The sequence below is a fragment of the Capricornis sumatraensis genome, chromosome 20 (assembly GCF_032405125.1).
Source record: "Capricornis sumatraensis isolate serow.1 chromosome 20, serow.2, whole genome shotgun sequence".
In the NCBI taxonomy this organism is placed as follows: domain Eukaryota; kingdom Metazoa; phylum Chordata; class Mammalia; order Artiodactyla; family Bovidae; genus Capricornis; species Capricornis sumatraensis.
Window position 1 is genome coordinate 54,845,363 of NC_091088.1, and position 121,739 is coordinate 54,967,101.

Here is a 121,739-nt window from a genome sequence, read left to right on the forward strand (position 1 = left end):
CAGTCCAAGATTCTCAAAAGTATCCGCCACAGACCCATACATCACACAAGAGTGGAAAGAATTTCTTCATATTAAAAAAAAATTACTATGATTTCCATTTTTCTCTATGAAAAAATTCATTCAATTCTATGTGTGTGTTAGTCACTCAGTTGGGTCCGACTCTTTGCAACCCCATGGACTGTAGCCAGCCAGGCTCCTCTGTCCATGGAGTTCTCCTGGCAAGAATACTGGAGTGGGTTGTCATGCCCTTCTCCAGGGGATCTTCCTGACCCAGGGATCCTACCCGGGTCTCCTGCATTGCAGGCGGATGCTTTACCTTCTGAGCTACTAGGGAAGTCCATTCATTCTATACAAACAGGCAAAATTGTTTGACAGATAAATGACAAATCTTTAGCTCAAGTCGTGAAACAGCTGATGCTGCAAGAAGATGCAACGTATTCTTTTTATAACAGATCTGCGGCTCATATGATCACACACGTGTACCAGTCACAAGGCCACTGGCACCCGTGAAGTACCACACGCAGACACTCAGATTCACAGACCTATCTCCACACAGCCTGACTTGCACCCGCCGCTCAACCACCCCCGTCACACAGCAACCCGCATACCCACCCCATCACACACACATCACCCCAGTCACACTCCAGCACAGCCACGGTCTCCACCGCGCCTCTCACCTCACAGCTCAGTCACGAATCACACTCCAGGCCGTGGACTCCTTCCAGTTAGGTGCTGCTTCAGCACACGCCGTCTGGCACCCAAAGAATTACACGCAGAAACACAACTCATTCTCAGCCGAAGGCGCAGTCGGTCCCGCAACCCTCACAGCGGCAAACACACACACACGTACACACGCTCACGAGGCCGGGTACATAGGGACACACGCCTGTGAACCACGCGCCGGGACTACCTCGAGGGAAGAATCTGACAGAATCCGCCTCACATGCGCTCGGCCTCAGGGCGGCACTACGGACGCACTCGGCTGTCAAGACTCTGGACTCCATTGTCTGGAGGTGCGTCGAGGATCGCATAGCCGGGACTGCTCCCGGCTGAGTTCTGTCAGCTCACCGCGCGAGTACGCGGGTACCAGAGTCCGGCACCAGAGCCGCCCCGTCCGAGCGTGCCTGCGCCTGCGCCTGCGCACTCAGAGCCCAAGCCCACCGGCTACCGGCCGTGGACTACATTTCCCAGAAGCCCCAGGGGGAGGGTGTAAACTTCCACCCCGAGGGCTCCCCGCCGTGCTTTTTGGGTTGCCCAGCCGCCGCAGGTGAGCTTGTAGAAGCCGGGGGAGAAGTTGTTGCTAGGTGAGGAGGAGCAGGATTTGTCCGGAGTGGGGATGGAGATGCCGCCCAAAGTGAGGACCCCAGGGAGCCTTTTCTGCCTGCAGCCTCAGGCCTGTGCGGGCAGGAGGAGAGGAGGAAATGGATTGTGTAACTCTGTGTGTGTGTGTGTGTGTGTGTGCCAGCAGGAGGAAAGGAGGAAATGGATTGTGTAACTGTGTGTGTGTGTGTGTGTGTGTGCCAGCCTCCTGTCGGTGGGTGCGGTTGTCAGTCTGATACTGGTACTTGGTTCAGTGATGAGTGTGACTGACCCACGCTCTTGCTGCCTTCCCCTCCCTCCCCTCAGCCCTGGTGTCTGCACAGAGCTATGTCCCCAAGAGAAAAGTCCAAGACTGAACCCCAGGATGACAGTTCCCAGCAAGAAAGCACAATCCTGGCCTTGGGATGGGGCTTTTAGAGCTAAAAGTGTCTCCGAAACAGACTCCTGGGAGGAAATGGTGAGAGGGGTCCTTACTTGGAGGCAATGTGGGTGCTGCTGCATTTTTCAGAACCACAGCATCCCCTTACCTCTGAGGTGGTTAGGATAGGAGTCGGCTATCATGTCAAAGACAGGCTCCCATCTGGTCACAGGCGTGAGGCAGAGCTGATGTGGCCCTGGAGAGGACATTACCCATCTGGCTGTGCTCTAAGAAAGGCTTGGTGTCTCATGATTTCCTTCTTCCCCAGTCCTGCTAATCTTCACAAGAAGGATCCTGAAGAGAAAGGAAAAAATTTTCCCCATCTAAAAGTGCAGATCAGGTGAGCTTCTACTTTCTCTTTGTTTGTAAATGCATTTTTATTTTTAGTACCTAGAAACATTTGCTTTTCTTTTTCTGAAATGTCAGTGGCCTATTCTAGCCCTATTCTTCTTTCCCAATAAATGAGCGGCCATACAGATGGGTCACCCTCTCATTCACTTTTTGTAATAGTAAATATATATCCTGAAGTCTAAAGTTACAACTTTGCTTAATAAAGCAAATGAGATGAATATTTAAGTGGAATCACATCATTGCTGTCCTGCAGAACCTCAGTTTAAAAGTGAGGCACGATCAGAGGTGGTCTGATTGGTGTCAGTAACATGGGCATCTGCTTTTTAAGGTGTTTAGAGCAGGAATGTGATTGGAAGTCATGGAAATCTGTGTCATGTGTAAGATTTTTTCTAGGGAATTGATGGGTTGAGATTTGCTTATAAAGAATTTGTCAAAAGAAAAAATGTGCATATGAGTAAAGTAAGAATCATTGTGATGAACGATAATACTCAAATTTTAAATGTTATATGAATTTCATTTACTATTATTAGGATTCAGAGATATTTTACAAGGGTTATATCCAAAGTGATGTTTCAACTGATTATTCAGTGGAGAGAGGGGAAATGTCTGCTTTGCCCACATTTTCTTATTTAGTCTGCAATGCCCCTCACCTGATATGTTCATTCAGAGGAGAATTTTATCTGTGGAAAGGTCTTATTATATTGAAGAAGAATGTTCAAGAGTTGTTAGTCTTTATTTATAATGGTCATACTGATTCCCTTACTATTCCCACACATGTCAAACAGATTTGCTTCCAAGATTTTCAAATATTTTTAATTGGATATAGATTTGTTGTATACTTAATATTATGGAATTGATGCTAATTTTTTTTTAAAGAAGTTATTCAGTTATATTACATGAAGGACTTGTAAAAAAGAAAGTTAAAATAGCCCTGGCATTATGATTAATATTTTGGGGAGGTTTATTTTAGCAAAAATTTTTTCTGTGAACCTGTATATGTGTGTGTGTGTATGCATGTGTGTGCAGAATAGAAACTGTTCTAATTGAACATTCAAAGGACACAGATTCCACAACTCTTATTTGGAAAAAGTAATTCTACCAAAGCAGAGGTTTCTTATATCTCCATGAATATAGAAAGAAGGGGAACATGTCAGTGATGCTTCATAAACCTTCCAAGTATTTATACCTCCAAATTTGTATTATATAAATCAACTATGAATAATTATTGGCACAATTTATCAAATAAGATAGCCCTTCAGGATTAAACTTTTTTAGGTTGCTCTTGGGACTTTGCTGGTGGTCCAGTGGCTAAGACTCCATGCTCTCAATGCAGGGAGCCCAGGTTCGATCTCTGGTCGGGGAACTAGATCCCACATGCCACAACGAAGACCCAGCACAGCCTAAATAAATAAATATTAAAAAAATTAAGTTGCTTTAACAGAACACAGTGATAACCTGTCTAGTCCAAGCATCTTTAAATGCAAACAACATTTTGGAAGACAGGTTTATAATAGTAGAAAGCAGAATAAAATGGTAATAACTATAAATATTAATGTAAATCTTTACATAGGGCAGGAGAGTAAGATTGAACCTCTTATTAACATTCTCCATTTAATGCCTTATTAGGTTCTCTTTATCAGCTTTATGTTGAACAATGGTGTCTCTTCTTTTGTAGCAGCAAGGATGAGGAGAGATCTACTTAGCACTTTCAAGCCTTGCCTCTAAAATATGTAAAATACCATTATAAAAAAAAGTGGGCATGAGACGCAAATTTTACTATAAAAATAGAAAGTACAAAATAAGTTCATAACAATGCCATCTAACTTCTATTTAGCAATTACCTGTCACTAAATGCTATGTAATATCCCAGTCTTCGTGACAACTGTAGGAGATTGGTACTGTTCTTATCCCTAGTTTATCAATAAACTAACGGAGAAGTTGGCAGCTGTCAGATTAGGACTTACATTCTGAAAGTCAACAACAGAGTCTGTGTTATGAATGATATTATAATCTTTCCCTTAATTTTACATACTTTTTTTTTTTTCCGACTGCACCACTCGGTTTGCAAGATCTTAGTTCCCCCACCAGGTATCGAACCTAGGCCCTAAGCAGTGAAAGCACAGAGCCCTAACCACTGGACACTCAGAGAATTCCCCATACTTGTTTAATTTGCCCGTATCAGTCAGTAGTTCATCAGGAATATCCTTCTCCAACATTAAATATGGACCAGTATAATCGGTATTAATAGGGGCCTTAGTGTGCCATCAAAACTCACCATAATTTTGTATTTAAAATGGGTAACAAACAAGGACCCACTGTATAGCACATAGAGCTCTACTCAATGTTATGTGGCAGCCTGGATGGGAGGGGGTTTGGGATAGAAGGGATATATGTATATGTATGGCTGAGTCCCTTCACTGTTCACCTGAAACTATTATAACATTGTTAATCAGCTATACCCCAAAACAAAATAAAAAGTTCAAAGGGGGTTAAAGAACTGACCATAATTTATTCCACCTGTTGCCTCCTGTAGCTATTTATTTTTCTAACAGTTGGTTATTCTAAGTTGTTATATGATAAACAGCTTGTACATGTATCTAGTGTGCTAAGAAAAACTGCCTAAAAATGGAATTGTGGTTGAATAACAGACATTAGGGCTCACAGTATGCTGAATCTTATGATAGTAGTTAGAGGAATACAGCATTGAAACATAGTCACTATCCTTAAGTTTCTTATAATATGGCAAATAATATAAAGTCAAAATAGACAGAATAAGCATGAGATAGGAGGTAATAAGGGGTAATAAGGGCTTCCCTGGTGGCTCAGTGGTAAGGAATCTGCCTGCAATGCAGAAGATCCCCAGGAGAAGGAAATGGCAACTCATTCCAGTATTCTTGCCTGAGAAATCCCATGAACAGAGGAGCCTGGTGGGCTACAGTCCATGGGGTTGAAAAAGAGTTGGACACGACTGAGCAACCAGACAACAACAAGGAGGTAATAAAGCCACTAGAGGTCACATTTCTTGGGAGTTCATAGAGAGGAGATAGTATTTCTCTAGCAACCTCTGTCAGCTTTGACCAGTTTATTCTGAGTTTAGGGGAACTCTGTGGTGAAAAATGAAATTTAGGTTGTATGATTCATACCAGCTCTGTCCAGTAGAACTTTCTGCAAAGATGGATATGTTCTATATTTACATTCTCCAGTATGGTAGCTACTAGCCACATGAGGCTCTCAAGCACTCGAAATGTGGCTGGTGCAGCTGAGGCAATGAACTTTTAATTTTACTTAAATTTGATTTGATTTAAATAGCCATATGTGGCTCTTGTATTGGATAGCACAACTTCATATCTTTTGCTTCTAATGATGTTAGATTCAAAGTGAGACTAATGGAACAGATATAGATCAATATCATCAGAAATTTGGGTAGACTGAAGACCCTTTTTTTCTTTCTTTCCTTAGCTGCGCTGGGTCTTAGTCCTACAAAGATGGGATCTTCCATCTTTGTTGTGGCTTGTGGGATCTTTGCAGTATGTGGAATCTAGTTCAATGACCAGAGATTGAACCCTGGCCCTCTGCATTGGGAGCTCGGCATCTTAGCCGCTGGACCACCAGGGAAGTCCCTGGAGACCCTTCTGCTGGAGTGCCTGGTCTGGCTTCATGCAGGAAGCCCCTGCTTTGTATCCAGACTTGTGCAGCTTGTTCCCTGTGGTATAGTGAAGGTTTGGCTTCATTTAGGCTCCCTCTTTTCTCTTCTGATTTGTATGTGGGATATTATGGGGATAGAAATACAAAGAAGGCAAAACAGGATCGTATTAACTAAGTCATTTTGGGATTCCTTTGAGACATGGCTGGTCTCAGAGTCTCTTATTCCTCCCCCAGTCCTGGCTTCTCTGGATTCTGTGCTTTTCGAGTGGAGGAAGCCCAAAGAGGACTACCAAGTTCTTGCAGTTCTACAACCATGGCCCATGTAAGTTCACGTTTCTCCTCCTTGAGATGTTGTGGTTTTTGAATTCATGTGATCATGTTTATTATCCTGAAACTTCCTTCCTGAGACAGCACTATTGCTCAAGTTGCCCTCAATCACTCTGATCTCAGTGAAGGATGGAGCCACACAACCTAGTGGCCTTCTTCTTTGCCGCTCGTTTCTCTCTCTGGTGTTCACCTATTTCATCACCTCTCCAAGGACTGAGTCTCTCTCAGGACCATTGGGTGAAGTTGCTTGAGGGAAATCCTTGAACTTCTCTCATTAGAGTCATGATTCCATGACACAGAGATGATGGTCTGTTAAGACTCCACAGACCTCGAAACCAACACAGTATTGTAAAGTAAAATAAAGTAAAAATAAAAATTTAAAAAAAGAGTCCACAGACCTGAGTGTTTCCGGTTGATAAGATGGAATTTAGTGTTGATTTTTTTGCACATGATGAGACCTCATATTGTAAGAGGTTTATAGGACTAGGTTGGAGTGTGATTGAGGCCTGCATGTCAGAATCTCAGGGGTCTGTCCTAGGGTCTATCCCCCCAGAGGGATAGATAACAGGACAGAAGTCAGTTTTGTGCTTGAGGAGGGTGTGCGGGTCTCTAGTGACATCAGTGTCATTGTGGATCATCCTACATCACCATCCTTCAGCTTAGGATCCAAATAAGTGTTCCTGATGGATGGTGGTGGTAGCAGGTGGGAAGACCCTCCCAGATCCCTAATAGGGAATGAAGAAAAGCTAAAGGGACTGAGCTTTAGAAAGAAACACTAGGGCTTCTCTTGTGGCTCAGCTGGTAAAGAATCTGCCTGTAATGTGGGAGACCTAGGTTCGATTCCTGGGTTGGAAAGGTCCCCTGGAAAAGGGAAAGGCTACCCATTCCAATATTTTGGCCAGGAGAATTCCATAGACTGTATAGTCCATGGGGTCACAAAGAGTCAGACACGACTGAGCAACTTTCACTTTTCACTTTTAAAGGGACTGGGGGAGACCTTAGACATTTTGTCCAACCTAAATGCCTAAAAGTGACCGAAGGATTAGTCCGATATATCCACAAGATGGATGAATAGCCAGCCAGTAAATAAAAGAATTTGTCATCTATTATGACAAGGGAAAATGCTTATGACATTATCTTGCATAATAATGAACCTGAGTATTGATTAAATCAAATGTCTGCCGCTGTGCTGTGCTCAGTCATGACTGACTCTTTGCAACCCCATGGACTGTAGCGTGCCAGGTTCCTCTGTCCATGGGATTTTCCAGGGAAGAATATTGCAAGTAGGTTGCCATTTCCTCCTCCAGAGGCTCTTCTTGACCCAGGGATCAAACTCGTGTCTCTTGTGTCTCCTGCACTGACATGCGGATTCATTACCAACTGCGCCAAATCAAATGTCGGTAAAGTCCTATTTTCTTAGAGATTTTGGAGTATTTGGGGGAAAAACAATTCATACTTATTTTTTCTTTTAATTTTTTGAAAGGAAAACAGAACATAACTCACATTTATTCATAGCTTAAACTGTTCGCATGATAGGCGATGTGCTTGTTTATATGATTTTATTTCACTGGAAAACTTTATTGATTCATTACATGATATACAGGACATTATTTGTAACAACTGTATTCTTCAAAAGTATGTAGGCACTCCATTTTACAAATTATTGATTTTCTTTTTCTTCCATACCTGTTACGGGCTTGATGCCAGGTTAACTGCTTGTTATATTGCCTCTTTCCTACAAAGCAGGCTCCCCCTTTTGAAAAGACAGTTAAAACATTGTTTATAATACATGGGTCTGTCATTTCAGATGTCCTTGTCATTCAGGGATGTGGCCATAGACCTCTCCCAGGAAGAGTGGGAGTGCCTGGACCCTGTTCAGAGGGCCTTGTACAGGGATGTGATGTTGGAGAACTACAGCAACCTGGTCTCCTTGGGTAAGGATATCTGCACAAATAATTGACAATCTGCCTTCTGGAATACCAGTTTTCTCCACTGTTGAATTTCAGAGCTGTTTTAAGACACCAGCTGAATGGCTTTCCCCTATTTTGAAAGAATGGTTTGAGTATTATTGGGTTGGAAATGGGCACTTGGTTGAGTGCCATCTTCTCCATCCTTCAGTGACCTTCACTCTTTCCTCTGGCCCTTCCTACAGTTGCCTGTTATTCTACATTATTTCTAGGTTTGAGTCCTGTAATGTATTCAGAGAAGCCAGGTGTCATATAATGTGCATGCTCAGAATTCCTAGAGCTGTTCTGTGATCAGGTCTGGCCTACCTGCAGAGGGGTTAGGTAGTCTCAGGGTTTTGTGTTTTCGTGATCATCAGAGGAGCTTCTACAGTTTATATAGTGTTGGATGGATTAACAATATTCATTTACTTTTTTTTTTTTCAGTTGTTCCACTTGGCATGCAGGATCTTAGTTCCCCATCCAGGGATCAAACACACCCCCCACCCTGCAGTGAAAGCACGGAGTCCTAACCACTGGAAAATTGAAGTAAACAGATCCCATCCTAGAAGAGACATATTCTCTCTAACCTACTTTGTGGTTGAAAATTCTAGTCTGTGAATCTTACATTTTCTATTGAAAGAATTCTGAGGTAGAACTTGAAAGTATTTTTGAAGACAATATTTTTCTTTTGGGCTTCCCAGGTGACTCAGTGGTAGAGAATCCTTCTGTTTCAGGAGACATGGGTTTGATCCCTAATGGGGCAGATCCCCTGGAGAAAGAAATGGCAACCCACTCTAATATTCTTGACTGGAAAATCCTATGGACAGAGGAGCCTGGCGGGCTACAGTCCATGGTGTCAAAAAAGAGTCAGACATGACTTAATGACTAAACAATAACAAGAAATTTTTTTTTTTACTAAAATAAGAACAACAACAAAAATAATACTGTATGCTAGGCATCCTTGCAAGCTCTTATATATATTAATTCATTTAATTCTCACAAGAGTCCTCTAAGGTAATAAAAGCCCCATTTACACTGATAAAAGCATAACGCATGGAAGGAATAACAGCTGGTGAGTGACAGAGTATTTGAACCCAGACCATAGGGCTCCAGAGTCTGTGTCCTCAATGCCTTTCTGTATTGCCTTTAAAAGCAGAATAGACCTTCTCCCTCCCCTATTTGGCCTCTTTAGTCCTATGACCATGAATCCATCTAAATTTGAATATTCTTCAATGGCTTTTTCAATTTTATCAAAAGCTATTTTGACCTATATAGGACTTTCCAGGTGGTGCAGTGCTAAAGAATCCACCTGCTGGTGCAGGAGGCATAAGAGATGTAGATTTGATCCGTGGGTCGGGAAGATCCCTTGGAGTAGGAAATGGCAACCCACTCTGGCATTCTTGCCTGGAAAATTCACACACACACACACACACTTTGACCTAGAGTTTAATATAAATGTAACCAAGTCTAAATTAAGTCATTTTGAACTTACGGTTTTTGTTTGTTGTAAGTCATGTGGCATTTCTTTCTTGTGAGCAGGATGTTCCACTCCTAAGCCAGACATGATTACTTTATTGGAGCAAGAGAAAGAGCCCTGGATGATAATGAGAGAAGGAACAGGAAGTTGGTTCACAGGTGAGTGAAGGCAGATCAGCCAAGGGGGATCCCATCACACCCTCTGGGTCAGGGAGACACATGGCCCTGAGATGAAGGCTCCTTTCAAAGGCCCAAGACCCAGGGGAAAAGGCCTGATTTCTGGGAAAACATTAAAATCCCCCAACATGAGCCCCCAAAAGCACTTCATCTTTACCCTAGTTTGTCATGCTGCTTATTTCACTTCTCTTCTATTTCCCTCCCATTTCAAAGAGGGAACTGCCTTCTCTTTTCCCCATTGACAACAATTTTATCTATGTTTCCAAGTCCTCGTCTATATTTACACTTCTATTCTTTTCTCCATTCCATAAAATCATTTTATACACATTTCCAACTTACTTGAAAGCAAGACTGTGCCCAAGTTTAAGTACTATTGATATAGATTCCTACATGTTGTAGTAAAGAAGATGACCTGTACAGAGAAGCAAGGAAATATGGTGGTGATATGTTTTTATCTGTGGTAATTTGTCTGAATTTTATTCTAAGAGATTAAAGAGGAACCTTTGGGGAAAAAATTATGTACAGATTCTCAAAGTGATCTGCATCAGAATCATCTGATGAAAAAGATTAAAAATAAAGACATTCAGAAGTTCTTCCTATAGATTTTCATTCCTTTGTTTGGGTTGTTGCCCAAAAAGCAGTATACGTAAGGAACTCCCCTACATTCTTCCTAAGTAGGGGGACCACTGACTCAACTTGTTCATCCAATCGCTTATTTTACCCTCTTTTAGCATCACATCATTTTCTGAAGCCTTTTGCCTTCTTTCAGATTACATTACAATTTAGAGTTCTCTAAATCAGGATCCAGAAGACAAACAGCTTATCATCTACTTTTGAATGGCTCACAGGCTAAAACTGGTTTTTACATTTTTAGTGGTTGAAAAAAATCAAAATAAGAATACTTTGTGAAACGAAAATTTTACGAAATTCAAATTTCTGTGTCCATATACCATATGTGGAGTTACAACATAGCTACACTTATTCAGTTATATACTGTCTAAGGCTCCCTTTGAGCTTATAACATCTGAGCTGGGTAATTGTCACAAAGACCATATGTCCTATAAAGGCTAAAATTTTTACTATCTGGCTCTTTACAGAAAAAGTTTGCTGACCTCTGCTCTAAAACTCAACTTCTAATCTGTGTTATTCTTAGTTTGTCTTCTATTTTGACTAAGCAATCCCTTATTCTACCCCCAACATAGAGAAATCACATCACAGCATTTGTTTCCTTTTTTTCCTCCAGATTTGGAATCTAAGTATTTCACCAAGAAGTTATTTCCAGAAAAGGATATTTGTGGAATATATTTGTTTCAGTTGCAGACAGTGGACGAAAGTCAAGCTTCTATCCATGAAGACACCATTTTCAGAAATGATTTGCAGCGTAAACATGAGTTTGAGAGACAAGAAGGACATCAAATGAGATGTGCTAGTCAAATGATAATCCAAAAACGTGTAGCTCTTCCTCTACATGAGAAAATTTATGCTATAGAGAAGACATATGAATGTAAGGAATGTAGGAAGGCTTTTAGACAACAGTCATACCTTATTCAACATATAAGAATTCATACTGCTGAGAGACCCTATAAATGCAAGGAATGTGGGAAAGCCTTTTGTCGTGTGGGGGACCTTAGAGTACATCAGACAATTCATGCTGGGGAGAGACCCCATGAATGTAACAATTGTGGGAAGACCTTTAGGCTTCATTATCACCTTACTGAACATCAGAGAATACATTCTGGTGTGAAACCCTATGAGTGCAAAGAATGTGGGAAGACCTTTAGTCGTGTTCGAGACCTTAGAGTACATCAGACAGTTCATGCTGGGAAGAGACCTTATGAATGTAAGGAATGTGGGAAGGCCTTTAGACTTCATTATCAGCTTACTGAACATCAAAGAATTCATACTGGTGAGAAGCCTTATGAATGTAAAATTTGTGGAAAGACCTTTAGGGTACAACGACATATTAGTCAACATCAGAAAATTCATACTGGTGTAAAGCCTTATAAATGTAATGACTGTGGGAAGGCCTTCAGTCATGGCTCATACCTTGTTCAACATCAGAAAATTCATACTGGTGACAAACCCTATGAATGTAAAGATTGTGATAAGTCCTTTAGTTTCCATGCAGAACTTACTCGACATCATAGAATTCATACTGGTGAGAAACCCTACGAATGTAAAGAATGTGGAAAAACCTTTCGTCTCCAAACAGAACTGACTCGGCATTGTAGAATTCATACTGGAGAGAAGCCCTATGAATGTAAGGACTGTGGGAAGGCCTTTATTTGTGGCTATCAGCTAACTTTACATCTGAGGGTTCATACTGGTGAGATTCCCTATGAATGTAAGGAGTGTGAGAAAACCTTCAGTAGTCGCTATCATCTTACTCAACATTACAGAATTCATACTGGTGAGAAACCCTATGGATGTAAAGAATGTGGGAAGGCCTTTCGCCTTCAAGCAGAACTTACCAGACATCACAGAATTCATACTTGTGAAAAACCCTATGAATGCAAGGAATGTGGGAAGGCCTTTATTCGTAGCAGTCAACTTATTTCACACCATCGAATTCACACCAATGACAACACCTATGAGTGCAAAGAATGTGGAAAGATTTTCAGTCGTCGCTACAATCTTACTCAACATTATAAAATTCATACCGGTGAAAAACCCTATGTATGTAAAGAATGTGGAAAGGCCTTTCGCTTTCAAACAGAACTCACTCAGCATCACAGAATTCATACTGGTGAAAAGCCCTATAAATGTCAGGAATGTGGGAAAGCCTTTATCCGTAGCAATCATCTTATTCAACATCAGAGAATTCATACTGGTGAGAAACCTTATGAATGTAACGAATGTGGGAAGACCTTTAGTCGGCACTATCATCTTACTCAACATCACAGAATCCACACTGGGGAGAAACCCTACATATGTGACAAATGTGGGAATGCTTTTATTTGTAGTTATCAACTTACCTTACATCAAAGAATTCACACTGGTGAGATTCCATATGAATGTAAGGAATGTGGAAAGACCTTTAGTCGCCGGTATCATCTTACTCAACATTTTAGACTTCATACTGGTGAGAAACCTTATGGGTGTAAAGAATGTGGGGGTGCCTTCCGTCTTCAAGCAGAACTTACTCGACATCACACAATTCATACCGGTGAAAAACCCTATAAATGTAAAGAATGTGGGAAAGCCTTTAGTGTTAAATCAGAACTTACACGACATCACAGAATTCATACTGGTGAGAAACCCTATAAATGTAAAGAATGTGGGAAGGCTTTTATTCGTAGTGATCAACTCACTTTACATCAGAGAAATCACATTAGTGAGGAATCGCTATGCATAATGTAAAGAGGATATTGATTGGTTGCTAAGTTGTCTGACTCTTCTGTGACCCCATGGACTAGCCTGCCAGGCTCCTCTATCCATGGGATTTCCCAGGGAAAAATACTGGAGTGGGTTACCATTTGCTTTCCAGGGGATCTTCCTGACCCACAACTCCTGCATTGCAAGTGGATTCTTTACCATCTGAGCTACCGGGGAAGCCCCTACAGAGGATAAAGTGGCCTTTAGAAAATGCTTTTTATAACAGAGCATTCATAATTAAGAAAATTTTTACTTGTTAGGGAACATGTGGTAATCCCCTTTGCTTCATGCTTAAAAGTTAACAGAAATAGTTTTATACTACATATATTGATTTAAAGAGCTGAAAAAATTAAAGCATCACCCAGTCTTGGTTAACTTTAGAGGATGATACTGCTGCAGTGCATCTCAAACCAAGATGAAAGATACCACCTCCCCACAAAAATTGTTGTTGACCAGTACTTTTAAAAGGCACAATGAAATTGGATTACCAGATGAATAAAAAACAAACAAACAAACATACAAAACGAAAGCCCCCAATTTATTTTACTACTTTAAAAAAATATTTATTTTTGGTTGTGCTGGCTCTTCATTGTTGCATGAGGGCTTTCTCTAGTTGCAGCAAGAGGGGGCTACTCTTTCTAGTTTTGGTGCCTGGGCTTCTCATTGCAGTGACTTCTTACAGAGCGTGGGCTCTAAAGCACAGGCTCAGTAGTTGGGACACATAGGCTTAGTTATCCCACAGCATGTGGAATCTTCCTGGACCAGGATTGAACCCATGTACCCTGCATTGCCTTATGGATTCTTAACTGCTAGACCACCAGGGAAGTTCCCCCAATTTTTTGTTATTGGATTTAATAGACATAAATTGGCCCTGTCATCTTTCTGTGAATAACTCTACAAATATTTGCTCTCAGTGTCTGTACCTTAACTCATTGCAGACCAGAAGCAAACAATCTGTGGACCAGCATCAGTACATGGACCACACTACACAGCATTACAACAGAAAAGAATTCTGTCAATGTGACAGATGTGGGAGAAGACTTTAGCCATGGCAAAATTTTTACTAGAGTTCTCATAATTCCACCACTGCCTGTGTGATATTGGCAAGACACTCTTCCTCTCTGTGCCTCAGTTTTAAAATGGTGATTATAGTTCAGTTCAGTTCAGTCGCTCAGTCATGTCCGACTCTTTGTGACCCCATGAATCGCAGCACGCCAGGCCTCCCTGTCCATCGCCATCTCCCGGAGTTCACTCAGACTTATGTCCATCGAGTCCGTGATGCCATCCAGCCATCCCATCCTCGGTCGTCCCCTACTCCTACTGCCCCCAATCCCTCCCAGCATCAGAGTCTTTTCCAATGAGTCAACTCTTCGCATGAGGTGGCCAAAGTACTGGAGTTTCAGCTTCAGCATCATTCCTTCCAAAGAAATCCCAGGTTTGATCTCCTTCAGAATGGACTGGTTGGATCTCCTTGCAGTCCAAGGGACTCTCAAGAGTCTTCTGCAACACCACAGTTCAAAAGCATCAATTCTTGGGCGCTCAGCCTTCTTCACAGTCCAACTCTCACATCCATACATGACCACAGGAAAAAACCATAGCCTTGACTAGACGGACCTTAGTCAGCAAAGTAATGTCCCTGCTTTTGAATATGCTATCTAGGGTGATAATAGTACCTACCTAATAATACTTTTCTAAGGATGAAATTTTAATTTTAAAAGACCTTTAGAAGAGAATGTGTTCAATAATATTACTTTCAGTGATATTAGTAAATTCATGTGAGAGGAAGACCCTGTGAATATAAGGAATTTTGAAAAACTGTCCACTATCTTTCATTTTGTTTACTTAATTAATTATGGATAAAGTCTAGTAAAATAAACTTTCACTTCTAAAATTAAGCAGTCATTTCCAAAAACTAATGTGAGAAAGAAATCTCTAGAGTTGATAAATGTGGAGATTATGAGAGAAAGCTTTTGAAGAATCTGGGAGCACTGTAATGCTTTTTCTTTTATAATCCATAAAGCAGACGTTACTGTCTGCTTTTTCTGCTCCAAATTCATGATAAATTAGAAACTAACAATGAAAAGACCACTATCTATTTGGAAAAATAAAATAAAAATGCAATGAATAATATAATGGCCTCTCTAGAATCAATGATTGTTAATATGTTCTCTTATTTGCTTTGTATAATTTTTGACATTTTTTACTGTAGTATCTGAGTATAAATATAGACATTAGACATCATGGGGCTTCCCTGGTGGTTCAGACAGTAAAGAACCTTCCTGCAATGCAGGACGTCCAGATTCATTCTCTGGGTTGGGAAGATCCCTTGGAGAAGGGAATTGCAATCCACTCCAGTATTCTTGCGAGGAGAATCCATGGACAGAGGAGCCTGGGGGGGTCACAGTCCACGTGGTCATAAAAACTTGAACGTGACTGAGTGAATAAGCATGCATGCATAGCCATCATAACATTTCACCTCTCTGTATATCATGCAACTCCTAAGAAAAAAGACTGCCTCCTACTCAATCACTATGTAAGTTCACACTGAAGGAGATTAACAATAGTACCATATCTGTAATATTACAGATAGATAACCAGTGCCTTAAGCCAACTTATCTAAAAGAATGTCTCTGGGAAGAGTAGATTTAATGGTACTGGGAAAATGTTCTGTGGTCACTTATGAACGTCTAAATAATAAATCCCTTCTAAGAAAAAAATGCTCAGTATCATACAAGGACTTGAGAGGCCTACAATAAAGAAAATTTGCTTAGCTTTGTTTATCCTATTGTTGCTTAACCTTTACTAAGGAAGCCTCATTCACAACACCTAATATCTTCAGGATGTGAACCCACTGAAAATGCTGCCATAACTGAAGAAGAGTGACCCTCAAGATGGACAGTCCAGATAACCATGGCAAGTGCTGACCTATGTTGAGAAAGGAAATGCATGGTGTGTTTCTCTGTTGCTCATACCTTCCTCTGCAGTCAACTGCTTGTGCTTTAAATGATACTTTCTACAAAATTAAACACTTATTTGATCTAGTTTTTTTCTAAGAACATACCATGATGTATTTAAACCTCTTATTTTTTAGTGTTCAGGTTTAACAGTTTTTCAGTTTCAGATATATGCTTGTCTGTGACCACTGGTTTGTGTGAACTGGAATTTCTTTAATTGTACACATGGAAAAGTAGAACTGTTCATACATTATATATTCTTTCAGTTATGTTCAGTTCAGTTCAGTTGCTCAGTCATGTCCAACTCTTTGCGACCCCATGAATCGCAGCATGCCAGGCCTTCCTGTCCATCACCAACTCCCGGAGTTCACTCAGACTCCTGTCCATTGAGTCAGTGATGCCATCCAGCCATCTCATTCTCTGTCGTCCCCTTCTCCTCCTGCCCCCAATCCCTCCCAGCATCAGAGTCTTTTCCAATGAGTCAACTCTTCACATGACGGGGCCAAAGTATTGGAGTTTCAGATTTAGCATCAGTCCTTCCAATGAGCACCCAGGACTGATCTCCTTTAGGATGGACTGCAGTCATCAATTTCTCTGAATTTAGAAATGTCCCAGTACTTAATCATTTACTATAATGTTCACTCTATTTGGAGATAAATTCTCCTTGTTGCCTCTAAATAATTTCCTTCAATTGCTAGTGGTTGCTGAATTTTGTCCAAGACCATTTTATTATCTATTGATGAAATCTTATATTTTTCACCTTAAATTTATTGATGTATTGATTTGTTTCTGTTTGTTTCTTGATGTAAGTTTATTGGTGCCTTGATTTGTTTTTATTTAAAAGTAAATTCTAAACAATTCTTGTAATATACTGTGATTTTTTTCATACTGCTGAAGTTCATTTGGTAATATATGATTTAGAATTTTTCCATCTATAATCATATATGAAGCAGTATTATAGTTTCCTTTTTCTTTGATAAGATTTTAGATTTGTAATTAACTCTTCTCTAAAAACTGTAAACAATCTGCCTATAAAATATAATGAACTTTTATATATTGACTACATCTTTGATATCCTTGCCATAAATTCAGTTAGATCTAGAAGTTTGGTTTTTTTTTTTAAATAAATTCAGTTCAGTTCAGTTCAGTCGCTCAGTCATGTCTTAACTCTTCATGACCCCATGGACTGCAGCACACCAGGCCTCCCCGTCCATCATGAACTCCCAGAGCCTACTCAAACTCATGTCCGTCGTGTCAGTGATGCCATCCAACCATCTCATCCCCTGTCATCCCCCTCTCCTCCCACCTTCAGTCTTTCCCGGCATCAGTGTCTTTTCCAGTGACTCAGGGTCTTTTCCTGATTTCTTTCTTTCTTCAGGTGACCAAACTATTGGAGTTTCAGCTTCAGCATCAGTCCTTCCAATGAACATTCAGGACTGATTTCCTTTAGGAAATCAGTTGGATCTCCTTGCAGTCCAAGGGACTCTCAAGAGTCTTCTTCACCACCACAGTTCTAAAGCATCAATTCTTTGGCCCTCAGCTTTCTTTATAGTCCAACTTTCACATCCATACATGACTACTGGAAAAACCATAGCCTTGACTAGATGGACTTTTATTGGTAAAGTAATGTCTCTGCTTTTTAATATGCTTTCTAGGTTGGTCATAGCTCTTCTTCCAAGGAGCAAGAGTCTTTTAATTTCATGGCTGTAGTCACCATCTGCAGTGATTTTGGAGCCCAAAAAATAAAGTCTGTCACTGTTTCCATTGTTTCCCCATCTATTTGCCGTGAAGTGATGGGACTGGATGCCATGATCTTAGTTTTCTGAATGTTGAGCTTTAAGCCAACTTTTTCACTCTCCTCTTTCACTTTCATCAAGAGGCTCTTTAGTTCTTCAATTTCTGCCATAAGGGTGTTGTCATCTGCATATCTGAGATTATTGATATTTCTCCCGGCAATGTTGATTCCAGCTTGTGCTTCATCCAGCCCGGCATTTCTCATGATGTCCTCTGCATATAAGTTAAATAAGCAAGGTGACAATATATAGCCTTGATGTACTCCTTTCCTGATTTGGAACCAGTCTGTTGTTCCATGTCCAGTTCTAACTGTTGCTTCTTGACCTGCATACAGATTTCTCAGGAGGCAGCTAAGGTGGTATGGTATTCCCATCTCTTTCATAATTTTCCACAGTGTATTGTCATCCACACAGTCAAAGACTTTGGCATAGTCAATAAAGCAAAAGCAGATGTTTTTCTGGAACTCTCTGGCTTTTTTGATGATCCACTGGATGTTAGCAATTTGATCTCTGGTTCCTCTGCCTTTCCTAAATCCAGCTTGAACATCTGGAATTTCACAGTTCACATACTGCTGAAGCTTGGCTTGGAGAATTTTGAGCATTACTTTGCTAGCGTGTGAGATGAGTGCAATTGTGTGGTAGTTTGAACATTCTTTGGCATTGCCTTTCTTTGGGATTGGAATGAAAATGGACCTTTTCCAGTCCTGTGGCCACTGCTGAGTTTTCTACTGGCATTTTGAGTGCAGCACTTTCACAGCATCATCTTTTAGGATTTGAAATAGTTCAACTGGAATTCCATCACCTCCACTAGCTTTGTTCATAGTATGCTTCCTAAGGTCCACTTGGCTTCACATTCCAGGAAGTCTGGCTCTAGGTGAGTGATCACACCATTGTGGTTATCTGGATCATGAAGATATATTTCATATAGTTCTTCTGTATATTCTTGCCACCTCTTCTTAATATCTTCTGCTTTTGTTAGGTCCATACCATTTCTGTCCTTTATTGTGCTCATCTTTGCATGAAATGTTCCCTTGGTATCTCTAATTTTCTTGAAGAGATCTCTAGTCTTTCCCATTCTATTATTTTCCTCTATTTCTTTGCACTGATCACTGAAGAAGGCTTTCTTATCTCTCCTTGCTATTCTTTGGAACTCTGCATTCAAATAGGTATATCTTTCCTTTTCTCCTTTGCCTTTTGCTTCTCTTCTTTTCTCACCTATCTGTAAGGCTTCATCAGACAACCATTTTGCCTTTTTGCATTTCTTTTTCTTGGGGATGATCTTGATCACTGCCTCCTGTACAATGTCACAAACCTCCATCCGTAGTTCTTCAGGCACTCTGTCTATCAGATCTAATCCCTTGAATCTATTTGTCACTTCCACTGAATAATCATAAGGGATTTGATTTAGGTCATACCTGAATGGTCTAGTGGTTTTCCCTATTTCCTTCAATTTAAGTCTGAATTTGGCAATAAGGAGTTCATGATCTGAGCCACAGTCAGCTCCCAGTCTTGTTTTTGCTGACTGTATAGAGCTTCTCCATCTTTGGCTGCAAAGAATATAATCAATCTGATTTCAGTATTGACCATCTGGTGATGTCCATGTGTAGAGTCTTCTCTTGTGAAGTTGAAAGAGGGTATTTGCTATGACCAGCGTGTTCTCTTGGCAAAACTCTGTTAGCCTTTGACCTGCTTCATTTTGTGCTTCAAGGCCAAATTTACCTGTAACTCCAAGTATCTCTTGACTTCCTACTTTTGCATTCCAGTCCCCTATAATGAAGAGGACATCTTTTTTGGGCATTAGTCTTAAAGGTCTTGTAGGTCTTCATAGAACTGTTCAACTTCAGCTTCTTCAGCATTACTGTTTGGGGCATAGACATGGATTACTGTGATATTGAATGGTTTCCCTTGGAAACAAACAGAGATCATTCTGTCATTTTTGAGACTGTATCCAAGTACTGCATTTTGGATTCTTTTGTTGACTATGATGGCTACACCATTTATTCTAAGGGATTCTTGCCCACAGTAGTATATATAATGGTCATCTGAGTTAAATTCACCCATTCCAGTCCATTTTAGTTCACTGATTTCTAAAATGTCGATGTTCACTCTTACCATCTCCTGTTTGACCACTTCCAATCTGCCTTGATCCATGGACCTAACATTCCAGGTTCCTATGTAATACTGCTCTTTACAGCATTGGACTTTACTTCCATCACCCGTCACATCCACAACTAGGGGCTGTTTTTGCTTTGGCTCCATCTCTTCCTTCATTCTTTCTGGAGTTATTTCTCTACTCTTTTCCCAATAGGGCACCTACTGAGCTGGGGAGTTCATCTTTCAGTATCATACCTTTCTGCCTTTTCATACTGTTCATGGGGCTCTCAAGGCAAGAATACTGAAGTGGTTTGCCATTCCCTTCTCCAGTGGACCACATTTTGTCAGAACTCTCTGCCATGACCTGTCCATCTCAGGTGGCCCTACACGGCATGGCTCATAGTTTCACTGAGCTAGACAAAGTTGTGGTCCATGTGATCAGTTTGGTTAGTTTTCATGATTGTGGTTTTCATTCTGTCTGCCCTCTGATGGATAAGTTACTTAGAGTTTTCTATAAACATAGTCAGACATATATGAAGTTCATTTTTCATTTTCATTTCCCTTTATGTCCTTCACTTGCCTTATTGCATAGGTTAGGAAGATGACAAAAATAGATAGAAAGATATCCCATGTTCTTGGATTGAAAGAATCAATATTGTTAAAATTGACTATACTACCCAAGATAATCTACACATTCAATGTAATCCCAGTCAAATTACCAATGGCTTTTTTCACAGAACTGGAACAAAAATTTTTTTTAATTTGTATGGAAACACAAAAAACCTTGATTAGTCAAAGCAATCTTGAAACAAAAAAACAGAGCTGGGGGAATCAGGTTATCTGACTTCAGACTATACTACAAAGCTACAGTAATTAAGAGTATGATACTGGCACAAAAATAGAAATATCAATCAATGGAATGGGAGAGAAAGCCCAGAGATAAACCCATGCATCTATGGTCACCTAAATGACAAAGGAGGTAAGAATATATTGGAATATATTAATATAATGGAGAAAAGCCTCTTCAATAAGTGGTATTGGGAAAACTGGATGGCTATATGTAAAAGAATGAAATTAGAATACCATTTAACATCATATACAAAAATAAACTCAGAATGGCTCAAAAACCTAAATGTAAGACTGGACACTATAAAACTCTTAGGGGAAAACACTCTTTGACATAAACAAGAGCAAGATCTTTTCTGATCCACCTCCTAGGATAATGAAAATGAAAACATAAACAGGACCTAATTAAAAGCTTCTGCACAAGAAAGGCAACCATAAACAAGATGAAAAGACAACCCTCAAAATGATAGAAAATATTTTCAAACAAAGCAATGGACAAAGGATTAATCTCCAAAATGTACAGGCAGATCATGGAATTCAATATCAAAAAAACAAACAACCCAATCAAAAAATGGGTGGGAGACCTAAATAGACATCTCTCCAAAGAAGGCATACAGATATCCAAAAGGCACATGAAAAGATGCTCAGCATCACAAATTATTAGATAAATGCAAATCAAAACTACAATGAGATATCACCTCATACCAATTGGAATGGCCATCATCAAAAAAAGCTACAAACAATAAGTGCTGGAGAGGGTATGGAGAAAAGGGAACCCTCTTGCACTGTTGGTAGGAATGTAAACTGATACAGCTACTGTGGAGAACAGTGTGGATGTCCCTTAAAAAACTAAAAATAGAACTACCATATGACCCAGCAATCCCACTGCTGGGCACATACCCTGGGAAACCCCAAAGGGCACGTGTACCACAATATTCACTTCAGAACTGTTTACAGTGGCCAAGGCATGGAAACAACGTAAACGCCCAATGACAGGTGAATGGACAAGGAAGCTGTGGTGCATCTGTATACACTGTGGAATATTGCTCAGCCGTGACAGGGAGTGAAACTGGTCCATTTGTAGAAATGTGGATGAACCTCAAGTCTGTCATACAGAGAGAAGTCAGAAAGAGAAACACAGATATCATATATTAACGCATATATGCAGAATCCAGAAGAAATGGTACAGATGAACCTATTTGCAGGGCAGGAATAGGGACACGAATGTAGAGAACAGACTTGTGGGCATGGCGGGCAAAGGGGGAGGTGTGATGAACTGAGAGAATAGCTTTGACACATACACACGATCATGTGTAAAACAGATAGCTAGCGGTTAGCTGCTGTATAGCACAAAGCGCAGCTTGTTGCTCTGTGATGACCGAGAGGGCTGTGAAGCACAGGAGACGTGGGAGGGAGACTCAAAAGGGAGGGGATATATGTATACTTAGAGCTGACTGATTTTGTGTTACAGCAGAAACTAACACAACATTGTAAAGCAACTATCCTCCAATTTAATTAATTAATTTTTAAAAGAAGGAGGCCTGGTAATTAGGACTCTGTGTCTCCATAGCAAGCAGGTGCAGGTTTGATCCCTGGCCAGGGAAGTGAGATTCCACATGCCCCTCAGGGTGCCCTCCTGCAAAAAAAATTTTTTTTATTCTTTTTTTTTTACTTTACAATATTGTATTGGTTTTGCCACACATCAACATGAATCCACCAGTGTTCATCACAGCACTGTTTATAATAGCCAGGACATGGAAGCAACCTAGATGTCCATCAGCAGATGAATGGATAAGAAAGCTGTGGTACATATACACAATGAAGTATTACTCAGCCATTAAAAAGAATACATTTGAATCAGTTCTAATGAGGTGGATGAAACTAGAGCCGATTATACAGAGTGAAGTAAGCCAGAAAGAAAAACACCAATACAGTATACTAACACATGTATATGGAATTTAGAAAGATGGTAACAAAAAAAAATTTTTTTAAAGAATCACACCTTTTGAAGTTGCAAGAGCTGGTGCTGGTGAGAACAGGATGCTGCTGCCTCTAGCGGTGGGCTGAGGTTACTGTGGGGAGGGAGTGGAGGGCGGGTGGATGGCCATCAGGTTGTGAACGCTGGATGTCAAGTAGGAAGGAGTGAAGACAAAGTGGAACCTGGCTCGGGTCTCACAACCTCCAAGTTCTACAACGTGAGTGACCTGAGGAGGTCGGCACCCTGCTGTGGACAGCATACAGCTGGCCTAGCACTAGCAGGAGCTGAAGGAGGGCACCTGACATGAGCCAGCAGGGCGAGCCAGCAGATGATCAGCAACGTTGAGCACTGCCCTTCAGAACATATGCTTCTCTTCCAACTTGTAAATATGGTACAAACGTGCCCCTGACCAAGCCTAACAGGAAACCATTCAGGAAGAGAGCTCTTGGAACCATGGTCTAACTTAGCTAAATTGATATGGTATCAAACCAAGCACAACTGGGACTCCCCTTGGTGGTCCCGTGGCTAAGACTGCAAGCCCCCAATTCAGGGGCCCCGGGTTCCACCCCTGGTCAGGGAATTAGATCCCACATGCCACAGCTGGGAGTCTGAATGCAACTAAATTGATCCCACCTGTGCAACACAACTATCAAAGCTCCTGTGTGCTGCAGCTAAGACCTGGTGCAGCCATTAACTATATATATATATATTTTTTTTTTAAATAGTAAAATAAAAATAGTGGCTTCCCTGGTGGCTCAATGGTAAAGAATTCGCCTGCCAATGCAGGAGATATGTGTTCAATCCCTGATCAGGGAAGATTACACATGCTCAGGAGCATGTGCACCACATGCCCAGGCACCACAACTATCGAGCCTATGCTCTAGAGCCCAGGAGCTGCAGCTACTGAGCCCATGCTCTGCAACAAGAGAAGTCGTTGCAATGAGAAGCAAGCAGCCAAAAATAAAATAAATAAAATAATGGAAGCATGGGAGCTCTGGGTATGCCTCACAGGCACATACTTTACACCACATATATCTCCATTTGACAGTTCCAGAGTTGCATTCACTATAATAAAACTGCAGTTGTAATAATAGGGGGGAAAAAACACCATCATCATTTGTTTAAAAACCAGATCATCACATTCCTCTACTCAAAACCCTCTGATGGTTTCCTTTCTCTTTTAGGATAAAAGTCAAAACAGTTACACTACCTACAGCATTACACATAAGCTGGCCCTTTAACTCCTGCCACTTGCTCATTCTTGTCTCCCTGCAGCCACCCTGGTCACCTTGCTAGCCCTTCAACACACCAATAATGGTCCTTCTTCACTCTCCCCTCTACCTCTTCCCTCCACCCTTTACATCCTTGCCATGGATTATACACATTACTTCCTTCCTCAAGTCATTCTGCACTCTTCAAAACCACAGTTTCAGGGAGGGACCTCCTGACCAGAGTATTTAGAACTGAATCCCCAGGACTTCCCTGGTAGTCCAGTGACTAAGACTCTGCACTCCCAGTGCAGGGAGCCTGGGTTTGATCCTTGAATATTCATTGGAAGGACTGATGCTGAAGCTGAGACTCCAATACTTTGACCACCTGATGTGAAGAGCTGACTCATTGGAAAAGACTCTGATGTTTGGAATGACTGAGGGCAAGAGAAGAAGGAAGGGACAGAGGATGAGATGGTTGGATGGCATCACTGACTCAATGGACATGAATTTGAGCAAACTCTGGGAGACAGTGAAGGACAGGAAAGCCTGGTGAAGAGTCGGACACAACTGAGCAACTCAACAATAGAGAACTATTGTTCTATGATCATGGAGAAGGAAATGGCAACCCACTCCAGTACTCTTGCCTGGAAAACCCCATGGGCAGAGGAGCCTGGTAGGCTGCCATCTATGGGGTTGCACAGAGATGGACGCAACTGAAGCGACTTAGCAGCAGCAGTAGCAGTTCTATGATCAATAGTGAACTATGATCACATGCCACAACTAAGGGTCTGAATGCTGTAATGAAGACTGAAGATCCCTCGTGCTGAAATAAGACCCAGCAAGTAAACAGATAAATATTTTTTAAAAGCTGAATCACTCGGGGCATTCCTTCTCCCTCTCCTATCCAGTACTTTTCAACAGAGCACTTAAGCACAAACTGAAATACTATAGTATTTCAGTTATCTGTTTATTTAACATTTTCAGTCAATTCCAGTAGAATGTAAATTCCATAAGGACTGTTGTTTTTTCTTGTCATATGTATTACTATATCCAATATCACCTATAAAAGTGACTTACAGTAAGGAATCATTGAATATTCTGGATAAAATGAATGAATAAATGAAAGAAGGAACTGAAAGTGGAGCTCCACCTTCTCTATCTGATCTTTTATTTTCTTTATTTTTGGCTACACCCTGCAGCACATGGGACCTCAGTTCTGGGACCTCAGTTCTCTGACTAGGGATGGGATCTGTGCCCCTGCATTGGTGGGCAGAGTCTTAACTCCTGGGCCACCGGAAAGTGCCTGATCTTCAGATGACGCTTACTTGTTACTAGCATGTGTGTGTGTGTGTCAGTTGCTCAGCCCTGTCCTCTTCACGACCCCATGGACTGTAGCCTGCCAGGCTCCTCTGTCCAAGAAATTCTCAGACAAAGAATACTGGAGTGGGTAGTCATTCCCTTCTCCTGATCCAGGCATCAAACCCAGATTTCCCACTTTGTAGGCAGATTCTGAGCTGCCAGGGAACCCCCACTTGTTACTAGGTCTCAGGCCTGTTCTCTCCACCCTCAATTTTTCTTTTCTCTTATTTCAACACTACCGAAGCTCCTATTGGGCTTCCTGGGTGGCTCAGTGGTAAGAATCCACCTGCTAATGCAGGAGATGTGAGTTCAACCCCGATCTGGGAAAATCCCCTGGAGGAGGAAATGGCAACCCACTCCAGGATTCTTGCCTGGGAAATCCCATGGACAGACGAGCCTGCTGGGCTACAGTCCATGAGGTTGCAAAGAGTCAGACACCACTAGTGACTAAATAACAATAACAAAAACTTCTATCACCAACATATGTTGTTGGCAGCCCTATTCATATGCACATGTATGTGATCTATGACTAGACATGTGATAATACAGACAGCTTAGAGACATAACACATTCTATGTACAAAAAAGAATGCACACTATCTTTACACCCAGACTACAAATTCCCCGGTTTCTCAATATCAAGAAACACCACCACAGTCAATCTGGTTGCTCGAGTCTTAAGAGAATTGCGCTTCAATGCCCACATCAGCCTTAAACCACCCCTTATGACACAGTCACCAAATTCCATTTCTTTTAAGGTAACGTTCTCAAGTCTCTGTTCTTCTGCATGTTGATTTTCATCAGCTTTATCAGAATCATCATCCTCTCTCATCTGGTTTATCTCAAAAGTCTCCTCATTCTTTTTCCCAAATTTACTCCTGCTCCATTCAGTAAGTTACGCTTATAATTGTGAGGCAAACTGGAGAATTCCTTAAATGCCTTCTTTCCCTTTGATAAGAAACAAAAATTAATCTTCTTATCTTCTTGATTAAAGCCTAGAACTACTATTGAGACCCATGGTACATGTTCTTAACATAATCTATAAGCCTGGCAAATTATTACCTGACCCCAACTCAATAACTTCAGCTCATGTCAAATTCTCTTGTTCTTTGCACATGAGGCACTTGGAATTTCTTTCAGTTCTTTGTATGTTCTTTTAAACACCCATGGCTGATTCATGTCAATGTATGGCAAAACCAATAAAGTATTGTAAAGCAAAATAAAGTAAAAATAAAAATTTAAAATAAATAAATAAATATTTATGTATTTATTTGGGCTTCCCTGGTGGCTCAGCAGTAAAGAAACCCCCTGCCAATGCCTGCCAATGCAGGAGACACAAGAGACTCGGGTTCGATCACTGGATCAGAAAGATACCCTGGAGAAGAAAAACGCAACCCACTCCAGTATTCTTGCCTGGAGAATCCAATGGACAGAGGAGCCTGGCGGGCCACAGTCCATGGGGTCGCAGAGACAGAAACTACGCAGCCAGTAAACAACAACAAATTTATTTATCTATTTTTGGCTGCATCAGGTATTAGTTGCAGCACACAGGATCTTTTGTTGTTGAGAGCAACGTCTTCATTGTGGCTTGTGGGCTTCTCTATAGTTGTGGCTCATGGGCTTAGTCGCCCTGAAGCATATGGGACATATGTCTGTATAGTCAAAGCTATGGTTTTTCCAGTAGTCATGTATGGATGTGAAAGTTGGACCATAAAGAAAGCTGAGCACTGAAGAATGGATGCTTTTAAATTGTAGTCCTGGAGAAGACTCTTGAGAGTCCCTTGGACTGCAAGATCAAACCAGTCAACACTAAAGGAAATAAACCCTGAATATTCATCAGAAGGACTGATGCCAAAGCTGAAGCTCCAATACTCTGACCACCTGATGCGAAGAGCCGACTCACTGGAAAAGACCCTGATGCTGGGAAAAATTGAAGGCAAAAGGAGAAGGGGATGGTAGAGGATGAGATGGTTAGATAGTATCACTGACTCAATGGACATGAATCTGAGCAAACTCTGGGAAGGACAGGGAAGCCTGGCGTGCTGCTGCCCATGGTGTTGCAAAGAGTGGGACATGACTTAGTGACCAAACAACAACATATGGGATCTTAGTTCCCTAACCAGGATCCAGCCTGCATCTCTTGCATTGGAAAGTGGATTCTTAACCACTGGACCATCAGGGAATTCTTTGTTCTTTGTCCTGTGTTCCTTCTTGCAAATGGTGTTCCAACATAATTTTCCATTTGCCTAGAACATCCTCCAGAATATTCAGGAAGTAGCCTAAACTGCCGATGCAAAGGGAAGCCTTCCAAAATCCTGAAACATACTACCCCAAGCTCCTCATGGCAGAAACCTGTACATCTGAAATTACATAAGTATTCATATAATTGCTTGTTTGATGTCAAGATTCGCCTACAGACTTTCTTGGCACATATACCCTTGCTGCCCACTACTGTGGAGAAGGAAATGGCAACCCACTCCAGTATTCTTGCCTGGAGAATCCCAGGGATAGAGGAGCCTGGTGGGCTGCCATCTGTGAGGTCGCACAGATTCGGACACGACTGAAGCAACGCAGCAGCAGCAGCAGCAGCCCACTACTGTGTCTAAAACATGAATGATACAGAGAAGGTACTTCATAGAATGAGGCGACGAATGGATGAATGAAAATACTATAATGCTGTCAGCAATTGAGTTAAGTTCTACAACTTCCTCAGCAGGAAGAGCAGAGGCTAGAGACATGGGTGTTACTCTTTAAGAGCAAAAAAGGGCTGAGGGTTGGAAAACTAGATGCTAGGACCACACTGGTGTTCACAAGCCACAACTGTGGATTGTCAAAAAGATAAGCACACATCTCAAAGGCAGAAGAGAGAAAATAAAATATGACGAAAGTGCTCACAAGTAACATGATAGATTTTGTGGCTCTGGTCTCAGGGGATGTTGGGGAGGGTTGCCTAGTGCTGTGAATGTGTTGGACTTGCTGTTTGTGCCTGTGAAGGAAAAGTATCATGGGTCCACTGACCCATATCATGAATCCCAAACAAACAACATCGACAGAGGAGAAAATCACTGAACAGATTGATTCTGTAATTGCGTTAATGGACAGACAAGAGCAATGGCCAAGATTTGATTTCACACTGACATTTCTGCCATTCTTCTGTCCAGTCATTCTCATGGGAACTATGACATTGACCAGCAAGTGAAACATCCAGCTCAGGATACATGGAGTAGTAATATACTTCTGGGATTTGAACTTGAGTTCTGCCCACTTGGAGTTCGGGGGGTTAATACTTAAGGCCTGAGAGCCACCCAAAAGGCAGGTGACGCTGAGAGAGGTTCCCCAGGCCACTCTGTGAAAATAAGAGACAAGTTTACATCCGATGTCACTTAGGAAATACTTCATCTCAAAGGCTGCTAATGTTGGAGGGATCGCTCCACAGATTAAGGTCAAAGTATTGGCTAAAGCAAGGTGGTTGATTATTTGCTCAACTGGTCTCAGTCCATGCCTCTTAAAAAGAGAGCAGATATGATGACAAAGGAGTGAGACATTCCCCGCAGTCCCTATTCCAGCCCGAGCGAGGACCACCGTCCCTATTGCCCCATCAACAGAAATCATTCCTTCCTTGGCTGGGGTATGATCGTTATGCTCAGATACATGGAACCTGGGGAGAAACAGAAGACACGTATGAATTTCTTCAAGTCAAGTGAAGTACATTTCCCACCAGAATTTCTTTAAAATGTCCTTTCTGGAAATCCTATTCTAATGTCATGCATAAAAATCCATCCATGAGGAATTCCCTGGCAGTCCAGTGCTTGGGATCAGGTTCAATCCCTGGTCAGGTTCAAACCGATCAGGGGACTAAGTTCCCCAAAACTTCGCAGCACGTGAGGCCAAAAAAGAAAAAAAAAAAATCCATCCCTAAACTTTGTTTCTCTTAATCACCCAGTATGACCCTCATAATACTTATAACACCTGAAATTATTTCATTGGATTATCTAATTTCTATCGAAGGAAGACAATTTCCTCCAATAGAAACATGAGAGCTATGAAAGTAGGGATTTGTCTCCCTTGTTTTCCACCCATATCTAGGGTCTAGAACAATCTGTCACTAGTAGGCAGTCCATAATAACTATTACATGAATAAATGAATAAACAAATGAATAGTGTCATTATTTTCATCTCAAAAGTTATTTTAACATGGCCTTTAATAGATTTCTTAACGTGAAATGCACATTCTCTACTTAAGAGTTTAAAAAAGTACATTAAACTCACTGGTTGTATCATTCAAAACTGCATATCCTTGCTTGATTTTGGGGGGTTTTGTTTGTTTTGTTTATGCAAAAGTATAGCATTTTCAAGAAACAGGTGTTTGGGTGTCTTATGTTGCACTCGACTGGATCAAATACTCTCTGTCCAATATTATCTTTCTATATACCAATTCAATTTTTGAAAACTTTTGAATCAAGGACCTAAGCTGAATTGAGCAATATATCTTTTTCTTTTTTGGGCCCCACCTGTGACTTGTGGGATCTTAGTTTGCCAACTAGGGATCAAACTCATACCCCTTTCAATGGAAGCATGGACCCCTAACCTCTTGACCACCAGGGCATTCCCAAGCAGTATATCTTAATAATATTAAGACAACATAGCAAAGCTGTATTCCAAGAGTACATTTGATTCATATGATAATGAACACTGGAAGCAATCTCATTTCATTAGGAAACAAGAATAACATGAGCACAGGTACACAGCGTGTGTGTGCTCTGTCGTGTCTGACTCTTTGTGACCCCATAGACTAGCCCATCAGGCTCCTCTGTCCATGGAATTTTCCAGACAAGAATATTGGAGTGGGTTACCATTTCCTACTCGGAGGATCTTCTTGACCCAGGGATTGAACCTGTGTCTTTTGCATTGGCGGATGGGTTCTTTACCACTGCACCACCTAGGAAGCCCCAGGCACACAGCTATTCAATATTTTTCTAATTTTTTCAATAAAATTGCAGGAAAAAATTATTCCTCTTCAAAAGACAGATTATTTTATGTGTTACATCCAACTGAAATTTCTTAATTTCTTTCTTCTTTTTTTAAATTTTATCTTTTCTCTCTCTCCTCTTTTCTTTACAAACCCCTGTGTCAAAGGCTGACTTTAAATAGATCACAGAGAGGAAACTGCTCTATAAAACTGAAATATTTTAGAAGAAATACACTAGTAATTTATCCAAATATTATACAAATGTGCAAAATTTTTAAAATATACTTTGAATAAGCACTTTAAAAATTTAGGAGTAAACTATGTCAATAATGTACTGGAAATATAAAAGTAAAGAAAATTAAATAGCATAAGAGAAATCTTGAATTAGCAGAACTAAATTCCATGTTCTTAGACGGGATGATATAACATGTCATCAATATTTGAAACTTCCTCAAAGGTGTAGACTCAATTCAACATCAATCAACTAAACATACAAACAAACAAACATACAAAACTAAGTCATTCTTTAAAAATAACAAAAGAAAAATAACGATGATGAAGTGGATTGACGTACCAATTTCTTAAAATCTAACACAGGAATTAAAGTGTGCGGTATGAGAACTTCCGGTAGTCTAGTGATTAAAATGCCATGCTCCTAATGCAGGGAGCCCAGTTTCGACCAGTGGTCAGGGATCAGGGAACTAGGTCCTGCCTGCCACAACTAAAAGACCAAAGATCCCATGCACCTCAACTAAGACCCAGCGTAGTCAAATAAATAAATACTTTAAAAATAAAAAAATGTTTTTCTGGAATTGAGCTGTAGGAGTTGCTTGTCAGAAAGAAAAACACCAATACAGTATACTAACGCATATATATGGAATTTAGAAAGATGGTAACGATAACCCTGTATGCGAAACAGCAAAAGAGACACAGATGTATAGAACAGTCTTTTGGACTCTGTGGGAGAGGGAGACGGTGGGATGATTTGGGAGAATGGCATTGAAACATGTATAATATCATATATGAAACGAGTCACCAGCCCAGGTTCAATGCATGATACTGGATGCTTGGGGTTGGTGCACTGGGATGACCCAGAGGGATGGTACCGGGAGGGAGGAGGGAGGGGGGTTCAGGATGGGGAACACGTGTATACCTGTGGCAGATTCATGTTGATATATGGCAAAACCAATACAATATTGTAAAGTAATTAACCTCCAATTAAAACAAATAAATTTATATTTAAAAAAATAAAATAAAACAATAAAGAAAAGAGAGAAATTTAAAAAAATAGAAAATTTAAAATCTCATACTGCGGTTTTTAAAAAACTGTGTGGTACAAATGAAGAATAGTTAAACATATCAATGCTTCAGAAAGAAGTTTCAGGAAAAAAGTTATAAATAGGAAATTCAACAAGCAAGGTAAGTTCAGCGTGTGCTCACTAATCAGGTCCTACTCTTTTTCCACCCCATGGACTTTAGCCTGCCAGGCTCCTCTGTCCATGGGTTCTCCAGGCAAGAATACTGGAGTGGGTTGTCATTGCCTTCTCCAGGGGATCTCTCCAACGCATAGATTGAACTCCTGTCTCCTGCATTGGCAGGTGGATTCTTTACCACTGAGCCACCAGGGAAGCCCAATCTTACAGGCAAACAAATTTCAGGGCAAAAAAAAAAAAATCAGAAAGACCAGGAAACAGACACACACACACACCAGAGGTGTCACTGACCAAGAGAGTATTGTAGCTGGTTAGTGTTGTAGCTGTAGAGTATTGTAGTTTCCTATTTATAACTCCTGAATGGGCTCTGTATTTGAGCAAAAAGCTTGAAGATGCCTCCCTACAGTTTTATTTACCCTGAGGTTCAGAGGGACTTCATTAAATCATTAAGCTCTTGTGAACACTAACCCTGCGCTAGCCGCTGCCCTGATCTGTCATATTTACTTTCAATATTCTTATGTTCCCCTGGAACACAGAGCTGAAGGCAGGGTTCACATCAGGTAGGACTAATATCACATCTCAGAAATCAAGTCTTGGATCCAAGTTTGCTATTAGGAATGAAGACCCAACTCTGAGGATATTCACTGGTAGATGCCTTCTGTAATTGGATCCAGCATTAATTCCAAGCTGTATTATTTCAATTTGAAGATCAAAATCTACAACAATGTAATTTCCTAGTGCACCAGTTGTAGTAAAGATTTAGACAAGGTCTTAAAATCTTCATACAGGGCACTCAAAGAACTTTTCAGTATAAATGAATTTCCCCAATTCAGTCTCATCCAGACAAGGTCCAGTGGAAACAAGGCCTAAACATTGATTTAAGATAGTGTGGGGACTTCCCTGGGGTCCAGTGGCTAAGACTCCACCTGATCCCAGTGTAGGGGGCCTAGGTTCAATCCGTAGTCAGGGAAATGAAGCCGGCAGGCCACAGCTAAGAGTTCACATGCCGCAACCAAATAAATAAATATCAAAACCAAAATAAAATAGTTTGTGCACTATAATGATTTAATACTTTCATGTTTTATACATTCAATTCATCTTGTTCCTGTGCTCAGGAACTTCCCTCAGACTAAGACACTTTAATCAAAGGACAGAACTAACGCAGACAGAGGTAAAAATTTGGACAGAACGCAGGGAAAGAAGAGAGATGACTTTGGAGGCAGTGAATAAGAGGAATATTCTCTGCAATAATCAGAAAGCAGCTCTTCACACAGACTCTCTCAGGGACTCTTGCATGTTCTCATGAAAAGGTATTATTATCCAGATCTTGGGTAGATTCTCATCTCCAAATACTCACTTTTGTTTTTTTCCAGGCAGTTTCTAAGTCCAAAATAAAAACTCCACTCACTTAAGTAACTTCTGTTCTGGGATGCTGAATCCAATGATCACTAGACTTGTCATGGGAGGGAAAATCTGAACCCCTTTATTATAGGTTTGGTTTTCCTGACCTCATCTCTCTGGAGCTGTAATTATTATGTTATTTCTAGCAGCAATGACAGTGCCTCCAAGAAACACTCTAAACATCTTTTTCTTGGCATACTAATTATCCAAATTAATTATGAGTGCTTAAATAGTCTATCCCAAGATGCTGTCAGAAGTGACTGGATGTAAACATTTTTTTCTGCATTCCCTACAGGGATGAGGTCAGATAATTGTGAGTCCTAAAAAGTGAGACCTTAGAGAATAAACTGTGATGCTGTCTATATTCTGAAAATCTCTGAAAAATATATTTCCTAGGAGAGAAGTCTTAGACTGCTAAGACCTTGATGAATTCCACCTATTCAAGATTTGGTAAGAAAGAAAGAAGCCTTTCTCAAGGAGAAAGTGTGGGGACATCTAACTGAGGTAGCATGTATTGACAGAGAACTTCTTACAAAAGGTGCGATAAATTAGATGGGGCTGGTCCCAAGGTAAATAATCCACCTGCCAATGCCGGGGACGTGGGTTCCACCTCTGGTCCAGGAAGATCCCACGTACCGTGGAGCAACTAAGCCCACACCTATTGAGCACCACAACTACTGAGCTACGTGCCACAAATACTGAAGCCTGCGTGCCTAGAGCAGAAGCTCCATAACAAGAGAAGCCACTGCAGTGAGAAGCCCACCCACCACAATTAGAGATTAGCCCCCATTCACCACAACTAGAGAAAAAGTCTATGCGGCAACAAAGGCCTAACACAGCCAAAAATAAATGAATAAATAATTTAAAGAAAATAATGGTCTGGGAACACTTGAAAAAATGTTCAACAAGATTAGTCACTAGGGAAACACAAAACCACAGTGAGATATCACTACATAATCACTCAAATTGTTAAGATTTAAGAGACTGATGATGGAGAGCAACTGAACCTCTCATATATTGCTGGCAGGAATGTCAAATGTTAAAACTCCTTTGGAAGACAATTCAACAATTTTTTATAATGTTAAACCTATACTTACCATACAACTCAACAGTTTCACGTCTAAGTATTTATCCAAGTGAAGTGAAAATGTACATCCCCACAAAGACTTATACATGATGTTCATAGCAGATTTATTCATAATAAAAGTCAGAAACAACCCAGTGAATAGATAAGCCAATTATGGTATATTCACAGAATGGAACACTGCTCAGCAATGAACAGTGATACAGTTTAACAGAATTCTGCTCAAGAATGGACAACTGATACAATACCAAAGATATATCTCAAAAAACATTTTGCTGAGTAAATAAGCCAGGCACAAGAGGGTACATACTGTATGATTCCATTTATGTGAAATTCTAGAAAAGTCACTCTGTAGGGACAGAAAGCAGGTCGATGGTTGCCTAATTGCCTGTGACTGGGGAAGGAGGTGGAATTGACTACAAAGGAACATGACAAAACATATTATGCTCATTAGCTCAGTCCTGTCCGACCCTTTGTGACTCTGTGGACTGTAGCCTGACAGGCTCCTCTGTCCATAGGACTTTCCAATAATACTGGAGTGGGTTGCCATTTTCTCCTCCCGAGGATCTCCCCGACCTGAGGATCAAACCCAGTCTCTTGCATCTCCTGCAGTGCAGGTGGATTCTTTGTCTCTGAGCCACTGGGAAAGCCCGACAGAATATACTGGGGGTGGTGGAGATGTATATCTTGATTGTAATGATGGTTGCATAGGTCAGACATACACTGGTCAAAACACATTGACCTGTACACTTATAGTGGTACATTTTAGTGTATGTAAATTATACCACAGTGAAGTTGATGCTTTTAAAATATTTATTTATTTGGCTGCACTGGGTCTTGGTTGTGGCACGTGGGATCTTCAGTCTTCTTTGCAGCATGTGGAATCTAGTTCCCTGACCAGGGACTGAACCTGGGCCCCCTGTGTTGGGAGTCTTAACCACTGGACCACCAGAGAAGTCACACAAGAAACTTGATTTAAACGGGAAAAAACAGAAGACATTGATGTTTGGATAGGATGGGGTAGTATGAAGCTATCAAGAAAGCTTAGTGCCAAAGAATTGATGCTTTTGATCTGTGGTGTTGGAGAAGACTCTTCAGAGTCCCTTGGACAGCAAGGAGATCCAACCAGTCCATCCTAAAGGAAATCAGTCCTGAATATTCATTGGAAGGACTGATGCTGAAGCTGAAACTCCAAAACTTTGGCCACCTGATGTGAAGGACTCATTTGAAAAGACCCTGATGCTGGGAAAGATTAAAGGCAGGAGGAGAAGGGGACGACAGAGGATGAGATGGTTGGATGGCATCATGACTCAATGGACATGAGTTTGAGTAAACTCTGGGAGTTGCTGATGGACAGGGAGGTCTGGTGCACTGCAGTCCATGGGGTTGCAAAGAGTCAGACACAACTGAGTGACTGAACTGAACTGAACTGAGTATGAAGCAACCCAGCGCTTCTGCTCAGAATAAGTAGAAAAGCCAGATCAATTACTACAATCTTATCTTAAAGATATCAGAGAGCTGTGAAAGCAAAAAGGTTGAAGGAAATAAAATTCCAGAGAGGGAAGAATTTTCAAACAAATGCTGAGGATCCTCGTGTCTCTCCAGAGTCCTCTGCAAATCCTGGGTATGGTCCAAAGAATCTGGGCTTGGTCCAGGCATGGGGCCACTTCTGAAACATAGTGAAGCCAGCAGAACTTTCAGAAGTTGTGTTGAGGGTGGAGGGATCAACCAGAGATTTGAGGGGCTTCAAGAAACTGACTTCTGAGGACTTCCCAGGTGGTCCAGTGGGTTAAGAATCCACCTTGCAATGCAGGGGATGTGGGTTCCATCCCTGGTCAGGGAACTAAAATTCCACATGCTGTGGAGCAACTATACCCACACTGCAACAAAAGATCCTGCAGGATGCAGCTAAGACCCATTGCAGCCAAATAAATAAATAAATACAAAAATAGAAAAGAAATGGACCTCTTACTTAAGACATTTGCTAAATTGCAAAACTTGGCTGGGTAGGAGACTAAATAGCTAAACCAAAATCTCAGAAAACCAGAGTTACAACTCCCATGGTATCCAGATATTTAATACATAGGAGACAAAGTCCTACTGGGGGAAAGGCCTTGAGAACAACAGGTAAGATCTGGAAGTTCTTGCAAGTGTGGTAAATTGCCACTGATGAACCACAGCGACTTTCTCCCTTGGGTTATATGCCAATCTGACTCAGAAATGGACTGCAAACTCAGATTTTTGCCCCAGAACAAAAGTCTGCTGCCACAGTTCAAAACAAAATCCAAGTGGGACTTCCCTAGTGGTCCAGTGGTTAGCACTACAGCTTCCAATGTAGGGGTGCAGGTTCAATCCCTGGATGGGGAGCTGGGACCCCCCAAGCTTCGCAGCCAGAAGGCAAAACATGGAACAGAGGCAATATTGTAACAAAATTCAAAAAAACCTTTAGAAATGGTCCACATTAAAAAAAATCTTTTTTTATTTTTATTTTTACTATATTTTGCTTTACAATACTGTGTTGGTTTTGCCATACATGTACACCCGTGGCTGATTCATGTCAATGTATGGCAAAAAAATCTTTAAAAAGAAAGAAAAGAAAATCCAAATAGTTGTTGTTGTTCTGTTGGTAAGTCATGTCTGACTCTTTGCGACCCCGTGGACTATAGCCTGCCAGGCTCCTCTGCCCATGGGATATTCCAGGCAAGAATACTGGAGTGGGTTGCCACTTTCTTCTCCAGGTCCACTGTTGCAAACTGCATCTAATTCAGAAAACTGAACACAAATCAACAGAAATGAGACATCCCCCAAGAGAGGGGTCAAGAGCCAGATCCGTCAGGAGTGGGTGGAGGGGTCACAGTCCTTGTGATGTCCTCTACCAACCCACAGTTTGGGGGCAGGAAACCCCAGTTAGGAATTCAGTTACTCAGCATTAGAAACACAGAGCTGAGGGGCTTGCCTGGTGGTCCAGTAGTGAAGAATCCACCTTGTAATGCAAGGGACATCTGTTCGATCCCTGGTCCGGGAAGATTCCCCACGCTCCAGAGCAACTAAGCTTCTGTGCTGCAACTACTGAGTTGCGTACTGCAACTACCAGAGCCAGTGTGCTCTAAGAACTGTGCTCTAAGACAAGAGAAGCCGCTGCAATGAGAAGCCCACGCACCACAACGAAGAGTAGTCCCCACTTGCCGGAACTAGAGAAATCCCAAGCACAGAAACAAAGACCCACCGCAGCCAAAAAATAAAACAAATAAAATAAATCTACAAAGAAAAAGAAAGAAAAGAAACAGAGTTGGTGGGGAGCTCAAACATAGATAGTCCTATCAGAGGATAAACCCTTTCCTGTGGGCACCTGTGAGTGACCCAGATGGTCCAGCCAGTATGCACAGTGTTGTCACAGCTCTGGCCCCCACAGAGGGCTGCCCTAAATCTGTAACAGGCCTCGAGTGTGAGTTCTATTTATTGAGCTATACCTGCTTTCATTTCAGCACAGCGCATAGCAGGTTTTCACTTACAGACACGACCAGGCAATTAGGATCTGTTGATTCAGGATTTTTTTTAAGCCAGCAGATTTTTTTTCAGCAGCAGCAAAGACACTACAGGGCCAGATAGTCATGTTCCAAGCCCAGGTGACAGGCAAGGTTTTCCGAAGCCCTTTTTATCTTGTCAAACTTTGAGTCCAAATTGATCCACTCAAAATGTGCACCTCAGGCCAGAAAATCATCAGCCTCTGAGAGCTGTCAGACATAGGACAAGGACCGACTGTATAGCACAGGTAACTCTGCTCAATATTCTGTAAGAATCTAAATGGGAAAAGAACTTGACGAATGGATACACGTATATGTATAAATGAGTCACTTTGCTGTATACCTAAAAATAATACAGTATCATTAATCAGTTATGTGTATGCTTGCTCAGTCGTGTCTGACTCTTTATGACCCCATGGACTACAGCCTGCCAGGCTTCTCTGTCCATGAAATTTCCCAGGTAAAATTACTGGAGCAGGTATTTCCTTCTCCAGGAGATCTTCCCGAGCCAAGGATCAAACCTGACTCTTATTTCTTGCACCGGCAGGTGGATTCTTTACCAGTGGCCACCTGGGAAGCCCATTAATCAACTATATTCCAATATAAAATAAAACTTAAAAAAATAAAAGTTGTCAGATATACAATTTCACAAGAGCTCCTTAAAAAATGGGCTTCCCTGATAGCTCAGTTGGTAAAGAATCCGCCTGCAGTGTGGGAGACCTGGGTTCAATCCCTGGGTCGGGAAGATCCCCTGGAGAAGGCAAAGGCTACCCACTCCAGTATTCTGGCCTGGAGAATTCCCTGGACAGTCCACGGGGTCCCAAAGAGTTGGACATGACTGAGTGACTTTTATTTTTACTTTCTTTAGAAAACTGAAAAAAAATTTTTTAATCTCTAAGTGGCTTTATTAAGCAATTCATGAATCCAGCAGCAGCAGTATCCCATCTAGCAAGTATATACACACTCATTGAAAATTGCTTAAAACTCCAAAAGTGTATCTTTATATGGAGATTGGCTCTCTTTTGATGTTGTCTCATTTTTTCCCTTGGACTTCAATAGGCAAATGTCATTGTTAAAGATCATCTCTTATTGGGACTTCCCTGGTGGTCCAGTGGTTAAGACACTGCACTCCCACTGCAAGGGTTGTGGGTTCAATCCCTGGTCAGGGAACTAAGATCCTGAATGCCAAAATGAGGGGTCAAAAAATAAAATTAAAAGAAAAAAGAAAATATCACCACCCATGGAAACTTGTTCTGTTTACAATACTCAAAACAGTTCATCCTAATCCATCCATCAGTGGCAAAAAAGCAAGGAATTTGAGTCTCCCTACTTTGCAGCTCTTCCTATAAGGATGATCCCTCTAGAATTTATGAAATTAAAAGCACTTAACATTTTCTATCAATTTTACCATACAGCCATATGCAAACAAGATACAAAGCAACTAAAATACCACTCTTTTTTCCCTCATTGAAATTTCACTCAAACTTCTGGAAGTCAATTTAGCACTTACAAGATTAATATTATAGCTTTCAGGAAAAATCATGGCTGGTATGCAAGTGGGAAGACAGAATTTAGGAGCCCTTTCTCCTCTTCCTGGAGGAGAAAACAAAAACTAGAAGCATCACTCAGCCTGCATGTTTCCTCCTCACGTTAGCCAGCATGGCCAAAAGCAGCCAGGGCACCCAGTGAGCCAGCTGTCCTAGGAATGATCTATTACTCATATTCTATAAGTAACTTTCACCTAGGGCTTCCCTGATGGCTCAGTGGAAAAGGATTCAGCTGCCAATGCAGGAGACACAGGTTTGATCCCTGGGTCAGGAAGATCCCTCGGTGAAGGAAATGGCAACCCACTCCAGTATTCTTGCCTGGAGAATACCATGGACAGAGGAGCCTGCAGGCTATAATCCATTGAGTCGCAAAGAGTCGGATACGACTTATCAACTAAACAGCAACAACTTCTACCTCTCACAACAGATGGCAACTCAGTGCTATTTCATACCATGGATGACTCCACAATCACCCAGGAACAAAATTTTCATCATATCACATCCCTTCATCTTCATTTCCTCTTCTGAAGCAATGCTATTGCTGAAGCTCAGTGAGTTAGAGGTGGGTCTAGTGAATCCCACTTCTGACACCATTTGTATCAGAGGTCTCCAAGACAACCAGCCCCAGGGTCAACGACTCACTATGAGGACTCATAGGATTAAACCTCTAGTCATATTCGTGGCTGTTGGTTATCCTTATGAAAGGATGCAGAAGAGACAAAGCAAAATCAGCGAAGGGAAAAGGTACATGAGCCAAGTCTGAAGGAAACTACAGAGAAGCTTATGATAGTCTTCCTCCAATAGAGTTACACAAATAGTACATAATTCCTCCACCAATGAGTTGTGTAATATCAAAGTGAAGTGAAAGTCGCTCAGTCGTGTCCAACTCTTTGCGATCCCATGGACTATACAGTCCATGGACTTCTCCAGGCCAGAATACTGGAGTGGGTAGCTTTTCCTTCTCCAGGGGATCTTCCCAACCCAGGGATCAAAGCCAGGTGTCCCGCATTGCAGGCAGATTCTTTACCAGCTAAGCCACAAGGGAAGCCCATGTGATATACTGTACAATAATAAAATGGATGAACTGCTGCTCTATTCAGCAACTTGGATGAATATCCCACATATAACATTGAGCGAAAGATGCCAGCCACAAAAGAGTACATACTGAATGATTTCACTTAAATGAAGGTCAAAACCCCAGAAAAATTCATCTGGGTTATTAAAAGAGAAGATAGTGTTTACCTCTCAGGAGGAGGTCAGAGGTAGTACTAGAAGAGGCATGAGGGGAAATTTCTGGGATCCTGTTAATGTTCTGTTCCTTGATTGGGTGATGGTATATTCACTTTAGAAAATTCATTAAAATTAAAATTCATTTACCAATCATGCATTCTCCTGTTTGTTATGCTTATATTAAACTTTTTCTCAAAGGGACTTCTCTAGCAGTCCACTGGTTAAGACTTCACTCCTAAATGCAGAGGCGGGAGCTAAGATCCCACATGCCTCACTGGCCAAAAAACCAAAACAGAAAACAGAAATATTGGAACACATTCAATAGTGACTTTAAAACAAACAACCCATATGTATACTTATGGCTGACTCATGTTGATATACGGCAGAAATCAATACAATATTGTAAAGCAATTATCCTCCAATTAAAATTTTTAAAATCAAGAAAAAGTGTTAAATTTTCAATTCTTTTTATTTCACTATATTTTCATCTTGAAACATTTTTTGATATGTTGGTCATGAGATTTTATGTTTATGAGAAGACTAAAGAATTTACTAAGCTTATTTATAAGTAACTAAATATGAAAACTACACTATAGTTTCTTATATCAAATCTAACTCCTCCAACTCAAAGATCTGTGATAACCTTCACAAGTGTAAATAAGAGGAAGTTCTAAGACTCTGAACTCCCAATGTAGGGGGCTCAGGTTCAGTCCTTGGTCAGGGAACTAGATCCACATGCCATAACTAAGAGTTCGATGCAGTAATGAAGACCGGAGCTCCTGAGCGAAGCAACTAAGACCTGGTGCAGCCAAATAAATTACTGATTTGTTTTTGTAACAAATATGGCAACCCAATCCAGTACTCTTGCCTGGAAAATCCCATGGACGGGGGAGCCTGGTGGGCTGCCATCTATGGGGTCGCATAGAGTCGGACACGACTGAAGCGACTTAGCAGCAGCAGTAGCACACTGCCACCAGCAATATGTGAGAGGATCCTTTTCTTAGCGTTCCAAGCAGCGCTGACTTCATAAGTCATCTTCTGTTTTGCCAATTAGTGGCTAGAAAATGATGTCTTATTTTTGCTTTAACTGCCATTTCCCTGGATAATAAAGGCAGAGCATCTTTTCATATGTTTTATTGGCCTCTTGGATTTTTTCATTCTATAATTTGTCTATTTATATTTTTTGCCCAATCTTCTTGGTTATTATTCTTTTATTCATACAGCTGTCTTTCATTTGCCTTGCATGCTACAATCCTGCCCATTGCTTTGTTTACAGTCATCATCTGCCTAGGATTTTTATTGATATTTTATTATACGGACTTGAGAGTCCTTATCATAAAGGTACCTGTCCATCACAAAACTGTACACAAAATTTCTTCAGTTTTCTTCCAATATCTTTACTGATTTTTTTTATCTATAAGTATTTTGTTCAGTGGAATTTGTCTCCTGAATGGCATGATATGGGCTTCCCAGGCGGCACTAGTGGTAAAGAACCCGCCTGCAAATGCAAGAGACGTAAGAGATACTGGTTCGATCCCTCCAGTATTCTTGCCTGGAAAACCACATGGACAGAGAAGCCTGGTGGGCTACAGTCCATAGGGTCCCAAAGAGTAGGACACAACTGAAGCGACTTAGCACACGCACACATGGCATGATGCAGGAATCATGCTTTATTTTTTTCCAGTTACACCAGCACCATCTTTATTTTTTTAATTTTATTTCTTATTGAAGTATAGTTGATTTACAATATTGTGCCAATCTCTGTTGTACAGAAAAGTGACTCAGTTATACATATATAGACATTTTTCTATAAAAAATATTCTTGTCCATTATGGTTTATCACAGGACATTGACTATAGTTCTCTGTGCTATACAGTAGGGCCTTGCTGTGTATCCGTCCTATATACATAGTTTGTATGTATAGTTTGTATACATAGTTTGTATAGTTTGTGTGGCATCCGCTAATGCCACACTCCTGGTCCTTCCTTCAGACCACAAGTCTGTTCTCTATGTCTGTGAATCTGTTCCTGTCTTTTTTTTAAAGTTTTTTTATTTTGTATTGGGATTTAGCTGACTAACATACAATGTTGTGATAGTTTCAGGTGAACAGTGGAGGGACTCAGCCATACATACACATGTGTCCATTCTCCCCAAAACCTCTCTGCCATTCAGGCTGCCACCAGCATTGAGCAGAGTTCCATGAGCTATACAGTAGGTCCTTGTTGGTTATCTATTTTAAATATAGCAGTGGCAGCACCATTTTAAAAAATAAGCCATTCTCCTACCAAATTCAAATACCACCTGTACATGTGATAAAATCATATTTTTTTTTCCAGGCTCTATTTCTAACGTTCCTGATATATCTGCCTAGTCATATGGCAGCCCTACACTATTTTTATCTCAACGGCTTTATGGTGAGTTCAAACATCTGATAAGATTAACCTCTTCTCAATTTTCTTTATGTTCATAATTTTCTTGCTTTTTATGAGACATTATTCTTCCATGCAAGCTATGTGAGTATTTTACTCAAAAAGTCCTTTGGGGGAAAAAAAGTCCTTTGGGGATTTTAACTGGCACCACGTTAAACTTATAAGTTCTAGGAGAAATTATATCATTAAAAATTGTGGAGCTCCTTATTCAAAAGCATGGCTTTCTGTTTGTGCAGATTTTGTTTCATGTTCTCAGAAATGACTTTATATGGGACTTCCCTGGTGGCCCAGTGGTTAAGAATCTGCCTTGCAATACAGGGGACTTGGGTTCAATCCCTGGTTGTAAAATTAAGATCCTGCATGCCATGGAGCAACTCAGACTGTATGTGGCAACGAATGATTCCGCCTAATGCAAGGAAGGTCCCACGTACTGCAGCTAAGACTCAATTGTTGTTGTTCAGTCGCTCAGGTGTGTCTGACTCTTGGCAACCCCATGGATTGTAGCCTGCCAGGCTCCTCTGTCCATGGGATTTCCCAGCCAAGAATACGGGAGTGGGTTGCCATTGCCTTCTCCATAAGACCTGATGCAGCCAAATAAATAAGTAGATCAGTTACCATCTATCAGCATAGAATATTATTAACTTTATTCCCTATGTGTCCATTACATCCCCATGACTTATGTATTTTATAGCAAGAAGTTTGTGCCTCTTAATCCCCTTCACCTATTTCACCCATCCCCCTATCAATCTCCCCCTCCGGCAATGTCTAATTTGCTCTCTATGAGTCTGTTTGTGTTTTGTTTGTTCATTTGTTTTTGGTTATTAGATTTCACATATAAGTGGAATCATGTAGTATTTGTTTTTCTCTGTCTGATTTACCATCGTTCAGTTCAGTCACTCAGTCATGTCTGATTCTTTTTGATCCCATGGACTGCAGCACTCCAGGCTTCTCTGTCCATCACCATCTCCCAGAGCTTGCTGATATCCATTGAGTCCATTGATGGTGATGCCATCCAGCCATCTCATCCTCTGTCATCCCCTTCTCCTCCTGCCTTCAGTTTTTCCCAGCATCAGGGTCTTTTCCAATGAGTCAGTTCTTTGTATCAGCTGGCCAGGGTATTGGAGTTTCAGCTTCAGCGTCAGTCCTTCCAATGAATATTCAGGACTGATTTCCTTTAGGATGGACTGGTTGGATCTCCTTGCAGTCCAAGGGACTCTCAAGAGTCTTCTCCAGCACCACAGTTTGAAAGCACAAATTCTTCGGCACTCAGCTTTCTTTATGGTTCAACTCTCACATCCATACATGACTGCTGGAAAAACCATAGCCTTGACTAGATGGACCTTTGTCGGCAAAGTAATGTCTCTGCTTTTGAATACGCTTTCTAGGTTGGTCATAGCTTTTCTTCCAAGGAGCAAGTGTCTTTTCATTTCATGGCTGTAGTCACTATCTGCAGTGATTTTGGAGCCCAAATAAAGTCTGTCACTGTTTCCATTGTGTCCCCATCTATTTGCCATGAAGTGATGGGACTGGATGCCATGATCTTAGTTTTCTGAATGTTGAGTTTTAAGCCAGCTTTTTCACTCTCCTCTTTCACTTTCATCAAGAGGCTCTTTAGTTCCTCTTTGCTTTCTGCCATAAGGGTGGTGTCATCTGCATATCTGAGGTTGTTGATATTTCTCCCAGCAATCTTGATTCCAGCTTGTGCTTCATCCAGTCTGGCATTTCACATGATGTACTCTGCATATAAGTTAAATAACCAAGGTGATGATATACAGCCTTGATTTACCATAAGAATGAAATCTTGTCATTTTTAGCAACATGGACAGACCTGGAGGGTATCATGCTAAACAAAATAAATCAGACAGAGAAAGACAAATATGGCCAATTTATTTTTGACGAAGGTGCTAAGACAATTCAATTGGGAAAAAGCAATCTTTTCAATAAATGGTGCTAGGACAACTAGATATTCATATGCAAAAGAAGGAGATGAACCCCTACCTCTCATCATATAAATATTAACTCAAAATGCATCATACACCTAACCATAAGAGCCAAAGTATTAAACTGTTAAAGAACACACAGGCACAATCTTTATAAGCCTGGATTAAGCAAAGCTTCCTTGATGTGATAATCAAATCACAAGCAACCAAAGGAAAAGATTAATTGGACATAGAGTTTAAAACTTTTGTATTTCAAAGGGCACACTCAAGAAAGTAAAAACACAACTCACAGGATGGGAGAAAATATTTGCAAATCATGTATATAGTTAGGATCTAGTATTCAAAATGGGCTTCCCTGGTGGCTTGGGCTAAAGAATCCACCTGCCACTACAGGAGATGTGGGTTTGATCCTTGATCCATGAAGATCTCCTGGAGAAGAAAATGGCAACCCACTCGAGTACTCTTTCCTGGGAAATCCCTCGAACAGAGAAGCCTAGCAGGCTACAGTCCATGGGGTCGCAAAAGAGTCAGATATGACTTAGCGACTATACAATAAACCACAACATTCAAAATATATAAAGAATCCTCACAGATCAACAACAAAAATATAGCCCAATTTAAAAGCCAGCAAAAGATTTGATTAGGCATTCTTTCAGTGTAGAAATGGACAGTAAACACATGTGAAAGTGCCCATCATCATTAGCCATCTGGAAATGCAAAGGAAGACCACAGTGAGCTACCACTTCATACCCTGTAGGACAGCTATAATGAAATAAATAAACAAATAAGGACTTCCCCGGTGTTCAGTGGTTAAGAATCTGCCTGCCAATGCAGGGGACATGAGTTCAATTCCTGGTCAAGGAAGATTCCACACGCCTTGGGGCAACTAAGCCCGTGTACCACAGCTATTGAAACCCAAACGCTCTAGAGCCTGTGCTGCACAACAAGTGAAGCCACCGCAATAAGAAGCCCGCCCAGCAATGAAGACCCAGTGCAGTTCAGTTGCTCAGTCGTGTCCAACTCCTTGAAACACCATGGGCTGCAGCATGCCAGGCTTCCCTGTCCTTCACTAACTCCTGGAGCTTTCTCAAACTCATGTCCATCGAGTCAGTGATGCCATCCAACCATCTCATCCTGTATCATCCCCTTCTCCTGCCTTCAATCTTGCCCAGCATCAAGGTTTTTCCAGTGAGTCAGTTCTTTGCATAGGTGGCCAAAGTGTTGGAGATTCAGCCTCAGCATCAGTCCTTCGAATGAATATTCAGGACTGATCTCCTTTAGGATGGACTGGCTGGATCTCCTCCCAGTCCAAAGGCCTCTCAAGAGTCTCCTCCAATACCACAGTTCAGAAGCATCAATTCTTCAGCGCTCAGTTTTCTATATGGTCCAACTCTCACATCCATACATGACTACTGGAAAAAACATAACTTTGACTATATGGATCTTTGTTGGCAAAGAAATATCTCTGCTTTTTAATACACTGTCTAGGTTGGTCATAGCTTTTCTTCCAAGGAGCAAGTGTCTTTTAATTTCATGGTTGCAGTTACCATCTGCAGTGATTTTGGAGCCCAAGAAAATAGTCTGTCCCTGTTTCCACTGTACATTGTCTTCCAGTGAAGACCCAGTGCAGCCAAAAATAAGCGAATAAATAAAAATTTTCAAATAAATAAAATAGCAAGTGCTAGCAAGAATGTAGAGAAATTAGAAACATCATACATTGCCGCTCAGAATGTAAAATGGTACAGCTACTTTGGAAAGTTTGGCAGCTACTCAAAAAGTTAAACAGAGAGTTACTGTGTGACCTATCAATTCAACTGCTAGGTACATGTGTTCATACAAAAATTTCTACACAAGTGTTCATGTTAGCATTTATATTATTCACAATAGCCAAAAGGCAGGAGCAAGTTAAATGTCCATCAACTGATAACAGAGGAGCAAAATGTACTGTATCCACGAAGTGGAATATTATACAGCCACAAAAGGGAATGAAGTACTGATTCATGCTACCACGTGGATGAGCTTTTAACAAATTACACTAAGTGGAAGAAGCCAGACAAATAATTCCCTTTATATGAAATGTCCAGAACAGGCAAATCAATAGTGACAGGAAGTAATGAGTGGTGCCAGAGGCTGGGAGGTGATGAGATCTAGAGTGTCTTTTAGGGATGGTGTAAGTGTTCTGGAATTATATACAGTTGATCCTTGAACAACATGAGTTTGAACTGCATGGGTCACTTATATATGTTTTTTTTTTCCAATAAATACAGACAGTACTACATGATCTGAGGTTGTTGGTTAAATCTATGGATGTGGAACCGCAGATAGGGAGGGGTGACTGTGGGATTTGAGCATTCTCAGTTGTTGGTCCCTGCAGCGGGTCTTGGAATCAATCCCCCATGGACTCCAAGAGCGATCCTAATGGGAATGTTTGCCCAGTTCCACGAATGTTCTAAAAACCACTGAAATAAGACTTCCCTGGTGGTCCAGTAGCTAAGATTCCACGCTCCCTATGCAGGGGGCTTGGGTTCAATCCCTGGTGAGAGAACTAGATCCCACATGCTGAAACCAAGACATTGCATGCCAAAACTAAAGATCTCGGGTGCCCAAACTAAGACCCAGTGCAGCCAAGTAAATAAATTAAAAATAATAATAACAAGCACTGGATTGCACACTTTCAAACTGTGAATCTTATGGTAAGTGAATTACAAGTTAATTTTTAAAGAAAAATAATTATGATGCAGGTATAATGATAAATGACTACAGATGCAGAGTCTTGGGATAGACAAAACCATAAGGAGGGCTGCAGTTTCTAATTACCTGGAGGACACCTTCCCATTGCTCAGCTCCAGGTTGCTGCTCCATGAATGCAGGTTGTGGCCAAGTATTGAAAAATCTCTTGCACATTTTTCAAAAGTATCCAGAAATCTGAACTTTCATGTGAAAGATCTCACTGTGTAAAACATTGATAACTATTATCAGTTACTCAGTTAGGGAAAACATTGCAACATGGGCCAAGTAAAATATATCTGCAGGCTGGATTCTATCACAGGCTCCTAGTTTGTCACCTATGGGATACGTTGTTCTGGTTGTTTAGTCGCTAAGTCACGTCTGACTCTTTTGTGACCCCATGGACTGTAGCCCACTAGGCTCCTCTGTCCATGGGATTTCCCAGGCAAGAATACTGGAGTGGTTTGCCATTTCCTTCTCCAGGGGATCTTCCCGACCCCGGGATCAAACTCGCGTCTCTTGTTTGGTAGGCAGATTCTTTACCACTGAGCCATCTGGGAAGTCCATGGGATATGTATCTCAAGAATTTCTGAATTATTTTTTTATTTTATTTTTAATTGGATGACAATTACTTTACAATATTGTGATGGTTCTGTATTATTTAATATTGAAAAGAGAAACACAAACAGGAAAGGATAAATCCCCCACAATTCCATCACTTAACATTTATGTAAACAAGAAATTTACATAAGTTTGCCCTTTCCAACTCCAAAAATATTGAATAATAACTATTAGGTATTTGGTGCTTACTTCTGACTGTTTCTATGAATAATATTTATAGAGGTATGTATATAGAGAGAAAACAATATGCACACATTATTAATTATTATATACGGGTCATGCTAAGAAAATCTGTCTTCCCTAGTGGCTCAGTCAGTAAAGTGTCCGCCTGCAATTCCGGAGACCCAGGCTCAATCCCTGCATCAGGAAGATCACCTGGAGAAGGAAATGGCAACCAACTCCAGTATTCTTGCCTGCAGAATTCCATATACAGAAGAGCATGGTGGGCTACAGTCCATGGGGTCACAAAGAATTGGACATGACTGAGTGACTAACACTTTCAATTTCAAGAAAATTTAGCTGAATATTGTTTAAAATATATATTTATTTGGCTACATTGGGTCTTGGTTGCACCTCATGGGCTTAGTTGCTGTTATGGGATCTACCACAACCAGGGATTAAACCCAAGTCCCCTGCACTGCAGGACAGATTCTCAACCACGGGGCCACCAGAGAAGATCCTGAATATTGAATTTTGGCTTCCCAATATGTTGTGGGTTTCTTTCCAGATCTGCATGTTCAACTCAACCTTGCTCTTTTTAATAGCTACATCAGTTCAGTTCAGTTCAGTTCAGTCGCTCAGTCGTGTCCAACTCTTTGCGACCCCACGAATCGCAGCACGCCAGGCCTCCCTGTCCATCACCATCTCCCGGAGTTCACTCAGACTCACGTCCATCGAGTCAGTGATGCCATCCAGCCATCTCATCCTTGCTCGTCCCCTTCTCCTCCTGCCCCCAATCCCTCCCAGCATCAGAGTCTTTTCTAATGAGTCAACTCTTCGCATCAGGTGGCCAAAGTACTGGAGCTTCAGCTTCAGCATCATTCCTTCCAAAGAAATCCCAGGGCTGATCTCCTTCAGAATGGACTGGTTGGATCTCCTTGCAGTCCAAGGGACTCTCAAAGAGTCTTCTCCAACACCACAGTTCAAAAGCATCAATTCTTGGGCGCTCAGCCTTCTTCACAGTCCAACTCTCACAACCATACATGACCACAGGAAAAACCATAGCCTTGACTAGACGGACCTTAGTCGGCAAAGTAATGTCTCTGCTTTTGAATATGCTATCTAGGTTGGTCATAACTTTTCTTCCAAGGAGTAAGCGTCTTTTAATTTCATGGCTGCAGTCACCATCTGCAGTGATTTTGGAGCCCAAAAAAATACAGTCTGACACTGATTCCACTGTTTCCCCATAGTATTCTAAAATTTTTTGATGATTATTACCTAGCCAGTCCTATATTGAGAGGCACTGAAGCTGTTTCCAATGTTTTTGCTATTTAGAAAATAAACTGCACTGAAGATCCTTGAACCTATGTCTTTATATAATCAAAATATTTTGTGGAATTGATTTATATACATGGAATGGCCAAGTCATAGGGTATTTATGGCTTCTTAAAAATTTCTATTGAAGTATAGTTGATTTACAATGCTGTGTTATTTTCTTCTGTACAGCAAAGTGATTCAGTAGGATTTATGAGTTTTTATTTATTTATTTTTTACCCTTTGGGCCACACCATGAGGAATGTGGTATTTTATTATAGTTCCCCAACCAGGAATAGAACCTGAGCGCCCTGCAATGAAAGCAAGGAGTCTTAACCACTGGTCCCTCAGGGAAGTCCCAGGATATCCCAGGATATATGTGTTTTAAAACTGCATTCTGTGACAGTGAGATTTCTCTCTAAAACCTGTAGCAATTTACACTCCCACCAACATTGCTTATGAGCTCATCATCTCCCACACACACTTGGCAGGACTTGATGTTATCCATCAGCTGAAGTTTTGCTAGTCTGATGCACATATGGGCATGCGCTCAGTCACTTCAGTCGTGTCCAACTCTTTGGGGTCCCATGGACTGCAGCCCACCAGGCTCCTCTGTCCACCGGATTCTCCAGGCAGGAATACTGCAGTGGGTTGCCATGCCTTCCTCCAGGGGAATCTTTCCAGCCTAGGGATCAAACCCGTGCCTCCTACATTCCTGGCAGATTCTTTAGCACTGATTCACCAGGGAAGCCTCACTCTGATGTCTACCTGTCTTTTATTTGAAATCTCATTTGCATCCCAAGTCCACCAAAATAGAAAAGAAGCACTTTTCCCAATTTAATGTTTGATCAGAGCAAATATCCTCAGTCTTCCCAACTTAAAGGGGGGTATAAAATACCTTCTTTTCAGGTGTTTCTAAAAAAAAAAAAAAAAGACTATACATAGAGCAGCTATCACAGAGCAGAAGTTCAGTGAGCAACCGGAGCACCAACCATTACTAAAAATGGTACCCTGGTGATGGCAGAAGTTTCAGGTCTCTGGTTTACTGGAGCAGATAAGAAGTAGAACTCTGTGGGGCCAAGGCATACTTATTGGGATTTGACTTATGGAATTTGAAATCAGACCATCGGGGCTCAACTCCTGGCCCAACCACTTACTAGTTCTGTGGCATAGGGCAAGTTACATAACCTCCCTGTGCATCAGTTTCCTCATCTGTCAAGTGGAGCTGAGGACAGTAATAACTACTACTTCATGAGGGTTAAACTAGGTAATACACAGAAAGTAAGGTGCTTAAAGCAGTGCCTATAAAGGTAAGAACTATCTACGCAGTGCTATTATTATTGCTTCTCCCTCTGCACTCTTTCCTCCCATGCGTCGTCCACAACCCTTCAGGAGAGGAAAGAAAGAACAAGCTACTTGCTCTCTGTCTTTAGAGTCACTTGAGTGTAAAAAACCAAGGACTTGAGGGACATGCCTGGTGGTCCAGTGGCTAAGATGCCACACTTCCAATGCATTGGGCTCAGCCTGAGTCCCTGGTTGGGGAACTAGGTCACACACGTCACAGCAAAGACTGAAGATCCTGTGTGCTGCAACAAGACCTCTTGAAGCCAAATAAATAAAACAAAATATTTAAAAAGAAATTTTTAAAAACCCAAGGACTTGAAAGCAGGAGATATAGATTCGAGTCTTGGCTCCAAAGAAATTACCTCAGTGACCTTGGGCACGTCCATGCCCTTGTCTATGAGAGTTTCCTCCCCTCTCGAATGGGATGGAAGTGGTCTCCAGACACCCATCACTGGGAGGGGTCCAGACCCAGACCAGACATCCCTTCATTGCCACCCCAGTTCCTGCCAGAGCCTGGGATTGAGTTAGATGATACGAGCTGGTCCCAGTATGGCACCAGTAAGAACACTGTATAGGCTCCAGCCTTGTAAAAGGAGGTGGATTCTCTCCCAGACCATGCAGCCCAGAGCCACATTTTATGTCAGCAGCCCTAAGTGTGAGCCCTTCTCATAAGTAACCTGACACTTGGGCTTTACCCTCTCTTAGATCCAGAGCCCAAGGGACGGAAGGATTTCATCTAGGCGACTCCGCCATTTTTTTCCTCACCCTTTCCCAGCTGCAGACGATTTGGGACAAGAAAAGATACTGTGCATCTGCCAGCTGGTGTCTCTAAACAGCGACTTTCCATCCCTCGATACAAGTCTCCTTTTGTAGAAAACGATGGCAGCACCTGCCTGTTAGAGTCATTATAAAGATATCAATTAGGGAGCTAACAGCAGGAATAACGTGAATCAAGTGGTTTAAAATAAAAGGGATTTATTTGGTTACCTCACTTGTAAGCAGGCCATATGTAGGGCAGGCTCCACTATTTATAGTTGAAACGGCCCCAGATGTATTTCTGTTCTTCTTCCTTCTTATACAGGGTGCGAGAGGGGGAGGAATACACAAACATAAAGCAAAAGCTCACCACACTCTCTTCTCTTTATCTGTTAATTATGCAAAGCAAGAAGTGAATATTTTCTGATCCCAACCCCTAGAGGTCATTTCTGCTTAGAACTTGTGGCATATTTTTTTCAGACATTTTTTTCCTACTCATCAACAGACCACATCTGAGTGTTACAGACACATATACAAATACATTATAACCCAAATAAAATCACGCTATGTGTGCTGATTTTCAAACTAGTTAGGGTTTATCTAGAGCAGTGATTTAAAATTCATAATAATTCATAATCCATTGAGACAGAAAGCAGATTGGGGGTTGCCAGGTTTCCATTTGGAGAGATGCATAGGTTCTGGAACTAGACAGTGGTGACGGCTGCACAGCACTATAAAGGTACCCAGTGCCGCTGAGTTGCACACTGTACAGTGGTTACCCTGGTAATTGGTAAACTTTTATGTAATGTGTATTTTACCACAGTTTTAAAAGCATATGTGCTCAAGAAAAACAGGGAGAACAGGTAAGTGGATGAATAAAGACAGGTGTGAGGCAATAAGGAGGGATGGGGGCTCGGGCAAATGAAAATGTCAGGCTGGTGATCACAACTCAGCTTAATGGATTGTCACCATAGGGGAACGTGGGCCAGATTTTAGAATTTTCAAGATAAGACAGAGACAGGAATTTTATATGAAAACAGCCAATCTGGGTATGTGGATTTAAAAAAAAAAAATGTATTATTTATTTATTTGGCCCAGCCAGGTCTCAGTTGCAGCACTTAGGATCTTTGATCTTCACTGGGGCATTCAGGATCTTTAGTTGTGGCATGCGAGCTCTTAGCTGCAGCGTGTGGGATCTAGTTCCCTGACCAGGGATGGAATATGGCCCCCCTGCATTGGGAGTGTAGAGTCTCAGCCACTGGACTACCAGGGAAGACCCAAGTGAAGTTCTGAAAAACAGAGTGTGGGCCTGCAGGTCTCCAGTTTATAACTTTAGCAGCAGATGACTTATAGGGTCCCCAGAGGAGGAAATGGCAACCCACCCCAGTATTCTTCCTGGGAAAATCCCATGGACAGGGGAGCCTGGCAGGCTATAGTCCATGGGGTTGCAAAGAGTCAGATACAACTGAGCATGCACCCATGCAGCGCACACACACAAGCTATTGTGTTCACCAGTGAGCTCTAGAAATGTGCTATATCAAGACAGGAACCAGGCACAGGAAGGTGTCCTGCATGAGTGATGCTCTGTAAGGGGAAGTCAGTTCTTTCTCTGAAAAAGGAAACCAGCCAAGCAGACACTGGAGTGCAGAGCCTCTACCCTGAGGTTGGGGTTTGGCATCAGCAAACACTGGCTCCTCCCATTTCTGCAGTAGGTGGAGTTTAGTTTCCGTCCCAGTTGATAGTGGGCCTTGCCACATGAATAGCTTTAGCCAAGGGAGATATGTCAGCAGCCACCAAGGCACACAAAGGTTTTATTTTATGTTAAAATATTTATGCATTCATTTGACTGAGCTGAGTCAACTGCAGCATGCAGGGTCTTTAGTTGAGGCATGTGAACTCTTAATTGCAGCATGTGGGATCGAATTCCTTGACCAGGGATCAAGCCCAGGCCCCTTCCATTGGGAGTGCAGAGTCTTAGTCACTGGACCACCAGGGAAGTCCCACAAAGGCTTTAAATACTCTGGTGATGGCCCTTGAGAAAAGTATGTCCCCTTCAGCCTGGGCTGCAGAATGAACACATACAGAATAAACCTGAATCCCACCAATGGCTCAGAGCCAAGACCAGCTAACATGTAGGCTGGTGCAGAGTCACCCACCAAAGTCTGCTCTATACCAGACACACTGCAGTTGACCTCAGTCTGGTGATCAGGAGGCTGTATGCTGAAACTGCTGAAGTTTGTGGGTAGATGATTAAACAGAATTATTGAGTCAATATCTGACTGATGACACTGTTGTCAAGTGTCTTTTGCACCCAAGGAGCCAAGTGGGTTTGGTAAATCCAAACCCCAATCCATGGTTCTCAAACTTCATGGTATTAAGATAGCCTACATTTTAAGTTATCTTTACACTCTTAAAAATTATTGAGGATCCCAATGCACATGTTTGTGTTTCATCTCTCAATATTTACCATATCAGAAATTAAAACTGAGAAATTTGAAATACAAAAATGGTACTGAACATTAGCCACCAGAGAAATACCACTCAAAACTACAGTGAGATACCACCTCACACCCACTAGGATGGCTATAATCCAAAAAGACAGATAGTTATCAGCAAAAATGTAGAGAAATCAAAATCATCATACATCACCGGTGGGAATGTAAAATGGTGCAGCCACTTTGGAAAACAGTCTAGAAGTTCTTCAAAGGGTTAAACATTGAGTTAGTATTACCCAACAATTCTGCTTATAGATATACATATATATATATATGAATATATATATATATATTCAAGAGAAATAAAAACACATACCCACACAAAAACTTGTACACAAATGTTCATAGCAGCATTATTCAGAATAGCTAAAAGGTGGAAACAATCTGAATTCCCCTCAGCTGATGAATAGATAAATGTAATGTGGTCTGTTCATACAATGGAATATTTGGCGATAAAAAAGAGCAAGGTGTTGATACAGGCTACAATGTGGATAAACCTTGAAAATATTATGCTGAGTAAAAGAAGTTGGGCACAAAAGTCCACATACTGAATGATTCCATATTATGTTAAATGTTCAGAATAAGCAAATCTATAGAGAAGAAAGATTCGTCACTGCCAGGGGTTAGGGGTGGTGGGAATAGGGAGTAACTGATAATGGGTGGTGGGGTTTCTTTGGTGAGGAAAGAAGAAAATTTTCTTAAATTGATTGTGGTGATAGTTGCATAACTTTGTGGACATACCAACAACAATTGGATGGTAATACTGTAAATAGGCAATTTTTATGGTGTGTGAATTATATGACTATCACAATAAAGCTATTATGGAAAATAAATACACACACCAAAAAAAAAAAAAATCTATGCACACATGCCATTAGCGGGCAGAGTAATGACACCATCACACACGTAACCTCTGGAAAACTCCACTAAGCCCTTGTGGAAGAATGAAAGTGAAAGGGGAAACATAAGGCCCAGGAATTAGAACCAAATAGGGAAAAGCTCTAATGGGCTATCTTTATTAAAATTTTAATTAATTAATTTGGCTGTACCAGGTCTTAGTTGCATCAGGTGGGATCTTTTGTTGCAGCGCATGGATTCCGTAGTTGCAACACATGAGCTTGTGTTGCATGTGGGATCTTAATTTCCCAGTCAGGGATCGAACTGGTGTCCCCCACATTGCAAGGCAGGTTCTTAACCACTGGACCACCAGGGAATCCTCTCTAATGGGTTATCTCTACTCCAGAGCCCCTTGTGGGGTCAACCAAGGTCAGTGTTGTACCTGTATCACAATTCAAGGTCTCCACTGCACAAACCTTGTGCTTCCCTCTTCCTTCCGCACGTGTCTAACACTTCAAGCCGAGCTTCAGTGTCAAACTGCAACAGGATTCATCAGCATATGGATGGAACATAAGACCTAGAAGTTGCATTTAACACACAAACAAGCCCTAATGTATTTTAGGCCTATTTCACAAGATATAGACTCCTATCTATACTGTGAGCCTGACATCCCGACCTAGAGAGAGAAGAAAAAAAAATTTAAATAGCTGCCAGAAGCACTATGTACAATCGGCAAGACATATAAGAAACTTAAATGTTCATCAACAGATGAATGGATAAATGAGATGAGGTACATATATACAATGACTAATATACTCAGGCATTTAAAAAAGTTTGAAATAATCCATTTGCAGCAAGATGAATGGACCTAGAGTTTATCATACTAAGTGAATTAAGTCAAAGATAAATAATACAAATATCATATGGTATCACTTACATGTGGAATTTTTTAAAATGATACAAATGAACTTATTTACAAAACAGATACACTGACAGAAAACAAATTTATGGTTAACAAAAGGGAAAAGGGGAGGGATAAATTAAGAATTGGGGATTAAAAGATACATACCCTGGTAGCTCAGCAGGTAAAGAATCCACCTGCAATGCAGCAGACCTGGGTTCAGTCACTGGGTTGGGAAGATCCCCTGGAGAAGGGAACGGCTACCCACTCCATTATTCTGGCCTAGAGAATTCCACGGACTATATAATCCATGGGGTTGCAAAGAGTCAGACACAACTGAGCGACTTTCACTTTCAACTTTCACTAAACAACAAGGACCGGTATAGCTCAAGGAACTATATTCAATATCTTGTAGTAACCTATAATGGAAACAAACTAAACATATTTAACATATCACTTTGCTGTACACCTGAAACATTATAAGTCAACTATATTTTGATTAAAATTTTTTAATTTTAAAAACCATAAAAATTTTAAAAAAACAACTGCTATAAGCATTTCCTAGACTTCACAAACAGAAAAAAGTCAACAATGCTCAATCTCATTAGAATTCAGTATTCAGAAACATTCTCATTAAAACTATGACAGTATACTGTTTCATATCCAGCTAGTTGTCAAAAACATAAAAGTCTCTCCATATGAGGTTTTAATCCACAGAGTGAAACAAAAATTCATGAGTCCATGTTGATTTAAGTACATAGTCAAATATGTAAGTAATGGAGAAAAGGAATGGCTCTTTCTTTCAATAGAATTCCAACTAACAGATGTAGAAGGAGAAAGGGACACCCAAAATCACTATTAGGCAAATGCCCACAGTACAGCTGTTGCAGACCAGATCCATGCTAAAATTCGTAGGTGCAAGTCTGAGGAGAATCAAGACTTGTATAGTCACAAAGTATCTTCCCCAAGATACTTCTTGATTGCTAATGGAAAAACAGGAACTTTACAGCACAGAGGTGCAGTAGACTGTGCCTTAACCAAGTGACCCAGGTCAATGTCACCCACAAGGACATAGTGACATGTCTGATATGTTGCACTGAGAAAGATGCTGAACAAATCTTGCACAGCATCACCTAGCCAAAAAAAAGAAAATCCCATAATTTCATTTCAACCACGGAAAACAGGCAAACCCAAGCTGAGGGACATTTAATAAAAGAACTGATTGGTTCTCCTCAAAAGTGTCAAGGTTGGGACTTCCCTGGTGATCCAGTGGCTGAGACTCCATGCTCCCAGTGCAGGGGGCCCAGGTGCAATCCCTAATCAGGGAAGCAGATTCCCACTTGCTGCAACTAAAGATTCTACAGGCCACAACAAAGATCAAAGATCCCACATGCTGCAAAAGATCCCACATGGCCCACTTGGAGTGACCAAATAAATGAATAAGGTCATGAAAGACAAGGAAATGAAGAGGAACGGTCACTGACTCTTGGAGGCTAAGGGCATCTGACAACTCAGGGTAGGATCCTGGATTTGTTCCTGGAACATAAAGACATCAGCAGAAAAACTGTTGAAAGTCAAGCCAGGCTGGTAGTTAAATTAATAATATGATGCCATTTTAAGGTCCTGGGTGTGATCACTCTGAAAGTGAAAGTGTTAGTTGCTCAGTAGTGTTCAACTCTTTGCAACCCCATGGACTATAACCCACCAGGCTCCTCTGCCCATGGGATTTTCCAGGCAAGGATACTGGAGTGCATTGCTAGTCCCTTCTCCAGGGGATACTCCCAACCCAGGGATTGAACCTGTGTCTCCTGCATAGCAAGCGGATTCTTTATCAGCTGAGCCATCAGGGAAGCCCTCTGCTATAATACTATATTAATACTACAATAGAGTTTGATCACTCTACTATAGTATTAATATCAGGGGAAGCAGGGTGAGAGATACACAGGGAATTCTCTGTACTAGCAGCAAATTTCCTCTAAGTCTAATGACCTAGTATAGCAGCTTCCACCTCACTCCCTCTGGGCCTGATCTCTGGAGAGAAGTGAGGGTGTCCTGAATGAGAAGCACAGTAAAGAGGTGATTTAAATCACTTATATAGGACAGTCTTTCCACGTCTTTGTTTACATTCAGCTGATTTTCTTGTTTCTTTTTTTCACACCTGACTAGTCCTAGAACCCTCTCCAATATGCCCTTAACAAATTTTTGTTAAGATGGATCCCACTGAAGAGACCTGTGGGTACATGCCTACACTTATTATGGGGTGGGGTCCCATTCCTTTTTAACCCCCAAGGAGTCTTCCTGCGCGTGTGCAGAAAGGGAAGTTTTCCTTGACCTCAGGAGTGGTCATCTTATCTCTTTATTTCAGCAGAGCTCAGCTTCTGTCACTAGCTTTGTCCTTGGATGTCTGTGTGAGAACAAAGATTTTACTCCACTTGACAAACACCAGCTGACGGGAGGCCCATCTATCTTCTACCTCAGGTCCACTTGCCCTGAGGGAAATCCAGATGCAGGTCCTAAGGGAACTATGGTGAGGGTTGTACAGTGAGGAACTGAGGTGTGTGTGCTGTGCTCAATCGTGCCCGACTCTTTGCGACCCCATGGACTGTAGCCTGCCAGGATCCTCTGTCCAGGGGATCTTCCCAACCCAGGGCCTGAACCTGTGTCTCCTACATTGCAGGTGGATACTTTACTATTGAGCCACCTGGGAGGAGCTGAGACCTCTGGCCAAGAGGCTGAGGGGATTCCCCCAGCCCCCTTCAAGCTTTCTGAACAGTGAGGCCTTCACAGTGAGGATGAGCCAGGGCTTCAAGCAAGGATCATCCAGATAAGCCATCCTCTAATACCTGACTCACAGAAAGTGTGTGAGATGACCAACGTTTATTCTTTTGAGCAGCTTTAGAGAAAACAATTGCTGTTGCGAACGGTGGCCACCAGGTGGCACATGGATACCAAGGATGGAAAGGCAAAAAACAAAAACAAAAAAAAACGGCTGCCAACATTATAAAGAAATCAGGGCTCTGAGTTCATTTATACTTTTATTCCAAGCCTAATAAAGATGTCATCAGGTTTTTCTTTTCTACAGCTGGGCAACTTGATTATAAGGTTCATTTGGAAGTACAGCAGGCAAATATGGGGGGGAGGAATTAAAAAGAAGAAGGGGACTAAAAACAGATATTAAAAACAACATAAAACAATGTGTTGTAGATGCATCAGTTACATACACAGATCAATCCAGAAACAGAAACAATCGCTTATGGAAACTTATACATGCATGTACTACTTTTTTAATTCAGGAAGAAACTTTAGGGAAGTTTTTAATTTAGTGCTATTGGATCAACTAGATGAACAAGCAAACAAAAAGCCTGAGTCCGTCCCTCACACAGGATACCAGCTTAAATGCAAAGTGTATCAATGACCTAAGTGGAAAAATACAATCTCATAAATAATAAAACACTAGTGAGTCTCCTAATGACCTGAGAGTGTGAGAGAGGGATATATTTGCCAAACGGTTCATCAAAATTCAGAGGTGATGAAAGAGCATTTTGTTAAATGACCAAGCAAAAATGAAAACCTTTCACAGGTTCAAAACATAAGCCCACCATAGGCAAACTAAACTACAGATGACAAAATGGAAAAAGAAATATTTACAACTAGAATTACACAGGGTTCAGTTCAGTTCATTTGCTCAGTCGTGTCCGACTCTCTGCGACCCCACGAATCGCAGCACGCCAGGCCTCCCTGTCCATCACCAACTCCCGGAGTTCACTCAGACTCACGTCCATCGAGTCCGTGATGCCATCCAGCCATCTCATCCTCTGTCGTCCCCTTCTCCTCCTGCCCCCAATCCCTCCCAGCATCAGAGTCTTTTCCAATGAGTAAACTCTTCGCATCAGGTGGCCAAAGTACTGGAGCTTCAGCTTCAGCATCATTCCTTCCAAAGAAATCCCAGGGCTGATCTCCTTCAGAATGGACTGGTTGGATCTCCTTGCAGTCCAAGGGACTCTGAAAGAGTCTTCTCCAACACCACAGTTCAAAAACATCAATTCTTGGGCGCTCAGCCTTCTTCACAGTCCAACTCTCACATCCATACATGACTGCTGGAAAAACCATAGCCTTGACTAAATGGACCTTAGTCGGCAAAGTAATGTCTCTGCTTTTGAATATACTATCTAGGTTGGTCATAACTTTTCTTCCAAGGAGTAAGCGTCTTTTAATTTCATGGCTGCAGTCACCATCTGCAGTGATTTTGGAGCCCCAAAAAATACAGTCTGACACTGTTTCCACGGTTTCCCCATCTATTTGCCATGAAGTGATGGGACCAGATGCCATGATCTTCGTTTTCTGAATGCTGAGCTTTAAGCCAACTTTTTCACTCTCCACTTTCACTTTCATCAAGAGGCTCTTTATTTCCTTTTCACTTTGTGCCATAAGGGTGGTGTCATCTGCATATCTGAGGTTATTGACATTTCTCCCAGCAATCTTGATTCCAGCTTTTGTTTCTTCCAGCCCAGCGTTTCTCATGATGTACTCTGCACAGAAGTTATATAAGCAGGGTGACAATATACAGCCTTGACGTACTCCTTTTCCTATTTGGAACCAGTCTGTTGTTCCATGTCCAGTTCTAACTGTTGCTTCCTGGCCAGCATACAGATTTCTCAAGAGGCAGGTCAGGTGGTCTGGTATTCCCATCTCTTGAAGAATTGTCCACAGTTTATTGTGATCCACACAGTCAAAGTCTTTGGCATAGTCAATAAAGCAGAAATAGATGTTTTTCTGGAACTCTCTTGCTTTTCGATGATCCAGTGGATGTTGGCAACTTGATCTCTGGTTCCTCTGCCCTTTCTAAAACCAGCTTGAACATCAGGGAGTTCACGGTTCACGTATTGCTGAAGCCTAGAATTTTGAGCATTACTTTACTAGCATGTGAGATGAGTGCAATTGTGCAGTAGTTTGAGCATTCTTTGGCATTGCCTTTCTTTGGAATTGGAATGAAAACTGACCTTTTCCAGTCCTGTGGCTGAGTTTTCCAAATTTGCTGGCATATTGAGTGCAGCACTTTCACAGCATCATCTTTCAGGATTTGAAACATCTCAACTGGAATTCCATCACTCCACTAGCTTTGTTCGTAATGATCCTTTGTAAAGCCCACTTGACTTCACATTCCAGGATGTCTGGCTCTAGATGAGTGATCACACCATCGTGATTATCTGGGTCGTGAAGATCTTTTTTGTACAGTTCTTCTGTGTATTCTTGCCACCTCTTCTTAATATCTTCTGCTTCTGTTAGGTCCATACCATTTCTGTCCTTTATCGAGCCAATCTTTGCATGAAATATTCCCTCGGTATCTTTAATTTTCTTGAAGAGATCTCTAGTCTTTCCCATTCTGTTCTTTTCCTCTATTTCTTTGCATTGATCGCTGAAGAAGGCTTCCTGATAAGGGCGATAAAAGTGAAAGAAGTGTCTTTTATTCTTCATAACAAGTCAGGGTCCAGTAAGGATAGTGAAGCCACACCAGTTACTTGAACAGGGAGAATTGAACATATGGACTGTAATATAAGGAATTGCCAACTTGGCACAGAGTTGTTATCTAGATAACTGCAAGGGTAAAAAGAGATCCCTAAGGCAGTGGTTCTTAAACCTTAGCCAAACTGTCTGGAGGACTTGTTAAAAGGCAGACTGCAGAGGACAACCACCAGAGTCTGATGGATCTGGTATGGGGCCAGAATGATGTGTTTCTAACAAGTTCCCAGCAGATACTGATGCTGCTGCTCTGGGGACCGCACTCTGAGGACCACAACTCTAAGACAGCATAGAAGTAGCAACTGCAGGAAGCAGGGACCACACCTAGAGCTGGGGGAAGAGATGCGAAGAAAGGGCACCAACTGACTGGCACTGATGTTTCTGATGAAACTAGTTTTTCAAGTGTTGCTGTTGTTGCTGTTATTGCTGTTATTGTTTAGTCACTCAGTCGTATCCACTCTTTGCAACTCTATGGACTGTAACCCACCAGGCTCCTCTGTCCATGGCACTGGCCAGGCAAGAATACCTGAGTGGGTTGCCATTTCCTTCTCCAGGGGATCTTTCCGACCCAGGGATCCAATCTGGGTCTCCTGCATTGGCAGGAGGATTCCTTACCACAGAGGCATCAGGGAAGCCCTTTGCAAGTGTTAGAAAACAACAAATTGGATTCAGGCAATGCGGTTGCTGCTGCCCCACCGCCACCAGAGTGAAGAAGTGTTGCTGAGGTGTCACTTACAAGAACAGCAGGCAAGTCCCTTCTGCATACGATGACCAACCACCCCCAGAAAGAGGTTCCCAGGAAGCATAACTTTCATTGCTAAAACTAGGGACACCCAGAGCAAACCAGGACGACTTAATCACCTTACTTCTGTAATCTCCTAGCAAACCCCATTGCCGGGGTCTAACATAGAACCATCTGACAAAACAGAAATGTGGTTTCCCTAGACTTCCCTTGTGGTCCAGTGGTTATGAATCTGCTTGCCAATGAAGGTGACACTGGTTTGATCCCTGGTCCAGGAAGATTCCACATGCAGTGGGCCAACTAAGCCCATGTATCGCAGCTACCGAGCCTGTACTCTAGGGCTTTCCAGTTGCAACAAGAGAGTAGCTCCGCTCGCGGCAACTAGGGAAAGCCTGCTTGAAGCAACGAAGATCAAGGGTGGCCAAAAATAAAATAAATTCTGAATAAATGAAATGTGGTTTCCCAGCTCAGCATCACAAAGCAGGGCATAGGAGGGCGGGCTGGGAGTTCGGAGACAATAATCTCATAATTGATATTGACTCTTCATGATCTTCCCGGTCTTTTACAATCTATCCTCAGGGTTGCTATCAAGAGAAACTTTATAAATAGGTATGACTGATCATTTCAGACTCTTGCCAATATGTTTTCAATAGCTGCCTATGATGTTGTGATATTAAGAAAGATATATATCTGGTCTTCGTCCCCTTTCCTGACTCAGAGTCTCTGAAACCCTTGGATAAGTGATAAGAGCAATAAAAGTGAAAGGAGGGGGCTTCCCTGGTGGTCCAGTGGTTGAGAATCCACTTTCAATGCAGGAGATAAACATCAATCCCTGGTCCGGAAAGATCCCACATGCCACAGGGCAACTAAGTCCATGCGCCACAATTTCTGAGCCAGTGCACCACAACTACTGAAGCCCGTGTGCCTACAGGCTGTGCTCTGCCCCAAGAGAAGCCACAGAAGAAGAAGCCCCCGCACCACAAAGAGGATCCCATGCTCGCCACAACTAGAGAAAGCCCTGTGCAGCAGTGAAGATCCAGCGCAGCCAAACACAAATAAATAAATCTTTATTTAAGTGAGTGTCTTTTATTCTTCATAACAAGCCCCTTTCAACCACACCTGAGTTCATGGTGATGAAGTGGCTGCGGGAAAGCTGAGGAGGAGGGCTGGTTGCTAGGAAACCAATCCTGTGATTAGAGGGTTGGAACTCAGCCTTCCAACCCCCACCCCACCCGTCACCTCCAGGGAAGGAAGAGAGGCTGGACATTGATCACCAAAGGCCAGTGATTTAACCAACTGTGGCTGTGTAACGAAGCCTCCATGAAAAACTCTAAGAGGTCCTGAGAGCTTTCTGCAGGCGCGGGGGGGAGGCGGGTTGTGTGCGGCACAGCTGCAGAGGGCATGTCTGCTCTGCATCCTTCTCCCATATCTTGCCCTGTCCATCTCCTCCATTCAATCACTCTGGAGTTGGATCTTTTTATAATAAACCAACAATCTAGTAAGTATCTGTTTTCCTGAATTCTGTGAGCTGTTTTAGCAAATCATTGAACCTGCGGAGGGGGTATCGTGGGAACCCCCAATTTGTAGCCAACTTGTACTGAGGTTGCAGGTAACCTGAAGACCCACTAGTTGCAATAGGTATCTGAGAGTTGGAGATTAGACTCATGGGACAAAGTCCTTAAACCGTGGGATCTCAGGCCAACTCCAGGTAGATGGTATCAGAACTGAATTGAATTCTAAGACATCCCGTTGGTGTCCCCAGAGAAGTGGCTGCTGCTGCTGCTAAGTCGCTTCAGTCGTGTCCGACTCTGTGCGACCCCATAGGTGGCAACCCATCAGGCTCCTCTGTCCCTTGGATTCTCCAGGCAAGAATACTGGAGTGGGTTGCCATTTCCTTCTCCACCGGAGAAGTGGAGAACTTCTTTAAAATACATTTATTTGACTTCGTCAGGTCTTAGTTGTGGTGTGCAGGATCAGTAGCCCCACGGCATATGGGATCTTAGTTCCCTGACAAGGGATCAAACCCGAGTCCCTTGCACTGGAAGGGACTGAACCACTGGAAGTCCCCGATTGGAGAATTTCCTGGTGTGGGAAAGGTGACCAGTATGGAAAGTTGAGTGGTGAGTAGACGAAGAAAAAGAGTCTGTTCCTTTTCACTGCCTACCAGCCAATAGGGGTAAAATTCCTACTTTTTATTATAGCATAAAGGGCTCTTCAAAGTTAACTTCAGTTACAGCCTGAGTCTCATCTCTTTCCTGAACTTTATGTTCCAGAAATATAGAAATCTTTGAGTTTCCTAAAGCAAATCATGTTCTCAAGTTGCTATGCTTTGAACATACTATTGCCTTTTCTATTGAAAAGCTCTGTGGCTCAGATGGAAAGAATCTGCCTGCAAGGCAGGCGACCCGGGTTCAATCGCCTGGAGAAGGGAACGGCTACCCACTCCAGTATTCTTGCCTAGAGAATACCGTGGACAGAGGAGACTGGCGGGCTATAGTCCAAGGGGTCGCAAAGAGTCGGATACAACTGAGTGACTAACACTTTCATCAGCTGAAAAGCACGTAAATCTCTTTTTTAGAGAAAAACAGAAGATCAGAATACGTGCCTCCCCTTTAAGAATGGAAGTTAGTTTTGACCCATAATGTGTTATTTGAAGGAAAAAAATGATGTCGAGGCAAATGTGTTCTTGAATTCCACAGTATTTACTGCTCTCCAGCTTTTAACACCCAGGGAGAAAAAAGATAAGAACACTCCCAGTGCTAATGAAACTTGTTAGTTTTTCTTTCCTGTTAAAGATATTTATACTTGAATTCTTCTTAAGGTTTGATATATTTTTAGATGAAATCCATAAATGAAAAGCAATGGTTACTTTAAAAGTTAGAGATGGTTTATACAGTCATATCAGATAATTTAAAAATTTGGTAATAATTTTCTAAGCTTGTTCTTAAATTTGAAAGTTATTAAGATCCTTATGTGGTTATGTGGTTGAGAGTGAGTTTGTTTTTTTCCCCGTCACTTTCTACTGCAATTATTATTTTTTTTAATCAAGTGATTTATGACCAGTCTTATTTGGTTTTTCTCCAGCATAAATTCCCCTGTGAAGAAAGACTTCCAAGGCAAACTCTGGTCTTTTTATAGGATTCTGCTGGATTCAGTAACTTCCTCCAGGAAGTTAGTCAGAAAGTCATGTCTGACTCTGTGACCTCATGGACTGTAGTCTGCCAGGCTCCTCTGTCCATGGAATTCTCCAGGCACTGTGGATGATGACTACAGCCATGCATTTAAAAGATGTTTGCTCCTTGGAAGGAAAGCTATAACAAACCTAGACAGCATATTAAAAAGCAGAGACACCACTTTACCAACAAAAGTCCGTATAGTCAAAGCTATGGTTTTTCCAGTAGTCATGTAAGGATGTGAAAGTTGGACCATAAAGAAGGCTGAGCACTGAAGAACTGATGCTTTCAAATTGTGGTGCTGGAGAAGATTCTAGAGAGTCCCTTAGACAGCAAGGATATCAAACCAGTCAATCCTAAAGGAAATCAACTCTGAATATTCATTGGAAGGACTGATGCTGAAGCTGAAGCTCCAATATTTTGGCCACCTGATGCAAAGAGCTGACCCACTGGAAAAGACCCGGATGCTGGGAAATATGGAGGGCAGGAGAAGGGGACAGCAGAGAACGAGATAGTTAGATGGCATCAGTGATTCAATGGACATGAATTTGAGCAAACTCTGGGAGATAGTGGAGGACAGAAGAACCTGGAGTGCTGCAGTCTCTGGTGTCGAACAGTCAGACACAACTTAGCAACTGAACAACAACAACAATGAGGGAATTGGATTACAACTCTTTGCACGACCATCTTTCCACTATTTGGATCCTCCTTTTAGGCCGTAACTGTGGGTGTTGGTCTTCAGAGTCCACATTTTGGGCACAGTATCTTTCCTAGTGTGGACAACCGTCAAATGGCCACTGAGTGAATGTGACAGCACTTTTGATAAAAAGCCAAATTCCAATACAGCCCCAATGATGATTATTTAACTTTAGGCAAGTTTTTTCTTTTTTTTTAATTTTAGGCCGCACCACTGACCTGGATGCCGGATCTTCACTTCCTAACCAGGGATCTAACCTGTGCCTCCTGCAGTGGAAGGGCGGAGTCTCAACCACTGGGCCATCAGGGAAGTCCCTAACCTTGGGCAAGTTTATGGTTGCCTGGCTCTCTGCTGACTCACAGAGTTCAGTGGGCAGGAGTGAGTGCTATGGAATCAGATTGCTCGGTTTGGCAGTTGCCCAGTTCTGCAGACTTGGACAAATAATTGAACTGCCCAGGGCCTGCCAGCCTTACGTACAGAATATGGATGGTGATGATGGTTCCTACCTTCTCTGTCCCAGTGAGGATTAAATGAGGTGATGCCTGTTTCCTTCAGAGCACAGTGCTTGAGACTTTAGACAGAGTGTAAATGTTCGCTGTTGGAGTTATGGAAATACGGTCTATGGTACTCATTTCATGGTGTTTTCTTTAATAATTTTGATTTATTGATTGATTGGCTCTGCTGGGTCTTCGTTGCTGCTTGGGTTTTTTTCTAGTTGGGGAGAACAGGAGCTACTCTCTTGTTTCGGAGCATGGGCTCCAAGGGGCTTCCCAGGTGTGATAGTGGTAAAGAACTCATCTGCCAAAGCAGGAGAAGAAAGAGAGGTGGGTTCGATCGCTGGGTCAGGAAGATCCCCTCGAGGAGGGCATAATAACCCACTCCAGAGTTGTTATTCTTGCCTGGAGAATCCCATGGACAGAGAAGCCTGGTGGGCTACAGGCACAATTGAAGTGACTTAGCATGCATGCATGGGCTCCAGGGCACATGGGCTTCAGTAGTTGTATCTCCTGGGCTCTAGAGCACAGACTCAATAGTTGCCCTGAGGCATGTGGGACCTTCCTGGATGAGGGATCAAACCCATGTCCCCTGCATTGGCAGGCAGATTCTTTATCACTGAGCCACCAGGAAAGCCCCATAGTGTTGTGTTTTAAGAACTAAAAGGAGTGATGTATTCAGTGGTTGACAGTAATCTGCATAGAGGGAGCACTCCTGCTTGTCTCTTTTACTTGTTCTGAGGCAGTTTTGTCTCCTTTCAATGCACCCAGATGAGCAGCTAGCTCTGCTACTTCTTGTTTATCACCCAGGGGAAAAAAAAAGATGTTATTCTCCAAAAGAAGGACTGCTGGCTTATGCCAGGAAAGCTAACAGAGTGGAGTTCAAGGGCAGCATTGAGGACTGGTGAGAGCCAAGGTAGGTGCTACCTTGCCAGGGCTACCATAACAGAGTACTACAGACCAGATGGCTTAAACAACTGAAACTGATTTTCTCACAGTTCTGTAAGTCCAGCATGAAGGTGCCAGAAGGGTTGGTTTCTCTCGAGGCCTCTCTCCTCGGCTTGCAGACGGCCGCCTTCTCCCTGTGTTCTCACATGACCTTTTCTCTGGGTGTACATGTCCTTGGTGTCGTTTCCTCTTCTAACAAGGACACCAGTCCTATGGAGTTAGGGCTCCAGCCTTTCAACTTCATTTAAGCTCAATTATCTCTAAACTCAGTCATACTTGGGCATCAGGGCTTCAGTGTACGAATTTGAAGAGGGGAGGGCATGTTTCAATCCAGAACAATGTGCTAAGGCTGGAGGTGAGCAGGGAGCAGAACCAGGTCACAAAGGGCCTTGGGAGGCCTGTTTGGGAGTTTCTTCTTGACCCACCTACCTATGAAGGTCCCCGGGGAATTGGCTCCATGCAGAGTCCCCTTTCTGTCCTTTACCTTTCAGGCAGGACTAAGCACAGCTCAACAGTGCAGTTTTCAAGGTCGCCTGGAATCCTAATTCCTTGGTAGCATAGTGGTTAGGATCCCAGGCTTTCACTGCTATGGCCCAGGTTCAATCTCTCTGGTTGGGGAAACAGAGATCCCGAAAGTTGCATAGCACAGCTTGGCCGGAAGAAAAAAAAGTTGCCCGGGTAAGAGCAGACCCAGTGGGAATCACTAAAGAGAAGCTGACTGGAGAGCAAGCACACCTGGGAGGGAGTATGCAAATTAGATGCAAATGAAAGCGCACACACACCCATACCCCAGTTAGGCTTCTTTCTTTGGGTCAGTGCTCCAAGGCTTTTGAAAAAGTCTAAACCCGAACAGAGCAGTCCATAAATTCCTATGTCCACCAAATCTGAATGCCCTTTGACCAGGGATTGTTCTAGGCCCTGGGGCTGTTGCAGAGTTTAGGATCTAGACCTGCACTGTCCAATAAAATATTCTCAATATGAAGCACTTAAAACATGGCTAGTCTGAATTGAGATGTGCTGAAGTATAAAATGGGGCTTTCCAGGGGGCTCAGAGCTAAAGAATCCACCTGCCAATGCAGGCGATGCAAAAGGCATGGGTTTGCTCTAGAGTAGAAACTACCACAACATTATAAAGAAACTATACGCCAAAAATAAAAAAAAAAAAGAAAGAATTACACACACACACACAAAAGGAATGCAGCCCTGTGACACTTTGATATTATCCCAGTGAGAGTGATTTTAGGCTTCCAACCTCCAGAACTGTAAAACAGTAAAGTTGTGTTGTTAGAGGCCACTAGGGCTGTGATTGTAGGAAAAGAGCAAATTAGCCAAGATGACGTAGTAAGGCTCTCTTGCCCCTCGGCCTCTTGCTCTTGCCCCACATTTTGTAAATAATGATCATGTCACAGCTGAGATTATTTAAAGCACTGCACATGTGTATCACAAGGTACTCACTTGACCAAGGGCTACTTTTGGTCTGTGGGGCTGTATAAGCCCCACCTGGAAAGCCCTTGCAGGTATGTGCCTTTATGTTATGGCTGCTGTTACGGCTGCTGCATAAGCTAGGAGAGAAGGTTATGTTATGGCTGTTGCCCGGCAAGAATAAACATGTCTGCAATTTCTACGTCTCCTCAAGTTTTCTTCCAGCTTCCTCTCTCATGCCTGGCCTACCCTGGGTTCAGCAAACCATGTGAGAAGTGAGACAGTGATAATTTGTTACAGGAGCTGTAGGAAACTCCCATGCCTGCCGGATATTTCTTTCCTTCTTCCTTCTTTCCTTTCTTTTTTCTGGGTATTTCTTTGAGTCACATTCCTCATTAGCTGAGAGAGCCACTTCCTTCTAAGGTGTAGTAGGGCAAGTTCTGGCTGGGTCTTCAATAGCCCCAGAGGGTCAATTCAAACCTTTCCTCTGTACTAAAGTTGATAAGCAAGGAGATTGGGGAAACTATGTGGAGTTCTGGTAAAGAGGACTGGCGTGCACATGCTCAGTCGCTCAGTCGTGTCCGACTCTCTGCGATTCCCAGGCTCCTCTGTCCATGAAATTTTCCAGGCAGGAATACTGGAGTGGGTTGCCATTTCCTTCTCCAGGGGATCTTCTCAACCCAGGAATCAAACCCAAGTTTCCTGCATTTCCTACATTTCAGGATTTTTTACTGTTGAGCCACCTGGGAAGCCCGAGGACTGGCATATTTGTCTGCAATGGCCATCAGCATAGATGGAAAGACATCAGATGTCTTTCTATAATTAGGACAAGTACCCAAAAACTGGGTAGTTGTTCAACATGCTAAGTCCTTTAAATGAGATAAATCACCTCATTTAACTCTGAAAACAACCCTATGATTTAGATAACTATCAGTATCTCATTTTTTAATAAAACATTTTTACAAAATATTGATATTTATTTTGCTGTGCTGGGTCTTAGTTGTGGCATTTGGGATCTCCAGTTTTCATTGCGATATGTAGGATCTTTTTTAGTTGATCTAACCAGACCCCCTCCACTGGGATGGTGGAGTCTTAGCCACTGGACTACCAAGGAAGTCCCTAGCATCCCATTTTAAACCTAAGGAAACAAAGTCTGAGAGGTTGAGTAATTTGCCCACAATGACTAAGACAGAAAAACATAAGCCAAGAGCTAAACTTAGGCTTACATATTGCTGAGAACCACCCTTTACTGATGCGAGAGACTATGACGAACAGGATGGATCCATAAGTTTCCTTCATTCATCTCACAGGTAGCTGGGTCCTGGTGTTCAGCATTCAGGGTAGAGTGATGAACAACTCAGGCCAGGCTCTTGCAGCATGGAAGTCACATTCTACCAGAAGGACACCAGCAACTGAGAAGTCAGCCCACTATGATGAACGTGATGATGAGAGGTGAGAGGAAGAGAGAGGTGAGAGGAAGTGGACGGGATGGGGAGGAGACTATCTGAAGCAATATGTGGTTCTGAACTTGAAAGCCCTCTGCCCTCCAAAGAGTGTCATAACCAAATTCATCATGTTCCCTATCTTTTCTTTCCTTTGGTAATTCCCCCAACACAAGCTCCTCTTGTCCTCAGGTTCTCTCATCTCCATCATTCTCTGTGCTGTCCTCTGCTCTACCCGCTCCTGCCTCCCTCCATCCTTCCCCAATTCTGCCACTGCAACCCCTGTAAGCCTTTCACTCGATGTTCGCTCAGACTCTTACCTTAACTAACACCAGATCCTTCTCCAGAGATTATGCCCACAATCTTTACTGAAGGCGCTTCATCCACCCACTCGCCAAACACTTCAAGGTCTGGAGGAGGAGAGGGGAGTAATCAGGATATGCTACGGAAACAAATGAACCCAAATCCCAGTGACTCGCATAAAGGTAGAGACTCCCTCATGCACCATGTCCAACTTGCGTGACCCAAGTTCTCCACATGCTCCTTCCTTCACCCACACTGATGGAGCAGTGTCTAAAACACCACCGATCTCCTGGCTGACGGAAAAAAGATGTGAACAGCCATGAGCTGGCTCTTGGAGTTTCAGCTCAGAAGAGATATACATCGATGTGTTATTTCATTGGCTAAAGCAGGTCATGTGGCCAAGCTTGATATCCAATGTCTTTAGACTCTGCTATCCCTTAGCAACTCAATGCTGTTTCCAGAGATTATCAATCTTTCCCCACACTCTTTTTTTAAATCTTGTTGTTGTTGTTCATTAGCTAAGTCATGTCCGACTCTTTGTGACCACATGGACTGCAGCTTGCCAGGCTTCCCTGTCCATCATCTCCTGGAGCTTGCTCAAATTCATGTCCACTGAGTCAGTGATGCCATCCAACCATCTTGTCCTCTGTCATCCCCTTCTCTTCCTGCCTTCAATCTTTCCCAGCATCAGGGTCTTTTTCAATGAGTCGGCTCTTCGCATCAGGTACCCAAAGTATTGAAGCTTCAGCATCAGTCTTTCCAGCTCTCACATCCATACATGACTACTGGAAAAACCATAGCTTTGACTACATGGACCTTTGTTGGCAAAGTAATGCCTCTGCTTTTTAATATGCTGTCTAGGTTCATCCTGGTTTTTTAAAATCTATTTATTTTTGGCTGTGCTGGGTCTTCGTCATTGTGCATAGGTTTTCTCTAGTTGTGGCAAGCAGGGGCTACTCTTTTTTAAAATAATTTTATTTATTTGTTTGCTTTTGGATATGCTGGGTATGTGTTGCTCTTCAAGCTTTCTCTAGTTGTGGTGAATGGGGGCTACTCTTTAGCTGAGGTGGGCAGGCTTCTCATTGCAGTGGCTTCCCTTGCTGCAGTACATGTGCTCTAGAGTGTGCAGGCTCAGGAGTTATGGAGCACAGGTTTAGTCGCCCTGTAGCACGTGGGAGCTTCCCAGACCAGGGATCAGGCCCATGTCCCCTGCATTGCCAGATGGATTTTTAACTACTGGATATCAGGGAAGCCCCTCCTTCTCCACGCTCTTAAAAAAAGTTTTTTCTTCCCCTTGACAGACCTCCTAGAGTGACAGCTAGATCCTCTTCTCTCTTCTCTTCTGACTCCTGAGTCTCCCTAGAAATCTGAGTCACACTTAGCTCCTCCTACTCCCTCATTCCATATCAGACCCTTTAGAATGTTCCAGAGGTTCAAAATCTGTCAGTTCTCTCATTCCCCACTGAATCTACCCTCTTCCAAATCACCATCATCTCTCACCTGTGCTACTGAGTTGCCCTAAAAGTTCATTCAGGTTTTTCCATAAGATGTTTTTGAACACAACAGCAACCTTTCAGATCTTGCTCTACAGTTCATTCATGACCTAACTGTTGCTCCCCAGCCTAATCCTTCTGTAGATTCCCATGTCCTTCAGGAAGAGTCTAAAATCTTTGTTGTTTGTTTTGTTCAGTTGCTAAGTCATGTCTGACTCTTTGCAATCCCATGTAAACCCCATATTACTGCAAGCCCTACGTTCCCATTCCATAGGTTGTCTTTTCTGGGTTTTGCTTGCTTGTTTATTTACAATTTCCTTTGCTGTGCAAAAGTTTGTAAGTTTGATTAGGTCTCATTTGTTTGTTTTTATTTGGACCATAAAGAAGGCTAAGTGATAAAGAATTGATGCTTTCCAACTGTGATGTTAGAGAAGACTCTTGAGAGTCCCTTGGACTGCAAGGAGATCAAACCAGTCAACCCTAGAGGAAATTAATCCTGAATATACATTGGAAGGCATATACTTTGGCCACCTGATGTGAAGAGCCAACTCATTGGAAAAGACCCTGATGCTGGTAAAGACTGAAGACAAGATGAGAAGGGGACGACAGAGGATGAGATGGTTGGATGGCGTGACTGACTCAATGGACATGAGCTTGAGCAAACTCTGGGAGATGGTGAAGGACAGGGAAGCCTGGCGTGCTGCAGTCCATGGGGTTGCAGAGTCAGACACGACTGAGCAACTGAACAGCAACAACAATATGTCAGAGAACATTTTGCATATACTTTCTTCTAGGAGCTCTATGGTGTCACATCTTAGGTTTAAGTTTTTAAGCCATTTGGTGAAACACTCTGTGAGCACTTGCTCTCCCAGATCTGGAGCTGGATGAAGGCAGAGACTGCCACGTGCCCAACACATCGACCATGCTCAGGAAATATTTTTCCAGTGAGAGAATGAATTTGTCGTACATGTAGTCAGGGGAAGGGAAATAGTAAAGGTGACTAGATGCGATTAAATATGACTGAATCAGCTTCCCAAGATAATCAAGAGAGGCAGAGGAGGGCTGGGACACTTGCACCACCTCTGATTCCCTTAGTCCTGAACTCATTGGACATCAGTCCCTTCCTGCATTTCCCCCTGTGTTTCTAGATCTCAGAAAATGCCTTCCTCACCCACACTTATTCAAAGAATCTGGTTTCAAGCCTGAGAGAGTGTTCCCGTCCCTCGTCCCCCTCCCTAGCTCCTGCTGTTCTCACCTCTCCCCCAGTTCTCCTTCTCCGCACATCCCACAGGTCCTCTAAGCCAAGTCATCTGCAGAGGCTGAAGCATCCCCGAGATGCTGCCCGTCCTCAGCTTCATTCCTGAGCAGAAGGGCCCTGGAAAAAGAAACACGATGCATGAGTGAGACACATCCCAGGCCTGGGAAGAAGTCTGTCTGCCAAACCAGGCCGCGCAATGGGTGTGATGGGAACAGCTTGGTGTTTTGGGGTTTTGTTTATTTATTTGGTTAGCTTTTGCTTTTTCTTTCCTTTTTTTGTTTGTTGTTGTTGTTTGTTTTTTGGAATAGCCTGACAAGGCCCCTGTGTCAAATCATAGTTTCTTCCCTCGAGGCCAAGATGATGCCTGAAATCATAGCATCAGAGACGCTAGGACTAGCCTTCTGGGACAGCCATAACAAAGTACCACAGGCTGGGTGGCTTAAACAATAGAAATTCACTTCTCATTGTTCCAGACACAAATGCCCAAGATCAGGGTGAGGGCAGGTGTGGCTTCTGAGCCTCTCTCCTTGGCTTGTGGATGACTGCCTTCTTTCCTCTGTGGACACTTGGATCAAACCAATCAACCCTAAAGGAAATTAATCCTGAATATTCATTGGAAGGCAAATACTTTGTATGTTCAAATTTCCTCTTCATGTAAGGACACCAATCATGATTGAATTAGGACCCATCTAATGGCTCATTTTCACCTAATCACCTCTTTAAAGGTCCTATGTCCAAATAAAGTCATTTCAAGGTATTGAGGATTAGGGCTTCAACACATGATTTGGGGTGGGGATGGGAGGGAGACAGTTCAGCCCATAAGAGATATTCCTTGGTTTTAGGATATTAACAGTCCTTCAAGGACTTTCCAGTTGGCCCAGTGGTTAAGAATCACCTGCCGATGCAGGGAATCTGGGTTTGATCCCTGGTCCAGGAAGATTCCACGTGCCACAAGGCAACTGTGGAGCCCGTGCCCCACAGCTACTGAGTTCGAGCTCTAGAGCCTGAGAACCACAGCTACTGAGCCCACATGCTGCAATTGCTGAGCCCCAGGCGCGAGGAGCCCCCATCACAACAAAGAGTAGCCCCCTCTTGCCATAATTAGAGAAAGCCTGAATGCAGCAAGGAAGACCCAGTGCAACGAAAAATAAACTAATTTAAAAAAACAGACCTTCAGTGTTCTCTGAATAAAAGTAGTAATGATTAGATTAATGAGTAATTGAATTTGCTGTCTGTGAATGCTAGCGACAGGGTATAATTAATTTAAAAATGAATAGGTACAATTAATTGTATGTAAACTAGCACTCTAATTCAATGAGAGCGGGGGAGACATTTCCTCTTGATTGGGCCAGTCTTGAAGGAGAGAGAGTGTGCCTTAAGTATATCCTTGCTGCTGCTGCTAAGTTGCTTCAGTCGTGTCTGACTCTGTGTGACCCCATTGACGGCAGCCCACCAGGCTCCCCCATCCCTGGGATTCTCCAGGCAAGAAAACTGGAGTGAGTTGCCATTTCCTTCTCCAATGCATGAAAGTGAAGCTGCTCAGTCGTGTTCGACTCTTAGCGACCCCATGGACTGCAGCCTACCAGGCTACTCCGTCCATGGTATTTTCCAGGCAAGAGTACTGGAGTGGGGTGCCATTGCCTTCTCTGAAGTATATCCTTACAGCCCCAGAAACAAGAAAGCATGAATCTAGAGAAGTAAAGATAGCTCTAGACTCGGTGCTTTTTCTGGGGTTATCAGCATAAAGCTAGGATGTTAAAGGGCTATTTTCAGAGAAGAAAAATCCTGGGACTTAATCAGAGTGAAAGAAAAGACCACAGTTCTTGATATTAAATTCTAGAACCTGAGAGCAAACCCTTGGTTAGTATGTTTTTAAAATCCCTCCCTCTGAAAAACACGATGGGAATATACATTTGTCTCTGCCTTTATGATGAGTAAAGCAAGAGAAAAATTTCCCCTGAGAATTCGTAACAGTAAGTCCATATTCCTGTGTGTTTAAAGTCTAAATTTGTACTATCTATGTAGCCTGAAAGACCTCCAGACAAAATTTTACAGTGGTCCCAAGTTGGCTATATCAACCCTGACTATTCATTGGAAGAACTGATGCTGAAGCCGAAGCTCCAGTACTTTAGCCACCTGATGGGAAGAGCCAGTTCACTGGAAAAGGCCCTGATGCTGGTGTCACACGAGTGTATGCTCCTCGGTTCTGTCTCGTCACAACAAAGATTTGGAGTGACGGACATTAAAGCCCCCTCGGCCTGTCACAGCTCTCGGGTCTTGGACAGACCGTGTTATAGCTCTCAGGTCTCAAACAGACCATGTTACAGCTCTTCTTAGACAAATCAGTGTTACAGCCCAGTGTTACAGCTCTGTTTTATTTAGAAGATAGCAGGAAAATCCATCTTCAAGGCGTGAGGGCACGTTGATCCAAAGACACGAAGAGAAGAGTGCCCCAGCACGCGGGAGAGAGAGAGAGAGAAAGCTAGCTTTGGCTCCTCTTTTTGTTTTCTCTCCCTGGGCCTGTCCTATGTAAACTGGGCCAGCCAGGAGCGTTGTTCGTTTTACCGGAGGTCCTCACTCTGGTCCTCGGACCTTCCTTTGTTCTATTTTCGCGGGCTTTTCCCTTCCTTGTCTTTGAGCCACCGCCTTTCCGGACTCCTTTTCCTTATTCTACCTCCCTAACACTGGGAAAGATTGAAGGTGGGAGGAGAAGGGGATGATAGAGATGGCTGGGTGGCATCACTGACTCAGTGGACGTGGGTTTGAGCAAACTCCGGGAGATGGTGAAGGATAGGGAAGCCTGACGTGCTGAAGTCCATGCAGTCTCAAAGAGTCAACGCGACTGAGGGGTTGAATAACAACCCACAGCTACATGGCAGAAGTAGACACTAACTCTACCCAGGGAAATGCATTTTAAACCCAGGCCTTAAAGAATTTCCACAGATAAAATCCCAAGGAACATGAGTTCCACAAACCTAACAAGCAGAAGTGACAAACCTCAGAGTCAGGCTCAGAGCTGGTATGAATATTAAATTATAAGGTACTGAATACAAAATAAATAAATGTTTTAAGAAATTGAAGATGGTATTTTGAAAATACTGAAGGAAAAAATAGACTATCAAGACTGGCAAGGAAGATTTGAACAAGGGAAACTAGAAATTACATATGCGAACATTTAAAGACTCAGTGGACAAGTGAAATAAATTATATCACCAATGAAAGGAGAAGAAACTAGAACACATATATATTTGAAGAAATTACCCAGGGTGCAGCATAGGGAGAAAAAATGATGGATATTATGAACAATGGGTTAAGAAATATGGAACAGAGTGGGAAGGCCCAACACACATCTAATTTGTGGTTTTTTTTTTAAAAAAAAAAAAAAAGATAGGGGCTTCTCTGGTGGTTCCCTGGTAGTAAAGAGTCTGCCTGCCAATGTGGGAGACATGGGTTCGATTCCTGGTAGGGGAAGATCCCACATGCTGTGCCACAACCACTGAGCCTGTGCTCTAAAATCTGGGAGCCACAGCTACTGAAGACCATACACCCTAGAGCGTGTGCCTCTCAACAAGAGAAGCCACTGCGATGAGAATCCTGTGCACCACAAGAGAGTAGCCCCTGCCTGCTGCAACTAGAGAAAAGCCCGGGCAGCAATGAAGACCCAGCAGAGCCAAAACAAATAAAAAGATAATAGAAGGGAGAGAAGCACATCTGATAATGTCTGGAAAACTTTCAGAACTGATAAGAAAGATTCTTCCTCAAATTCAGGAAACCCAATGAATCCCAAGCAGAATATTTTTTTTAAAATATCCACACTAGGTAATTAGTAAACCTTAGCCCACTAAAGAGAATATCATTAGAATAGCCCAAGCATTACTTTTTATTTTTCAATAGCAATAATCCAGAAGATAGTGGAATGAGATCCTCAAAGGGCTAAAATACAATAACTGTCACACTAGAACTGTATGCCCAGCAAAATATCTTTCAAGAACAAAAAGAAAATGATTGTTTAGACAAACTAAAAAGTAGGAATTAATTCCCAAGATACCCTTTTCAAAAGAATTTCTAAGAGATATACATCAGGAGGAAGAAAACTAATCCTAGAATGAAGTTCTGAAACACAAGAAAGAATAAGAAAAGGAAAAGTAAATAAAAGGCATGAGGTAAACACACCAAAAATATCAAAACTCTACCAAAAGTACAGTAACGATGTCAAATTTTAATGTTTAAAAAGGAACTAAAATCTTGAACAACTTATAAATGGAGAAGATTTTGTAGAATGCACATGATGAGATTTTTAGGGTAAGCACTAAAAGAACAGACAGTAAGTGTAAACCTTTCAGTATAGCATAGAGGGGACAACGGACATTTTGGGAGCAGACTCAACCCAAACGAATGCTGGAAGGAGAATAATAGGAAAGGCAAAACAGAAATGGGTGATATGACAGGAGGAATTCTGTATCTCCCCTCTTTGGAGAACAGATGAGAGCACCTTTGTGCAAGATCAGGTGAAACATGATGTTTATAGTTGTTAAATGGAAGCCTGAATATATGTGAAAGATACATATGGGACTTCCCTGGTGGTCCAGTGGCTAAGCCTCCATGCTTCCAAAGTGGGGGGCGTGGGTTTGATCCCTGGTCAGGGAACTGAGATCCATCTGCTGCGTGGCATGGCCGAAAAAAAAAAAAAACATATGCATGGATGCTGAGTAGTCAAAAGGGTGGGTGAACTGCCTTCATGACTAATTGTTTCTTAGCCCAAACCCACCCTTTCACACTCCACTTTCTGGCTCTGAGGCTGCCAGCTGCCTGTTTGATTCTGCTGAGAGGGAGCACAAGAAAGACAAAAGGCTGGAAGGAGAAAGTACATGTTTCCTCCTGTTTCGCCTGCTGTTCCTGTCAGCAGTAGTTCTCCCTGATGGCAGCAGCTGACTCCTGTCTTTTCCACACTCTCAGTCTCATTTCTCTCTCTCTGAAACACCGAAAACAGCTGTCCCCTCGTCAGAGGACTGGGTTCTGGCTCTACAGGAATATTCCTTCAACCTTCTGGATTCTAATAACCTTATTATGATTATAATAACTCTATGATGTTCACATCATAGTAAACAGGGCTTTCTTGGTGGCTAAGTGGTAAAGAATCTGCCTACCAATGCAGGAGATGCAGGTTTGATCCTTGGGTTGGGAAAATCCCCTGGAGAAGGGAATGGCAACCCGTTCCAGGATTCTTGCATGGAGAATGCTATGGACAGAGCAGTCTGGCTGGCTGTAGTCCACGGCGTTGGAAAAGGGCTGGACGCAACTTAGGGACTAAGCAACAACAACAATAAACAACTAGAAACCTATTCCCTTTGTTCTCAGTCCCAGGGGGTGAATGCCTGCATCTGTTATCTCTGATTAATACAACATCCCCATTTGGTCATCTCAACATCTATTTCACCAGCTCAACCAATTCCTTATATTAAATTCTCTCTGTTAAAATAACTGGTACAGTTTCTGTTTTTCTGACCAAACCCTAGTTAATATTGTCCCCTGTAGCTATATGACCAAATTTTGGCCAGAGGAATAAAAGCAGATGTAAGGTAGGTAACTTCTGGGTCTTGTCTTTAAAATGAAGCTAATTATTCCATACTTCTGCCTTCTGTCTTCTGATACAGGGGAACAGATTTAGTGACCCTAAGACAGCTTCACCCATATGAGCCAGGATGACGACTTGAGCAAAGCAGTAAGACAGCTGGGACCTGATGACCTCGGGGCGGGGCCACCCACCTACTCTGGGACATTTTGTAAAATAAATGTGTTCTGAAGCAGCGTGTTCTAGACTCTCTTTATTATACCATAGTCATTCATCCTAGTATAAATGGCTCTAAACACCAAAAACACAGGATCCCCCAAACTTAAATAATATAATACAAATAACTCTCGACTTAGAAAATAAAACATAGGAATTTCCTGGTGGTCCAGTAGTTACGAATCTGCCTGCCAATGCAGGGAACATGGGTTTGATCCCTGGGCCAGGAAGATTTCACATGCCACGAAGCAATCAAGCCTACGCACTGCAACTACTGAAGCCAGCATGCCTCAGAGCTAGCGCCCTGCAACAAGACAAGCTGCTGCAGCCAGAAGCCCTTGCACCGCAACTGCAGGGCAGCCTGTGCTCTGTGCAGTTAGAGGAAGCCCATACACAGCACCAAAGACTCAGTGCGGCTGAAAATAAATAACTGAAATAAATCCTATAACTGAATGGCAATAAAAGCATTACGAAAGCAATGTTTCAAGGGTGATTCATTGCTTTGAACGTTTTTATCAAAAGACTGAAAACAAATGGAGGAAGCCTCAGTTTAGAACTTAAATATGAAACAACAGAGAAAAATCCAGAAAGGAAAAAGAAAATAATTTAAAGGCTGAAATTGATAGAGTGAAAAAAACAGAGAAGACCAAAAAAAGAAAAAAAAAAAAAAAACTCAGAACTTGGCAATTTGAAATTCTAATAAGATAGAAAAGCTTCAGGCAAGACTGATAGGAAAAAGAAAGATGCAAATAAAAACAAAATGCATAACTGAAAAGGGGGGAACTATAGATATATTTTCAAATGATAAAATAAATTTTTGAACTACATAGACCAGTGCACTTGAAAATCTTGACAAAACAGACAAATTTCCACAAGAAGAGAAAACGCCAATTCTGAAACAGGAAACTCTGAAGAGACCAACAGCCATTAAAGAAACTCTAGTTAAAAGAAGCCCCAGAAAGTTTAACAGGGGAATTCTATCAAGCTTTCAAGGAACAAGTAACACCTGCAGTATATAACTTAGTACAGGGGAAAAAAAGGAAAGATATTTATTTTATGAAGCTGGTGTCCTTGACTCCAAAATAGAATAGGGACAATTTGGGAAAAGAATATTAAAGGCCCATTTTACTTTCTAAATATAAAAACAATTCCGAAATAAAATATTAGATAAGCAAATACAATAAATGTATGAAAAATAAAATATCATTGAGTAAGTCTTAATGAACATCAGAAAGTTAATGTAATGTACTACATAATGGAATAAAGGAGAAAAGTCCGATGGTCACACCTACAGCTTGAAAAAATCATTTGATAACGTTCAACATCTATTTATGATAAAAGCTCTCAGAAAATTAGGGAAAGGAACTTCCATAATTTGATAAGGACTATCTACCAAAATCTACTACACACCACACACTTAAGATAGACCCTTAAGCTCATTTCCTTTAAGATCAGAAGGAAGATATAATACAATCACCACTACTGTTTACTCCTAGGGATCCTGGTCACTGCAATAAGTCACTATAAATATGTATATAAGGGTTGAGAGGGAGGAGGACAAAATTGTCATTATTTGGATGTGATTTGGTATTGCATATAGAAACTCCAGGGGCTTCCCTGGTGGGTCAGACGGTAAACAACACTCCTGCAATGCAGGAGACATAGGAGATGTCGATCCCCAGGTGGGGAAGATCCCCTGGAGAAGGGCATGGCAACCCACTCCAGTATTCTTGCCTGGAGAATCCATGGACAGAGGAGCCTGGTGGGCTGCAGTCCGTAGGGTTGCACAGAGTCTGACACGACTGAAACGAGTAAGCACACATGCACACACAGAAACTCCAAACCATTAAAACTACCAGAAAGTCAGCAGATTGGCCAAATAAAAAATCAAACTGGAAAAATGAATAGCGCTTCTCTATACTATAAAGAAAGCTGAGTGCCGAAGAATTGATGCTTTTGAACTGTGGTGTTGGAGAAGGCTCTTGAGAGTCCCTTGGACTGCAAGGAGATCCAACCAGTCCATCCTAAAGGAGAGCAGTCCTGGGTGTTCATTGGAAGGACTGATGCTGAAGCTGAAACTCCAATACTTTGGCCACCTGATGCGAAGAGCTGACTCATTTGAAAAGACCCCGATGCTGGGAAAGATTGAGGGCAGGAGGAGAAGGGGATGACAGAGGGTGAAATGGTTGGATGACATCACTGACTCAATGGACATGAGTTTGGGTAAACTCCGGGAGTTGGTGATGGACAGGGAGGCCTGGGCACAAAGAGTCGGACACAGCTGAGTGACTGAACTGAACTAATATGATAGTAAACAACAAGAAACTCTAACAAAAAATAAGATCCCATTCAGAATAGTAACAAAATTTAAAGGTCATCTAGGAATTCATCTGTCAATCCACAAGATGTTTATGAAGAAAAAAAATTTAGGGAATTCCCTGGCAGTCTAATGGTTAGAACTCCGAGCGTTCACTGCCAAGTGTTTGGATTCAGTCCCTGGTCTGGGAATTAAGATCCCAGAAGTCATGTGGCATGGCCAAAAAAGAAAATAATAATAATATTATTAAAGGAAACAGAAGAAATCTAACAAGGGGAGATGCACCATGTTCATGAATGCAACAATTTAATATTATTAAGATGTTTCTTCTATCTAAATCAAGCTATAAATTCAACGCAAGCCCAAATTCCAGAAAGATTTTTTTAAGAAACAAAATAAATGGATTAAAAAATGCATGTGGAAGAATCAAGACTCACAGATAGATAAGAGGATCTGTATCAAGTAAGATATGCCAAACAGACTTCCTGGTGATCCAGGTGATCCAGTAGCTAAGACTTCATGCCCCCAAAGCAGGGGGCCCGGGTTCAACCACATGCTGCAACAAAGACCTGCCACAGCCAAACAAATAAATAAATAAAAAGTTTATCGAAAAGATATACCAAAAAAGCCAGAGTAAAGAAAGAAAACAAAGGTGGAATGGCACATGATCAGACAAACTGATCAAAGGGACAGGAAAGAGACACGTGAATATGAAAGACCTTGAGATATTTCAGAATAAGCATCCTAATCAGAAGTGAAGAGATGGACTGTTAAAGGATAACATCGTGAAAACTGATTCTTTATAAGGAGAAAAGAAAAGTTGGTTCCCTACTTTTCACCACAATACAAAGGTCAAACAAATGGAGTAGAGACCTAAACATGAAAGATAACTCTATAAAGCTAGCATATTCCTTTCACAAGGCTGCAAGAACAAGGTACCACAAACTGGGTGGCTTAACACAACAGAAATGTACTGTCTCCCAGTTCTGGAGGCTAGAAGTCTAAAATCGAGGTGTGAAGGGGCCAAGCTCCCTCTGGAATCTGTAGGGGAATCCTTCCTTGCTTTGTCTTAGCTTTGGGTGATTTGCTGGCAATCTTTGCAGTTCCTCGGCTTGCAGCTGCACTGTGGAACTCCAGTCTCAGCCTTTCTCATCACAGGGCACTTTTCCCTCTGGGTGTCTGTCTCCAAGTGGCTGTCTTCTCATAAGGACATCAGTCCTATTGGGCTAGGGCCCTGCCCTACTCCAGTATGACCTCATCTTAATTTAATTCATTACATCTGCAACCACTCTGTTTCCAAATAAAAGCACATTCTGGACTACTCGGGGTAAGGATTTCAGCATATCTGTTTTTAACAGACATAATTCAACCCAGAACAGCTAGTAGAAAAATGCAGAATATTTTTATGACTTTGAAGTGAATAAAGATGTTTAAACCAAGAAAACAAAAACCGTATAATGAGATGGATTTGACCATATTAAGATTAAAATTTTCCTGCAAACAAAGACATGATTGAAAAAGTTTAATAAATGACAAACCAGGAGAACATATTTCTAGCTTCAAAAAAAATGTGATTAAAAATCCAGAATATACAACAAAATCCTGCAAATATTTAAGAATGTATGCATGCATGCTCAATGGTTCAGTCAGGAACCCCAATATAAAAATGGGCAAAAGATATGACTAGGCCTATTTCCCTGGTAGTCCAGTGGTTAAGAATCTGCCTGACAAAGTTCTTTCTGGGTAACAAAACACTCATGTATTAGCCAGGAATATAGCCATCCGGAATCAAGATTACATTTTAAAGAATCTCTTGAAGCTAAAAAGCCAGGCAACAATGTTCAGATCCACTGAATACAAGTGGAAGTGATGAATCACTTCCAGCAAATGTCCTCAAACGGATATATCATGATTATCTGTCCTTTCTTCCTTTCCTATGTCCAGAATGTGGACAGGATGGCTGGAGACAAATTAGTCATTTTTGACTACATAGTGATTTGGGGATGGAGGAAACTCATGGTGGAGTCTGAGTCCCTAACAGTATGGAGACAAGTCAACCATGAATCGTCTTCTTTCTGGGATACAAAAGTAAATGTATATCTTGTTGAACTGAGTGTTATATGACAAACCACAACATAATCCTACCAGAACTCCCCAAAGGAAAATCTTGGCACATCTGGAAAAAGATAGAGGCAGGGATTAAGCACAGGCATGTCCACCATCTCACTCCCTGAAAAATTTTGTCTCAGTCATGGTCATTACTCCAGTTGGAAATTTGAAGAGGGAAATCTGTCTGTCTCTGATTGATCTGAATAATCCAGAAATTTCAGAGTTTATTAATTTAAAGACAAAACTAATCTGAAAGTTGAGTCAATCAGAAATGGCTATATCCATGGTTTTCTCCACCCACGGAAAAAAAACACTTATCAGAGTAGATTAATCCACACTTAACCTGCAGGTTTGCAATGTGGAAAACTGATGAAAGTACATATTAGAACTTCTTTCAACATATTTGTTTTCACATTTTTATTAAAAATCTGAGTGAGGAATTAAATTGTAATCAAAACCAGAGATGACATGATGCCAATAGAACAGTTCGTGCCTTGAACAATGGAATCAGAATTACACAACATCAGAACCCCGAGAGGTTTTAAGCTATCATAACTCCCCATTTTACAGCTCAGAAAACTGAGGTTCAGAGTCGTCAACTTGCTTGCCCAAGGTATACCTGGAATCAAGGGTAAAGTTGTTGGTATACCTTCTTTCTACTTTTTCTTTTTGAATAAATGAAAACTATGTCATTTTTTTTAAAAAAAAAAGGAGAATCTGTCTGATAATGCATGTCCCTGGTCTGAGAAGATCCCACATGCCCCAGGATATCTAAGCCCATGCCCCAACTGTTGAGCCTGCGCACTAGAGCAGGGAGATGCAACTCCTGAGCCCACATGCTGCAACTGCTGAAGCCTGGGTGCCCTAGAGCCCATGCTGTGCAACAAGGGAAGTCACTGCAGTGAGAAGCCCATGCAGCGCAACTAGAGAGGAGCCCCTGCTCGCCACAACTAGAGAAAGCCCACGCGCAGAAATGAATACCCAGTGTAGCCAGATAAGCAGGCAATTAACATATAAGGAAATCTAACTGGTTAACAAGTCTGAAGAGATGCTCAACTTCCTTCATAATCAGTTAGAAAATTATAACTTTTTTAAACTTTTTATTTTGTATTGCGGTATGGCCAGTTACAACATGACATTTTAAATCTATCAGACTGGTCAAAATTAAAAGGTCAGTGAGGGACTAGTATTAGTGAAGACATGTAGAATTTGGAACTATCATGCACTTTGGTTAGCATAATTCAGTATGCATATCATATGATCCAGCAACCCCAATCTTGGTGTATAATCCAGAGAAACTCTCACTCACATCCCAAAGGATATAAGTACAAGACTCTTAATTGAAGTGCTGTTTGTAGTAGCAAAGAATTCAAGGCAATGTAGGTCATCTTCATTGGTAGGTGAATAATTAAGGATGGTGAACTAATAAATTAGAGTGCTATGCAGCAAATAGAAGCAAGTACCTAGATACACAAACAATATGGGATGCTCTCAAAACAATATTGAGCAAAAAATGTAAAAACAGAATGTAGTTGGTTCAATTTTATAAATTAAAACCATATACATATACAAAGCACTATACATCTTTTAGAAATATAGACATAAAAGTACTATTATATTAAAAAAAAAAATTAAGACATATCCAAGAACCACAAACACATTAGAAAGTATGTTTTTGAGGAGGAGGAAGAAAGGAAAATTTGAATGGGAATATGGAGAAAAAAATAAGAGAATAACTTCATATAAACTATTGTTATAGTGTATCAGAAATGAAACAGCATGGTAAAATCAACTCTCAGAGAAAGAAAAGAAAAAAAAAAAGAATAATTAAACAATGAAAAAAGAAGTACTAAGGATATGTTAAGAAAAGAGTTGCATTAAAAGCAAAAATCATTAGGAAAGACAACAAAGGCTATTTCATATTGATACAAGAAATAATTCACTTATGTCATATTAATATCATAAAACTTTATGCTCCTAACAATGTAACTTCAAAATATACTAAGCAAACACTGATACAGTTAAAAGGAGAAATGAACATAGCCTAACTCATAATGGGAGACTTTATTACACCTTCCAGAAGCCAATAGATCAAAGGGGGGACAAAGGACAGACATAATAGTTAAGAATTAGATCATTAATAAACTTATATGGTCAGACCTCTTATCCCAACAACTGGAATGCACATCATTTAAAGACAGAACAAAGTCGGGCTCAGCCTAAGGCCGAGGCCAGCTCAGGGCTCCCGCTCGGGGCGCCCGGGGTCCCTATGCACACACCAAGTTCTTGCAAGGACCGGTCGAAGCTGGGGCCGGAGGGAGAAGACCTTATTTCCTAGGGTTAATTCTCTCAGCCCGCTGACCCTTTGACCTCTCACCCTCAGGGCCCTTGGCGGCCGTAAACCCACCATCGCCTGGGTTCCGAGGATGCTTTGTGCCTGGTCACCTCATTAGGCCGGCAGGGCTGTAAAGCAGGAATCAGCCGCTGCCTAATCCGGACCTGGGGTCAATGAGAGCTCAAACAATGTGCACAAAGAAGACGGCTTTGGAGCAAGAATTTAGAATATGCATTTAAGTTGTCGTGCTTTGCACTGGAAACCTCTGGGCGATTAAAATAAGCCTGCCTTGTAGTATTTTCTGTCCTTTATTTATGTGTGGTTCCTGCAAGTCAAAGGGGCTGGAGTCCCTTCTGCAGTTTGGGAACTTGTTTTGAAATAGCCACCACACAGATTTTTTTCCCCCTTGGGGTGAAGTTTCCTTCCAGGTTTCAGCCTCTTCACTCCACCCCGTGACTAGAATAGAGTGTTGACATCTTTGAGAGAGCAAAGGAGGTAGATGGTGCTTGCTGTATACTTTATTTTTCCATGCTATAGTTTGAACCCTGAGGTTTGACCTTTTTCCTGGTTAAATCTCTTGGTACCAAAAGCGTGGAAAATGAAATGTTCATTAACTTGAAAAATCTTTAGCCAGTGGATAGGCAGTTTGTCTCTTTGAGAACTGCGGCACCCACACCGTCTCTAAGATTGACTTTAAAATCTAGCTAAAGATGCACTCATCTCACACGCTAGTAAAGTAATGCTCAGAATTCTCCAAGCCAGGCTTCAGCAATACGTGAACCGTGAACTTCCTGATGTTCAAGCTGGTTTTAGAAAAGGCAGAGGAACCAGAGATCAAATTGCCAACATCCACTGGATCATCGAAAAAGCAAGAGAGTTCCAGAAAAACATCTATTTCTGCTTTATTGACTATGCCAAAGACTTTGACTGTGTGGATCACAATAAACTGTGGACAATTCTTCAAGAGATGGGAATATCAGACCACCTGACCTGCCTCTTGAGAAATCTGTATGCAGGTCAGGAAGCAACAGTTAGAACTGGACATGGAAAAACAGACTGGTTCCAAATAGGAAAAGGAGTACATCAAGGCTGTATATTGTCACCCTGCTTATTTAACTTCTATGCAGAGTACATCATGAGAAACGCTGGGCTGGAGGAAGCACAAGCTGGAATCAAGACTGCCGGGAGAAATATCAATAACCTCAGATATGCAGATGACACCACCCTTATGGCAGAAAGTGAAGCGGAACTAAAAAGCCTCTTGATGAAAGTGAAGGAGGGGAGTGAAAAAGTTGGCTTAAAGCTCAGCATTCAGAAAACGAAGATCATGGCATCTGGTCCCATCACTTCATGGGAAACAGATGGGGAAACAGTGGAAACAGTGTCAGACTTTATTTTTGGGGGCTCCAAAATCACTGCAGATGGTGATTGCAGCCATGAAATTAAAAGACGCTTACTCCTTGGAAGAAAAGTTATGACCAACCTAGATAGCATATCAAAAGCAGAGACTTTACTTTGCCAACAACGGTCCGCTTAGTCAAGACTATGGTTTTTCCAGTAGTCATGTATGGATGTGAGAGCTGGACTGTGAAGAAAGCTGAGCGCCGAAGAATTGATGCTTTTGAACTGTGGTGTTGGAGAAGACTCTTGAGAGTCCCTTGGACTGCAAGGAAATCCAACCAATCCATTCTCAAGATCAGCCCTGGGTGTTCTTTGGAAGGAATGATGCTGAAGCTGAAACTCCAGTACTTTGGCCACCTCATGCAAAGAGTTGACTCATTGGAAAAGACTCTGATGCTGGAAGAGATTGAGGGCGGGAGGAGAAGGGGACGACAGAGGATGAGATGGCTGGATGGCATCGCTGACTTGATGGACTTGAGTCTGAGTGAACTCCAGGAGTTGGTGATGGACAGGGAGGCCTGGCGTGCTGCGATTCATGGGGTCGCAAGGAGTTGGACACAACTGAGTGACTGAACTGAACTGAATTGAACTGAAAGATGCACTGGTGAACCATCTCCCCTGGATACCCGCAGTGTTCTTTGGGTTGTTTGATATGGTAAAACTGTGGTTGATTTTCATGAGTTACGTGAATGGAATTTCTGTAAAATTGGATGAGTGACAAATTGGTAGAGCTCTTTTGTTTGTTTGAATGATAACTCTAAAGGGCTCTGCCTTTCCCTCTGAGGTGTGGTTTCTACCATCACTATTGAAATTTACAGCTTGAAAAACACTAAGTTCGTGGAAGCCTTTAAAGGGGGAGTGTTCAGAGCACTTGGACTAATAATAACACAGGAGCAAAACTTCTTTGAATAAGATTCTTATTGTCAAAAACCTGTTGAAACTAAAGAAAACATATTTCTTTGAAAATCGTCTAATAGAGCAAACAATTTTGTATATTTTTATTGTGATGACAGTCTAACCTGTCTGCTGATCTGATAAATAGAGAAATGTGAGCTTTATAGTAAGTAGAAAAATAACCTTCACCAAATGGCAAGTTTCTAATGTTTGTTCTCTGGGTGTGTATGTTGTCTAATGTGTTTTATTAAAACACAACCTATATAAAGACCATTTGAGCATAAGATGTTCAAAATAGAAGATTCCATTGTGTTTTATTATAAGTTAGCTTTTAAAACAACATATCCAATAACATTTTATGATATTTTTCTAAGAGTAAATGTAGCTTGTTTTGACCTATCTGCAGTTCACTTTTTGTTTTTGGCCAGTGTTGTCCTGCTTGGTATCTGGGACAGTCTCTAATTCCTGACAATGAACTTGATACTGATGTTGGTATACAGCAGCCAGCCCTCCATAACACTAACTATCCTAAATTCAGGGTTAATGCCAAACCTACTGTGTAAGAAATGATTTTCCGAAGTTTCAAAGAAAACCACGTCAATTTGGATGTCTGTTACCTTGAAGTGATCATTTTAAGAGTAATAGCTTCTTCTCTAGGTATAAAAAGACTATTTTCTTCTTTTGGTGTATTTCACTCTGTATTGAGCAATCATTTGCGAAATGAAAAAGCAAAAAAGCACCCCCTCCACACACACAAACCTCCAGCCAACTTAGGATCATAAACATGAAGATGGAGGTGAAGACTAGCCTAATTCAGTGTGTATTGTCTCATGCATTGTGTTGACTGTTGAAAATCTCTTTCAAATATCCACATTCCACATGTAGAACTAAAGTGTTTAAAACTAGAAATATGAATGCTTGTTTTGTTAATTTCATGTTTGTGTTCAAAAAGCAACATCCAGGATCTCTACAATTGACTTAAATAAAACCATTTAAATTAAAAAAAAAAAAAAGAACACTTCCAAAACAAAACCAAAAATTGCTGCGTACTAGGTCAATGAAATCTCAATAAATTCCTAAGAATCTATGTCATTCAAAATACATTCATTAAAATTAGAAATCAACTACAAAAAGAAAATCAAGGAAAAATCCATTAACTAGATATTAAAAACCCATTTCTAAATAATTTGGGGGTTAAGAGGAATTAAAATTACATTTTTTTGGAACTGAATGATGATGAAAGCACTACATATCAAAACCTGGGGTATACATAATAATAAAATAAATGCTAATATGAAAAAAATGAGTCAATAGGCAGAAATTAATGAAATAAAACATATCTCCAAAAAATTAGTAAAAGGGACTATCTTCTACTTATTTTCAGCAAACAAAAAGCTGAAAGCTTTTTGAAGACCAATAAAACTGTAAATTTTTTTTCAAATCTGATCCAGAAAGATAAGAGAAGGAATAAATAAAAACATCAGGAAAGCCAAAAGAAATATAACTTCGGATCCATATGATTCATCAGAAATAATAAACATAAAGTCATGCCAATGAATCTGAAATCCCAGATAAAATACTGTTCTAGATATATATAAATTACAAAAATGTATTCTGGGAGAAAGTAATAAATCTGAATAAACCAATATCCACAGAACAGGTTGAAATTGTAGTCAAAGACCTACTAAAAAGGCACCCAACATGAATGATCTGACACTCAAATGTCCAAGGGACAGATACCTCTCATATATCACAAACCATTCCAGAGTGTAAGAAAAGGTAGGCGGCTCCCTCCCTCAAAGAACAGAGCAGCGCTAGCTTCCCTTACGTCATGACTGGGCAAGGACAGCACAAGAGAGAAAACCATGAGTCAGTCAATTCCACTCATGAAAACAAATGCACAGCAACTCTAAATAAAATGGTATTAAATCAAATCCAGCAATAGTGAAAGAGAGGAGGATGATACTACATTAACAACATAAAAGTCATCTGATTATATCAATAAGTGTATATAAAGCATTTAATAAGAGTCAATACCTACTAAAGAAAAACTTCATAGCAATTAGGAATAAATTTTTTAAATGTACTGAAAACATCATACTTGATGAAACCTTAGGGGCATTCTTTTAAAAAGTCTAGAACAAGACAAGGATTGTCCATTATCATGACTGTCATTCAACACTGTATTGGAACTCTGAACCAAAGAGGGAGGGGTGAGAAATGAGTTATAAAGATTGGAAAAATTAAGCTTTTATTTCCCCCCTGGACACCAGGGCCATCTAGCTAGAATAGTATGGAGAATTATCTGTCAAGCTATTCTAGAATGAATAAGAGTGAGTTCAACAAGGTAGCCAAATCCAAGCTCAGCATTAAAAACAGCAGTAACTGATAAGGGAAAAAAAAAATCCCAGCCATTAGTAAAAAAGTAAAAACAGTCAAGTCTAGCCAGTGAAACAAAAAGCACATATAAGATATCCCAGGGAAAAATTATATTTACATCAAAGAACGGAAGACTCAGTATTACAAAGTAATAGATTCTCCCCAAATTAATAATTATTCATTACATTCCCAACCAAAATCCAAAGGATTTTTTTATGGCTTTCACAAATGCCACCCCACTCCCCATTCCCATCGCAGAGTCCCCCAGGTTTAGAACCAAGCCAAGTCCTCCTCACCAAAGTCTAGGCATCTGCTTGGAGACCACCTGTTCTGCTGCTCACCTTCTTTGACTTGAATCACCCCATAAACAATTGGTAAACAAAATAAGATGGTAGCATATCACCATCATATTGGTTAATAGGCAATTTTCTCTAGGAGGCTAATGTTTTTAAGCAATCAGAGGTAAATTTTCTCATAATTAAAGGGGAAGACTTAGTAATAAAAGAAGATATTTTTTAAAAAGAAGATATTAAAGGGAAAAGCTGCAACTCTACCGAAATGTCTTCCTTTAGATCCACAATGGATGGTTTAGTGATTTCAAAAACCATAACATTTACTACAATGATGTTGTTCAGTCACAAAGTGCTGTCTGGCTCTTTGGGATCCCATGGATTGCTGCAAGCCAGGTTTCCCTGTCCTTCACTATTCCCCAGAGTTACTCAAACTAATGTCCATTGAGTTGGTGATGCTATTCAACCGTCTCATCCTCTGTTGCCCCCTTCTCTTGCCCTCAATCTTTCCCAGCATCAGGGTCTTTTCCAATGAGATAGTATGTGGCAAAGCTGTGAAAGCAGGTGAAGAAACTGCGACAGTATTTTCCCACATTACAATAACAGATTAATGAAGACTACACCTTGGATCAGATTTTCCTTTTTCTTTTTTTTTGGCAGCTCTGGGCAGCTTGCAGGGATCTTAGTTCCCTGACTGGGATCAAACCCGTGCCCACAGCAGTGGAAGCGGAATCCTAACTAAACCATCAGGGAATTCTCCAGATTTTCACTTTTGATGAAAATGATCTCCATGAGAAAGTATCCCCAGATGGGCATCTCTGTGAAGGAGTTACAAACCCCAGCCTTTAAAACTGCAAAGAAGGAACAGAAAGTATTACTAAGCGCATATGCCCTATGGAGATTTAACTGTGATTGTATTTTTATTAGGGTTTCCCAGGTGGCTCAGTGATAAAAGAATCTGCCTGCCAAGGCAGGAGATGTGGGCACCATCCCTGGGTTGGGAAGATCCCCTGGAGGAGGAAATGACAACCCACTCCCAGTATTCTTGCCTGGGAAATCCCCTGAACAGAGGAGCCTGGTGGGCTACAGTCCATGGGGTCAAAAAGAATGGGATGGCTGAGCACATTTTTATTGGAACTCGTTACTGGTTTTGTATAACTCATTATACAGTTGCATATACTTGTTTTCAGCAAGCTGTCCCTAATTCTGTTTCTCCCCATAAAGCCTTTTTATTTTTAACATGCACTGTTTTGCATAATTACAGGTTTTTCAGGAAAGCATGTATCAAGTTATAGCAGCAAGACCTGTCCTCAAGAAGCTGGGGCCTCTCTTGTAACAAGCAAGGAATTCTTGAGAATTCCTGAGCTTCCCTCACAGGTAGCCAGGAGAGCAGGTACCCTTTTCCCTCTGAGCGGGGAACAATTTCCCAGGAGACTGTGGGGCAGTTCTCTAGGGTTCAGGCACCAGAGCCCGTCATAGTCCTCTTCTCTCCTCCCGCCAGATCCCCATACCAGTCAGGAGAGGCTTAGTGAAAAAGATCCAGAATTTTGCTGCTTACAAGCTTTCGGATCTTGAGCAATTCGCCGAACCTCTGCAGGACTGTTTACCCACTCTTTAAACGGGAAGGCATGGTGCTTTTTTTTTTTTAATCATTACTGTCGTTGCGGTCGTGGTGGGTTTCCATTTAAAAATCTGCCTTTAATTGTTGCTTTGCCATTTACATTTGTGACCTTGGACAAGACACTTTACTTCCCTAGGTGTCATCTGTAGAATGGAGCTTTGAGAGCATTTAGTACTACCGTGTGTGCAGGCACTTAGCAATAAGATACATATTAAGCCTCAGTAAATTGAAGTTCCCATTATGAAAGGCGGGGATTCTCGAGTTGTGACTGTGGAGGCAGAGGAACCCAGGGCTGGTGGGGAAAGCAGATGTGGCGGTGATTTCCTCAGGGACACTCCACACATCCTCCCAGCCCCGTCTTCCCAGCAGAGGCCTCACTGTCAGCCCGACCCGCGAGCTTGTGGGAGCGCTCCGGAGGGCTGCCTCCCCACAGCGCCGGTCCGGCGCATAGTCCGAACGGACACTTCCCGGCGTGCACCTCGGGTCGGGCCCCCGAGGGGCAGTCCAGCCGTGGGGACCTCGTCCCGGCCGCGTTAGAGGCTTGGGGCAGTAACCACCATTCACCCAGCTCCTACTTTTCCCTTTGCGAAGCGCGTCAGTCACCGTCAACCCCACCTTGGGCCGCGGCCCTCGAAGGGACTGTGAGGAGCGCTCGGCCCTTTCCTCCTCTCCTCCTCCAGGCGTCCGGCCCACCGCGTCCCAGGGAGGGTCCGAGGCCAGGCTTATCTACCCGGGAGGATTCCTTCGGCCCCGCGTAGTCCCCACTTCGGCCCGAGGCCGGCAGTCAGGCTCTGGAGACTGAGGGACGGGGACGGACTTCGAAGCCGCGCTGCCGGAGACTACAACTCCCAGGCGGCACCGCGGCGCGGCGGCAGCGAGCACGTCACTCAGGCACCGCCGGCGGCCCCGGGAAGCGGCGCGGGCGGGGGCAGGGGCTGGGGCCAACCGGGAGGCCGGTGCTGAGGATGAGGGCCGCCCGGCCGCCCCGCGCGTGAGGAGGCTGAGGGGCGCGCCACCCCGTCCTGGGGCGGGCGCCCCCGGAGCCCCGTCAGCCCCGCCCCGCCCGGAGGTTGTGGCCCGGGATGCGGAGCCGGGGGCCGCCGGTGGAGCTGCGCGGGGTGAGAGGCGCGGGGAAGGGGGCTGCCTGCTTCCCTCACCCTCGTCCCCCACCGGCGGACCCCGGCAGGAATTCGGCAGCTGCGCGGCCAGGCCTTCTTAGCGCCCTGACGTTTAGGGGGGACAGGTGAACCCGCTGCCCTTCCCCCACCCCACCCTGCCTGGACAGCTGAATCAGGGGGCACGACCCTGCCCTTTTAAAGAGGCTTTTTCTTGCTCCTATGGAGGGCCCCCCAGCCATGGCCCCCAGGAGTCCCCCAGAATCCGCAGGGACTGCCCCCCATCCTGGCCGCCGGGGCCCGCCCTCTGCATCCCGCGGGCAGACTGTGTGAAGCGGCCTCCCGCAGCCCCCGGCCCCTCCCCCATGGAGGAGGAGGAGTGGGGGGCGGCCAAGGAGTGGGGCACGACCCCCGCGGGGCCTGTCTGGACCGCAGTGTTCGACTACGAGGCGGCGGGCGACGAGGAGCTGACCCTGCGGAGGGGCGACCGCGTCCAGGTGCTTTCCCAGGACTGTGCCGTGTCGGGCGACGAGGGCTGGTGGACCGGGCAGCTACCCAGCGGTCGTGTGGGCGTCTTCCCCAGCAACTACGTGGCCCTCGGCACCCCCGCCGCCCCCGCCGGCCTCCAGCTGCCCCAGGAGATCCCCTTCCACGAGCTGCAGCTAGAGGAGATCATCGGCGTCGGGGGCTTTGGCAAGGTCTATCGGGCCCTGTGGCGAGGCGAGGAGGTGGCGGTCAAGGCCGCCCGGCTGGACCCTGAACGGGACCCGGCAGTGACAGCAGAGCAGGTGCGCCAGGAGGCCCGACTCTTCGGAGCCCTACAGCACCCCAACATCATTGCCCTCAGGGGCGCCTGCCTCAGCCCCCCACACCTCTGCCTGGTGATGGAATATGCCAGAGGGGGCGCCCTGAGCAGGGTGCTGGCAGGGCGCCGGGTGCCCCCTCACGTGCTGGTCAACTGGGCTGTGCAGGTGGCCCGGGGCATGAACTACCTACACAATGATGCCCCTGTGCCCATCATCCACCGGGACCTCAAGTCCATCAACAGTAAGTGGTGTCCTCCTCCAAAAACTTGCTTCCACTGAACCTTGTGAGGCCAAGCCTTGGTGGTGGGAGGGGGACACCAGAAAATCTTGGCTGGGGCAAGAGGGGGCAGCAGTATACCTTCAGGGCTGGGTGAGACAGTCCTTGTCCCATTAAGGGAGGAAAAGGAAGCCCAGAAAGGTTGAAGACTACAGTCACAGTAGCTCTATAAACATGTATCCATGAACACTGTGACAGGCCCTGTGTTCCCTGCTGAGAACAGGACAGGTACAGGGCCTGCCCTCATGGCCCTTACAGTCCAGCGCTACCATAGTCCACCAGGCAGAGGCAGAAAGAGCCTGGCCCAGAGTCAGGGTTTCTCAGCCTCAGTGCTATGGACATTTGGCACTGGAGGGTTGCAGAGGGGCTGACCTGGGTGCTGTAAGTTATGGAGTAGCATCCTTGGCCTCTACCCACTGGATGCCATTAGCATTCCCCACCCCCCAGTTAGGAGAACCAAAAATGTTTTCAGACATTGCCAAATGTCCTCTGTAGGGCAAAATAGCCCTCAGTTGAGAACCACTTCCTGGTGTCCTCCTGGGCCTCTGTCCCAGCTAGCCAAGACAAACTGGGAAAGAGGATGAGGAAGAAAAGGGATGTGGCTTATGTAAAAGCTTCCAGGCTGCCTGACCTATCATAAGACTCTCAAAAGTTGATTGGTTGGTTGACAGAGAACTGGGGCCAGATGGAAGGCAAGGTTCCCCAGAACTTACATCTAGATCAACCAGCTTCTCATGATGTCAGTTAATATTAACTGAGTAGCTATTACTTTGAAGCCCAACAGGGACCAAAACAGCCATGGTTTCTTCCCTTATGGCACTCACCATCTAGGGGTTTCATTCATTTCCTGGATATTTCCTGACCCTGTCCTGACTGTTAGGACACAGCAGGGAAAGAAAAATCCTACCTTTCTGGCTCTCCCATCCTTCCTCTGCCCCATGTCACTTCCTTTCTTGTCTGCATTGATTTGTTTATTCTGCCGTTTGGTATTTACTGGATCAGATCGTACACTAAGAAAGAGAGGTCCATTGTGAGTGAGGCCAACATGTTCCCTGCCCTCACATAATATGGTAGGGTTTTCTCTTTGCCCTCAACCCTCACGTCTCATCTGTTTCTGATTCATGTCAGTTCTTCATCTTGAAACGTTTGACTCCACATCACTATTTTTCTGTGAGCCCCTGGAGTAGAGGGATGGGGTCTTCCTCACTTTCCAGGTCTGGCATTCACTCAACAGACAGCTACCATGTGCCCAGGGTGTGACCAGTCCTGCGCCAGGGCCGGGGAATTGAGCAAGACAGACAGACGGCCCCCGTCCTCTTTGATGATCACGCTCTAATGCTGAAATTCTGGGTAAATGGAGGCAGGACTGCCAACACGCTCCTCTTGAAGCCCAGGGTCCCTTCTCAGTCCCTCCCCCCCGCTGCCCTGCTGATTCACAGCCTGCAGGTGGGGTGTAAGGACATGCTCCCATGGCCCCAAATTTCTCTGTAGCCAATGCCACTTGGACAAGGGTCAGTAGGGCCCTTAGCCTGGCTTCCTGATTGGGCACTGGGACTGACGCATGCGTGAGACAGAGGAAACAGGGCCTCCACAGCACAGCTTCCCCCGTTTAGCCTCCCCTGAGGAACTCCTCATCTGATGTCATTCATTCATTGGTTCATTCAACTAATAATTCTGAAGCAGAATTAAGTGTAGGCACTGTCCTGGGCTCTGGGGATTACAGAAGTGAACAAGATAAGATTACCCCACACGCTCACTTATGGAAGTTATATTCTAGTGGGCAGAAATAAATGGTTGATGTTTAAATAGATAACAAAATTTCAGAGTATCAAGGGCTCTGAAGGAAGTAAAGCAGATTAAGAATGGGGCAGAGGGAGCTCTTTAGATCAGATGGTCCAGGAAGGCAACATTTGAGCAGAGACCTGAACCCATAGGACCCAGCTTTATGAAGACCTGGGTAGGGCAAAGGTCCTAAGGTGCCTGGAAGAGCAGGAGTCAGGCAGAAGAAGGAGATGAGGTCGTAAAAGTAGAAGGGCCAGATCACGTCAATCTTGAGGGGCTATGGTGAAGACTTTGGATATTTTATTCAATGTAGTAGAAGCCATTAGAGGGTCTTAAGCAGGGGTAACATAATTATATATACATATATAATTAAGTTATATATATATATATAACATATATATAGCATGGGCTTCCCTTGTGGCTCAGGTGGTAAAGAATCCACCTGCAATGTGGGAAACCTGGGTTCAGTCCCTGGGTTGGAAAGATCCCCTGGAGAAAGAAATGGCTACCCACTCCAGTATTCTGACCTGGAGAATTCCATGGGCTGTATAGTATATATGTATGTTATATATATACTATATAAAGCTATATAAAGCTATACTATATATTATATTATATATTAATATAGTATATAATATATATTTATAGTATATTGTATTAATGTATATTACAAATTATAATATACTATATATTATATAAACTAACTATATATTATACTATACTATATATATATATGTATATATATATAGTGTGTATAGTATATATATATGTAAGTGAATTGAATTAGGCCCAGCATGGGAGAAATAAAGTGTAAGACCATGGAGTGTTCCCTGTGTCACAGGGTCACACCACAAACAGGAGTTGGTGACTTGAGAAGGGAAGACTTCTAGAAGGTAGAGTCACATGCCAGAGCCTCAGTTTGCTTGTCAATAAAATGGGTTGCTTGCTAGTTAATTTGTTTAAAGGGTTTAGCCCTGTACCTGCCATTTAATAGGCTCCTGATAAACACTGGCCATGATTGTTACTGTTGTTAGTAATCACTCTAGGCAGCAAGTAAGTTGGAACCATTCAATATGCTTGGGGGATAGATCTGTCAGTCAGATTTTGTTATAATACTGCTGTGTAACAAACCACCCCACACACACACCTGGCAAACTTGGTGTCTTAAAACTCAGTGTCCTTCATTACTGCTCATACATTTGCAGGCCTGCTGGAGGTAAACTGATTTAGCTGGGGCTCATCTTCCTTGGACCAGCAGGCTAGCCAGGGCATGTTGTCGTGGTGACAGCAGAAGGGCAAGAGGGCAAGCAGATATGAGAGGCTGGGTCTTGGAACTGGCACTCTGTCTCTTCTGCCTCATTTTATCAGACCAGTTGAGTCATACAGCCAACCCAAAGTAAAGGATGGGGAGATACATGCTGCCTCTGTAGTGGAAAGAACTTCAAAGTCACATGGCAAAGAGTGTGATGAATAAAAGAGTAGGACTGGGGCCATGAAGACCCCACAGCAGGTGACGAAAGGGGAAGGAAAACCATCCCCTCCTGCTCACGTCTGCAGTTGCCACTTCTGGGGTGGTTGGGAGTCTGAGACGTAGACCAAGGAGAACTAAGGCCATGGCTATCAACCTTTCACTGAGCTCCTGGGAGCCCAGGTTAGACTCGGGAGGCCAGTGAACTCAGGAGAAGCCCCCCAGCCCTTGATGGGAGGCTAAGGCAGCGATTAGACCCGGAGGAAAGGGTTCATGGGCTTCTGACCTGGGAAGGAGCTACTGCAGAAGGGGGCGACCCACGGTGACAGGGAGAGAACAAATAGGAGATTCCAGGTGAGGTGGGGGTAGGACACAGGTCTGCAGCCAAGCAGATCCAGGATGACCCCCCTTTCTTTCCACCCTGCAGTCCTCATCCTGGAGGCCATAGAGAACCACAACCTCGCAGACACGGTGCTCAAGATCACGGACTTTGGCCTCGCCCGCGAGTGGCACAAGACCACTAAAATGAGCGCTGCGGGGACGTACGCCTGGATGGCCCCGGAGGTTATCCGTCTCTCCCTCTTCTCCAAAAGCAGTGACGTCTGGAGGTGCTGACGGTGGGGTGGGGGAGCGGGAGGGGAGGGGAGGCCTCCTGGGAGTGGAGGAGGGAGGAAGGGGGAGAAGGGCAGAGTGGGAGGGACTGGCTGCCACAGCCACTGGGAGCTGGGATCTGGGTCCGGGGGCCACCAGCAAGGTCAGACCAGCAGATGAGCACCAAAGCAGGTGCCTGCTCTGCTAGCAGAAGTGGTATAAAGATAGCTGTCAGCACCAAAGACCCTCAAAACGCCATCCATGACATGGCCCCCACTCCTCAGACAGGAAACTGAGACCTTTATAGGTAACCATTCATTCATTCATTCATCCAGCTGCCCTGGGCTCAGGGGATACAGCAGCATATAAAAACAGACCCAGTTCCTGCCCACAGAAATAATACATACATACACAGGCTTCCGTAATGGTTCAGTGGGAAAAGAATCCCTTGCAGTGCAGGAGACACAGAAGACATGGGTTCAATCCCTGGGTCGGGAAGAGCCCCTGGAGGAGGGCATGGCAACCCATTCCAGTATTCTTGCCTGGAGAATCCCATGGACTGAGGAGTCTGGCTGGCTGCAGTCCAAAGGGTCGCAAAGAGTCAGACACGACTGAGCAACTTTCACTTCACTTTCACATACATACATGTGGAGCTGAAAAGGCTGTTTTTAAGTTAAGAAAATTGTAAAATAATTTTTAATAAATAATAAGTTAATAATAAGTTAACCCACCAGATAAAGGATTAGACAGTATTACGAGCTAAGAAGCTAACTGAAAAACACCCTGTGGTCTGGTGATGACTTTGGGGAAGGTTTTTATGAGAAATGGCACTCGAGCCTGGTTCTGGATGACGAGAAGGAGCCAGTCATGCAGAGTTTAGGGGAAGAAGCTTCCCAGGCAGGGGGAGCAGCTGCCACAAAGGAAATACTGAGGTGAGAACAGGCATGACATGTTCCAGAAAAGGACACATAGCTGGAGCAGAGCAGGCCGGGAGGAAATTCGTGGGAAATGACGGACGAAAGAGAGAGCCGAGGGCTCCGCAGAGAAAGGAGCGGACTCTAGGTTTATTCCAAATGCATTGGAAAACCATTGGAGGCATTTGTGAATGACATGATCTGATGGAGCATCACAAAGGCTCCCTCGGCTGATGGACTTCAGGGGACAAGAGGGGGCAGGAGGCCAGTGAGGTGGCTGTTTGTCACCCGCAGGACCTGGTGACAGCAGAAACTCAGCCTTCTCTTGGGAGGAAGCCAAACCCAGGTCAGTCCCCAGCTGAGGCTCCAGATGGAGCAAGCAGCAAAGTCATGGTCCTGGGGCAGACAGATCAGAGAGCAAGTCTCAACTAGAGCAGCGCAGCCCTTGGGGGGAAGTTTAGTCTTGCTTCACATAAGGCATTCATTTGTGATCCCAAACATTTATAGAAGCCATATTTCAGTGACAAAGAGCAGAAAACCCAAAATAAAAATAATATGGATGCTTTTGCTCTCATGTAAAAGCCCAAGACTGATATACTATTAGGAATTCAGAGTCCTATTTTAGGGTTTTTAATAGGGGTGTCATTCACAGTGGGCAATCAAAACATCCCCACAGGTTTCCAGAGATGTAGAAGAGGTAGAGGGGTTGGGGTCCGGCCACCTACACTTTCAACCCACTGTTGTCTTCCTCCACCTTGTATGGCCTCCATTCCCAAGGCTACTTCATGGTCCAGGATGGCTGCTTGAGCTCCAGCTTTTATTGTCTGTATTCCAACCAGTAGGAAGGAGAAAAGAGGAAAGGGGACCCCATCCCTTTAAGGAGACTTTTTGGAAATTAGTTGCACACTGCTGCTACTGCTAAGTCACTTCAGTCATGTCTGACTCTGTGCGACCCCATAGACGGCAGCCCACCAGGCTCCCCCATCCCTGGGATTCTCCAGGCAATAACACTGGAGTGGGTTGCCATTTCTTTCTCCAATGCATGAAAGTGAAAAGTCAAAGTGAAGTCGTTCAGTCGTGTCCGACTCTTCGAGACCCCATGGACTGCAGTCTACCAGGCTCCTCCGGCCATGAGATTTTCCAGGCAAGAGTACTGGAGTGGGGTGCCATTGCCTTCTCCGAGTTGTACACTAGACACTTCCATATCCCACTGGCCAGAACCCTTGCCATATGGGCATACTTTAATGCAAAGGAGGATGGAAAATTATTTCAGGCAGCATTCCTCCAGCTCAAATTTCCCGGAGCTGTCACTGAGAAAGGAGAGGCTGTGAGCTGCATGAGGGCAGGGGCTGTTTCTATCTTATTCCAGTACCTGGAACAGTGCCTAGCACACAGCAGACGTTTAATAAGTGTATGATGAATGAACGCATGCCTGGATATGGGGGAGCATGGGGATCCACTCCGTGTGAGGCATTACATAAAACACCAATGAGGAGCCAGAAGGAGCACAGTTTACTGGAGAAGAGGAACTTGCAGGTGACAGTAATAGTGACGCATGCTCTGGAACGTGTAGCCGCCAAGGCAGCTGCTGTGGGCTTCAGGTGGGCCCGAGTGCAGTGTGGCTCCACCACTTACAAGCTGTGTGACCTTAGGCAAACAACTTAACCTCTCTGAGCTTGCACCCACTCACTGGATAAAATAGGGGTCATACCGAGTGCCTTCTGCCTTACAGGACTCGAGTAATGCTGGCCTGGAGTGAGTGTTCTGTAAATGTTAAATAGTGTTAACTTGTATTTAGAGGTAAGTGCAGAGGGTTCAATGGAACTGTAGTGAAGGGGCCTCCAACCCAGATGTGGAGGCTGTGGAATCAAGGAAGCCTTCCTGGTTAGAGAGGGCACCTGAGTTGTGACTTAAAGGACAGTTAGGCAAAGGGGAAGGGTGTTCTCAACCAAGGGAACAATGTGTGCAAAGGCCAGAGATTAGGAAAAACAGGATTTGTTCAACTATTTAGCGTGGCTGCGAGATGCAGCCGGGGTTGGTATAGGGGCCAAGTGTTTAGAGGGGGAAGCTGCAGGGTCAGCAAGATCAGGGCGGATTTGCCCAGTGGGCACAAGGAACCCACCGAAGGTTTTCAGGCAGGGGAGAGGGAAGAGGGACAGAGCAAAGGCGATAGCAGAGGACCAACCCCACCACATCTGTTTGAGATCAGGCTGTGGAGGTCAAAGCCGGTTGTGGCCTCACTGGCTGGGGCTGGATGCTGGGGGGAGGGAGGCTCACCACGGGACTGGAGGCAGGGCTGGGGTGTGGGTGAGGATGAGGGTGGGCTCTGGCATCACCCCTCCCTCTCCCCCACCTGCAGCTTCGGGGTACTGCTCTGGGAGCTGCTGACGGGTGAGGTCCCCTACCGTGAAATCGACGCCTTGGCCGTGGCATATGGCGTGGCTATGAACAAGCTGACTCTGCCCATTCCCTCCACATGCCCCGAGCCCTTTGCCCGCCTACTGGAGGGTGAGCCAGGGCCCCGTGGAGAGGGTAGGCTCAGCTTGGGGTGGCAAGGAGCCCTCAGGCCCAGACACCCATCCACCCCTTCGCACCCATCCATTCCATTGGGCCCAGGAGTGAGGGAGAAGGGGCTGGAACCATGGGACCATGATCAGTCTCCAGACCTCCATGGCCTCCAGACCTTTGTTCTGGCCAGGCAAGCCCACAGTGCTTGAGGGCAGTCTATTAGGATTCACTGGCCCTGGGATTCCTCCCTGACCCTTGGTCCTACCACCAGTCAGGGAACAGGTCCCTGAGTTTCTCTCCCCAGAGTTTCACCAAGTGAAACGCTGCCAAGAACGTGGCTTTGAATTCCTTTCCCCGGGCTCCATGGGAGCTATTTAACCACAGTCCCTTAAAGTCCTGCCTCCACTGAGCAGGCTGATGCCCCAGAGCATGGCCACTGACATCTCCACTCCCACTGCTGTCCTCCCCGCCCCAACCCCAGAATGCTGGGACCCAGACCCCCACGGGCGGCCAGATTTTGGCAGCATCTTGAAGCAACTTGAAGTCATCGAACAGTCAGCCCTGTTCCAGATGCCGCTGGAGTCTTTTCACTCGCTGCAGGAAGACTGGAAGCTGGAGATTCAGCACATGTTCGATGACCTCCGGACCAAGGAGAAGGTGAAGGCAGGGTTGAGGTGGGAGGAATGAAGCAAGATCCCCGAGTTCTGATACCATGGATGGGGCAGAGTCCCTTCCCCTGAGCCCGGGGGTCTTTGGGTCCCATGCAGGGTAAGGGAGCCTTTTTCACATGTTAAGGAAAGACAGCCTCCTGTTGGCAGATTGATAAGAAAAAGACACCCTACCCTGAAGTACTTACAGGTGACAATGCATGAGGTCTAGAAATTGGCTTTAAAACCCCACAGCAAAAGTGAGAGGGAGAGAGGAGCAGGAAGGTGATGCGTGAAAAAAGATTTGTAAAGTAACTGTCGAAGTTGGATGGATGGTGAGTGGGTCGGATGCACTGATGCTTTTGTGGATGATTTCCAAATTGAAAACTTCAAAAATTAAAAATAAAAGAGAGGAAAAAAAAAAAAAGAAGAAGAAGAAAGAAAAGCCAGCCCTTTATTTGGGCCAACACAGCCTCCTACCCTGGCCCCCAACCTGGTTAGTGAAGAGTAAGTTGGATTGTGCCCCCAATTTGCCCCACAGCAGGATGGCCTGTGCAGGACACCAACCAAGCCCAGCAGCCCCGGGACCATCCCCGGGGGCAGGGTAGCTCCGGCCCTCCCCCCAAGCCGCCCATCTCCTCCGCAGGAGCTCCGGAGCCGCGAAGAGGAGCTGCTGCGGGCGGCTCAGGAGCAGCGCTTCCAGGAGGAGCAGCTGCGGCGGCGCGAGCAGGAGCTGGCCGAGCGCGAGATGGACATCGTGGAGCGGGAGCTGCACCTGCTCATGTGCCAGCTGAGTCAGGAGAAGCCCCGGGTCCGCAAACGCAAGGGCAACTTCAAGCGCAGCCGCCTGCTCAAGCTGCGGGAAGGCGGCAGCCACATCAGCCTGCCCTCCGGTACCCGGCCACGCCCCTTCAGCAGCCCCGAGAGGCCGCTGGGAGCAGCGCTAACCCAGGGGTCATCTCTTCCTTTTATTTCTTTACTTTTCAAGCCTTTTTATTATTATTATTACTAAATATATCACAACTACAGAAAATGACCCCCAAACAACTTTATAGCTTAATGCATTAATAGAATCTCCCAGGAGAGCAGAGAGACCCTACAGCCACCCCAGATGCCTGCACATGCCCCCTCCAAACAATCCCCCTGCCATTCCCTAAGAGTAAACGCCTGCCTTGACTTTCAGGGCCGTCACTTCCTTACTTTTCCTCATAGTTTTGTCTCCCAGCTATTTGTTTAATATCTTTTTAAATCTTCTTTATCCTCCTTGCCTCATTTATCCCAGAGCATTTCCCATAGTCTGGATTTCGCTGCTTGCAGCTCCCTGGTATCTCTTAACATGTCCCTCTGTCCCCTGAATTTCCTATTAATTGGTATTAGGTTAAACCATGTGAAATTGCTGGTGTTCAGCCATTTTTGACCTACAGAAACAGAAGTTTCACATGGCTCAACCTAAGAGTTGGATCTCAAGGCTTAATCAGTTTTAATTTCCAGTTTGATTTTTTTTGGGGGGAGACTGCTTCCTAGGTAACGTCAGAAGGCACTTCATGCTGATATTCTCTCTTTTACAAGAGTTACAAGCCCTATAGCAGTGCCTAGAATAACACCAGCCAACAGAAATAAGGCAGGCTGCATGTGTCATTTTACATTTTTTAGTAGCCATATGGAAAAAAGGCGGGGCGAAACAGGTGAAATTAACTTTAATAGTGTATTTTGTTTAGCCCAATATTCACATGTAGTCATTACAAGAAAATTTTAAAATAAGATATTTTACCTTTTTTCCCCACACTAAATCTTTGAAATCCAGCGTGCATCTTACGGGCTTCCCAGGTGGCACCGAAAGTGAAAGTTGCTCAGTCGTGTCCAACTCTTTGCGACCCCATGGACTATACAGTCCATAGAATTCTCCAGGCCAGAATACTGCAGTGGGTAGCCTTTCCCTTCTCCAGAGGATCTTCCCAACCCAGGGATCAAACCCAGGTCTCCCACATTGCAGGCGGATTCTTCACCAGCTCAGCCACCAGGGAAGCCAGGTGGCACTAGTTATGAAGAACTCACTTGCCTGCCAGTGCAGGAGATGTAACAGTTTCAGGTTCAATCCCTGGGTTGGGAAGATCCCCTGGAGGAGGGCATGGCAACCCACTCCAGTATTCTTGCCTGGAGAATCCCTATGAACAGAGGAGCCTGGCAGGCTACAGTCCATGGGGTCTCAGAGTCAGACACGACTGAAGTGACTTCACTCAGGCATTCTTATCCCTGAGTTCATTTTATATTCTTGTGCATCTCAATCTGGGCTCTAAATTTTCCTCAGAATTTCATGACCTATATTTAGGTTTCATAAAATGTACAGTTGAAAGAGCAGATTCACATACCAAAGTTGTTCCAAACATACTTAAATGTTTCCAATGACTGAACTGAGTATCTGTTTTTAAAAGGAAATTTAAATTACTTACAACTAAATAACTAAAGGTAACACTCTCCAGTTCCTCGGTTGCACAAGCCACATTTCAAGCGCTTTTCCATGTGTGGCTAATGGCTGCCATATTGGACACTCAAGCCTAGATCCTCGGGGCAGCGGCTCTCAAACCTGAGTGAGCAGCAGAGGTAACTTGGGTACTGTTACACAGCAGTTGGATTGCTGCACCTCACCCCCACAGTTCCTGATTCAGGGAAGGCAGCAAGAATCTGCATTTCCAAGAGGTTTCCACTTGACGTGGATGCTGCTGGGAACACACTTTGAGAACCACCCCATTAAGGAATGTGAAATGGTGGCATTCCTTCTATTTTCCTTCAAAGGGAACTTCTCTTTGGCTACTCATGGAACCCTGTGCTTAGGAAAGTCTCTTTCTTTTTGCAGGCTTTGAACATAAGATCACAGTCCAGGCCTCTCCAACCCTGGACAAGCGGAAAGGCTCAGATGGGGCCAGCCCACCCGCAAGCCCCAGCATCATTCCCCGGCTGAGGGCCATTCGCTGTGAGTATCTCCCAAGGCCTTGCCCAGTCAGTGAACAGATTTCCCTGAGCACATACCTGGCACCAAGCCAGAGCAACATTAGGGTGGCAGGCAGGTAGGACCCCCCTCCCTCGTTCTCACTGGGGGAAACGGGCAACAAGTAAACAGACTGGTGGACAGGATAATTTCCTGTAGTGATACGCACCCTCAAGGAAGTCAGGGGAGGGACTAAAACAGAAGAGCTGCTATTTTTAAATCACAAGGAAAGCCTGTCAGAGAAGCTGAGGTTTAAGTAGGAACCTGCACGGTCAGGAGGAGTAACATATGCAGAGATCTGAAGGAACAGTGTCCCTGGCAGAGGGAACAGCAAAGGCGGAAGCCCAGAGGCAGGAACAAGTATGCTGATTATGAGCTGGGAAGGCCAACTTGGATGAAGTAGAAAGAATGGGAGGGAAAGCAGTGAGTTTATGGTCAAGGGTTCAGCAGGAGAGGATTGCCCTGGGCCTTAAGAGCGGGGATAAGGAATCTGGATTTTATCTAAAATCTGAGGGGGAGCCTCTGGAGGGCTGTGAGCAAGGCAGTGATGGAGGAAACTTGACCTTTTCCCTCTGACTGCCATGAGGAGTAGGGATTGTAGGCGGGCAGGAGTCAAGATGGGAGACAGGTGAGACGAGGGTGCTGGGCCAGGGCAGGGACCTTGAATGGGGCAGATGGCCTGTCAGCTGCATGGCAGAGGTACAGGGTTCACTGAGGAGGTGAAGGATTCCCGGTCAGCTTCCCCACTCCATTCTGCTCCATCATTCACCCCTGGCCTCGCCCCACACACCACCCCTGACACACACTGCTCTTTGGGCACCTGCTTTGTACCCAGAGGTCATTCTCCTGGGCAGACACAGAGACAAATAATGACCGAACCACGGTGGTCAGGATGTTCAACGTGTGATGGGAACAGAGGAGAGAGAGCAGTCGACTCTGCAGGGGACAGGCTATTCCAGAACACTCCACAGGGACTTGGCATCTGCTCCTCCCTCTGCCTTGTGTCCCCCTGACTCCCTCCCTCACCTCCTTCAAGTCTCTGCTCAGATCTCTCCTTCTCACACACCAGACCATCCCTAACTCCCAAGCCCCCTACCAGCTTTCCATGCCCCACACTGCTGACCACCTTCTAGCCCCCGACTCAGGTGGCAACCTAGGGTGACTCCTGTTGATCATCTGTCCTCGGCCCCTAAAATGTAAACTCTTCCAGGGCCAGGGCAGGGTGTCTGGTCTGCTCGTACCACTGCTGTCTTCTCAGCATCTCCCACAGGGCTTGGCACATAGACGGTGCTAGTGAACATTTGGGAATTAAGGGGTGGCTGAAGAGTTAACCGGTGAGGGGTGACAGGTGATGACACTGAGGAAGCCAGGACATCGTCCCGACAGCTGGAGGGAGTTATGTGAGGATGGCTAGCAGGGAAGGATCATGATTGGAGTCAGAATCCCAGCTCCCTTGGGCTTCCAGGTGGAGGGTGAGACCAAGGTGGGGAGAGTAAGGCTGGAGATCAACTGGGACAGGTTGAGACCCAGTGACCAAGTGGCTTCTCTGGGCCAGTGACCCCCATGGATGGTGGTGGCTGTAGCACCAGCTGCAGCAGCAGTGGTGGCGGTGGGACGTGGGGCCGCAGCAGCGCCCCCCCGAAGAAGGAAGAGCTGGTCGGGGGCAAGAAGAAGGGCCGGACCTGGGGGCCCAGCTCCACGCTGCAGAAGGAACGGGCTGGTGGAGAGGAGAGGTACTGGCTGCATGGAGCCACCCCCCGCCCCCCGCCGGTGCCTCTCTCCTAGGCCCTTGGCAGCCAGGAGGCCTATGACTGCCCCCCCTAATCTTTGGCGCCCCCTGCAGGCTGAAAGCCCTGGGAGAAGGAAGCAAACAGTGGTCATCAAGTGCCCCCAACCTGGGCAAATCCCCCAAACACACACCCATCGCCCCAGGCTTTGCCAGCCTCAATGAAATGGGTAAGAGGGTGAGGGTGCCTTTAAAAGGGAGGGAGAGGGACATTCCCTGGCAAAGGGGAACATAACCCAAGACCAAGGGGTGACCATTCCCCAGGGTTGCACGGAGGGAGCCGGATTTCACTGGCCAGAGGGTAGGACGCATTCCTGGAATGGGAGATAGCTGGTCCCTGGGTGGTGGGGGTCATTCCCAAGGGGAGGGAAGTTGGGGGGAAAAATGCTCAAGAACCACGCTTAGTGGGACTTGCTGATCTTGGTGGGGTCACTGGGGGCAACCCCTTGCCTCCAAGTCCCGGGGTGGGGGGATGGGCCGAAGGGCCCCGGGCCCAGAGTTAAGTGAGTCAGAGGCCAGTGACGGCCCTCTCCGGTTGCAGAGGAGTTTGCGGAGGCAGACGAAGGCAACAGCGTGCCCCCGTCCCCCTACACCACCCCGTCCTACCTCACGGTGCCGCTGCCCGCCCAGCCCTCCCCGGGGGCGCGGGCGCCATGGGAGCCGAGTCCGCCCGCGCCGCCCGCGCGGCTCGGGCACGGCTCCCGGCGGCGCTGCGAGCTCGCGCTGCTGGGTTGCGCCACGCTCCTGGGCGCCGTGGGCCTGGGCGCCGACGTGGCCGAGGCGCGCGCGGCGGAAGGCGAGGAGCAGCGGCGCTGGCTCGACGGCCTTTTCTTCCCCCGCGGCGGCCGCTTCCCGCGGGGCCTGAGCCCGACCGGGCGCTCTCCCGGCCGCCGCGACGACGCGGCCCCCGGCCCGGGCCTGGCGCCCTCCGCCACCCTTGTGTCACTGTCGTCGGTGTCCGACTGCAACTCCACGCGTTCGCTGCTGCGCTCCGACAGCGACGAGGCTGCGCCGGCCGCGCCCTCCCCGCCACCCTCCCCACCCCCGCCCCAGCCCAGCACCAACCCCCTGGTGGACCTGGAGCTGGAGAGCTTCAAGAAGGACCCCCGGCAGTCGCTCACGCCCACCCACGTCACGGCTGCGCGCGCTGTGAGCCGCGGGCACCGGCGGACGCCGTCGGATGGGGCGCTGGGGCAGCGGGGGGCGCCGGAGCCCACGGGCCCCGGCCCTGGTGAGTGAGGCTCCACGCGCTCAGAAAAGGGCCCATCTCCCTTGCGCCCCCGAAGCTCTATGTCCCAGCCCAGCAGGGACCCGCTGGACGCGGAGTCCTCTTGCTTAGCGTGAGGAGAGTCAGTGTCCCCATGGTCCCCACTGCTTCAAGAGGCTTTGTGGATCCCTGGGTAACTGAGACGCAGGAGGACGCAGGGGTGGCAACTCTAATGCCTACAGGGGCCAGGCAGGTGACATTAATGGGAACGATTACTAGCGCTAACCCCTGTTAGGTACCCGTGCCCTATAGTTTATCAACAGGACAAAGATGATTAGAACAGAAAGGAACTAAGGCACTGCGCCGCTTGTTCTTCATTACTGTGTTTAATCCTGGCCTGTGTGGCAAGGCGCTGAAATCCCCATTCACAGACAGCAACATGCCTAAGGTGTCTCTGGGTCTTGGTGAGCCTGCCCAGGGTTGGAGAGGCCGGAGGGAGTACTAGCAAGGAGACGGGCTCTGAGAGATAAAGGGCTGCCCAGAGTCGCACCCAGACGAGTGAGCAGTTAGGAGTGGGGGCGGGTGGGGGTGGCAAGGTAAAGGTCCAAACCCCGTTGGACAGCGGGCCCAACAAAATCAGATTTTTTTGTCAAGAGAAGTCCAATTCCAATCTTCATGTAAATGCTCCTGCCTTTTAAACACCACCCTCTGGCCCACCCCACTCACCTCCTCCGATCCTCTCTTACCAGGCCCTCGAGATCCCCTGGACTTCCCCCGCCTGCCCGACCCCCAGGCCCTGTTCCCCACCCGCCGTCGGCCCGCTGAGTTTCCGGGTCGCCCCACCACCCTGACCTTCGCCCCAAGGCCCCGGCCAGCCGCCAGCCGTCCCCGCCTGGACCCCTGGAAACTGGTCTCCTTCGGCCAGACTCTCAGCATCTCGCCTCCCAGCAGGCCGGACACTCCGGAGAGCCCGGGGCTCCCCAGCATGCAGCCCACGCTGCTCGACATGGACATGGAGGGGCAAAGCCAGGACAGCACAGTGCCCCTGTGCGGGGCCCACGGCTCCCGCTGAGGCCTACCCGCAGCCGCCCGCCTGGGCGGCCCTGAATGTAGCGCCCCAGGCCCCGCCCCAGCCCACCGTGCCACGCGGCAGGGGAGGCCCTGGGCAGGATACTCACTATTTATTGGGGAAGGGGGGAGGGAGGGCACTTAATTTATTCCTTTGTACCCCAGGGGTGGTGCCCTGTGCCTGCCCTGCTGTAGGGGGGAGGGTGGGCAGGGGTACTCAGGGACAGGGCGTCATAGGGGATTCGGCACAAAATGCAGCATTAAAGGTAACCCCTGCCCCCTACCGCGTTTGGCTGTGTGTCTTTCCCTGGCCCAGGCCCAGGTCCTAGATCATCCCCAGTGGCGCAGCATCCCCCATGCTCCGTCCCGGGCCTCTCTGGATTTCTGAGTCCAGGGGGTGTAGCCTAGGCCCTTGTCCCCACAAGAATACCACACAAAGAAGTTATGGTCACCAGTGATAAGTGCTTTACCAGAGAACTCGGTATGAATGAGTCAGGGGAAGTTACACGGTGAGATGAGGTGGGAGGGGGGAGGGGGGAGTAGGGACACTCCCCCAGGTTGGCCTCAGCCAACGACGTCCCGAGTCCCTGGCCCGGCCCCACTGTCTTCCCGCTGGAGACTGCAGCGGTTCATCTTGAGCTGAGTCAGCTGGATGTAGCGCAGGACGTTGGTGTCTGCAGGAGAGGCGGGCAAGGCATCATCTGTGTGTCCTGGGGCAGCAGGTGACATCTGCACCACCTTGACTCATACGTCATGGTCCCCATCCTCCACTGGCTCCCCCACACAGCCTGTGTCGCCAGAGCCCTTCTCACAAAGCCCAGCCAAGCAGGCAGAGCAGGACGTGTCACACCTCCACACTTTCGTATCTGCCATGCCTTCAGCCAGGCACGCCTGCGCTCAGAGACTCCTGTCGCACTTCTCACCCTCCAGCAACACTGGAGGAAGTGTGTTCTCTCCAAAGCCCTTAGAGGAAAACTCTCCTCACACCCTGGGCCATGCACCTGTTGTGCTCCTACTTCACTGGTTATTAATACAGAACTGAGTCTTCTGCCTCCTCCACCCCATGTGCATGTGCGCACGCACACACACACACCCTATGATCTCCCATCGGGCAAGGAACAAGCCTCCATGTCTGCCAACCCCTCCCCCTGCTAATTTTCTGGCATTGCCAGGAAAGGTGAATGAATAGGTGAGTGTGTGAATGGGTTAGTGAGTAGGTGAATGAGTTTGAGGGGGGATAGGTAAATGGAGATGGAGGCGCGCGGTGGAGGGGCCGGGGGCGGAGGTTGTGAGTGGCCAGGAAAGTGACTAAATAGGTGAACAGAAGCTATCAGGGTGGGTTAATGGCCAAAGAGCTGAGAGGTGGTTGGGGGAATGCCAGGAACGACAGGTGAGTGGACACGAATCACTGGCAGGTGAGTGGATGAGTGTGAGGAGTAGATGGATAAAGAGTGGGCGTGGGGTAGGGGGCACAGCACTCGCTGAAGCCGCTCTGCCCTCATGCTCCTTCCCTTGTTTCCTCTCTCCCACCCTCACTTGCTCCCACCCGCTCCCACCCACCTGTGGGCTCCCGGCTGCGGGCCTCCTGCAGGTAGCGCAAGGCGCGTGCATAGTCGCCCAGGTGGTAGAAGGCAATGCCGGCGCGGTAGGTAGCCTTGAAGTTGCCCTGCTGCTTCTCCAGCACCTTGAGGCAGTACTCGCGCACCCGCTCATAGTTCACCAGCTCCGACTGCAGGAGGCAGGCTGCGGGAGCACCGGAACCGGCGCTCTCACAGCCTGTCGACACTGAGGCCTCGGCTGATCGCGAGGAGCCTGGCCTTCAGGCTCCAGAGAATCAATCCCTTCCGTTTCAGACGGCGGAGCCCAGCCTACAGGCTTGCTCCGGCCACCAGGAAACGCCAAGCTTCTGACCAATCAAGACAGAATCAATCTGCGCCGCCGCTAGAGGGCGCGAAAAACACACAGCGAGGCTCTCGGAGCTTCCTTAGCTGCGAGGTGTCTGCTAGGGAGAGTACTAAGGGCGATCTCAGAGATGGTGAGGGATGGGCCCTTGAATGACTCCTCCAGGGTAAGTTTTTCTCACCTGAGATTCGCAGGTGGCAGCCCAAAGCCCATTTCCTGCATCCCAGCTCCTTCCATCCCTAGACTCCCAACACCTCTCCCTAATCAAGATTTTAGTTCTTCCCCCACTTCACAGACCCCAGCCCTAACGCCTTCAAGCCTCCAGCCCCAACCCCAAGGCTTGAGGAGTACCTCTCACGTCCCGCCCCTCTCACATAGGCACCCTCTGCGCTCCCCGACGGCCGTACCCGTGAGAGAGTCGTAACATTCCACCTCTGTGTTCTCCACCAGGCGCCGCTGCTCCTCGCTGAGGCGGGCTGGCCCGGGGCTGGTGGCGGGCCCGGGGGTGGGGGCGGGCAGGCCTCCAGGGCGGGCTCCCTGCGCCGCCTTCAGCTGCAGTAGCGCTCGATGATACTTGCCGATGGCTTCCCGGAACTTCTTCTCCCGGTAGCAGCGCTGACCCTCCGCCTTAAACGCCACGGCGGCCCGCAGGCTGCTGTCGAGCGCCGCACCCAGGGCTCCCGACGCTTCTGGGGTAGGACTGGACCGGGCCGATCCATGGCGGGGGCTGGGGCCCGGCGGGGAAAGGGCGGGAGGCGGGCGCGGCGGAGGCTCCGGGGCAGCGCTGAGCATCAGCACCGGGGACAGCGCGCCGCGCTGCATTGTGGGAAACTCCTGCGGCCGCCGCTGCAGCTACCGCATCGCCCCCCGCGGGGCTGGTCCCCACCCTTTCTCCGCCCCCGCACCTCCGACAGCCGACTCCGGGTGCCCCCTATGGGTCTAGAGAAACCCCTCAAAACCCCACTCTCTTCAAAACCCTTCTTCCCACTCCTCTTACCTTCCCCACCCTGCTGCTTGCTCTCCTCCCCTATGCCCAGAGCTCCCGAACCTTTCTAGGAGGAAGGAACAAGTCTGGGGGAAAGAGCAGGAAGATAACCTCATGGAAAGCTGGTTTTCAGACCGGTAGGCATCTGGCATAGTTGGATAAGAACACAGGCCATGCATTCAAGCTGCCCAAATTCCTACTTATTTTCTCACTAGTTGTTGACTTGGACAAATCACCCAAATTACCTGTGATTCTGTATCCTCATCCGTGACACAGGGCTATGATAGCAAATGTGGAACACACTCGTTTATCTATGCAACAAGCAAATATTGACTGATATCTTTCTGTGCCCAATTCTGGGACTGGGTGATGCTGGGACATAGGAGGGACTGAGAGCACCTCAGAGTCTACCCTCACTGGGTTCCTTGGCAAGTGGGGAGACAGGCCGGTGATCAGACAGTGGCAGCCCAGAGTGGGCTAACCTGGGAGGTAGAGGCAGAGGGGCCAGGGCTGCAATGGGGGAAACACAACAAGCTCTGCGGATCCACAGGAGGCACAGCCAGCAAGGGCTGAGATGGTGAGTGAAGACTTCCCGAAGGAGGGGAGAACTCGATGAACAGAGAGATCTGCTTCTTTCCCTCAGCTAGCTCACTGTCTGAGTAGAACAAGACAGCGAGAAAGCAGGCAAGTGACAGCGCAGCGTGAGGGTCACAGTAATAAAAAAATGCACAGAGCAAGAAACACACGAGAGATTTTCGAGAGAAAAAGAGCGAATGATTGTCCTGCAACCCTCCTTAGCCGCTTAGTGCTGAGACCTTGAGTAAGCTCCTCGGTCTTCCTCCACCTTCCTTGTGTGTAACATGGGGGTAGCAAGTGAGCTTCCTCCCAAGTAGCTGCAGGAGCCGAATCGCGTTATGTAGGTAAAACATGTGGTACAGTAATGACCAAATAGCAGCCAGTGTTCCTTATCATTCTTGAGACTGTGAGATATATGATTGTAAGTGCCTGACTCGGAGTCATCGTCCACATAAACTAGTTTCACTTATTTTATTTGGCTCCATTGGGTCTTAGTTGCAGCATGCAGGATGTTTCCTTACGGTGCATGGACTTTCTAGTTCCAGTGTGTGGGTATAGTTGCTTTTAAGCATGAGGGATCTTAGTTCCCCGACCAGGGGTCGACTTGGCATTGCCTGCATTGTAAGGTGGATTCTTAACCACTGGAGCACCATGGAACTCCTGGCACATTCATGAATAGTTGTGGAATGAATGAGTGAATGAGTAACTATGTATAGCACCATTACCACCCCCACCAAGACCCTAGCCTGGGTCTCATTCCCAAGCATCAACCCTGCATTTCCACTGTCCCCTCCCCCTCCCACAGCAGTTCCCACCCAACAGACCCACACCTGAACATGACACCTCTCATTCCAACTGCATTTCTATATTTTATTGGCTGAGTCGCTCCCTGATCCTCCAAACGTGAACACCCCAGTGGTGAAAACTTCCTCTCAGCACCTCCAAACCTAGGCTTAGTTAAGAGTCTAACATTCCCGAGACTATATTCCAGAACAGCATCAGTCACCTTTCTGCACCTCAGACGTGTTTTTAATTGAAAATGTGGAAACCCACTGATTCATAACAACTATTTTCTGAGCAAACCTACTAATGTCTGAGTGCTACAGGCTCAGTAGAAAGAGGGGACAATGGTACTAGCTCACAGTTCTGCTAAGATGCAGTGCTAGCACTTCCACAGTACCTACGAGGTGTCAGGCACGGTCCTAAAGCTTCACGTTTATGTTAACTCACGTCCTCATCACACCACCATGAGGTCGGTACTATAATTATACCCACTGACACTGTGGCACTTCAGATGTTAAATAAACCAGACCGCATTTAACAAACTCTTGCTATCCAAGGCCCATACGATCACAAACTGATGACCCTCGCAGGCCAGTATATGTGATGTGTTGGATTTATGCAACCGTTAAAAATACTGAATTAGTTGCCAACATATAAAAGCAGAGATATTTATGGAATCGCAGATTTTCAACTTCCCTTACGAACGAAAGCTGAAAACCTGGCACCATGAAGGTGACATTCTTCGTGACTAGGAAAGGCATTCTCAGTTTCTCACAGTCGTCCTTCCTAGTTTCTCCCCAACCGGGAGACCAAGGTTCATTAGCCCGCGTTGCTATTTTCCTCTCAGCGTCTCTAATTTCCCCAAGTATTTGCGTTTGAGATCCGAGTTTTTCCCCAGCTCAGCGGCGCTTGTGGAAGCCCGCCAGTGCCCCCTGGCGGCTTAATCCAGAATTCTCATCTCGTCTCCCGCGTGAGAACATCCAATCAGGTGAGTGGGAGGCCCGGAAGTGACCAATCAAAAATTAGAGAAGGGCCAGAATTTGACCATTGAGGATAGAGAGCGCTCGGAATAAAAACTTTTTTATTGAAGTGGGAAACCGACGCACAAGGAGAGTCTTTTTTGCTGGGGTCTCCGGGCTCAGGGAGGCCCCGGTGGGGAGTGGCGGAGCAGGCAGGCGGCGGCGAGGCTGGTGCCCTGGCGCTGGGGCCGCGCATACTTGAGGAAGACGGCGGCGCGGCCGGGCGCGGGGCCTCGGAGCGCAGCGCGGACCATGCACGGCTCGAGCGGGCCCAGCTCCGCTCGGCTGCGGCGGAGAGAAGGAGAAACGGAGGTGGGGCAAGAATAGCGGGGGACAGGACACGACCTGTCCTCGGATTTTGAGGCTGAGAAGACAAGCTGACTTGGGTCCCCGGGGCTGCTCAGGGGCTCTCTCGGGGTCAGACACGCCACCCATCCTCCAGAGCGACTGGAGGGCGCCGAGGGGCGGACCCTCTGTTCTGCCCTCAGGGCGCGGCTATGGGCGAGTCAGCACCCGCGGAGAGGGAAGGAGTGGGGCTGAGGGTGGACAGACAGACATCCAGCTCTACCCTAGGGGCACGGACTGGAGGAAAAGATGATCACTCTGCCCCGCGGTGGCACAGTTAACAAGATGAGGGGGTTCGAGCAGCTAAAGGGTCATCGCATTCGCGGCCAGGAGGAGAGTTGGGGAACTCGAGGTTTGCAGACCCCTCATTCGCAACTCTGGAATGCAGTTAGAGCATATTCTGGGCCTGAGGAAATCCTATTTTTCACCCTAGGACAAAGTTAAGGGTCCCCAAATCTGTACGAACACCCCATTCTCTGAGACACCTCCAGAGAAAAGCAAATGGGACCCCACCCAGACTAGGCAGTCACCCCATTCTCTCTCGCACTCAGGAAACAAGTCTAGCCCCGCCCCCACATAATTGACTCATATTCTCTGAGACGGTAAAGACGGCGACAAAGAAGGTAGGCCCTGCAGCCACAGAGACCCTTCACAGCGGCCATACCTGTAAAGCGCCGGCTCAGGCCCGGAACCTGCTCCCTCGAGCACTCGGTGAGCCAGGCTCAGCGCCGCAGCTGCACGGCGACCCGGCTCCCACCCTGCGGCTTCGGCCTCTAGCAGAGACAGCTCCAAGAAGTAAGTGGCGAGAAGCAACACCTGCCGTTTCCGCGGGTAGCGTGTCAGGGCACGCCCCTACTCGCGAGGCCGCGCCACGCCCGCACAGGCCACACCCCTACCCGCGAGGCCACGCCCGCCCGCACAAGCCATGCCCCGACCCACGAGGCCGCGCCGCGCTCCTGCCCCTTGCACCTGGGGGCCGCTCCGGGCCAGAGCAGCAAGCAACCCGAGGCAAAGTAGCGGGCCCGGGTGGTGCAGCCGGAAATCCAAGCGGCTCAAGATGCGGCGCTCCGCGCGCAGAAGCTCGGCCCGCGAGAAGGAGCCAGCGCCCAGGAGACAGAGGGAGGAGGGCTGGGAATTGGGGGAAAAGAGGTGGGGAAATCTTCGACCCTAGCTCGTTACTCCCTGGACTTGAGCGCCTGGGATCGTTTCAATCCCCGTTCTGGGCCTCAGTTTCCTGGTCTGTAAAATGGGGCCATTGATTTGCTGTCTGGAAGTCACGGAAAGCAGAGGCTTCACAGCCAGATAGTTCCTGACCTCAAACCCTACCGTTTACTCACTGTCTGACATGGACATCCAATGAAGCTCTCTGAGATTCAGTGTCTTCACATAAAACGGAGATATGACTTCCTACTTCACCAGGCAGTTCTGGTAAGGCACTGCGTTCATGCACGTTAACTATACTCAAGAAGGACTATAGCGACTATAACTACTCAAGACTGAGTCCAAGTCCCCAATGCTTGTCTTCTGGCAAATGTCTTCCTCTCTCTGGGCCTCAGTCTCTTCTTCTGTTAAAAGGACACATTGGTAGCCTCTACCACATAGAGACATGCTGGGATTCCAAGACTAGGTAAAGTGCTTGCTTGGCACACACTAGACGTTTAATCAGTGAGGCGGGGAGGAATGGCTCCACCCTCCCAAGCCCCGCCCCGGAAGTACCTCGGGAAGCACGCACTCTTCCACTTTGCACGCCAAGAACAGGCAGGCCATGCCCAGCAGCTGCAGGCGGTGTAGGCGCACTCGGCTCGCGCGCAAGTAGGAATCAAGCAGGTGCACGGCCAGGTAGAGCGTGTCCCCCGCCAGACCCAGGTACTCCTGAGGAGGGGAGCGAGTGAGCACCAAGGTTCAAGACTGCTACGCAGGCCCCTCCTTGGCCCCTCCCAGTTACGTACGTGCACCTGAACCAGCCAGTCCACCACTAGCGCGCGCATCTCTGGGGTCACGGTGCGGGGCAGGGCCCTCCGGGGCAGCGCGCGGCACACCTGCGGTCGGGCAAGGACGGCTTCAGTCTGCACACCTGTGCCTGGCTTCCCTCCCGGGGTCCAGCCCTGGGTGCCTCAATCTCCTCGCATCAGTTTGACGTCACGAGTGCCACATACAAACTGGCCTCCAACATCTCTTCCGAATACGCTCCTCTTGGGTGTCCCCATCTAGAACCCTGGACTTTGTTCTGGACGCCTCACTTTCCAGCTCTCCAGTTTAGCCCCAAGGCCACAGGACTTCATTACTGAGCATCTTATCCTGGGTTCCCAGACTCCAGTCTTAAGTCACCAACCCTCAACCCATCCTCCTCAGAGCACCCAGAGGGTCTTTCTAAAGTATAAATCTGACCAAGGAACTCCCCAGCTTACAACCCCTTCCGTGGCTTTCAGTACCCTTAAGAGAAAATCCTAATTGCCCTCAGACTCCGGCCCTGCTCCAGCATCACCTATCCCCTCTCTGCCCCCCAAAACCTGCACTTCTTTTGGTCCTGGACTATCCCAACCTCGTTCCTACCTCAGGCCCTCGGCATCTATGTGCCAGCTGAAATGGTCATTCCCCACTCCTTGCGTTTCTGACTTCTCAGTCTTTCCAGTCTCAGCTAAAATTTCCCCAACATTTTCTATAATTTTCCGTGCACCCTATCATCTCTATCTCATTGCTTTATTTTCCTCATGGTATTTTCAGCCTGGAGATATCTGGTGTTTACTTCAAAGTCTTGTCTTTTTGCCCCACTAGACTGTCAGCAGGGCAGGGATTTCTGTCCAGATCACAGCTGTATCTTGGTTCCCTACAGAGACCCTGGCATGGGAGAGATGCTCACAAGATGTGAAATAAACGCATCCCTTCAGTATTTTTTCTGGCAATGCCTGTCTCAGACAGTATCTGTGGACAACCATAGTCTGTGTTTTGGTTTTTGTGGCCCTTCTGAAATTATTGCCTACATTTGCTTGTTTGTCTCTGCTCATTGAGGCAGACTGTCTCGTGGTGTCCATCACGGCATCCCCAGTACCCAGAACATGCTCAGAAACATTTGCTAATGACTCACCAAATAATTGATAAGTGGGTCAATGTGAGAGACTGCTGCTGCTAAGTCACTTCAGTCGTGTCCGACTCTGTGCAACCCCATAGACGGCAGCCCACCAGGCTCCCCCATCCCTGGGATTCTCCAGGCAAGAACATGGGAGTGGGTTGCCATTTCCTCCTCCAAGGCATGAAAGTGAAAAAAGTGAAGTCGCTCAGTCGTGTCCAACTCGTAGCGACCTCATGGACTGCAGCCTACTAGGCTCCTCTGCCCATGGGGTTTTCCAGGCAAGAGCACTGGAGTGGGGTGCCATTGCCTTCTCCAACATGAGAGACTATGCAGTACCAAGGGAGGGGCTGCAGACAGCTGGGGAGGCTGGGAAGGGCATTCCACACAGGTACAGTGCACGAGAGAAAGGCCAAGTGGTGGGCGGCAGCAGTGTAAAGGCTGCGAAGTCAGCGGGAAGTGACGTGAAAGGCTGGAGAGGTGGGAGTTAGGAAAGACTTGTCGAGTGGGTGTTGGGTGAGAGAGTCAGCTTTGGCTTCCTCCAACTGGAACGTCCGCCTCTGCTGCCCTCCAGGGATGTGGGAGGCGTTAGAGTTGCCCAAAGCCCGCTGGCCCACGGGTGTCCCCCCACCCCACCCCAACCCCACTCACCATGACTTCGGCGAAGATGTCCCTGGCGTACTCACGTTCTCCCTCCAGCCCCAGCGCACTCAGAGCCTCCTCCAGCCCCGGCGGCGCGCAAGGCCCCGGGGGCCTCTCCAGGCGTCCTGGGGAGACGCTCCTGCCCGCCAGGACGCCGTCAGGAATTGAGGTGCTCTGAGGCTCTGGGTCGAGGCAGGCGTTTGGACTCTGCAAGGGAGAGGGGCTGGGGTCAAGAGCCTGGAGAGAGGCCCAAGCCGAGAGGCGGGAACCTGGCTCCTGTATCTCACCAGCATCCTTCGGGCTGGCATCAAGGGTCAAGCCGAGCGCCCGCCTCTTCCTGCTGGAGCGGAGGACCCGCGACAGGTGTTTTAAATGAGCGTGGGCGCATGCGTGCTGAGCACGGTTCACCTGGGCAGGTGCAGAGGCAAAGACAAAATGCTACACAGGCTGTCTCTGCCCCATCCAAACTCTCTAGGTCAGGCAGATGGCTCAAACCTTCTTTCTGCTACTTACTATGATCAGAAGCAGGCCCTGTGAGCCTCACTCTCCTCAGCGATACAGCAGGGATTTCAAAACTTGTCCAACCCAGTGGTCCTGAGGAATTTGTAAGATTGTTAAATGTCCAGCACAGGGATCAAAACCTTAAAGGCTTAAGGCAAGGGAGCTATAAAATCATGTAACAAGCATTGATAGAAGGCCTCTGTCCCCTGTGGTGGGTATTCAGGGATGAGCCCGTGGTCGCTGCCTTTACCAAACAGCTTCCAGGGTAGCTGATCCTCACGGGTCACCGGCGATCCGGCTCGGTTAGTGCAGTGGCCTCTTCACTGCTTTTCCTGTAGCTGCCCTCCACAATCACAATCACCACCCATTGTGCAGCCGGAAATGACGTTGTGACCCCTAATACATCAGATCATGCTCTGCCTCTGTTCAAAACATTGTGGGCTCCCATAGCCCTCAAGTTCAAAGTCCAAGAGGCCCTATTATCTTCCCACCCCCAAACATACCTTTGAGCCCATCTCCTATCCCCCTCACTCACTCCTCTCCCATCACACTGGCTTGCTGGCTCAGCCTCACCCACACCAGGCACAATTCTACCTCAGGGCCTTTGCACTGGCTGTTCCCTCTGTCTGGAACCTCCTCCCTCAGAGATCCTTCACTTCCTGCAGTTTCCTCAGATACTTCCTTCTCCATGAAAAAATGACATCCTGAGCACTTCCTGTTCCCATTCTATGCACGTCCTCTTACCTTAGCACTTACTGCCTTATTTATTGTCTCCCTCCTGGCTAGACTGTGAACCCCATGAAGACAGGGCCTATCTAGTTTTTTTCATTGCTGTATTCTCAGTGCCTCGAGGAGGCTTGCCAGTGTCAGTACGTAAATATTTGTTGAATGAGTGAACAGACAGGAGGCCCTCTCTGAGGTTATGTTGAAACTGAAACCTGTCAGAGGAGCCAGAAATGCAGATAGAGAGAATGTTCCAGGTGTGTGTGTCGTTGCGGGGAGGGCGGGGGGTTGGTTTCGGGGGAAGCATGAGCAAAGACCCTGAGGCAGGAGAGCTTGCTATTTTCAGGCACTGAGAGGTCGTTGAGGTGGGAAAAGTGAGCAGTGTAAGATGCTGGACCAGTGGCTTCCTGTCATACTTGAAACTCAAACATCTTACCATGGGCCCAGGGTCTTTCTGGCCCATTGTTACCTGTTTAACCTCATTTTCTTCTACTTTTTCTAGGTCTTCACTCCTTGAGACACTGTCTTTATGTTCCCCAAACACATCAGACACCTGCCTGCCTCAGGACCTTTGCACTTGCCATTCCTCTGCCTGAACCGGATGAGAACCTGGATACGTATATGCTCAGAGGACCTCTACGCAGTGGGAGGCAGACCTCAGAGGTAGTGCAGGTTTGGTTCCAGACCACCTCAGTAAAGCAAACACTGCAATAAAGTGAGTCACACAAATTTTGGTTTCCCAGTGTATGTAAAAGTTGTGTACACTATTGTAGTCTGTTGTGTGCAACAGTATTATATCTAAAGAAAAAATGTGCATACCTTAATTTTAAAATACTTTATTGAAAAAAATGCTATCATCTGAAAACAGGGTTGCCACAAACCTTCAATTTGTTTTAAAAAAAAAATGCAGTCTCTGCGAAGCACAATAAAATGCTGTAACAAAATTACTACAAGGGGAAAGTAGCAGCTTTAAGGGGCGAAATCTGACAGACACCGTAACTGAGGAGTCAGTCATCAGAAACAGAAGAGACTGCCTGTGTACCTCCTGATAGGATACACCCAGAAGGGCACCTCATTTCAAGGAAGTTCTTTCAAAAACAGCTTACATATAACCACAAAGAAACACCAGGCAACAAACCCTGATCAAAAAGCATTCTGCAAAATAACCGGGCTTCCCAGGTGGCTCAGTGGATAAAGCATTTGCCTGTAATGCAGGAGACAGGTTCTATCCCTGGGTGGGGAAGATCCCCTGGAGGAGGGCATGGCAACCAACCACACTCCAGTATTCTTGCCTGGGGGATCCCATGGACAGAGGAGGCTGGCGGGCCACAGTCCACGGGGCCGCAGAGTCAGCCGCGACTGCGCCTGAGCACGGGCACGCTGCAAAATAACCGTCGTGTAAGCATCAGACAGAGGATGGAAATGCGACGTGTTA

General features: G+C 44.9%; 4 protein-coding genes across 4 annotated transcripts; 2 read left to right on the forward strand and 2 right to left on the reverse strand.

The window, feature by feature from the left end:
• The first annotated feature begins 2,006 nt into the window (after positions 1-2,006).
• Positions 2,007-93,825, forward strand: LOC138096805 (zinc finger protein 546-like). Its single transcript, XM_068993070.1, has 8 exons — positions 2,007-2,078; positions 5,969-6,056; positions 7,869-7,995; positions 9,544-9,642; positions 10,904-11,414; positions 11,490-11,968; positions 12,053-12,994; positions 93,431-93,825. The coding sequence occupies exons 2-8, from the start codon at positions 6,048-6,050 to the stop codon at positions 93,823-93,825; spliced, it is 2,562 nt and encodes an 853-aa protein (XP_068849171.1). The 5' UTR covers positions 2,007-2,078; positions 5,969-6,047.
• Positions 93,746-109,889, forward strand: MAP3K10 (mitogen-activated protein kinase kinase kinase 10). Its single transcript, XM_068992149.1, has 10 exons — positions 93,746-94,768; positions 98,482-98,662; positions 101,919-102,067; positions 102,549-102,724; positions 103,361-103,607; positions 105,569-105,685; positions 107,256-107,433; positions 107,544-107,656; positions 108,028-108,717; positions 109,443-109,889. Exons 1-10 carry the CDS (start codon positions 94,087-94,089, stop codon positions 109,763-109,765), a joined length of 2,856 nt encoding a protein of 951 aa, XP_068848250.1. The 5' UTR covers positions 93,746-94,086; the 3' UTR covers positions 109,766-109,889.
• A 436-nt stretch (positions 109,890-110,325) lies between these two features.
• On the reverse strand, positions 110,326-112,485 carry TTC9B (tetratricopeptide repeat domain 9B). The gene is made up of 3 exons (XM_068993352.1): positions 112,071-112,485; positions 111,322-111,504; positions 110,326-110,435 (listed from the first exon to the last, which is right to left on the reverse strand). The coding sequence occupies exons 1-3, from the start codon at positions 112,483-112,485 to the stop codon at positions 110,326-110,328; spliced, it is 708 nt and encodes a 235-aa protein (XP_068849453.1).
• Positions 112,486-115,145: 2,660 nt separating this feature from the next.
• Positions 115,146-119,373, reverse strand: CCNP (cyclin P). The gene is given in 7 exon segments (XM_068993071.1): positions 115,146-115,311; positions 116,036-116,187; positions 116,341-116,499; positions 117,088-117,243; positions 117,321-117,410; positions 119,090-119,304; positions 119,307-119,373. Coding segments are annotated over 7 exon segments (1,005 nt in total).
• Positions 119,374-121,739: the final 2,366 nt, after the last annotated feature.

Bases quoted from the DNA above. Each gene is read 5' to 3' on its own strand.
- TTC9B (XM_068993352.1), bottom strand. From the start codon at position 112,485: ATGCAGCGCGGCGCGCTGTCCCCGGTGCTGATGCTCAGCGCTGCCCCG. The intron at 111,505-112,070 runs GTACGGCCGTCG...GTGCTCCCGCAG, and splicing joins ATGTTACGACTCTCTCACGG to CCTGCCTCCTGCAGTCGGAG. The intron at 110,436-111,321 runs GTGGGTGGGAGC...CCTCTCCTGCAG, and splicing joins CCGCAGCCGGGAGCCCACAG to ACACCAACGTCCTGCGCTAC.
- MAP3K10 (XM_068992149.1), top strand. From the start codon at position 94,087: ATGGAGGAGGAGGAGTGGGGGGCGGCCAAGGAGTGGGGCACGACCCCC. The intron at 102,068-102,548 runs GTGAGCCAGGGC...CCCCAACCCCAG, and splicing joins CTTTGCCCGCCTACTGGAGG to AATGCTGGGACCCAGACCCC. The intron at 103,608-105,568 runs GTACCCGGCCAC...TTCTTTTTGCAG, and splicing joins CCACATCAGCCTGCCCTCCG to GCTTTGAACATAAGATCACA.
- LOC138096805 (XM_068993070.1), top strand. The intron at 11,969-12,052 runs ATCTGAGGGTTC...ATCTTACTCAAC, and splicing joins TGGCTATCAGCTAACTTTAC to ATTACAGAATTCATACTGGT. The intron at 12,995-93,430 runs GTGAGGAATCGC...CGGACTTCGAAG, and splicing joins ACATCAGAGAAATCACATTA to CCGCGCTGCCGGAGACTACA.